The 117,232-nt window shown below is 39.3% G+C and overlaps 1 protein-coding gene and 1 long non-coding RNA gene across 2 annotated transcripts; one reads left to right on the top strand and one right to left on the bottom strand.

Moving 5' to 3' along the window:
• Positions 1-36,511: 36,511 nt before the first annotated feature.
• LOC117294906 lies at positions 36,512-50,239 on the bottom strand. The gene is made up of 10 exons (XR_004519585.1): positions 50,148-50,239; positions 47,578-47,694; positions 46,535-46,628; positions 45,445-45,550; positions 44,313-44,413; positions 41,104-41,208; positions 40,459-40,558; positions 39,219-39,342; positions 38,487-38,589; positions 36,512-37,794 (listed from the first exon to the last, which is right to left on the bottom strand). It is a non-coding gene; the product is annotated as an uncharacterized LOC117294906 (long non-coding RNA).
• A 5,272-nt stretch (positions 50,240-55,511) lies between these two features.
• Positions 55,512-115,123, top strand: LOC117294637 (fibrocystin-L-like). The gene is made up of 66 exons (XM_033777137.1): positions 55,512-55,813; positions 64,210-64,293; positions 66,875-67,016; positions 67,740-67,824; positions 69,047-69,104; positions 69,588-69,693; positions 70,432-70,485; positions 70,833-70,906; positions 72,548-72,661; positions 75,691-75,795; positions 77,313-77,445; positions 77,985-78,204; positions 78,575-78,666; positions 79,057-79,216; positions 79,855-79,993; positions 80,233-80,370; positions 80,489-80,646; positions 81,113-81,361; positions 81,824-81,951; positions 82,331-82,497; positions 82,793-83,083; positions 83,419-83,570; positions 83,971-84,093; positions 84,261-84,369; positions 84,733-84,942; positions 85,518-85,583; positions 86,019-86,158; positions 86,510-86,663; positions 87,152-87,335; positions 87,742-87,980; positions 88,273-88,458; positions 88,946-89,122; positions 89,449-89,605; positions 90,178-91,244; positions 91,744-91,992; positions 92,335-92,650; positions 93,193-93,343; positions 93,791-93,947; positions 94,199-94,408; positions 95,367-95,534; positions 96,085-96,285; positions 96,968-98,608; positions 98,944-99,171; positions 99,575-99,826; positions 100,284-100,529; positions 100,658-100,813; positions 101,348-101,581; positions 101,987-102,348; positions 102,964-103,137; positions 103,503-103,677; positions 104,197-104,359; positions 104,662-104,894; positions 105,173-105,374; positions 105,702-105,888; positions 106,163-106,649; positions 106,802-107,021; positions 107,340-107,505; positions 108,156-108,521; positions 108,800-109,196; positions 109,753-109,913; positions 110,037-110,066; positions 110,429-110,528; positions 111,042-111,171; positions 111,911-112,029; positions 112,229-112,498; positions 112,789-115,123. Exons 1-66 carry the CDS (start codon positions 55,741-55,743, stop codon positions 112,947-112,949), a joined length of 14,046 nt encoding a protein of 4,681 aa, XP_033633028.1. The 5' UTR covers positions 55,512-55,740; the 3' UTR covers positions 112,950-115,123.
• The last annotated feature ends 2,109 nt before the right edge of the window (positions 115,124-117,232 follow it).

Genomic DNA, 117,232 nt, shown 5'->3' with positions numbered 1-117,232 from the left:
GCCTGTAAGGCTAATGCTGATTGGTCACCAGCATAATGCTCGTTATTCAGTTGTATTACCAGTATTTGTCTCAAATGTACAACTGTTTTTTTTTTCAGAAGCTGAAGACATCTTATTTCACTGTTTCAAATATCAAACACATTTTATATTGTTTTGTACAATTTAAAACAAGAAATAGAAATGCGCCCTTTCCCTGAGAATCAAAATTTATTTTGTTTTGGGGTCAGATCTGTACTTTGCTTCCTCTCTGTAAATGGTTTAAAAATAAAAATGCGTTTTCTGAAAATGCGACTGCAAGCTAATACACCAGGGCATGGATTCTATGTAGGGTCTACCAGAAAATTAAATTATATGCATTGTAATTTGTAATTGAGGTCATTTTGTTTCTTTAATGTCGTCAGGGGGCACAATCCAAAATGATCATTTCTCTGTACGAACTGTGGCATAACAGAGGTGGGGTAGGGGAGGGGGCTGGCAGGCTTGGGAACCTTTGCCGATACCACAGGGCCCAATTTCGCTGCTCAAACACAAAAAGTGGCTAAGCACAACAAAACTGCTTACCAGAATAAGGTAACCAGCCATGCTGTTTTGATTGTCTTATGTACAATTTGTGACTGATATCTTGCTCATTTCTGCTAAGCAGAAAATCTTTAAGCAATATTTTCTGCTTAATCAGCTCTATGAAATTGGGTCCTGTCTTTTCTGTTTATGACACAGTTGTTAGTTCATTCTCACTGAGGCAACATATTTTAATCTAAACCATCGCGACCCAATTTTATGGCTCTGCTTACTGTGTGATTCTGAGCTAGCGGCTCAAAGAAAAACATATTTTACAGGGCACTATAATAAGCAAAGAATTATGTGGTAAGCAGAGCCATGAAACTGGACCCAGCTATAATGTATGGTTCAGTATATCAACATAATTGTATTGGTAGAGTATTAATCCACCCAAAATATTCTTTGCCCCTGCTTGCCCCCACACAAAAATAAATAGAGTCTGTAAATGTATAGTTAATATGAACTGTATCCCAACTTCAGAAGCTTTATACATACCCTTGTAATATCTTAATTTAAAGACTTGACTGTTGATGAGCTTATTTACCCTTGGTTTTTTTTTTAATAAGGGGAGGGGTGCTTCACATAACTGATACTCCACTGTTGTATAACAGGTTAAACAGCCATTGGGAATGCTTATCAAATAAATTGTTCCTTTTTGTTGTGAAAAAGGTCCAAAAATGTTAGTGCGTTTTGATAAGGAGCGTTAACTCGACCCAATTTCCTAGAGCTGCTTTGCCCGACAGAACTAAATACATTTATTTGAATTGCTTAGAAAATTTAATGTGAATTCAGTTGTGTATATCACATGGCATTATGGCTGGTTGTCTGGGGTTTGGGGTGCTAAGCAATATTTTCAGTGCTTAGCAAACTTTGGAGTTCTGTGAAATTGGGCCGAGATGTGAATTATTAAGAGGATAAAACTATGGAAGTAAAAAATAAAGTGGATTGTAAAGATAACATACAAAGACAACAAAACATATAACATGTGTTCTTGGTTTATTATTTTTAATTGTGTCTCTTATTACCTCATAGAAAACTCTCATGGTTACCTGGTACAACAATCCCTCTTTGAGGGAAAAGAGCTGTTGTGAACCGGCCAGTTTAGTAGCCTGAGGAGGGTATCTTTCCAAAAAGGGACGGCAACAAATACTGTTCCAGCTGCCACACCCACCTGCCCCTCCCCTTGTTCCCTTTTAGTATTTGCCTGATTGCAACTTTTGTTCTTGTAGTTAAAATTGCTATCCTCAAAACGTTTTTTAGGGGAGTTGCTTTAATGAAAAAATGTATAATAGGGGAAAAAATTGCAGTGGAATTTGCCAGTTTGTGACAATGCTGAACTTACATCTATTGTCACAGGGTTTACAACTTTGTGGGGAAAACAGTATGCCGGTACCTTTTGCTGGCACCATACCATTTGCCAATGCACAACTAAGAAGTCATTTATCAGCAGAACCCAATGTAAATTGTTGTTTGGTAACAGGAATAAGCATGGAAATGCATTAAACTGTCGAGGGACCCAAAAAGAAGCATTGCTTGTAGACCTATACAAGGGTTATAGGTCCCTGCTGAGCAAGCGCTTGCAGATAATGTCGAGATACGTCACCTATCCACTACGATTAACCACCCCTGTGGCAGGAAATTCCCCCCCCCCCCCCGCCCCTCCAGGATCGACCCCATGGCCGACTGTGTAGTGCAAATATCTTCTGGTGGCACTCTTTTGATTCCTCCTCCTCCAGCCCATATTATGACAAAATCTCCGGCGGCAAACATAATTCGCTGGGAGACACCCCTTGCCACCTCCCTCCTTCCCAGAAAAAAATTGGAGTATTTTCAAAGTTGATCCCAAGAGGGCGCGAGATCGAGGCGCCTTCATTCAACGCACTTTTAATGACGTATTGAGCAATCTCGATCCCATGCGTGATCGATCTCGCGGCGCCATTAACCCATCAAGACGTACGCGCAGAGCTAACCGGGTGATACGGTGCGCTGGTAGCAAGGTTGTGTAGTGAGGGTCCTTTAAATCTGCGCGTGCGCACTAGCTGGATTTCCAACGAGGCACGCATGGGATGAAAGGTAAGCAAAACCGAGCCGAGATTAATTTCAATTTTTTCTTCATTTAACACAAACTTTGCCCTCATTTAATAGAACATAATTTATCTTCAGGTATTTCTTGTTCAAAAATTCAAACTGATGCTCTTGCATAGCGTCTCCGATTTCCACAAATTTTGAGTATATTGTTTGGTCGGGAGTGGAAAGATTTTTTTAAAATGGCGATTTTCCCCGCCGTACTGTTCTTCGGTTACAAGCCACGCCCATAATAGGGCAAACATTCTCAGCCAATCCAAACTTTATAAAATTAAGTATTTTTGGTTCTAGTTAACCAAACAAACACACACAATATAAACCTAGCTGTACTAAATAAATGTATACATGTACTATTAGTATTAAGTTTGGTTTTGAAAGAATTATCAACAATAATTTTAGCCTTTTTTTTTTTTATTTATTTATTTTTTGTTGAGTCATGTCTGCGTGGGTCTGAACATGCTGAATGAAAGTACTTGGAAAGTGAAAACATAAAAATTTCCAATTTTATTTAGCCCCTCTTTTGCTGCCATTTCTGATTCTGAATCTTTGACCACACGATGAAATTGAGCCACCAAATTCTTGAGACAAACTAGCCCCACTTGTGTGGCCAAGGATAGCTGAATCCTTAGCCACACGTCCACCCCATTACCTCATGAAGCTAAGGAATAAAAACATTCTGGCGCGCAATCTACGAGCCACCCGGCATTATAAACCGGCTGAATGTGTTCACATCACTCTTACTTAGCTTGCTTTGTGTGTATTGAAAAGTGAAACAAATGAAATTTTAAAAAGAAATTTTTAAGGATAACTTTGATACCTTTTGCCGACTCTAATTTCATTGTTTCGTGCACGGCGCAGCCATCTTGGAATGCGAAAACAATCTTGCCTAGTTCAAACAAACATTTTCTTATCAAGTTAATTAATTTGTTTGGAAATATCACATCTGAAAAACTGATTTGTGCAGAGTTGTCAAATAAATTTTTCCTAAAGATTTCCCCTGAAAATGTACTGTTATTTATTTTGATCTCGGGTAAATTTGTGATGTGCGTTTTGTCCCACTGTGAACACAGTGTGAATGTGTCTGTCTTAAAAAGCCCCTTTCACACGAGAACCGCCACTTATGCAATAAGTCATGACAAACATTCACATGATCACACACATCGAGTTCCCGACATCCCTTGTTTATGTGAGATCACACTGGTTTTTTTTTGTGTGTTGAACTGTTAAACTTTTTTTCTCATTTCAATGCTGGTCTAAAAATACCTCTGGTCCAATGAACATTCTTTTGAATACACAAGTCCTGTAACCTTGTGCATTCCCCCTCAAATTCCAGTCCTGCGTAGGTCTCCTTATTCCAGAGATTACTACAAACAGTTATTTGGCTCATATTCAGATCCATTGTTTGCTAAACCAGTGCTGAAATTTATTGACTTGAATTTCTGAATTTAGGTGAATTTATGTTCCAGTATAAACACAGATTATTACTAGATTGTTCATTGACATGTTTCCTCTTGCCTTTATCAATACATTCCCATGGCACTCCTGCAAAACACAAAGGTGATTTCATGTAAAATGTAGTAGAACCTCACTCCATCAAAGCAGTATGATGCAACAAGGTATTTCATACTGGAATAGCCTCCTTACAGATATCAAACAGCATGTTACAGCTGGCACATTATCTAGAAAAGTTAAACAATACCTGTAATCATCGACATATCTGTATCATTACCCCGAGTCAGTATGAAATAAACTATAATTAAGTATAAATAACGAAATAAATTGTGTCTAAAGTAACTTACCCCATGAAGTAAACTGGTTTGATTCTGTATTGTTGTTTGTGATAGGCCTATTGTTTGTCTTACAAGCAAATGAAGACAACACTGTCTTGAAAAAACAATGTCTTGTTGAGTTTCTGTTACTTGTTTGATTGTACAGCAACCAATCTTGTTATTTCGTCTAAAGGATAAGGAAGGACATTTTTGTACACCGACCCCCCCCCCTCCCCCTCTCAAAACAAAATGAAAAATTTATATTAAAAAATTGTACCTTAAAGAGAGGCATCATGTTTTTTAGTCTTATGTCCTCCAGATTCTGACTTTGCATCATTGAGGATTTTAGGCTCAACTTTAATACAGCTGCTTTTTCTTTGAAGAGAGTCCTACAGTGTTTTGGAGGATATGTGATGGTCTCTAATAATAGGCTATAAAGGGTTAAAGATTTAAATACCCCCTAAAAAAAGGGGGAAAAAACACAAAAATAATTTATTACTAAAAAAAAAAGTGAACTAGTTTTATATCAGGTTTCATTCTGTATCATATTTCTGTCATGCCAGAGTTTGACATTAAAACTTCAGAAATTAAAAGTGCATTGTTTTATTCTGTGTCAATGACTTGAGTCAACATTTTTTTACATTGGCAAAATCTGGACACTCGCTACCTGGCAGAGGAAGACTTATATGTGACTCGGGACTCAAATGCTGAGGATAGCCCTTTTAAACACCCACCTCTATGGTGTTACCAAGCGTATCGGACAAGAATTGTGAGCAGCAGACAGGAGTTGCAGTTAGACATCCCAAATGCTGAGAATTCTTTGTTTTGTCATGGACTGACCAAATGAGGAACACCCCCCTCTATGGTGTCTACGTAACATCGGACAAGACTTGCAAGGCACTGTTTTCAGCAAAGTGATGAAGAAACAGGTTACTCACTCATCTTGCAGGAACCAAACCTAAGGAAAGAAATCCAGGGGCAAGAGGAAGTCACCATGATTGAAGACCTAACGAATGATTCACAAGTGATGTTCCGATGTTTTGGAGTTTCCCTCTTAGGTTCAGACAATTCTTCATTCTTCATATTCACTATGCTCTTGCATGGAGGACTGATGTCACTGGAGGAAGAGGATCAAATTGCCGATGTTGGTGGACGACCTCCCCAAGCCATGACTCCAATTAGTTATTGTGTCAAATTTATATCATAGACTTATTTATATGTTTGTTTTGTCGAACTTATTTTTGTATATTTTCTTTAAACTCAACCAGACATCCAACCAGAGTAATAAGCCTGTGGTTTTTTTCACAGGACTTGGGAAAGTACCGAGAATACAATGCTAACACACATCGTCGTATATGGGTAAAAAACAAAATTAATATTCAACCACAAATTTGACAATTTTGGAGCAATTAGGCAGCAGGCATCTGGAGAATTCAGATCCAGTAATTGTTCAGGATTTATGCCGTCCTGCATAATCGCATATTGGTTGGTGTGGGAAGATTGAGGCTGTTTTGAGCATGGTGTCCATGGTACATATTGCATTTACATGGTACACTAGTGATTTGCCTGTTATTAACATATAAGTTAAAAATTAATAGACTGTGCAAGTCTCGCGCGCACCGGAGCGAGAAAACATGCCAAACAAAAAACTTGTTTTTTATCAAAATCAAATCTTTGCTTTAAATCATTTTAAATACCGAATTTAAACAACAAAAATACCCATTAGAGCTAGTTTAATTTAGTTTTAGCTTTTTATACATTTCTGCAATTAATTGGTTATAGTTTATGTATAGACAAAAGGAAAATTCTGGGACAAGGATGTTTAATTGATCTTACTTTTTTTGAAACCCCTGTTGCAAATCTAGGCCTCAATTGTGAAGTTATCAAAAGCTGGGTTTTACGCGGACGGCCTATGGTCGTGAGGGCGTTAGATTAACGCGTGCAAAGGTTATACAGGAAGCTGACAGTTCACCCCTCGTGAACAAAACGAGTGTCTGCGTAAGTTTCGTTATCGGAGGTGGGCACAAATTTCTATTTTTTCTCAAGTAACTTGACCTGAGGTCAAGTTTAATACCGGTTTTTCTTCGTTATTTTGTTGAATTTATTTGTACTTCTATATATGCTTTTTAAACAGTACTACATCTTCAACAACATGTGTTATTTTTATGGTAATAAGGTACATAAAACTATAATAATGGACGAAACAAAATCTCTTTAAGGTTGGGACCACAATGGTCCCAGAAGTATAATTTAACTGTTGACCTGCCTGAACCCTGAGTGTAGATCTGGCAGATGTTCTTTCTCAAGAGCTACAATGTAGAAGTCCTGACACATTTTGTACATACACTACTTCATAGCTGCCAAGGCATTGCAAATTAATCGTAATTATTCCAAAATAATCTATGAATTACGAAATACGAATTGCTTGTTAAAAATTACAAATTTCAACTTTCCTGCTGCAGGAAAAAAAACAACTCTACTTCAGCTTTGAAAAGTAGACTAAATTGTTCGCATTTGATTTTGTGTGTTCATAAGTAATAAATCTTTTGTTTGTTAATGCTGTTTATGTACACTGTATCATCATCGCCATGGAACTACTCTGGAAGAACACTGGAGACATCTCTCCCCAACTTGACTACCTTTTTCTGCCTTAAGACAAACCAATTGTTACATCCAGTCAACAGTTCAACGTACCTTCATTAACTATTGCTCTATAGTAATTTTCTCTTTCAGATGGCTGCCCAAAAGCACGTCTTGTTCTGGCAAGGCGAAGTAGACGAACCATTCATACAGTTGAGATGTCCACTCACCAGGATGGAAATGACCACCAGATGCAATGGCCAGGGATCTCAACTTCTCCAAACATTCGCAATGACTGCCTTCCACTTGAAACTGGGACATAATTCTTTGGAGGAACAATTTTTACAGGTAAGTTAGTTTACTGAATTAAGTCACTGAGTGAATAATTTAATTGTCGCTGCTACTCGCTGTTCTCACAGTATTAATTCCCACTATGGTTTGTTTTTTATCATGGAGTTTCATCACAGGTGCTGAGGGCTAGTCAAACCTGCATCTAAGGTAGCCCTACAGACTAATCAAACCTCTAGGGTACCTCTTATTTGAAGATTCAATTTATCATGAGATTTTTACTGAAGAGTCCCTTCAAATAAATGCAGGCCTCTAAACTTGTACAGCTAACTAAAAGCAAATCAGCAAACCAAAATTATTGTGCAAGGTCTGCCCCCGAAATGTTGACACAAAAACAAAATACTAATGCCCCACTGGGCTGCTCGGCCAAAACCAGCTGTAGCTGTAGTGTCTGCAATTTTGTTCTAAATATTTTCTTATTTATTGTGTCATTGCTGTATGATTTTTACATCTTGTTGAGATTGAAGAAGTATTTATTTTTAGAAATTTTCAAGCGAAATTGTTTTGATAGTTACCTTGCAGGCTGTCAGCCCTCAGTGTAGTCATGGTGTGGTGAATGCAATGCTGGAGCTGTCGTCTCAGCAAAAGATGCACCTTTCCCCTGATCCTACAATCCCATGACAGAGAAGTGTTATGAAGGTTTGATTTAATGCATTATTTCAATAACAAATACTTTGGGAAATTATGCTGAATAACTTTGAGCATAAAAATTTACCTGGTAACAAGCAATGGAGAGGTGTCGACAGTATACAAGTTTCTGAGAAATGGCTCTCCCTGAAGTAAAGGAATTTTTGAGAAGGGGCAGTTTCTCACTCATATGTTTCAATGATTCAAGCCTAAAGCATTTTATTATGCATCTGAAAGCAAACTAGTTTGTGCAACAAGGTTTTTTTTTGCCATGCATAATTCTCTTGCAACTTTGATGACCAGTCTATTCCAAATTTTCACAGATTTGCTATTTTATGCATACATATGTTGGGATACACCAAGTTAGAATACGTGGTCTGTGACAATTACCAAAGGTATCCAGTGCCTTTGAACCACAACTACTGAATTGTTCTTTGCTGGGAGAGAAATCTTTCCATCTGCTGAAGATCAGCGTGCCTTCACACAGATACAAGTGTGGCATCCATGAAACAGTTCAACGTACCTTCATTAACTATTGCTCTATAGTAATTTTCTCTTTCAGATGGCTGCCCAGGATATCCACCACGTCTAGTTCTGGCAAAGTGAAGTAGATGAACCAACCATACAGTTGAGATGTCCACCTACTTGAATGGAAATGACCGGCTGATGCAATGGCCAGGGATCTGATCTTCTCCAGGCATTCACGATAACTGTCTTCCACTTGAAACTGAGACATAACTTGGAGGAGCAGTCTTGACAGGTAAGGCAGTTTACTGAATTAAGTCAGTGATTGAATAATTTGATTGTTGCTATCACTCTATATTCTCATGTTATCAATACTCAACATTTTTTTTTTTTTACGGAGTTTCATCACGGGTGATGAGGGCTAGTCAAACCTGCTTCTTAGTCAAACCTTGCTTCTGCCCTACAGACTTATCAAACCTCTGAGAAGAGTCACTTAAAATGTATGCGGGCCTTTAAAAAATGTACAACTAACTAAAGGCAGATCATGAGACCAAAATTTTGCAAGGTCTGAACTGCAAATGTTGTTAACTCGGACTCAAAAACAAAATACCAACGCCCCACTGCTAAGGCAAAATACATTGTACCTGTAATGTCTTCATTTTCGGTTAAAATCTTTTCTTATTCATTGTGGCATTGCTGTATGAGTTTTTTGCAGGTTATGTGTGGATGATCTTCAAGGACTGAAATGAGGCAAAGTCTTGGTAAAGTATTACAACTAACTCATAGATGCTTTTTGGTAATTATTTTCCAGTTGACAAAACAAGCTGGGTCGTTAACTCGGACTCAATTTTTAAAGGTTTTTTTTATAAGTAATTTTCTGGCAATAATACCAGATTTGACAGATTCATACTTTGTTATTGGGGTTTGACAGATTTTTGGGAGTTGCCTTTAATTTGAAGCATTAAACCAAACAATTTAGACAAGTTCTGAGCAAATTGTTAATTTAAACTGTTCATGCCAAATAATACTCATAGTTCACTCTGAGAGTTTATTGGTGAGCTACTTTATTGCTGCTTTCAAAAAAATCTGAAAGTAAAAGTAAGTTAGCTGAATTTAATTGTTTAAATGATTGGTAATGGTCTGAAACACTAAATCTGGCAATCTTTGAGATTTGTTTTTGTTTTAGTTGAACTGAGCTTCTCCAAAGACATGTATTCAATCAACACTAAGATATCCAAGACTAGCCAAAATGTAGGAGCTGCATGAATTCTAGACAATAGTGCTCGGTAATAATTGTGCAAAATGTCTGATGGCCAACTGAGTCCAAACTTTCACAAATTTGTTGTTTTATGCACAAGTTGCGACAGACCAAGTGAAGATACGTGGTCGTTGACAAATACCAAAGGTGTGAAGTGCCTTTTAATGAAAAATACTGAGTTGTTCTTTGCTGGGGGAGAAATCTTTCTATCTACAGAAGATGTACATGTCTCCAGACAGATGCAAGTGTGGCATCCATCAAACAGTTCAGTGTACCTTTATCAACTCTTTTTTTCTTTCAGATGGCGGCTCAGGATATCTACAATATCTTTTTCTGGCAAAGTGAAGTAGATGTACCATTCAAACAGTTGAGATGTCCACCTACTAGGATGGAAATGACCACCAGATGCAATGGCCAGGGATCTCAACTTCTCCAGACATTCACAATGGTTGCCTTCCACTTGGAACTGGGACATAATTCTTTGGAGGAACAATCTTTACAGGTAAGGTAGTTTACTGAATAAAGTCACCGAGTGAATAATTTAATTGTCGCTGTTATGCGCTATTCTCATAGTATTAATTCCCAACAAGTTTTTTTTTTTTTTTTGGAGTTTAATCACAGGTGTTTATATGAGGACTAGTCAAACCTGCTTCTAAGGTTGCCCTACAGACTTATCAAACCTCTAAGTTGCCTCTTATTTGAAGTTCAATTTATCATGAGATTTTTACTTGAGAGTCGCTCAAAATAAATGCAGGCCTTTAAAATTGTACAGCTAACTAAAAGCAAATCAGCAAAACCAAAATTGTGCAAGGTCTGCCCCCGAAATGTTGATAACTCTGACACAAAAACAAAATACCAATGCCCCACTGGGCTGCTCAGCCAAAATACGCTGTAGCTGTAATGTCTGCATTTTTGTTTTAAGTCTTTTCTTATTTATTGGGTCATTGCTGTATGATTTTTACATCTTGTTGAGATTACTGAAGTATTTATTTTCAGTAATTTTAAAAGACATTGTTTTGATAATTACCTTGCAGGCTGTCATCCCTCAGTGTAGTCATGGTGTGGTGAATGCAATGCTGGAGCTGACGTCTCAACCTTTCCTCTGATCCTACAATCGCATGATGGAGAAGTGTTATGAAGGTTTGATTTAATGCATTATTTGAATAAACAATAGAGTACCATTCACTTTACGGCACTGAACACTGTTTGAAATTACTCAAAATAATTTTTAACAAAAAACTTATTTCGTATTTGAGCAAAGTATAAAATATTGTGAGAAATGGCTCCCCCTTAGGTAAATTATATGTTTTATAAGGGGTATCTCACTGAAATATTACAAGACTTGAGGCCTTTGGCTTTTTATTATGCATCTGAAAGCATACAAGTTTGTGCAACAAGGCTGTTTTTTTATTCATAGTTCATTTGCAACTCTGAGAGTTTATGGTGAGCTCCTTTGCTGCTGCTTTCAAGAAAATCCATAGGTGAAAGCAAGACAGCTGAACTAAACTATTTTACCAATGGCTGATGGTCTAAAACACTAAATCTGGCAAGTTTTATGATTTGTTTGTATTGTAGTCGGACTCGGGCACCGTTGCAGGGTCGGAAGACCAAAACTTTGCTGGATCGACTGACTCACCAGATGGAGTGGCCTCAGCGTGGCTGAAGTTACTGAGGGGACCCTTCAGCGTCGCCAAATCACCCCTGCACCAGCCACACAACCCAGGAGAAGTGAACTGTTGTTACGTCAACGGGCAACAGCCTATGACGATCGTTGATGATGATGTAGTGGAACTGAGCATCTCCGAAAACATGTACCCTTCAACAAGTAGATGTTCAAGACTAGCCAAGCTGTAGGAGCTGCATTCTCCAGTAAAAGGTAAATTCCCAACATATACTTTCAACATTAACCCCTGGTCAAAAATGGAGCTCTGTAATGATAGTGCAGAATGTCTGTTGTCATTCTGGTTTAAACAGAAGTTAATCAAAGTTTTTTCTTGTGGCATTACAATTCTTTTAAAGTGGTTTGAATGACTGGAAATCATCTTTGAGTTGAAACAGTCTAGCTTGGTTGTATTGTTGCTGTAGGGATGCTTGAATATTGCATCGAAGCTTGGTTTTAAGTCATTAAAATGTTGGTGTGTCTTTTGCTAGATAAATTTCATTTTGCAAGTTATCTGATAGTAATTTCATACCAACTGCCACCCTTAAGAACATTGTTTTAGGCATCTCCCCCCCCCCCCCTTAAATTCACTGTTAATTATTATGATGGCAATCTTCAAAATATTCCTGTTGCCAATGAGTTCTTCCAACCATTTTCAGACACTGTTTTTTTTTATGTTTTGTCTTTTTGTCAGTATCAACACATCTTAAAATTAAAGATTTGGGGAAAGGATGTTTCAGGTTGATCACAAACTTTGCCGAAAAATTTAATACATTTTCTTTTTAAAGTTAAATTGTTGACATACTATTTGTTAGATAAGATTTGTTATGAGAGATCAACAATTAAGTAAAGTTAAACCCAGCCACACTTTCCCAAGAGAACTGTTTCAGGCCTTTAATGTCCCCCTAAGTTTGATGCTTATTCTGATTGCAACAAACAAAATTTCTTCTTGTACTTGAGTTCCTCCAACATTGTTTTTCTGCTGTCTTATTTATTTATTTATTTATATTTTTTAAATATTGACAAATGGTAAGAAAATAATCATTATTTTACTGATGCAGTCTACCTGCAGTACAATAGTCTCCTTTGTGGTTTATCTGCGGGGATATGCAGCGTTTTTTCATGCGTGACCTCTATGTGAATATTAATTAGTCAAAAGGGCTTCTGGAATTCGGTCATTTTCAGCCTTTTCTGAAAAATCTCAACCAAAATAATGTACCAGTAAATTGAAATGAAGAGCATATCTGTCGTTATGTATAAAAACAATCGGTGCAACTCAAATTTTAAAAAGAGAAATTTGTACGTAAAAAATGTCTTCCAAAACAGAGAAAACAAGTCACAAAAACACGGAAAATTTTCATGTTATGAATGTCGGCAACAGTCCCCAATTAGTATGTATGGATAGATTATTTCACATTCTACCTGGAAATGTTAAAAGCCAAACAAAATAAATGTTGTGTTTACGGTAACGGCCCGAAAAAAATCCAGGTAGGTAGGTAGGAAAATAATTTTATTTTGTAATTTTATTTTTATTTTTAAGTTCTTGAATTTTGAGTTATTTGTTAATATTTAAAACCCGTTACCATTATACTACAGCCCCGATACTTCGGCTTTTAAGGGGCACGGCAGTTTTGCCTTGACTTTTTGTAAAAATTTAGGGCACCAAGGCAATTTTCAAAAATTTGGAAGGGCACCACGGCAATCATAAAAAAGTTGCGAAGGGCACGACGGCAGTTTAAAAAAAAAACTCCGAGTTGCCTGCAAAAAATAGTTCTTCCAATTTTTCCATTTTCTAACTGTTACCCAATGAAAAAAGAAAGCATTCATCTAACTCAACAAAATAAACTACTTACAATACACAATAAATAATTTTTGTTCATACGTAATCCTACTATTGGTCATGCACGTTGTGTAGTTTTTCGTAGAGACGCTAAAATTCCCACGTAACTGCTCCATTTTGACACGATGTTGACAGAATAAATGCATGCGGTGCGCGACGACTATGCTGTACATGATGGTACATCACATGTTCCAAGCATGGGTAAAACCACTATCCCAGCATGCACAGACACGTCGAGTCCTCGTCTCAAGGCGTTTAGCGTTGGTTCGCGTAATTTTACCACTAGAGGGCGTTTAATCTCACGCTATCGCTCTGTTCCGAAACGCCCTCTAGCGTTCGATGTTTCGAGTATTTTTTTGTCGCACGCAAAGAACAACGACTAACGGGCCTGAAATCTGCTGTTGTGCCTTACGTGCGTGAAATTGGGGTATATCTCTTTGCGTAAAAATTTACACAGACATCGGGACTTTTTGGCTTATTTTCGAACTTGGGCAACGTTGAATATAATTTTTTTTCGGTAGGAAGGGCACGGCGGCAATGATGAGAAAAGGGCACGGCAATCATTGCCGTGAAAAATTGGGTTTTTGAAGGGCATTGCGTCAATCGGTAGGGGCAACGACGGCAATTGCCGTCGTTGCCGTCGTGGGTGAAGTATCAGGGCTGATACTAACCTTGTTCGACTCATCATGTTTAAATAAACCCTCATGTTGGAAAGTGGTAAAATATAAAAGTTTATAAGTTGTCATTTTAAATTTTACCAACTCAAAAAATATTTAGAAAAATGTTTTGAGGTCGGCAATTCGGCCGCAAAAAATTCAGGTCAGTCGGGTTACCGTAAACACAACATTTATTTTGTTTGGCCTTAGAATGGTTTTCTTGCATGGGTGATTGGCTGACGGTGACATCATCGACTAATAGGGCAGCACTAGTAGTCAATAACAAAAGCGCCCATTCAGCTCATTCAGCCCATGGCATAGACGGGCATGCTGCCATATCAGTCGATGATGTCATCGTCAGCCAATCACCCGTGCAAGAAAACCATTCTGTCTAATTGTTGACTTCTTGTAATGTTTGAACAATGAAGCCAACGCGTTATGTAGTTTTCTTAAACACGCTTAATATTTCCCAAGGAACTGCTGAAAATTCACCACGTTGTTGACATGCCCAAGGTACCAGCGAGTATTGCAATTTTCGGACACCAGATTCTCCCGAAAGTCTTAATCTCAAGGCGGCTGTAACTAATTTTGTAAGCTGTTGCGCAATTTTTCCAACGGAGGGCGGCTCTCCCGCTATCACATTGTTTAGGAAAGCCCTCTAGCGTTCAATGTTTCTTGCATTATAGTTTGTTGCACGCAAAGAAACAAGACTACTAGGCCTGAATATTGAAAACACTGTGTGTGAGTCTGTCACTAGATAGTGTGTTATGATGTAATTTTGCGTTGTGTTTTGTGTGATCCCGAGCCGGTCAGCATGATTTCGCGGTACCTTTATGAACGAATCTTGTAAGTGTAATCATCTCTGTAAACACGGGTCCTAATGTAACAATTAGATGTAGATACAAAATAAGTTGGCGATGATTTCAAATTTAAGAATAATAGTCACCACTTCAACTTGTTATGGCAGTAGCATATTATTGTATTGGCTTTGGCAAACTTGGGTTGGCTGTACATGGACATCTCCAACCCATTGTCTGGTACATACCTGAGCTAGACCGCAAACACTAATCCTTCACTGGCTTACTTGCAAGCTGCCTTGTCCATGTAATCTGAACAACAAAAGGCACCAACAATAGAGTTCGATAATGAGGGACCTTAAAAATCAGTGAAGCGCTTAATCCATCTTGGGATGGGGGCATGACAATTTTGGGACGGACTCGTTCTAGAACGAGTCTGACCGCGGGCGGCCGCATTCTTAATTTATCCATGGTTCCTAAGGTAAAATCAATTTGTCGTAAACTGTTTTACTGATGGTAATGTTTATGGTCACTGATATTGTAAGTTCTATACATTTTGTTTTTGTTGCAGAAACGCTTTCTTTCTCCTAAGAGATCTACCAATCAAGAAGTAGAGGTCCAGACTGGCTTTAGATAGAAGAGCTGTACAATCCAGTGAAAGGCGAGTTCCCCCAAATTATACTTTAAATATTTACATCTGGTCTTAAATGGACTAATTTGATTTTTGCTCTTGTTTAAACAGAGGTTAATAACAAACAGTCTTCTTCTTATAGAAAGAAAACTCATGCAAAGAAATTTGAATTTGTTTGGCAATCATTTTCCTGTTTTCTGCAAAGTCAACCAGGACTTGACCCTCTCTTCCAAGATCCACACCTGCCTGGTCTTTGGCAAATGATAATGTGAGCCTAAATGGGTGTTAGTATTGCAACTGACAGCCCCCATTGCAGTCATTTTGCATCCTTGCTGACTCTGTGCGAATGTACTGGCTGTCATAAGTGTTTCTTCTTCAAGCAGCACCCCTTGCTCCTGGCTAGCCTCCATGGCAGTCATTATAGTTGGGCAGACTTTGGGTGAATGTACTGGCTGTAATGAGAGCTAACAGCACTATAGTTGTAGTGTTTCTTCTTCAAGCAGCACCCCTTGCTCCTGGCTAGCCTCCATGGCAGTCATTATAGTTGGGCAGACTTTGGGTGAATGTACTGGCTGTAATGAGAGCTAGCAGCACTATAGTTGTAGTGTTTCTTCTTCAAGCAGTACCCCTTGCTCCTGGCTAGCCTCCATGGCAGTCATTATAGTTGGGCAGACTTTGGGTGAATGTACTGGCTGTAATGAGAGCTAACAGCACTATAGTTGTAGTGTTTCTTCTTCAAGCAGCACCCCTTGCTCCTGGCTAGCCTCCATGGCAGTCATTATAGTTGGGCAGACTTTGGGTGAATGTACTGGCTGTAATGAGAGCTAACAGCACTATAGTTGTAGTGTTTCTTCTTCAAGGAGCACCCCTTGCTCCTGGCTAGCCTCCATGGCAGTCATTATAGTTGGGCAGACTTTGGGTGAATGTACTGGCTGTAATGAGAGCTAACAGCACTATAGTTGTAGTGTTTCTTCTTCAAGCAGCACCCATTGCTCCTGGCTAGCCTCCATGGCAGTCATTATAGTTGGGCAGACTTTGGGTGAATGTACTGGCTGTAATGAGAGCTAGCAGCACTATAGTTGTAGTGTTTCTTCTTCAAGCAGCACCCCTTGCTCCTGGCTAGCCTCCATGGCAGTCATTATAGTTAGGCAGACTTTGGGTGGATGTACTGGCTGTAATGAGAGCTAGCAGCACTATAGTTGTAGTGTTTCTTCTTCAAGCAGCACCCCTTGCTCCTGGCTAGCCTCCATGGCAGTCATTATAGTTGGGCAGACTTTGGGTGAATGTACTGGCTGTAATGAGAGCTAGCAGCACTATAGTTGTAGTGTTTCTTCTTCAAGCAGTACCCCTTGCTCCTGGCTAGCCTCCATGGCAGTCATTATAGTTAGGCAGACTTTGGGTGAATGTACTGGCTGTAATGAGAGCTAGCAGCACTATAGTTGTAGTGTTTCTTCTTCAAGCAGCACCCCTTGCTCCTGGCTAGCCTCCATGGCAGTCATTATAGTTTGGCAGACTTTGGGTGAATGTACTGGCTGTAATGAGAGCTATCAGCACTATAGTTGTAGTGTTTCTTCTTCAAGCAGTAACCCCCATTCTCCTGGCTAGTTTTTTGTTTCTTACAGCTGTGTGGACTACAGTTGTGTGGACTCTGGGGGAATGCACTTTCTGTCGTTAGAGACAGCACAGCAATAGTTCTTGCAGCCTAGCTAACTCTTGGGGAATGTACTGACTGTTTTCAGAGGCAACACAGCTATAGTTCTAATGTGTCTTCTTCAGGCAGTTCCTCTTGCTCCTGGCTAGCCTCAATGGCATTCTTTACAGCTGGGCGGTCTCTGGGGAAATGTACTGGCTGTCGTAAGATGCAACACTGCTATATTTCTAATGTGCCTTTTCAGGCAGTACCCTCGTTGCTTATGGTTATCCTGTATAGCATTCTTTACAGCTGGGAGGACTCTTGGGGAATGTACTTGTTGTCGTAAGATGCAACACTGCTGTATTTTAATGCGTCTTCTTGAGGCAGTACCCCCGTTGCTCCTGGCTAGCCTCCATGGCATTCCAGGACTCTGGGGGAATGTACTGGCTGTCGTAAGATGCAGAACTGCTTTATTCTCCGGGCAGTACCCTTTGCTCCCTGTTCCCTTAGTGTGTCATCACTACTTGGCGGACTCTGGGAGGATTGTACTGGGTGTCATATGAGGCAACACTGCTATATTTCTAAAGTGTCTTCTTGAGGCAGTACCCTCGTTGCTCCTGGTGAGCCTCGATGGCATTCTTTACAGCTGGGAGGACTCCGGGGGGAATGTACTGGCTCTGGTAAGATGCAACACTGCAGTCGGCTGTCGTAAGATGCAACACTGCTTTATTTCAAATGTGTCTTCAGGTAGTACCCCCTGCTCCTGGCTAGCCTCCATGGCATCATTTACAGCTGGGAGGACTCTGGGGGATTTACTGGCTGTCATTAGATGCAACACTGCTATATTTCTAATGTGTCTTCTTGAGGCAGTATCCCCTGTTGCTCCTGGTGAGCCTCAATGGCATTCTTTACAGCTGGGAGGACTCCGGGGGGAATGTACTGGCTCTGATAAGATGCAACACTGCTATATTTCCAGTTGTGTCTTCTTCGTGCAATACCCCCCTTGGTCCTGGCACTCTTTACAGCTTGGCAGACTCTAGGGGGAAAGACCGACTGGTCGTAAGATGTATCACTGCTATGTATCTCACGTGTGTTCTTTGTGCAGTACCCCCTTGCTCCTGGCTAGCTTCCACGGCATTCTTTTGGCCTCCAGGGCATTCTTTGCAGCTGGGAGGACTCGGGGGGAATGTGCTGGCTGGCGTAAGATGCAACACTGCTATATTTCAAATGTGTCTTCAGGCAGTACCCCCTGCTCCTGGCTAGCCTCCATGGCATTCCTTAGCCTCTATGGCATTCTTTACAGCTGGAAAGACTCTGGGGGGAATGTACTGGCTCTGGTAAGATGCAACACCGCAATATTTCTAATGTGTCTTCTTCAGGTAGTACCCTTGTTGCTCCTGGCTTGCCTCCATGGCATTCTTAACAGCTGGGCAGACTCTGGAGGAATATACTGACTGTTGTAAGATGCAACACTGCTATATTTCTAATGTGTCTTCTTTAGGCAGTACCCCCCTTTGCTCCTTGCTAGCTTCAATGGCGTTCTTTCCAGCTGGAAGGACTCTGGGGGAATACACTGGCTGTTGTAAGATGCAACACTGCTATATTTCTAATGTTCCTTTTTCAGGCAGTACCCTCGTTGCTTATGGTTATCCTGTATAGCATTCTTTACAGCTGGGAGGACTCTTGGGAAATGTACTGGTTGTCGTAAGATGCAACACTGCTGTATTTTAATGCGTCTTCTTGAGGCAGTACCCCCATTGCTCCTGGCTAGCCTCCATGGCATTCCAGGACTCTGGGGGAATGTACTGGCTGTCGTAAGATGCAACACTGCTATATTTCTAGTATTTCTTCTTCGGGCAGTACCCTTTGCTCCCTGTTCCCTTAGTGTGTCATCACTACTTGGCGGACTCTGGGAGGATTGTACTGGCTGTCATATGAGGCAACACTGCTATATTTCTAATGTGTCTTCTTTAGACAGTACCCCCCTTTGCTCCTTGGTAGCCTCAATGGCATTCTTTACAGCTGGGAGGACTCTGGGGGAATGAACTGGCTGTCGTAAGATGCAATACCTCTATATTTCTAATGTGTCTTCTTCAGGCAGTACCCCCTTGCTCCTGGCTGGCCTCTATGGCATTCTTTAGCCTCCATGGCATTCTTTACAGCAGAGAGGACTCTGGGGAAATGTACTGGCTGTCGTAAGATGCAACATTGTGTCTTCTTAAGGCAGTACCCCCTTGCTCCTGGCTGGCCTCTATGGCATTCTTTAGCCTCCGTGGCATTCTTTACAGCTGGGAGGACTCTGGGGGAATGAACTGGCTGTCGTAAGATGCAATACTTCTATATTTCTAATGTGTCTACTTCGGGCAGTACCCCCTTGCTCCTGGCTAGCCTCCATGGCATCATTTACAGCTGGGAGCACTATGGGGGAATGTACTGGCTGTCGTAAGATGCAACACTGCTATATTTCTAATGTGTCTTCTTCAGGCAGTACCCCCTTGCTCCTGACTAGCCTCCATGGCATTCCTTAGCATCAATGGCATTCTTTACAGCTGGAAGGACTGTGGGGGGGGGGGAATGTACTGGCTGTTGTAAGATGCAACACTGCTATATTTCTAATGTGTCTTCAGGCAGTACCCCACCTGCTCCTGGCTAGCCTCCCTGGCATCTTTTACAGCTTGGAGGACTGTAGGGGAATGTACTGGCTGTTGTATAATGGAACACTGCGATATTTCTAATGCTTTGGATTATTATTGTTATTATCGCAGTCTTTACAGCTGCTAGGCTTACTCATGGCAATGTAGTTGCTCTTGTAGGAAGCAAAACCGCTACTGTTCTTGGTAGTTCAACACCAAATACTGGTAGTTCCAAAAACTCAGTGGTTGATTCCATATACCGTTACGGGTTATGTTCTAAACTTGTTTCAAATTTTGCTTTGTATTGTTTTCAAGTCGGACAAAGCTTTTCCAAAGACATCTGACCTGTCAAGATCGAGATGTCCAAACAACCTAAGATCTAGGAGCTGCACTCTCATGTAAAAGGTAGATCCCTAACAACTTTTCTTTTATTTTTACCCTTATTCCCAAATGGAACTGTTTGATACTTGAACGCTACTGTTGCTAGGATTTCCACAAACGTAAGGTTTTCCCCCTTGTTTAGCTTTCAAGAACTAATGCAATACTCTTTAAAGTGATTAGTGACTTGTGGACACAACACTGTTTTATTTACTATGGCAATATTGATGCAGATCAGGAAACAAAATGTCCCTCATGCTCTAACAAAATCACATCCATATATCTTAGGAAAATGAGAACATTAAGTAGACAACAAATGACCTAGCTTAAAAAACAATGCCAGTTTCATTCTGGGTGATCACTGATATTTGCATTCATACCAGCACCAATCCTCAAGAGCGTTTTAAGCATCATTGCTTGTGTATTTGATTTCAACAGAATCCTGACGTTATACTTGAGGTCCTTTGAATTTCTTTTCAGCTTTCTTTAATATTGATTTCCTGCATTTAATTATGATTGGTAAGGTAAAATCAATTTGCGTAAACTGTTTTACTTATGGTAATGTTTATGGTCACTGATATTGTAAGTTCTATACATTTTGTTTTTGTTGCAGAAACGCTTTCTTTCTCCTAAGAGATCTACCAATCAAGAAGTAGAGGTCCAGACTGGCTTTAGATAGAGGAGCTGTACAATCCAGTGAAAGGCAAGTTCCCCCAAAATATACTTTAAATATTTACCTCTGGTCTTAAAAGGACTAATATGATTTTTGCTCTTGTTTAAACAGAGGTTAATAACAGTCCTCTTCTTATAGAAAGAAAACTCATGCAAAGAAATTTGAATTTGTTTGGCAATCATTTTCCTGTTTTCTGCAAAGTCAACCAGGACTCGACCCTCTCTTCCAAGATCCACACCTGCCTGGTCTTTGGCAAATGATAATGTGAGCCTAAATGGGTGTTAGTATAGCAACTGACAGCCCTCATTGCAGACATTGCATCCTTGCTGCCTCTGGGCAAATGAACTGGCTGTCATAAGTGTTTCTTCTTCAAGCAGCACCCCTTGCTCCTGGCTAGCCTCCATGGCAGTCATTATAGTTGGGCAGACTTTGGGTGAATGTACTGGCTGTAATGAGAGCTATCAGCACTATAGTTGTAGTGTTTCTTCTTCATGCAGCACCCCTTGCTCCTGGCTAGCCTCCATGGCAGTCATTATAGTTAGGCAGACTTTGGGTGAATGTACTGGCTGTAATGAGAGCTATCAGCACTATAGTTGTAGTGTTTCTTCTTCAAGCAGTACCCCCCATTCTCCTGGCTAGCCTCCATGGCAGTCATTATAGTTAGGCAGACTTTGGGTGAATGTACTGGCTGTAATGAGAGCTAACAGCACTATAGTTGTAGTGTTTCTTCTTCAAGCAGCACCCCTTGCTCCTGGCTAGCCTCCATGGCAGTCATTATAGTTAGGCAGACTTTGGGTGAATGTACTGGCTGTAATGAGAGCTAACAGCACTATAGTTGTAGTGTTTCTTCTTCAAGCAGCACCCCTAGCTCCTGGCTAGCCTCCATGGCAGTCATTATAGTTGGGCAGACTTTGGGTGAATGTACTGGCTGTAATGAGAGCTAACAGCACTATAGTTGTAGTGTTTCTTCTTCAAGCAGTACCCCTTGCCCCTGGCTAGCCTCCATGGCAGTCATTATAGTTAGGCAGACTTTGGGTGAATGTACTGGCTGTAATGAGAGCTAGCAGCACTATAGTTGTAGTGTTTCATCTTCAAGCAGCACCCCTTGCTCCTGGCTAGCCTCCATGGCAGTCATTATAGTTGGGCAGACTTTGGGTGAATGTACTGGCTGTAATGCGAGCTAGCAGCACTATAGTTGTAGTGTTTCTTCTTCAAGCAGTACCCCTTGCTCCTGGCTAGCCTCCATGGCAGTCATTATAGTTGGGCAGACTTTGGGTGAATGTACTGGCTGTAATGAGAGCTAACAGCACTATAGTTGTAATGTTTCTTCTTCAAGCAGTACCCCTTGCTCCTGGCTAGCCTCCATGGCAGTCATTATAGTTAGGCAGACTTTGGGTGAATGTACTGGCTGTAATGAGAGCTAGCAGCACTATAGTTGTAGTGTTTCTTCTTCAAGCAGCACCCCTTGCTCCTGGCTAGCCTCCATGGCAGTCATTATAGTTGGGCAGACTTTGGGTGAATGTACTGGCTGTAATGAGAGCTAGCAGCACTATAGTTGTAGTGTTTCTTCTTCAAGCAGTACCCCCCATTCTCCTGGCTAGTTTTTTGTTTCTTACAGCTGTGTGGACTACAGCTGTGTGGACTCTGGGGGAATGCACTTTCTGTCGTTAGAGACAGCACAGCAATAGTTCTTGCAGCCTAGCTAACTCTAGGGGGAATGTACTGACTGTTTTCAGAGGCAACACAGCTTTAGTTCTAATGTGTCTTCTTCAGGCAGTTCCTCTTGCTCCTGGCTAGCCTCAATGGCATTCTTTACAGCTGGGAGGTCTCTGGGGAAATGTACTGGCTGTCGTAAGATGCAACACTGCTATATTTCTAATTTGTCATCTTCAGGCAGTACCCCCTTTGCTCCTAGCTAGCCTCGATGGCATTCATTACAGCTTCGGAGACTCTGGGGGGAATGTACTGGCTGTCGTAAGATGCAATACTACTGTAATTCTAATGTGTCTTCTTGAGGCAGTACCCCCGTTGCTCCTGGCTAGCCTCCATGGCATTTTTTACAGCTGGGAGGACTCTGGGCGAATGTACTGGCTGTTGTAAGATGCAACACTGCTATATTTCTAATGTGTCTTCTTCGGGCAGTACCCCCGTTGCTCCTGGCTAGCCTCCATGGCATTCCAGGACTCTGGGGACTGACTGGCTGTCGTAAGATGCAGAACTGGTTTATTTCTAAGGTTTGTTCTTCGGGCAGTACCCTTTGCTCCCTGTTCCCTTAGTGTGTCATCACTACTTGGCGGACTCTGGGAGGATTGAACTGGCTGTCATATGAGGCAACACTGCTATATTTCTAAAGTGTCTTCTTGAGGTAGTACCCCCGTTGCTCCTGGTGAGCCTCGATGGCATTCTTTACAGCTGGGAGGACTCCGGGGGGAATGTACTGGCTCTGGTAAGATGCAACACTGCAGTCGGCTGTCGTAAGATGCAACACTGCTATATTTCAAATGTGTATTCAGGGAGTACCCCCTGCTCCTGGCTAGCCTCCATGGCATCATTTACAGCTGGGAGCACTATGGGGGATTTACTGGCTGTCATTAGATGCAACACTGCTATATTTCTATTGTGTCTTCTTCAGGCAGTACCCCCTTGCTCCTGGCTAGCCTCCATGGCAGTCATTATAGTTAGGCAGACTTTGGGTGAATGTACTGGCTGTAATGAGAGCTAGCAGCACTATAGTTGTAGTGTTTCTTCTTCAAGCAGCACCCCTTGCTCCTGGCTAGCCTCCATGGCAGTCATTATAGTTGGGCAGACTTTGGGTGAATGTACTGGCTGTAATGAGAGCTAGCAGCACTATAGTTGTAGTGTTTCTTCTTCAAGCAGTACCCCCCATTCTCCTGGCTAGTTTTTTGTTTCTTACAGCTGTGTGGACTACAGCTGTGTGGACTCTGGGGGAATGCACTTTCTGTCGTTAGAGACAGCACAGCAATAGTTCTTGCAGCCTAGCTAACTCTAGGGGGAATGTACTGACTGTTTTCAGAGGCAACACAGCTATAGTTCTAATGTGTCTTCTTCAGGCAGTTCCTCTTGCTCCTGGCTAGCCTCAATGGCATTCTTTACAGCTGGGAGGTCTCTGGGGAAATGTACTGGCTGTCGTAAGATGCAACACTGCTATATTTCTAATTTGTCATCTTCAGGCAGTACCCCCTTTGCTCCTAGCTAGCCTCGATGGCATTCATTACAGCTTCGGAGACTCTGGGGGGAATGTACTGGCTGTCGTAAGATGCAATACTACTGTAATTCTAATGTGTCTTCTTGAGGCAGTACCCCCGTTGCTCCTGGCTAGCCTCCATGGCATTTTTTACAGCTGGGAGGACTCTGGGCGAATGTACTGGCTGTTGTAAGATGCAACACTGCTATATTTCTAATGTGTCTTCTTCGGGCAGTACCCCCGTTGCTCCTGGCTAGCCTCCATGGCATTCCAGGACTCTGGGGACTGACTGGCTGTCGTAAGATGCAGAACTGGTTTATTTCTAAGGTTTGTTCTTCGGGCAGTACCCTTTGCTCCCTGTTCCCTTAGTGTGTCATCACTACTTGGCGGACTCTGGGAGGATTGAACTGGCTGTCATATGAGGCAACACTGCTATATTTCTAAAGTGTCTTCTTGAGGTAGTACCCCCGTTGCTCCTGGTGAGCCTCGATGGCATTCTTTACAGCTGGGAGGACTCCGGGGGGAATGTACTGGCTCTGGTAAGATGCAACACTGCAGTCGGCTGTCGTAAGATGCAACACTGCTATATTTCAAATGTGTATTCAGGGAGTACCCCCTGCTCCTGGCTAGCCTCCATGGCATCATTTACAGCTGGGAGCACTATGGGGGATTTACTGGCTGTCATTAGATGCAACACTGCTATATTTCTATTGTGTCTTCTTCAGGCAGTACCCCCTTGCTCCTGGCTAGCCTCCATGGCATTCCTTAGCCTTAATGGCATTCTTTACAGCTGGAAGGACTCTGGGGGGAATGTACTGGCTCTGGTAAGATGCAACACTGCTTTATTTCTAATGTGTCTTCTTCAGGCAGTACCCCTGTTGCTCCTGACTAGCCTCTTTGGCATTCTTAACAGCTGGGCAGACTCTGGAGGAATATACTGACTGCTGTAACATCCAACACTGCTATATTTCTAATGTGTCTTCTTTAGGCAGTACCCCCCTTTGCTCCTGGCTAGCCTCCATGGCGTTCTTTACACCTGGAAGGACTCTGGGGGGAATACACTGGCTGTTGTAAGATGCAACACTGCTATATATCTAATGTGCCTTTTTCAGGCAGTACCCTCGTTGCTTATGGTTATCCTGTATAGCATTCTTTACAGCTGGGAGGACTCTTGGGAAATGTACTGGCTGTCGTAAGATGCAACTCTGCTGTGTTTTAATGTGTCTTCTTGAGGCAGTACTCCCATTGCTCCTGGCTAGCCTCCATGGAATTCTTTACAGCTGGAAGGACTCTGGGGGAATGTACTGGCTGTCGTAAGATGCAACATTTTGTCTTCTTAAGGCAGTACCCCCTTGCTCCTGGCTGGCCTCTATGGCATTCTTTAGCCTCCATGGCATTCTTTACAGCAGAGAGGACTCTGGGGAAATGTACTGGCTGCCGTTAGATGCAACACTGCTATATTTCTAATGTGTCTACTTCAGGCAGTACCCCCTTGCTCCTGTCTAGCTTCCATGGCGTTCTTTTGGCCTCCAGGGCATTTTTTGTAGCTGGGAGGACTCTGGGGGAATGTACTGGCTGTCGTAAGATGCAATACTGCTATATTTCTAAAGTGTCTTCTTCAGGCAGTACCCCACTTGCTCCTGGCCAGCCTCCATGGCATTCTTTACAGCTGGGAGGACTCTGAAGAAATGGGACTGGCTGTTTTTAGATGCAACACTGCTTTATTTCTGATGTGTTTTCTTCAGGCAGTACCCCCTTGCTCCTGGCTAGCTTCCATGGCATTCTTTTGGCCTCCAGGGCATTTTTTGCAACTGGGTAGACTGGGGGTATGTACCGGCTGCTGTAAGATCAACACTGCTATATTTCTAATGTGTCTTCTTCAGGCAGTACCCCCCTTTTGCTCCTGGCTAGCCTCCATGGCGTTCTTTACAGCTGGAAGGACTCTGGGGGGAGTACACTGGCTGTCGTAAGATGCAACAATGCTATATTTCTAGTGTGCATTTTTCAGGCAGTACCCTCGTTGCTCCTGGCTAGCCTCCATGGCATTCTTTACAGCTGGGAGGAGTCTTGGGGAATGTTCTGGCTGTCGTAAGATGCAACACTGCTATATTTTAATGTGTCTTCTTGAGGCAGTACCCCCATTGCTCCTGGCTAGCCTCTATGGCATTCTTTACAGCTGGAGGACTCTCACGGGGAATGTATATACTGGCTGCCGTAAGATGCAACACTGCTATGTTTCTAATGTGTCTTCTTGAGGTAGTACCCCCCTTGCTCCTGGCTAGCCCCCATGGCATTCTTTAGCCTACATGGCATTCTTTACAGCAGAGAGGACTCTGGGGAAATGTACTGGCTGTTGTTAGATGCAACACTGCTATATTTCTAATGTGTCTACTTCAGGCAATACCCCTTGCTCCTGGCTAGCCTCCATGGCGTTCTTTACAGCTGGAAGGACTCTGGGGGGAATGTACTGGCTGTCATAAGATGCAACACTGCTATATTTCTAATGTGTCTTCTTTAGGCAGTACCCCCTTGCTCCTGGCTTGCCTCTATGGCATTCTTTAGCCTCCATGGCATTCTATACAGCAGGGAGGACTCTGGGGAAATGTACTGGATGTTGTTAGATGCAACACTGCTATATTTCTAATGTGTCTACTTCAGACAGTACCCCACTTGCTCCTGGCTAGCCTCCATGGCATTCTTTACAGCTGGGAGGACTCTGAGGAAATGGTACTGGCTGTTTTTAGATACGACACTGCTATATTTCTAACGTGTCTTCTTCAGGCAGTAAGTACCTCTTGCTCCTGGCTAGCTTCAATGGCATTCTTTTGGCCTCCAGGGCATTCTTTGCAGCAGGGAGGTCTCTGGGGGAATGTACTGGCTGTCCTAAGATGCAACACTGCTATATTTCTAATGTGTCTTCAGGCAGTACCCCCCCCCTCCCCCCTGCTCCTGGCTAGCCTCCATGGCTTCTTTTACAGCTGGGAGCACTATGGGGGAATGTACTGGCTGTCGTAAGATGCAACATTGCTATATTTCTAATGTGTCTTCAGGCAGTACCCCCCTTGCTCCTGGCTAGCCTCCCTGGCATCTTTTACAGCTTGGAGGACTGTGGTGGAATGTACTGGCTATTGTATAATGGAACACTGCGATATTTCTAATGCTTTGGATTATTATTGTTATTATCGCAGTCTTTACAGCTGCTAGGCTTACTCATGGCAATGTAGTTGCTCTTGTAGGAAGCAAAACAGCTACTGTTCTTGGTTGTTCAACACCAAATACTGGTAGTTCCAAAAACTCAGTGGTTGATTCCATATACCGTTACGGGTTATGTTCTAAACTTGTTTCAATATTTGCTTTGTATTGTTTTCAAGTCGGACAAAGCTTTTCCAAAGACATCTGACCTGTCAAGATCGAGATGTCCAAACAACCTAAGATCTAGGAGCTGCACTCTCATGTAAAAGATAGATCCCTAACAACTTTTCTTTTATTTTTACCCTTATTCCCAAATGGAACTGTTTGATACTTGAACGCTACTGTTGCTAGGATTTCCACAAACGTAAGGTTTCCCCCTTGTTTAGCTTTCAAGAACTAATGCAATACTCTCTAGAGTGATTAGTGACTTGTGGACACAACTCAGTTTTTATTACTATGGCAATATTGATGCAGATCAGGAAACAAAATGTCCCTCATGCTCTAACAAAATCTCATCCATGTATCTTAGGAAAATGAGAACATTAAGTAGACAACAAATGACCTAGCTTAAAAAACAAATTACTAACTAAACATTCTGACAGGGTCCAATGTTGTACTTTTTAACAAAAATGAAGGTTTTGAACAGTAAAAATACAATAATGACTTATCAAACTGAAAAACTTATACCATCCATCACTGGGTCCATCCATGAATTGTAACCATCCTTGCAAAGGATTTTGCTTATTGTCATTGTTGAATTTTTGCATTTTCTAAAAACTTGACCTTTCAGAGCCAGTGGTGTATCTGATAGTTCAAAAATCAAGTGCAGAGAGATTCAACCCTACTGTGTGAGAAATCATTAGTATCAAGACATCTGAGATGGGCACCAAGCAGTCATAAATGAACAACCAAGCAGTTTTTCTTCAACTTTAAGAGAAACTCAAAGCTGCAGTGTACACAGAAGAGCAATGGATAATCATCAGTATCAAGACATCTGACATGTTCATTAAGCAATCATGGATGCACAACCAAGCAGCTTGTTTCAACTTTAAGGTATTGTGGGTTTGTTTTAATAGTTTGATTTCTCTTTTTGTTGTAAACCGTTATTATCTTGTAAATGAGTACACCATTGCAAGCAAGCAAGCACATATGCGTTTTTATGCTATGAAATGAGCGATCCTAGGGACTTGGTGGTGCGGCGGTCGAAAGAAATTGACGGAGGAGTGCGGCGGTCGAAAGGAATTGACGGAGGAGTGCGGCGGTCGAAAGGAATTGACGGAGGAGTGCGGCGGTCGAAAGGAATTGACGGAGGAGTGCGGCGGTCGAAAGGAATTGACGGAGGAGTGCGGCGGTCGAAAAGGGACCTGGACACGTGCACGTGGCATGTGGGGTCCTACTTCCGGCTCGGGCCACTGGGTGGTTGATCTTAAAGGTGCATTTGGGCTCCTCATCTGCTAGGATGGTGCCGGTGTTATCACAATCATGGTTGACCAACGGAAGTAGTCCCTAGTCCTTTCAACTAGGGACCGCGTTACTAAGAGTAGGGAGGCTGTCCTGGCGCCGAAGTTGGGACAGTGGACCGGACCCGTCCCCTTAAGGGGCGGTGCAATTGGCTCTTACGATCTCAGAAAGCGCGTGGGGCCGGTATCCTGGAACCTGCACGATGGTAGCCCTGCTAATTGAACTAAGCTAACCAGGATGACAATCAGCAAAATCTGATGACAAAAAGCTGCTTGCGATGGTGTACTTATGTAAAATGGTTTACTTCAATACATAAATAATTTAGTTTTATAATTATAGTCCATGTTCTGCTTTGCTGTTGGATTAGCGTGTTGAAGGCAAGCCACCCCAGTATGATGTCTTGCAATGTATCCCATTATAGTCTGTCTCCTATCATGGGAGTGTCAGCTCCTATAATGGTGACATTGTGAGATTGCACTTATCATGCGAAGGTGCATGCCGCTTCTGCATTAGAGCGGAGGTGTGTGCCGCTTCTGCCTTGTGCGGAAGTAGTACTGCTTCTTCACAGTCAAACTCCTTAGGGATCAGGCAAAGACAGTTCATTAATTCACTATGTTGAAGAAATCCCCCTAAAAAGAAATAATAAATATAGAATAGACTGGAATAACTCCTGACCTAATCTTTTTAACCAAAATACATCAATGTAGGAGGCGACAGTGTGTTGAAGGTATGTCACCCAGTATGATGTCTTGCAGTGTATCCCATTATAGTCTGTCTCCTATCATGGGAGTATCAGCTCCTATAATGGTGACATTGTGAGAATGCACTTATCATGCGAAGGTGCATGCCACTTCTGCATTAATGCGGAGGTGTGTGCCGCTTCTGCCTTGTGCGGAAGTAGTGCTGCTTCTTCACAGTCAAACTCCTTTGGGCTCAGGCAACGACAGTTCATTAATTCACTATGTTGAAGAAATCCCCCTAAAAAGAAATAATAAATATAGAATAGACTGGAATAACTCTTGACCTAATCTTTTTAACCAAAATACATCAATGTAGGAGGCGACAGTGTGTTGAAGGTATGTCACCCCAGTATGATGTCTTGCAGTGTATCCCATTATAGTCTGTCTCCTATCATGGGAGTATCAGCTCCTATAATGGTGACATTGTGAGAATGCACTTATCGTGCGAAGGTGCATGCCACTTCTGCATTAATGCGGAGGTGTGTGCCGCTTCTGCCTTGTGCGGAAGTAGTGCTGCTTCTTCACAGTCAAACTCCTTTGGGCTGAGGCAAAGACAGCCTGTTAATTTACTATGTTGAAGAAATCCCCCCTAAAAGTTAGGTCAAATTTGAACTGAAATAAATTGCTTTTGGTGGTTTACTTGTGTAAAACTATATGCATTACTATTTGTGTATTGTGATGCTAAACCTTAACATTGGTGTTTACAGTACATTTGGTTTGTTGTAATTAGACCCCAAATAAGTATTCACTGGTTAAATTTGTTGTTATAGAAATGAGGTTGCTGCTGATAGGTTTGAACGTGCTCCGTGCGGACATAAAACTTTCGTGCGTTAAAAATATTTGTTTCATCACATAGGTCTTGCTGTTTAAACGACTTAAATGTACGGGAACGTGTCATTGTATTTTCTTCATGATTCATAGACAAATGTAGATATTACAAAAAATTATCCCCCAAATTGTTTGTTTTTAATATGTTTATATACACAAAATATAATTTTTTAACAAAAATACTGACAAACACAAACAAAATTATATTAAAATAAATTAAAATTAATCATTTTTATTAAATGTATTTGGGCTTTAACACATCTTACAATGATTTTAACAAAAACCAAAAGCTGACTAAGAGTAACACAAACGTTTATCCCCCAAAATTATGTTTTTAATATATTTATATATACACAAAATATAAGTTTTAAACAAAAATACCGACAAAACAAACAAAAATACAATTAATAACTTAATTAAAATAAATCAATGTTATTAAATGTTTTTGGCCTTTAACACATCTAAAAATGATTTTATGATGAATATTTTATTCTTGAAATTAAAAATGCTCAATCTAATACAAGTTCAAATCTTATAACAAATCTAATAAGTGTGTTAATGCATGTTTCACATGATGACATAATTAAAAGTTTATCAATTGATGAATATATGAAACAATTACAATATATGAAAAAAATGTTACAACTAACAATAATCAATTATAATCAAATTTTGTGTTGTACAATACTAACTTCAATGAATTAAAAACTAACTTAAACATAATAATATTAAAATGATCAGAGTTTCCAATTTTTAAATCTTTAATCTGTTGTAGGAATAACATTATATTTTTGTGCATTCCTGAATGTTAAAAAAAGTCAGAGTGTCGGACATAAATTTATCGCGCGTTAAAGATATTGCGACCAATATCAAAGCTTTCATATTTACTAAAACATTTCATAAAGGATTTGTAGTTTGGGCTTTGTTGACAAACGAAGTCTTTCTATTATGATGATTGATTTTTTTACTTAATATTAAATCTCACCACTAACAAATGAAAAGAAATGAAATAACTATAGCTTGATTCAAATTACTAAAACAAAGTAATTAATTGTTATTTTAATCAGTAGAAATTTTTTTTGAAATATTTGATGAATGTTCTGTAGCTTATTCTAGTTTACTTATTATTAATCTACTAACATGTCATAAATTAAATTAGGTTTTGAACTAACAAATGTTTGAATGTTATTTGAATAAAAAACACTTAACATATCCTTTGCACTTTTAAATACCTCATACATGTATTATAGGCCTGGTACTACCAATAACTTCTTTCTCTCAATAACTTTTAACATAATGTTAAGAAATAACAATGACAAATTATAGGCTGTAAATTTTCAAGTATTAAGATAAAACAAATCATTGTCACTTTTTAAAAGCATTTTATTTTACATTTACATGCTATTTATCTGTTAACGTGCATTATTACGAGTTGATTCGCGTTTCAACGGGTTGATGTGCTGATCGTTAAGCCGTGCGAAAAAGCAGCCTCGCTTCTGTAAGGTATAGTGTAATTTAAAAACTGTTAAGGAAATAAAGACATGGTTATCCAATTGAATTCCTTGAATATTTAATCAGTGTGTTTGAAGGACAAAATGATCCTATGTTTGACTTGGTGGTGAAGAAATCTTTTAACTATTCTTTGATATTATAAAATCACTTGTTTGTATGATTATAAGAAATAGTAATTTCAAAGGTGTTCTTATAATGAGACATGTGTAGGAGGGTGCTGTTATCAAGAATGAATAAAATATAGCAGTGAGATAGTAGAGCACCCTCTATGCAGTAACCAAAGTAAATTTAAAAGTACCCTCTACGCAGTAACCACATTAGCTTTAAAACTAGGCGTTATACTAAGAATATTGAAGTATGTATCAAACTGCTTGCATTGCAAGCTCTCTGTAGTCTTTAGGGGTCTCCATTTTGTGAATGTAAATAAATACGGTGTATGACTATAAGAAATAGTATTTTTAAAAGGTGTTCTTTCAATAAGACATGTGTAGGAGGGTGCTGTTATCAAGAATGAATAAAATATAGCAGTGAGATAGTAGAGCACCCTCTATGCAGTAACCAAAGTAAATTTAAATGTACATGTAGACGAGTCGCAATCGATCGATAAAGCCGTGCGAAGAGCAGCCTCACTTCTGTATTGTTTATTACATATTGTAGGTCATTTTACTTAAAAAAATGTTTTATCAATGAGGCATGTGTAGTAGGGTGCTGTTATGAAGAATTAATCAAATATGTACGAGATAGTAGAGCACCCACTATACGCAGTAACAAAATTAACTTTAAACCTATGCGTTATGTATAAAACTGCTTGCATTGCAAGCTTTCTGTAATCTTTAAGGGTCGCCATTTTGTGAATTTAAATAAATACGGTGTATGACTATAAGAACTAGTCATTTTAAAAGGTGTTCTTTAAATGAGGCATGTGTAGGAGGGTGCTGTTATGAAGAATGAATAAAATACTTATGAGATAACTGAGCACCCACTACGCAGTAACCAAATTAACTTTAAAACTATGCGTTATACTAAGAATATTGAAGTATGTATAAAACTGCTTGCATTGCAAGCTCTCTGTAATCTTTAAGGGTCGCCATTTTGTAAATTTAAATAAAAGGGTGTATGACTATAAGAACTAGTCATTTTAAAAGGTGTTCTTTTAATGAGGCATGTGTAGGAGGGTGCTGAATTATGAAGAATGAATAAAATACTTATGAAATATATGAGCACCCACTACGCAGTAACCAAATTAACTTTAAAACTATGCGTAATACTAAGAATATTGAAGTATGTATAAAACTGCTTGCATTGCAAGCTCTCTGTAATCTTTAAGGGTCGCCATTTTGTAAATTTAAATAAAAGGGTGTATGACTATAAGAACTAGTCATTTTAAAAGGTGTTCTTTTAATGAGGCATGTGTAGGAGGGTGCTGTTATGAAGAATGAATAAAATACTTATGAAATATCTGAGCACCCACTGCGCAGTAACCAAATTAACTTTAAAACTATGCGTTATACTAAGAATATTGAAGTATGTATAAAACTGCTTGCATTGCAAGCTCTCTGTAATCTTTAAGGGTCGCCATTTTGTGAATTTAAATTAGTACGGTGTATGAGTATAAGAACTAGTAATTTTAAACGGTGGTCTTTTAATGAGGCATGTGTAGGAGGGTGCTGTTATCAAGAATGAATAAAATGCTTTTGAGATAATTGAGCACCCACTACGCAGTAACCAAATTAACTATGCGTTATACTAAGAATATTGAAGTATGTATAAAACTGCTTGCATTGCAAGCTCTTTGTAGTCGTGGTCTTTAAGGGTTCTCATTTTGTGAATGTAAATAAATACAGTGTATTTTCAACTCTAACTGAGTTGGGGGGGGGGACTTGATTTTTACTTACTTAATTAATAATTAACTTAACTTTACTTTAAAAGTATTAATAAGGAAGACAAGTAGTTTTACGCAGCTTTAGTTAGTACTTAACATACATGTAAGACATCAATAGACTTTAGCGTTAGAGGTAAAATGATGTCATTTGCATAAGGTATTACTCTGTTAATTTAATGTACTATTTAGTTTTATATTGTTAAGTACTTGTTAAGATAGTCCGGTACTCTGTAGTCTGTACGTTAACTTGCGAAACAAATGTATTGTAATTATGTGTAATTTTATGCTATTTTTAAATGGTATAATAAACTATTTTATAATGGACATCCAACGCCCATCTTTCATTTTGTTTTTACTCTTGTTGCTCATGTAAAGGTCAAAGGTCATAGGGTGCATCCAATTTTTTTTTAAATTTTACCCCCCCATTCTAAGGTTTAAATATTAGTTCCGAGCGATTTTTTTTAAGAAGCCGGGTAGCGCAGTGGGCTAGCTCACAGCTCCAGGAATCCTGGAGCTGTGAGCAGGGTGGGTTCAAATCCCCTGGGGAGCCTTTTTTAACCATTAAATAAGAAAAAAATTATTTTTTAATAAAAATGGGTAGGGTTTGAACCGGGGACCTTCAGCTCTGTAAGCCCACTCTCTCACTGCTGTGCTACCGAGCTGTTATAAAAATCTAACGGTTTTTGGAGTGATGAAGTTAAAAATGGCTGACTTAGAAATTTTTTCAAAATATTTTCTCCAAGGCTAGACCCTTGGATTTTTAGCTGATCTGAGGGCTGAGCAAGGGGTGACCAAGGGCCTTGGAGCTTGGCTTGGGGAGTAAAATTTCTAAGTGCTGAGGGGCCAAGGAGGTTGCTCGATAGCAAGTCGGCCACTGGGTTGGGCTCGCTGTGATCAGGGGTTGGGGTGATGGGCCAGGAGGTTGCTGAGCAGTCAATTGGCAACTGGGCTGGGCTGGTTGGGATGAGGGCTTCAGATGATGGTAGGAGTGATGGGGTTGGGATGAGGGCTTGGGTGTTGGGTTGGGATTGTTTGGATGGGGGTGATGGGTTGGACTGGTTGAGATGAGGACTTAGGGTGATGGGCTGGAAGGGTTGTGATGAGGGCTTGGGTGATAGGCTTGGAAGGTTTGGAGGAGGTGGGTTGACTTATGATGAGGGCTCAGTGATGGGCTGGGCTGGTTGGGATGGGATTGTTAAGATGAGGTCTAAGGGGATGGTTTGGGATGAGAGCTTTGGGCAATGGGGTGGACGTGTTGGGATGGGAGTTTATGGGGATGGTTTGGGATGAGGTCTTGGGGCGATGGGACAGACTTGTTGAGATGGGGGCTTAGGGGTTGGTTTGGGATGAGGGTTTGGGCGGATCGGATGGACGTGTTGGGATGGGAGTTTAGGGGAATGGTTTGGGATGAGGAGTTGGGGGGATCGGATGGACGTGTTGGGATGGGAGTTTAGGGGGATGGTTTGGGATGAGGGCTTGGGGCGATGGGACGGACTTGTTCAGATGGGAGTTTAGGGGGATGGTTTGGGATGAGGGCTTTGGGCAATGGGGTGGACGTGTTGGGATGGGAGTTTAGGGGGATGGTTTGGGATGAGGGCTTGGGGCGATGGGACGGACTTGTTGAGATGGGAGTTTAGGGGGATGGTTTGGGATGAGGGCTTTGGGCAATGGTGTGGACGTGTTGGGATGGGAGTTAAGGGGGATGGTTTGGGATGAGGGCTTGGGGCGATGGGACGGACTTGTTGAGATGGGCGCGATGGGGGATGGTTTGGGATGAGGGGATGGGGGATCGGATGGACGTGTTGAGATGGGAGTTGAGAGGGATGGTTTGGGATGAGGGCATGGGGCGATGGGCTGGGCTCGGTGAGATGGGGGGGGGGGGGTCTGACATCGGATTGGGAAAGGTTTGAAGGGCGAGTGCTTGGTAGACTGTAGTCAGTTTAAGTGGGTAGAGGTTTATGGGACGTCATTGTTGAATGGACTTGATTAAAGTGACAGTAACAATCAATTTAAAGGTGTTTTTTAAAGCAATGTATTACTTTTTTTAATTATATTGAAATGGTTTATTTTTAGAAAACATTTAAAGGAAGGGTCTTTTTGGTGGCTTAAAGGTGTGGCAAAGGTTTAGTAATAATTTCTTTCAAATTGAGTTTAAAGGGGTGGAACTTTTTTAAATATCGAAATTATTTATTTTAAGGTACTATTTAAAGGTACGGTCTTTTAAGGGGGCTTAAAGGTGTTACTTAAAGTGATCTTATTGAGAGGATATTTAGACCTATTTTTCCGCCGTCATTTTTGTTGGATAATATCACTGAATGGGTCCAGTCTATTTTTTAGCAGGGGTGGATTTTTTTTTATTCAAGTTTTGTTTAGTCTAGGATAAAATGACTTTAATAAATGTAACCATAATACATTGCTTGTACAATAATGAACCTAAAATAATGGAAGGAGAGAGATGTTTTGCTACATTTATAGAATTATTTTATTTGACAACTCCATATAATAAGATACATTTTAATTATCCACTTAAGACTATTACTTTCACGGTAGCAAAAAACAATTCTTTAATCTTGTGAGAGAGTGATAATTTCTACACTAATTGGTTCAGTTTTATATTAGACTTATTTCAGTTGTCTTATTTATATAAACAAACATTAATTGACACCTCTAAGTTGTTTGGGCAAGTTTTTAAGTAAACCCCAAATCTTGAGTAACGTTTTAGGGCATACAATTTGTGCATTTTTATGGGTTTTTCCAGTTCAAAAGTCCAATCTTTTAGACAGGTATTTCTTTTAAAGGGGAGGTATACGTTTGGTAATTGTCTAAAAGACCAGTCTTTTCACTTGGTGTATCTCAACATAATAAACAAACCTGTGAAAATTTGGACTCACTCAGTCGTTGAAGTTGCAAGAAAATGATGAAAGAAAAAAACACCTTTGGTGTACAAAAAAAGTGTGCTTTCAGATAGGAAGAAAAGGCTTCTTGCCAGAAGTCTTTTATTATATTAGTGAGAAATTACCTCTTTCTCAAAATCTACATTACTTCATAGGGAGCCGTTTCTCACAATGTGTACTATCAACAGCTCTCTGTTGCTCTTTACCAAGTAAGGTTTTATGCTAATATATATTTAAAGTAATTACCAAACATGTACAGTGCCTTTAAGGTTTAATGATTTTGAGGTACACTTTAAAAACTTTACGTTACTTCAGAGGCAGCCGTTTCGCATAATGTTTTATATTATAAACAGCTCTCTGCTGCTCATTACAAAGTGGATTAACTACACTCAAAAGTAAATTCATTCAACTCAACCTGCAAACTTGTCATCAAGTTAGGTTTTTATGTTAAGCTATTATAGCAAAGATGTCTGTTTTGCAGACATTCTGTGCGCATTCATCAGTTTGATTTTAAAACCCCAAACATTTGGCAACTACAATAAATGTGGGACAACCATGAAATTGAATATAATTGAGCCAATGGACCATATTTTCACTCAGCATATTTTTTAGAATTTTCAAGGTAAATACCAAAATCTCACTGCTTATCCCCAAATTGGGTCAAAAGTAAATAGGGTTTTACTTGAGCAGTCACAAATAAGACCTCATTTGTGAAGAACATTCTCACAAAATGTAAGCTTTGGATTTAGAAATTTTATTTCATTTCTTTCAAGGATTTGTCCATTGTAGCTCATGAACACAAAGTCATAAAATGAAAATAGAAGTACTTATATTAAAGGCTTTTGGCCTTTGAGAATGAGGAAGGAACATTTTATTGACCTTCAAGTACATGTGGTGTTTGCTTTGGGGCTTTTGCACAGACTTGTTCAGTTGAGTTAAATTGAAATCCGAAATCTGAAAAAATACCATGTCTGTAATACTTTAAGATTGTTTTAAATTAAATTTTTGAATAAAATAGGTGCACCTTGCAAGCAGTGTTATCTGGGCAATTTTATCCTGGTAAGGTTAGTCCAGAGCTTGGCCACCACACCACTATTTTATCAAACCACTCATTCCACTATTCATTGAACCATCACATAGCCAGTAATCGTACCATTGCACAATCAGTGCTTTTTACTTCCAGTCCAAACATTACTACCCAGATCTCTGACTTAATGAGTTTAAAATAAACATTGTGTGCTTGCTTGCAAATGGTGCACTTACTTTTTACAATAACATTCATGTAGAAGTAAGGAAATGTACTAAACATCGTTAGTTAAAAAGTCTACGCGTTTACAAATGTAATCAACAAGTTGGTCGGTTGTTCATCCATAATGACTTGATGCGTAGAATGCCTTGAAGCGTTGCTCTCCTCAATCTTTTAACCTTTCATGATCGTAGTAATGGTTATTTGCAACACACTTGGTTGAAGCATATCAGCGTTCTCATGCTGTGAAAAGTTAAGAAAACAATTGTATAAAGCTAACCCATTTTGGTATATGACAAATGGAAAGGTCAAATGAACAGCCCGTCCAATTTGAGTTTGTCAATGAAATCTGACGGTTCAAATTTCACTAAGAGCATCTACCTCAATATTCATCAAACCTGTGGCAATGTCAAAACCAAAATTTATGAGTGTTTTAAGTTGAGACACGTGAATTTCAACAAACTTTTTGGCACTGGTATACTCCCCCCCCCCTTGGATTAAAAACGCACATTTTGGTTGGTTTGATGCATTAACATCCCCCAAATATAAATGTCTGATTAAACCACTGCTCTCTGGTTCTTTCACTTATAAATTTGAAGATGCAGAATCATTTTACCCCAGGTTTGTGAAAATAACTTTGGATGAGAAAAGATGATGGTTTCTACTAGAAAGATGACTGATTTTGTTAGTTTTTAGTGTGAATGATTTAATCTGTTTATCTAAGGGGTTTTGTTAATAAAAACATGTACTAATTTTTTTAATCTGTAATCTGTAATCAATCTGTAGGGAGGGCCATTCATCTTGGTTAGGCGTGGTGCCAGCATGATCTCCCAAGAATGTTATGGCATGTGGTATGTGGGGTGAAGTCTGTTTTGTGCTGCTAAAACAGCCCACTTTGATGTTAGTATAACACAACGCATGGGAAAATCACATACCTGTTTTTAGCTTCACACATCTATGTGTTGATGTGTAGACGATAGGCCAATGTTAGGCACAGGCAGATCTCAGGAATATACTTTTTGGATCAGACAGAAATATCTGCAGATAAAATCAAAATACAGACCATAGTTTTAATGCGACCTTAACAATTTTCACTTGAGCTTCTCAAGTATCAAAAGTTAGGAAACATGAACAGATGATTAAAGTAGAACCATGAAATGTAAACAGCTCTTTATGTAGTGCTTTGTGAAGAAACTAATTACTATTTCAGCAAAATGGATTATACGGTTGATGACTTTTCAAAAATGCTGGCTTAACCTGCAATAGGATTTTAGTATAAAAACTTGTATTTTTGAAACATACACAAGTAATTCAGATGACACTTTCAAAGGTGACTTTTGTTGTACTTGCTGAATTTGTTGAAGTTCTACACAGGAACAAATATCAGAGCCAATTTCTAGGTAAAAAATCTTGTTTTGCTCTCTCTGTTCAACAATGTTCCCCAATATTTTGGAGCAGCAACCCCCCCCCTCCCCCCTAGGATCAATTTGCATGAAACAATTTCCAATTTCTTTGCATCCCACTAGCCCCTCCTCCCCGTCCCAAACAGAATAAATAAGTAACAGTTGGAACTACCCAGAGAAGGTAGTGCTGAATTTTGATGAAAAAGGAAACTAAGACATCTTTATGAACTGACAACTGTTTTATTGTTCAGGAGTTTCCCTTACCTTTTATTAAAATGGGAGCAGTTCATTTACGAGACTCGTTACACATTGTTAGGTAGCATATCAGCTGCAGGTCTCAGACATCTACTTGGTTGATGAGTAGACCTCTCTAGAGATGTGACCCTCACTGTGTCATGCAAACAAAGAACAAACAATGCTTTATTTAGCTTTTAAATAATAAGAAGTATTGAAGGATAAGAATATCACAAGGGTAGTTTGAGCATTTACCATTAGAGAAGAAAGCTAGCCGTCGATTTAGGACTTGAGTTAGGACTCGTCTTATCTCGAGTTAGGCAAGAGATTAATCTTAAGGTCTGCATGCTACAGTGCAGAGTTGGGACTCGTCCTAAGTCCTAAGATTAATCTTAAGTTAGGAAGAGTTTTGTGAGCAGGCTGGTGGAATGTTTTGCAAGAGTTGAGTACAAGCCAACTGATGCAATTTGTTTTTGCAAATTTGTGACCTCAAAATTTGTATCACATTCGCATCAAGAATGAACCTAGCTGCAGTTGAAACAAAAAAGAAGTAATGGTATTTCATTATAGAACTGTAATAAATTGTGTAAAATTCCAAAAATGTTGCATCATGTAAAAATAATAGAACATTTTGATTAGTGTCTCACTATGGACTGGATCCAAACAAGACGATGGAAAAGGCATAGCATTGAAATATAAAAAATCTTTATTGGAATAGTTTTACACTGGTCGTCAGAGGCAAAGGTACTTTGATTTCACTTTTAATTTAAAAAAACAAAAAACATAAGCAACGGTGGGGCTAGTTTTTCTGATCAAATTTCAACATAGCAACAGGAACAAAAACTTTATACTCAAAACAACAACTCAACACAAAATAAACAGGTTCATTGTCTTTAATTATTGCGATGCACGCAGTTTCCGAATGTTATGACATGATGAATTGCTCAATGAATTGTCACTCAACACCATTGACAGATGTTTTAATCTGATATCTGAAATAAAAGTTTCAACATTTCCAGAGGAAAACAAAATTAAATTGTTTACAAATTGTCACCATCAATCTTACCAAGATATCTTGGTGTATCTCAATTTAAGAGTTGTTCATACAGTTCAATTTAACTGTTGATGAAGACATTCTTGATTATTTAGTGTGAATGTTTTCTAAACCTTTCAGTTGCTGATTTAAGACCAAGCTTGTAAGTTATCAATTCAAATAATGAACGTTTGGGGTAGATAGCTGTTAAACCCACATTTTGAAACTAGTGCTTACCTTTTGCAGGAGAAGACATCGTTGTATCTTGACACTGGGCAGGATTCGTTTACTTTTGGAGGGGTAGACTTCATCTGACAATGGCATGTCTGGCTCTAGCCTAAATGTAAACAAATAAGAACAATATTTTTTGAAAGGAGTGCGGTGTTGTTTTCCTTCAATAGCACCAACAATCTGATAATACTTTGACCATCATATAAATTGTTTGCCAAATACGTTATCTATAAAATAAAATCCTTTTTGGCACAGGTTTATAGTGTTTAACTTTTAAGAGACCATAGCAGGTATGAAAATGCACAGAACAGCTGCAAGATCTGACCATTGTGATCCCAACCATTTGGAGTTTTCAGGGGCAAGAGTTTGTTTTGCCAATTACTTTAGTTGAAGGTAGTTTTGTGGCGTGTCATGGCCTAGTGGTTAAAAGCACTGGACGCAAGCTCTGGTCTTCAGCAGAGTGTGGGTTCAAGAGTCGTGACACCTGTGTCCTTAATCAAGAAACTTATGCTCTGCTTTTGGACGGGACAAAAAGCAGTTGGTCCTGTGTTGTGTAGCACACGTAAAAGAACCATTTTATTTTGTTGAGACACAATAAGGAACATTTGGGGGCATTAGTTGTTAAACCCACATATTGAAACATGTGCTTACCTGTTGCTGGACATCGTTCTATATTGACACTCGGCAGCATTCCCCTCATGCATAACTACTTCTGGAGAGTGGAGTTCATCTGACAATGAAGTGTCTGTAGCCAGGCTAAATAAAAAATAAAATTAAAAAGTTAATATTGTGAAAGGGGAGTGATGTTGTTTCTCCTTCAACTGCAGCAATAATTTGATAATGCTTTGACCATAAGACGGTGCCATCAAAGTAATCTCAAAACACTTGCTTTTAACAATAAACCTAGCGCAAAAGATGACCCAATTTTTTTTCTTTTTTTTTTCTTGCTCATACGCTTTTGGGATGTTTAGTTAGGTGAGGATTCAGTGACACTTCCACTTGTTCAACTTGCTGGAGAATCTTTGTACTTGATGTACAATCCAGACCACAAAAAACAATTATTTAAAAGAGTTTCAAACTTGTTTAAGAGCCTTTCATCAAACAGTCAAAAATCTCTTGATGCATCTTAAAGGCAGTGGACACTATTGGTAATAGACCGATCCATTAGGCCCCACCCAGGACGCAAGTGTAAGCAAGAACATGTAAGCCTCTCCAATGCCTTTCTGCACAACGCTGCCAAGTGCGCCAAGCATACGCACATGCATGTCGGATTTTATTTTTTGGCCCTTTGTTGCATTGTGATTGGTCAATATGCAATGGGGCGGAGCTTAATGGATCAGTCTAATACTCAAAACAATTAGCATAAACTTTATTTGGTACTAGTAATGGGGAGAGGTTGATAGTTAACGTGAGAAACGGCTCCCTCAGAAAGACATAATTTTCCACAAATTTGATTTTGAGCAACTGAAACCCCACAACTTCGTGTGACAAAGGTGTTTTTTCTTTCATTACCATCTCACAACTTTGCAGCCAATTGAGCTAAAATTTCCACAGGTTTGTTATTTTATGCATATGTTGAGGTACACCAAGTGAGAAGACTGGGTTTCGACAATTACCAGTAGTGTCCAGCGTCTTTACATTAATGGTTGTTCATATAGTTTAATTTACCTGTTGATGGAGACATCCTTGAAACGTCAAGGCAGTTTGTCAAATTTGTGCCAAATTTTGATTTTTATTTGATGCTCTAAAATGATGCAGTAGGCTATAGTGTGACTTTTTATGCAACTTGGACCTAGACATAAGCTTTACTTAGTGAATAATTGAAACTTGCAAAAAAGGGTCAAAAATTTAAAAAACGTCAAGGGGTAAGTCCAGGCATTTTATCAAATTTGTTCAAAATTTTTATTTTTTATTTTATGCTCTTAAAAGATGCAGTAGGCTCTACTGATGCCTTTTTTTTTTAACTTGGACCGAGATATAAGCTTTATTTAGTGAATAATTGAAACTTGCAAAAAAGGGTAAAAAATTGAAACAAACGTCAAGGGGTAAGTCTAGGCATTTTATCGAATTTGGGCCAAGTTTAGAGTTTTGATTTTATGCTCTAAAATGATGCAGTAGGCTCTACTGATGCCTTTTTATGCAACTTGGACCGAGATATAAGCTTAATTTAGTGAATTATTGAAATTTGCAAAAAAGGGTCAAAAATTGAAAAAACGTCAAGGGGTAAGTCCAGGCATTTTATCAAATTTGTGCAAAATTTTGAGTTTTTATTTTATGCTCTAAAAAGATGCAGTAGGCTCTACTGATGCCTTTTTTAACTTGGACCGAGATATAAGCTTTATTTAGTGAATTATTGATACTTGCAAAAAAGGGTCAAAAATTGTAAAACGTCAAGGGGTAAGTCCAGGCATTTTATCAAATTTGGGCCAAGTTTGGAGTTTTTATTTTATGCCCTAAAATGATGCAGTAGGCTCTACTGATGCCTTTTAATGCAACTTGGACCGATATATAAGCTTTATTTAGTGAATTATTGACACTTGAAAAAAGGGTCAAAAATTGAAAAAACGTCAAGGGGCAAGTCCAGGCATTTTTATCAAATTTGTGCAAAATTTTGAGTTTTTATTTTATGCTCTAAAAAGATGCAGTAGGCTCTACTGATGCCTTTTAATGCAACTTGGACCAAGATATAAGCTTTGTTTAGTGAATTATTGAAACTTGCAAAAAAGGGTCAAAAATTGAAAAAACGTCAAGGGGTAGGCCTAAGTCCAGGCATTTTTATCAAATTTGTGCAAAATTTTGAGTTTTTATTTTATGCTCTAAAAAGATGCAGTAGGCTCTACTGATGCATTTTAATGCAACTTGGACCAAGATATAAGCTTTATTTAGTGAATTATTGAAACTTGCAAAAAAGGGTCAAAAATTGAAAAAGGTCAAGGGGTAAGTCCAGGCATTTTATCAAATTTGGGCCAAGTTTGGAGTTTTTATTTTACGCCCTAAAATGATGCAGTAGGCAATACTGATGCCTTTTAATGCAACTTGGACCGATATAAAAGCTTTATTTAGTGAATTATTGACACTTGAAAAAAGGGTAAAAAATTGAAAAAACGTCAAGGGGTAAGTCCAGGCATTTTATCAAATTTGTGCAAAATTTTGAGTTTTTATTTTATGCTCTAAAAAGATGCAGTAGGCTCTACTGATGCCTTTTAATGCAACTTGGACCAAGATATAAGCTTTATTTAGTGAATTATTGAAACTTGCAAAAAAGGGTCAAAAATTGAAAAAACGTCAAGGGGTAATAAGTCTAGGAATTTTTGTCAAATTTGGGCCAAGTTTGGCGTTTTGATTTTATGCTTCAAAATGATGCAGTAAGCTCTACTGATGCGTTTTTATGCAACTTGGACCGAGACATAAGCTTTATTTAGTGAATAATTGAAACTTGCAAAAAAGGGTCAAAAAGTCCAGGCATTTTGTCAAATTTGGGCAAAATTTTGAGTTTTGAATTTATGCTCGAAAATGATGCAGTAGGCTCTGATGATGCCTTTTTATGCAACGTGGACCAAGATTTAAGCTTTAATTAGTGAATTATTGAAACTTAATACAGAGATGAACTAAGCCAGCAAGAACACTAAGAGTGAAATATTGATTGTTGCTACGTTGTTTGAACTGGCTTTTGGCCAGAGGACAAGTGTTAACCGAGGCATGGTGACGATTATACGTCAAGGAATGGTCTCTTAAGGGTCAACCATATTGAAATAAAACTAGAGTAAAATAACATTTTGTTTTAAAACCTAGCATCATCAAACTGTCCAGAATCTCTCCATGCATCTGAAATGAATGGTTGTTCAAAAAGTTCAATTTACCTGTTGATGAAGACATCCTTAAACCTTGAGGGTGGGCTTCATGTATGTATCTACTTCTGGAGAGGAAGACTTCATCTGGCATAATTATGTCAGCAGCTAGCCTAAATGCAAACAAACAAAACAAAAATAAATCAAACACGAAAGTGTGTGCTGTTTCTCAAGTTGTAGCTATGATGTGCTCATAACGGGGTTTTTAAAAGCACTTTACAAAATATTGACCACATTCCTTCATTAGTGTTTTTGAAGTAATTACTCAACTGTAGTAAGTCACAACATTCACCCCTCAGCTTAACTTGTGTCAAAAGAAGAAAAAAACATGGTTGGAGTTGTCAGTATGCCCAGTGGTCTAGTGGTAAGACATCTGCTCTAGAATGGTAAAGGTCATGGGTTCATATCCCACTCAAGTAAGTGCATGGGGATTGATTCTCTTCACAGAACTTAAGAAACATCAATCTTTGGGTAAAACACAAGCCATATTTTTTCAAACTGTTGTTATTGTCTGCTTTACATTTTGTATTAATACCAAAATAAAGCCGACATCTTCAGTTGTAGACAACTGTCCATGAATTGTAAATCTTCCAAGTGTTTTGATGAGTTATTTCCAAAACATCACCATTTTGTGGGGATGAAAACTTCACACCATGTGTGTTCAACGCAATGCCTCTACCAGCGCTACATACTTCAATTTAAAGGCAATCAATGGCGAATCATGACACCTTCACTCATGGACATGCAAAGTTGCAAATCAGGTGATAGGTCATTTATGTTAATAATAGTGTGACAAGAACAAACAAGAGCCAACATCTAGCATCTAGCATCTAGCCGTATATTTATTACCTAGTGGCTGTTGACACTCTATATTGTTTTTCTCCATTTTTCCGTTGTATTGCCTTTTTCTACAGGGCCCCCCTAGGGAGAAAAATCCTTGAGATCTAAGACTACGGGCAAAGCCCAACTCGAGGAGTAACCAGCACAAAGGAAAACATGATCCTTCTATTGCATGCTGTGATAAGATGAAATAAATAATAAGAATACAACCCTTTTTGCAGTGGCTGTTGTAGGGCCAAGCTTGTAAAGAGTCAATCCGAATAAGGAACATTTGGGACCATCAGTTGTTGAAACTGGTGCTTACCTTTTGCTGGGGAATACATCCTTGACACTGGGCAGCATGCTCATCATACATCTACTACTGGAAAAGTAGACTTCATGTGACAATGGCGTGTTTGTACAAGTCTAGCCTAAATGAAAACAAAATAAAAACAATATTTGTTGAAAGGGATATGTTGCTCTTTCTCCTTCAACTGCATCAAATAATAATACAACGGGAAAAAAAGGGTAGCGACGAGGTTTTCAACAGTTGTTTAAAACCTGCAGGGTCGTGGGCGTGTTTATTGCTTGGCCACAACCCTTCAAGGTTTTAAACAGCCATTAAAGAACATTCAATACCCTTTTATTCCCATTCCTAAATGCCAACTTGGTAAAAAAAGAGTGATAAAGTAGGAAATTCTCTAAAAAATTATCTTTTCCCAAGTCTGAGCTCGGTACGTGTGGTGCATTTTTATGAGACAGTTTTTGGATATGCATTCGTGAGCATAGTATGCATCCTTGTATCCATGGGCTAAAGCCGCGGCAAGATCAATCACCCCGGGGAACAAGGTTGTGCGCTAACAATCAGTTATTAACAGCTCAACCGTTTAAACACCCCCACCTGACGCACTCTCCACCAATAGGGATACCGAATCTGTCTGCGGTATTTATGAATGCTTGATAATGCTTTGAATATAAGAGGGTGCAATACAAGTAATCTAAAACACTTGCTTTTAACAATAAGCATAACACAAAAGATGCCCAATGTTGTTGTTGTTTTCTCGCACGTACACTTTGGGGGGGTGTTTTGTTGGGTGGGGATCCAGTGACACTTCAACTCTTTAAGTTTTTAATGTTTTAACAAAATTGATGTTAAAGCCAGAACACTGTACTGCTAAAAAAAAATTGAAAGACAAACTTTTAACTTAAAGCCTTGTATCGTCAAACTGTCCAAAATCTCTTGATGCACCTTAAATTAATAAGCCTTTGTGAGATATGGCGGGCACAATGCTACATCACAATGCTACAACACAATTTGTCTGTATACATGTACACCCAAACCAAACAGTGTACTCCTGTAGTGTCCGCCATATCTCAAAAAGACTAATGGTTGTCCACATAGTTTAATTGAATACCTGTCAGAAGATATCCTTGAATCTTGATAGCTTCATGCATCTACTTCTGATGGAGAGCTAGACTTCATCTAATGATGGTGTGTCTGCAGCTAGCCTAAATGCAAACAAATTACAATAAGATCAAGACAGGTCAGGGATTCATTGAACCCCCAAAGCACCCACTTGGGAAGCACAGCATATGGTGGCACAACTTGCTGCCCCTTCCAGAGGATGAAGCATGCAAAAGTGCCTTAATCGGTATGCATTTAGGGAGGCTATTCAAAGTTCATGTATAACTACATCACAGAGTTTACAACAGTCATGAGCAATAAATCAGTAAATCATGAAATATTAAACAACAATAATACATCAACTAGGAAAGAGGGATTCGGACCCCGCAGTAATTGGTTCAAGATTTTTATTTTTTTTCATTTTATGACAATGCTTTGACCAAAAGAGGGCGCCATAGAGGTAATCCCAAAACACTTGCTTCACAAGTTGTGGTGTGTTTCTAGGCGGGGAGTCAGTGACGATTTAACTCTGGTAGGGGGGAATCTTTTTGTACTTAAACATAAATGCAGCTTTTTATACATTTGACAATTACAATTTGATGTAAAATTGTAAGGAAAAAAGGTAATCTCCCATTTTTCTCACAACTGTTGTGTGATCTTCAATTTGAAAATTGACAAACTGTCACCATTGTATTCGGCACGGGAGGTATAACTTACAGCCAAGGTTGAGCAAACTCATGAGAAATGAAATCAATTCCTGATACATTTAATGAGAGTGTTTATTTTCTTTGCATGGTTAAGTGCTGGTTTCATTGTGACATACCAAAGAAATATAAACAATTCTATTAAGTTATCAGTCACACATGACATTGCACCACGGATCGTTTAGAGCAACACGTAGTGTTAAACAACTCTGTTGGTGTAGCTAATAGAATTTTAAAGGTGAGGATTTAATTATTCATTCTGTATCGTTGTTGCAGTGAAATAATTGAGTTTTGGTATACACGTTGTGTATAAGATGCATCTAAAACTAATGCTTAATCTTAAATTTACCTCTTCCCTCCTGTTGAAGAAGTCATCATTGAATGGTTGAAGCTGGGCTATATTCCCATCATGCATCTACATCTGAAGAGGTTGGCTTTATCTGACAATGGTGTGTCTGTAGCTAAGCTATATGTAAAGAAAACATGTAAAGAAAACATAAAAAGTCGTGTTTAAAAACACAAATGTACTGCAAGCCAGTTCATTGCTTGACATTTGACACATGTAGAACAGTGAGGGGATTTTTTCACAAATAATCTTAGCCAGTGTTGTGCTATGTTGTGCTGCGGATATTCTGCCATGTAGGTGGGAAAGACCAATGGGTGAAAACACTCATCCACACTACAACTCCCCCCACCCAAATTTCTACTCTTTCTGCATTACATTTTGTTTTAAAGGAGATTTAATCATAGTCAAAATGGGTTGGGTAGAAGGCTGGGAAAGCTAAGTGGAGAAGGATAGATGAGAAGGTGCGAGGGAAGGCAGAGGGAATAGTATGGTGGGAAGGCAACATTTCTTTTGTTTAAGCCCTAATAACCTTGACATTTGGCTTGGGTGCAAAAGTAATAGGCTTTGTAGGAATCCCAAAACCAGTCCACAAACCAAGTTTGGAGTTGATATGACAAGTACTTCTTGAGATATTGCTCGGACAACATTCATTTGTTTTAGACATAATTTAAAAACAATTCCTATAGTCCAACATCAACAGACCTCTGGGGAGGGGGGGGGGGGGCGTCCCAAGCAAACCAAGTTTGGAGTTGATATGACAAGTACTTCTCGAGATATTGCTCAGACAACATTTCTTTTGTTTTAGTCATACATGTAATGACCTCAAAGTTTGGCCTAGAGTCCAACTGGCGCCCCAGCGAACTCATAATATAGTCTGAGGTAAGGCAACATTTTCATGGATGTCACACCAAAATTGCCCCAAAATTACGGAAATACCAAACGAATTACCTCCAAATACCAAATGGCCTCTCCATATATTTGAAATGTAATACCAAGCACGAAATTGCACTAACGGAAATATTTCTGGCTAAAAATGATGATTTACGAGCAATCTACTGGACCAACCATCTCTTCTTGCCTATCTAGAGCCGTTTTTTTGCTATGCGCAGATGTGCAGTGCACTGGGGTCCGGATCATTGGTATTATTTCTATTTCCAGAACGAACGTGGGTGATTAACTCATTATCTGCACACGTCCGTTCGTCATAGAAAGAAGAAAAATATGTGATCTGTGCTTTGTTTGACTTTGAGTACAAATTATGTCCACGCTTCTGGGAACCACGAAGCTCGCACAGGGTCAATCAAACATATGAAGCAAGAGGCCAATTGGCAGTTTTGAAGGTAACTCATTGGGTATTTCCGTCATTTTGGGGCATTTTTGGTGTGACGTCCTTGAAAATGTTGCCTTACCTCAGACTATATTAATATTATGATTTCGCTGGGGCACTAGTTCGGGTACCGGTCAACTCGGTCCCAAGCCAACTCGGTCCCAAGTCAACTCGGTCCCAAGACAGGAAAGCATTGCACGCACGGGCCCGGGCACGGGGGGCCGCAACCCAAGTTATTTGATCAATATTATATTCGTTTTTTATTTTCGACCAAACATTAATTTTAGTTTTAGTTTTTCAATTAGTAGATTTTTAAAACTATTTTGTATTCTTATTATAAGTTGGTTTGAAAGTTTTATTCATAATTTAACCAAACATTAATTTCCTTTCTATTTTTTAATAATTATGTATAATTCGTACTGTTTTTATATTATTTAATTTTAAATGTAAGTTACTGGAAAAGAAATTAAAGAGGATTCAATTATTAATGTTTGTCAATTAATGAATTGTTGAGAGCCATGCTGGTTGAAAGCAAAGAGAATTTTTTTAGTTGAAATTTGGCCAAAACAATCGGTAAAATTTTCAATCGGTAATTTTCAATGTTGAATACAGAAACAAATGGGTTTTGAAGGTCGGTGCACACTTATCCCGGATCATGTACAAAGTCAAAGGACATATTTTTTCCAATTCAAAGAAAACATCTAATTACTTCCCGTCAACCATACGGACCGAGCTGACTTGGGACCGAGTTGACTTGGGACCGAGTTGACTTGGGACCGAGTTGACTTGGAACCGAGTTGACTTGGGACCGAGTTGACTGGGACTAAGTTGACTTGGGACCGAGTTGACTCATAAGCGCTAGTTCGACCTAGTAGTAGTAGAATGTCAAAATTTCGAAAAAAGGAGTACACTAAGATAAGATACAGCGCCCCAGTTATAACTGGGTCTAAAACCATCATCATGGAAAACCCAAACAGTAAGGTATAGGACTGAGTAGAAACCCAGTTTACATGCATGTCACATACTCCTATAACTACATGAATGAGGATTCGTTCCGCTATCGCCTCGCACGAACCTCATATACAAATAGTTCTTGAGTCGAGTACACTGCATACGCGACATCGAGGTGAAAAGCCTTAGAATAGAATTAGATAGATAGATATAAACGTTAAACAGAAACTGGAGACAGTGGAGGCTGGAAAACTTAAAACAATTCTTCAGTATCTTAATCAAATTAGTAACTCACCATCACACTTTTCTGGTAGCATTTGTGACGATGGAACATAGTAAAAACTGAATTTCTCGTAGAATAAAATAGGGCACTCGAGTTTCGACGTTGACGCCATCCATTTAGTCTTTAAAAATGGCGGTCTGCCTTGACGTCACGCGCTTCGCCGTTGTATGTTCCCGTACGTGGGCGAGTAGACACCAGCGGAAACTGGTGCCCTTTCTTTAGTGTGACGTCAGAAGATCAGGCTGCGCGCAATGGTCTGCTTCTATCACGTGATCTTGAAATGCTTTTCACATACAGGGTGCGTTCGTTTAGCTTCCCCGGGTCGACCCCGGTGTGTGGCGGGTTTTTTTCCCAGAACGAACGTGTGCAGATAATAACCCACGTTCGTCCTGGAAATAAAAACCGCCACACACCGGGGTCGACCCAGGGAAGCTAAACGAACGCACCCACAATAAAATGAGCAAAACAAAACAAACGTGTTCTCATTGGACCACTCATGTAATTTACTGTTGTTGTTTTTCTAATAATTGTTGTTTTTTATAATTGGAAATTAAGTAGCCGCAAAGCAAGACAAACGAAAAGCCAGTTTCTAACAACGTTACAAAAAAGTATATTCTAAAATAGTGTTGAACTGTTGGCAAAATGGAGGTTTTTTATTTATTTGAAAATTTGCAAAAGTTGTTGAATTAAGTTAAAACAACAGACTGTAACACGCGCTCCAGTGCGTCTACTAACATTGCCGTCAGTCCATGCCAACCAGCGCGGTTTGTTTATCAACCCTTATTACTTTTTGAAATGATTTTTAGGGTTGAACAAAGAATTGAATAGAGTGGAATTCGAACCAACGACCTCCGGATTAACGTGCCGGCGCTCTACCAAATGAGCTACATAGCCCTATATATTGGCGGTGTCCCTATTTTGTCAATATCTATATGTTCGGGGGTGCCAGTCAGAAGCCATACAATCGTTAACTGCCGTGTAGCCAGGGCTCACACCCAAATTACGATACAACCCGGGAAGCGGCAGCCGGGGGATGCGACTTTTTGTTTCAGATGTCAATATAAACCACAAGGGAAACTGACTGGGTAACTTTTTGATATGATTTTTGGGGTTGAACAAAGAATTGACTAGAGTGGGATTCGAACCAACGATCTCCGGTCGGATTGACATCATGACGTGCCGGCGCTGGTACGGAAAGGTTTGTTTTGTATATAAAACCATGCTGAAACTAAATAAAAACGAAACATGAATAGGCCTTACAGATAGTTTTATCAAAATAATGGCTCATTGCTCAGAAAAAAGGCATCACGCGACATGCCGGCAAAGTATTTCGAACCACGTGATCAATCCGGTGGCATTGAAAAGCGGGAGGGGAGATGGGTAGATCCAATATGGTAAAGGGGCGGGGCCTTAAAATGCGCCCAGGCCGACTCAGTGTATAATGTAACATCCGGACCATATAGTGCGGGTGGGCACCGCCAAGCGCAGGAGTGAGTGTGGGGGGGGGGGGGGGGGGTCAGCACATGCTGCAGCCGATGTCAGAAGTTACAAGCCAAGAATATTCAAGACTCTACACCGGGTATACTTATTTTTTGAACTGGCTAATTTGGTCCACTTATTGCTCCATGAGTAACTCTTTGCATGCAGCCCTGTGCATTTGGCACCTGGTGACTGTCACCCCTCCTGGATGTGTGGCATGGTCCAATTTAAAATATAATTCATACAGAATGAGATATTATGGCTTACCGGTGTGATAATCACAAAGAAATATTACAGCCACGGAAATTATATATACAAAATCGGGTAAACAAAAAGTCATGAGAGCGGCCCTTGAGGGTTGAACAGTCGCATGTTGCAAAGGATCTTAAACGACAATTAAACAAATCTACAGGCAACACCTTCCAGGCAAATTTCAACAAGAAAGGCAATTTTCACATTTCACGTTCATGATTTAAAAAAATTGAGACTGCATGGAGATATATGTTAAAGAATAAATCATACCAAAGTGTTAATTTTTCATGTACATGTATTGCAGTTGGTTGCCTCCAAGTCGCCCGTAGAAGTTGCCTCGTGCGCCAAGGCCTGTAGCTCAGAGCATCCAGAGGCATAGAAGTTCACCGGGTTGATGCTCTCGTTACCTAGTTGCAGATTTGTTGTACAAAATTGTTTTGCTTGCACTCATTATCATGTTGATTTATCTTGTATCGTTGCTCAACTTTGTTTATATTGAGACACGCCAGTAGCACTAGCAACCAATCAGGGCTTATCAGAGTGTCTTTTCAGACTGCCCTCGTTTGAGGAGGAGGCGGCGTGTCCTTGGCAAGTGGCTGGCCCATTTATCGACCACTTCACATTGACATTATTTCTTCAAGTCCTCTAGGTTTGAAATAAACAGACCGAACAACAAATTATGTGAAGGTGTTATAAGAGTTATTATTTTTAAATTGGAAATTCTTCGCCTTATGTTTGCTATAAAGTTTGCCCTAGTTATGTTTGCTATCGATCCTGGAGAATTCGTGAACTCTAGCTTGATGGGACAGTCCATTGCGAGTTCAATCATACAAACACACCAAAACAAATAAAATGGTTTCCAGGCCAAACAATTTCAGCGAAAATTGATTCAGTTACGAAATCAAAATCACCCATGTTTCCCTATATTTTAGTTCATTCAAACTATTTATGGTGATATAGAAAGGTTTGCGGTAACACCATGTAATGGCTATCTCTAATAAGTTGGGGTGGTTCTGAAAAGAACCGTTGGTTTTCAACTCGACGTTTCGATCACTATGCTCTGATCGTCTTCTGGAGTTTCAGAATCACCCCGACACATTAGAGATAGTCATTACATGGTGTTACCGCAAACCTTTCTATATCGTATTTCCACCGTGCAAAGTTTTAAATCCTACTTATTTAGGTTGACTTTTTAGCTTTTATTCCATTACATTCCGACTCGTTGGCATACTATAATACACCTAATTTCGTTCTTTATTTATATCTCGTCCAGGTTCGTTTCAGACATTCAACTTTAAATGTTCACCATTTTTACTACCTTGTGTTGATGAAGTTGAATGATAATGTCATCCTCAAAATTGTAATGATCTTGTTTGTCCAGTGCAAGCTATAAACTGGTAAATTGAATTATGACTGTGTGACTTATATCTTGTACGTATACGACAAGTTACCGTGTAAGTAAGTTTGGGACTATGTAAGAACACGATACGTTTTAGTTGTGCTCATTGTCTTTTAGATGAGTTAAACAAAACAAATTCAAATTAGTTTTAAGGCTTTGAGTGTTTTTGCTTCGAAATTTAATTACCAATAGTGTCCACTGACTTTAACTGACTTTTCTCGTGTGTATCTTTGGCTGTTTACTTAACTTTTTGCTTATAATCTGTTTATTATATAATGTGAAGCACCTCGAGGCCCTTTGCAAAAGGCGCGCTCTATAAATATGTTATTAAACTTAGACACGTGACCTGAAGATAACTACTAATCTACGAGGCTGGATTGAGAATCGACTTAAAAGCTGTCCTGTCGAAGCCAATGTCGACTGGCAAATTTGTCAAAGGAAGAGTGAGCGATACCAAAACCACAATCGATCAAAGGGTTTTTGTTAACCGCAAAAAAACAAACAAATCATGTGTTAAGAGTGCAAAGCAAACAATACCTGGTTTTGGTAAACATTAATGCTAATTTGTGTGATGTTGGCGTTGTTTTGTGAAAAATTACATTTTTCTCTAAATTCTTAAAAGGGTTTTGTGACTACTTTGGGATGTAGTTTCAATAGCTACCCAGCACTCTTTACTAAGATAGGTGTTTTAGTAGTTAATTTGTGGAGTAATTACCAAAGGTATAAATAATATACCATGTCATAAAGCCAAAGCGTAAGGCATTATTCGCGCAGGGTTGATTATGGTGGCCCTGACATCATCACACATCACAAAAACTTTTGCAAACAATTTTTTATTGACGATACTTTGCGACATCGCAAATTAGCTGCAGTTTGATAGTGTGATGTTGCCCTTCATAGCCACCATAATGTTGACGATGAATCAACACATTGCAGTGGTGGTTGGTGGACAATGAGGCCGTTTTAACAAAAAGCACCCGATTACAAAAGCAGCTGCATAAGCCACAAAAACTATACCTAGGCCTAACATTAAAATAAAATAAAAACAGATATTCTAAATCAGAAGAAACTATAGATAAATAGTAAGCTTACGGTACACACAACCACGTGTAAATCTCCGGTGGACACTATTGGTAATTACTCAAAATATTTATTAGCATAAAACCTTTCTGGGTGATGAGTAATGGGGAGAGGTTGATGGTGTAAAACATTGTGAGAAACGGCTCCCTCTGGGGTGCCATAGTTTTCGAGAAAGAAGTAATTTTCCACGAATTTGATTTCGAGACCTCATGTTTAGAACTTGAGGTCTCGAAATCAACCATCTAAACGCACACAGCTTTGTGTGACAAGGGTGTTTTTTTCTTTCATTATTATCTCGTAAGTTCGATGACCGATTGAGCTCAAATTTTCACAGGTTTCTTATTTTATGCATATACTGAGATACACGAACTGTGAAGACTAATCTTTGACAATTATCAATAGTGTCCACTGCCTTTAAGTTGTACCCGCAACTCATTTATATTTTCTTCTTATTTCTCCTCCACACTGGAAAGCTTCAGCTTTAGATATTCTAAAATTACAATTTAATGCTGCCGTATTGCCTCGAGCGAGCAAATACGCAAATGAAAAGCTTATGAGTCTCCATGAAGCATAATAAATTTAAAGGGAACTTCGAGAAATCATCTCAAAGTCAAGTTCATATACTTATACACCAATAAATATGTGTCTTCGGAGAAAGACTCTGCTAGGGTCCAAACATGACATCAGGCCGTGTACATTACAAAGGTCCTTTTGGTTGGATAAGCAGTTTGCAAGAGCTAATTCTAACTTTCACTTTCAACGTTGTACGTTGATAAATAGTTCTTGCCTGGGGCGTTTTGAGCGAGTTTGATTATAGGGAACAAAACCCACGAGGGGAGACAGATATACAAGAGGAGATTTGGTTCTCTCTTGGGGAGGAATCAGAGTGACCTATGACCCAGCTTAGAAGACCATGTCCCAGTGGCCCACTTTCTAACAGAAGAAGGGGGCAGGCCCACTTATTATGTATAGAAAGGCCCCTACTCCCATTACTCAGCCATCCGTGCTTAAAAGGCTTGAATACCCATTGTCAAAACAGGGTAAATTGTGTTTGTGCCATCACCCCCCCCCCTTGAAAAGTAACTTACGCCACCACTCGGTGCAAGCCGAATATGCTGCTCTAAAGCCACCGTCTGTGTGGTTTGTCTTCATTTAATTATCTAATCTCAGTGAGCGCATAGTGGAAATCTTCATATGATATATCCAGACGAGTTATTTGCTCAAAGAATCAGGGGTGCTGTTCAACTCTTCACTGTACTCCATGGTCAAATTGACAAGGAAGGCATCCCCTAACCAGCGTCTAGTACGCCAGGGTGAAGTGGGTTTTTAGGCCACTTGTGTGGACACCGGACTGGCTCTCTTCAGTTGCGGTTTAGTGGAACGGCTTCTTCAGTCATGGCGTCCCTGACGACCAGCACGGCGCTGCTGCTGCGACTGACCGCTCTACTGACTCTGCTTGGAGTTAGTGGTAAGCTCTTTCACTTTGTCCATTTTTTTTTAATTTTTAAATAGACATGTCTTTACAGAAGTCTGAATTGAATTCCCATCTGCTAGTCTATGATATATGAACAAATGTTTGATGGGCTAGTTGATTTAGGCTTCCGTCTTTGTTGCGACACCATGTCTTTTTCTTCAAGTAGGCATCAACAAGCATTTTCTTAAAAATGTATACAGCCAGGCCGCCGAAAACGGGGTGTTGTTCGTGAGAATACTCAAGTCTTTGATAAACCTTTCGAAAAGGAAAGTTCTGCTCAATGTTCTTGTTGAGAGGTGGTTCATTAATAAGAACATATGAGCTATTCATTTTACTTCAGACAAATTGTGTTATACAGCATTAGTAAAGATACAAAAGCATAATTATTTAATTGTAGGCTGGAAGCTAACTGATTATAAAGTTTACTGAGAGCGATGTATAATGAATCCAAGTCATAATTCGAGAAATGTATTTGAAAACAAAAACCACCACGAAACAGCTGACATCGCTAACAGCCAAAAGAATGGACAATGTGTTCACATGCTGAACATTTGCCATGACTTTTCATTATCTTCTCCTGACTCGCTCGCCCAACCGAATAAGCCTAGCTTTCATATACTTGAAAGCATACTTTATAGCATTGTATAAAGGTATGTGGTTGATCATCCAAAAATGCGACTACTTTGTCAACTCTCACCAATCCAGTACAACGCCTTTAATTTTGATCCTCTGGGGAAAAGGGTTTCTTTTGAGAACGTTTCTTGCTTTATATTGTACTAGCGAGGAGTGGTATTTTTGGAATTCGGGAATAATATTCATTAACCGCAAACTAGAGTTTCGGAATTCAAGAGACTTTTCAGTTTCAAAAAGGGCTGTCCTGCCGCAAATCCCACTTACTTAAGTGGTGTTTGAAGCTTTGCACGTATATAGCGACATAAATGTGTTATGAACTATAACCAATGTTATTTTCAACTGTCTTTGTCCGTATGTACTTTATTCGTTAAAACGTGATGCTATTTTATCAGTTGCTTCGTAATCTCCCATGAGACAGTAAACAAAGTTAATCCGAACCACACACGGACATTTTTGTCAGAAGAAAAACAACCCAAACTGTTAAAAAGTGTACATATCAAATTGTAACCCCAAGTTAATAACCATCTCCATGATTAGGTTTCAACCCGAGACTTGTCAGAATAAAACATGAGACAAAGATAATAAGATTACATTGGATTACAACATCACAATAATTAATCATGCTTGATCAGCTTAGCTGGGTGATTAGTAATTGGATTAGAACAATAATGCAAAATTTAATCTGGGTTGTTTAGGAGCAAGGCGTTAACCTCTTTCGTACAAATATTTCTAACTAGAAATCAATTACTTTCAAAGTATAAAGAAAATTGTGTATCAAATGAGTACCTGGACCCTTTTATCCCAAAGCTCTCTTATATCAAATTTACACCAAATATGCAGCCGTCGATTTCACCAAACTCTTCCTAACTTAGGATTAATCTTAGGACTTAGGACTTGAGTTCCGTATCCAAATACGTAGGAAACATTGAACCCATCCTAAGTTAGGACGGGTTACTCGTCCTAACTCGAGTTAAGATTAATCCTAGAGTTTCGTGAAATCGGCTGCTGGCCCCTTTATTAAGCAAAAACAATTCCGTATGGCTGTACCATAGGTTGTATTGTAAACTTAGGTGTCGTTCCTGCAAGGCAAAGTTGTTGAAAGACTCCCGACTGGCATCCCAACAACGATACTGACAAACTATAGGTAAACCGCAAACATTTAAACGTCTTTGTCCGTTTCAAATAGTTGTTGTAGATACTGATTGCATAGCTGATGTAAAATCTAAATTTAAGACAAGAAGTCTGCCTAATCCATTGTGTTCACTATCTTTTTCTTATCGGAATGATAAAAATGTATGTGTACAATGCTTGCTTGCCCTGGGGATGGAGAGTCATTTTACCAGGGACCTCCACGGGTCTGGGTTGCCCATCAAAATAATAGGCAGGCAATGCTTCTCTTTTTCTCCATGGGATCAGCCAATATTTTGTCCTTTCATTTGTTGTTATCATCCCTACCGTCAAACCAAGTCCCAGTGCGTGTATATTTTGTGGTGGTATGATTTATTTGCCCCATGTCTCAATTTGCCACAGAGTGTCACACTTCAGAATGTTCTGAAGTTTACTTTACATACACACACATTTTTTCAAAAGTAAAAATCTGGAGTAATATTTCCCTTATCGGTCTCATATTTGCTTTTGGATTTGTACCTATTGCTATTGGGCTATAAAAACATTTTGTTATACAACTAATGCATACGATTTATAGATATTTTAAGTCGTGGGCGAAACCAGTATTTCAAATCAATATGGACACTTCAGACGAAATATGTTATCAGGAAATTTATGACCATTATAAACTGTACACAAAGTAGGCGATTTCTTGTCGGGGTTATTAGCTTTATTTATTTAAAGCGTCATGAACGAATACGTTTCACTACTGAGCGATCGAAACACTCGCGGTCGGCGAGAACGCTTAGCTGCTCGTTTTTATTAAAAACATTTAATAAACATTATTGATTGTCACGCCATTAACTTCAAAATTCATTAAAAAAGATTCTCATATTGACTTGTTTTTGCTGCTTATTTTATAATAACGTCAAGTTTATAGGGGACTGCATGGGACCATGATCAATAATGTTTCGGATATTATTATTCGCTCCGGATTTTCGGCAATATCTCAAAGACGCAATCAAAACTGGTGGCTGTGTGTTGATGTTATTACATAGGCCCATATTAAAGAATTAAAACAATCGAATGATATCGAAAGCCTTTGCCTTTATATCTCTTCATGTTAATTCATTTGCCCAAATCGTCATTTTTCTTTCGATAATTGCCAATCCTGGCTATATGATTTCCACCTGCGTGACACCACAGTGGAAATTACAATGGCCAAATCGTAATTTGCTTTGACTTAGCGTTATCATCACAGTTGCAGACTTCCCGTTTCCATAAAAATCCTAGACGTTTATAGAACTGATGATTAGAATAAAACAACGCCGCCATTCTTCTACACTGATTTGCTAATAGTGAACAAGTCGCTGGAAATGCAAAGTATACCTTTGGTTTTTGTGACCGTTTGATGAACGTATTGGTATACATGTGGAAATTTCATTTCAAAAAGTGGTCCCGTTTTGTAAATCAAGCCTATCACCGAAAATGTATCGCCAAATTATACCCAATTTGTGATGGAGACAATTCCTTCAGGGCAAACAAAATATTTATTGATCTGATATTATAATGACACAATAAAAACAACATTCAGTGACCCTATAACCAATTTTTGGAAGATTTAGTTGTAAATGCATAATTAATCATTCTGGGTCTATAGTATATTGCCTTTACAAAATTTAAGGTGAACAATGTCAGATGCACTCTCGTTGCCTAGCAACACCTTCTATATCCAAGATGCACGGTGCGTTACATAATCTAGCCGGACCGTAAATAAATGAAGTAAATCAGATACGATTGCATTCGCACACGTAAAGAGCTTGCATGGAGAAAAACACAAATATATTATGCTGATTACATGCTTTATATTCAATACGGACTATAGTGGGACGACGAGCATTTTTCATGTTCTTGATCGAGTGGCGGGATGAGTCATAGCGACCGGGCGGGGGTGAAAAGCTTCGGTCGGGGACTCTGAGTCGATGAAGACGCAAGACCTTGGCCTGCGCCATCTTTCTTAACCTGCAATTCCAGGAAATGTGTGAATGTCAAACGTACAAATTTAATTTAATGTGTATAGAACTGCACTCTATGCGACCGTCGTTGGCTCAAAGGCAAGGTTGAAATTATATGAAGGAAAACAGAACACGTCAAAAAGATATAGAAAACGTTATAAAATCGAATACTTCAGTGGGTATACATGTCTATATTTTATGCGAGAGTCAACTCAAAGGCATGGTTGAGGTGCCTATAATGGACATATTCAAGAAGTTCTTATCTATTGAAAACATTTAAACAAAGACATTAGTGTTTGGCAAGTATAGGCCTAATTGCATGAAAATAGTATGCTCTCGGAAAACCCAGCACTGTTTGGCCAATATGAGTTACATTTTGTTTTAATAACATTAATTATAACTATGAATATATTATGTGATTGCATCTTTGAATTATTGACACATATTCACTATTATGGGCTACAGTAGTCATTAAACATTTTTGTATTTTATAGTGCTCGTCGGTGATGTAGTATAAGTTCATATAGCTGCTTAAGAACAAAAGGTAGCTAACCACAAATAATATGCTTACCGGAATATGACTACCAGCCAAAATACAATTTCCCATGTACACTCTATGACTGATATACTGCTTATTTCCAAATAGCAAAAACAAAATAGCAATATTTTCTATGAATTGCGCTTACAGAAAAGAACCTTATATTAACTTCCACGCAACGTCCAACGAGCAAACATTTAATTAACAATTTATTATGTCAATATTTGCCTTGCTCTTTGATCACGTTGAGACTTAATTGGTTTATCTGCTTATACATTGGTTACCAATGAATGACTCAAGTGTGTGCTTTGTAACTGCTTTCATTTGAGATCATGTAGGCCTATATTATATGCCTAAACAGCGCATTCCATTGAGTGGAAGTTGTACTTGAAATAAAAACATTCCAGATATCAGTGGAAGACAGGTATATAAAAAGAGTTCGTGCGGGCAAACCCAATTTGAAAGTGTATCCTGTCTTGCTTCGTTTGTTCGTTCGTTCATGTATTATGTTTCGTTTGGCCCTCAAAACCCTGATAATAAAACAAATAAAAAATCATTAGGAATATTAAGGGTTTCCTTATAAATAGTCGGTTTAAAGCAGATTGCCTTGAGCTCGTCATAGCGTGGGGATTAGTAAAGTTGACGTTTCGTTGAAGCATTATATCATGAAATAGATTAAGGGTTTGCAACTTGGCAGGTTTAAAGAAGATTGCCTCGAGCTCCTAGGATCATCTCGGATAAAGAAGTAGCCCCCACCCCATCCACACACACACGATTCTAATGATTGACCAAATAGGGCAAGGGGAGAAGCTGATCAAACTTTATGGATTATACCGGAAGATGAAAGTACTGTTCTCTTTTGCGTCCGTTTCTAATTACCAGGCACCCTCTGTGGTGTCTATTGATCACCTACCGCCGAAACACTGACCCTTAATCATGGCACTCCACAACCCTCATTGTTGGTGTGGCCCCATCATCCTCCAAACACATGCACGGCTGCCCAAATTACTCGTAAACTGACTAAACTGACGTCAAACCAATACCCCGTTTACAATCAAACCGGTGGCGAACAATCGTCTTTATTTATTGTTTTTGCCCCGTTGCCATGGCGCTCGATATAAGCTGGTTTTGTCCAGTACGCGTCTCAAGGATGTCGTAGGACAAAACGATACAATCGCTATTTCTCCGGCTTTCTGTTGTTCGCGGTTCTCACCTCTATAATTGCAATTGTATTTAACCCATAAGTCCAGTCGTTAATTCGGATTTGAAGAATAGAAGGAAAGCCGTATCTGCTTATTTAATCTATACGTCATCGAGTACGGTTTTTTTTACAACCGCGTAAAAAAAGGTGTCTACAACTAACACCGTTCAGTTGACGAGTATAACTAATTTAAGCCAATAAAACCATACACAATTTAACGACCTATTCTGTATCTGCAATACGAAATTATTGTTAGGAAAGGAAATGAAGGCACAAAGTGCAGGTGTTTTCCTTGTTGGAATATGAACATCTCAATCTCGATATTTTGCGTCACAAAATGAGACAATCCGTTGCACCGCGAAATGTAAAGTACGTGTAAAGTCCGGCTTCGTGAAATGAATTCTCATTTATTTGTGTATAATATTGTTTCATATGCTTTAATCGATGTATAAGCGGTTAATTGTTATCATAAGGTGTGTTGATCGGACATTCAATAATACGCCTTATTCATTAGAATTATGGGAAAACCCCATACTTTCGAAACCCAAAACTTGACCCCCTTTTGAAATCCGGCAGGGCCCAAGCGCGTAGCATGCGAACCAATTCATCATCGAACCCGCCTTCCCTAAAGTTACAAAATAATTCACTTCTAAACAGGCACCTCTGTGGGGGGTTTGTTCGATTAAGTGGTCACTTAGTTTGACTGTAGGTTCTCTTTTGTTTCAAATCAATTATAAATGTGAGTTGTTTTACAGTAAAGACAGCGGAAACAGAATTATTCGCCTTTGAGTGAAACCGTTCCTCTTTGGTTTGACCGAACAAAGGTTTTCGACCGTACCTGGTAGGGTCACTCATTATAAAAAGTCTTGCCATTCAACCATTGTTCGGACTCTTTCTTCAATAGATCGTGCAGGTCTTGGGTGTATTGAACATTTTTTGTGACAACTTTTATTCCACCAACATTGCTTTGCCGGGTCCTATATGTTGGAACTTTGCGAAAGACTAATACTTCACCATGCAGACCCTCGTGATCAACAACACTGTCCGAACGCCCATTGAAAACAAAACCATTTTTTATTCACCATTTTGTTTGTCTGTCGTGTAGAGTATTGGTGTGACAAAGGGGGGGGGGTCAACCCATCCCAATTGGTGTCTTGCTGCCGTCCCGTTTGAAATAAATACTTTTAATATAAACACATACCAGTTATTGGTACATTCTAAGCTTTTATGCAGAAATGTCTTTTAAAGCATTCGCTACGAATCATGCAAACATGATTGTGACTGACAATGTCAGACTATCGTAAAGCATAGAATATAACATGGCATACTATAAGCAACAGCGCGGAAGGACAATATGACAAATGCAAACATAAACTTTATAGTTTTGATTGAACAAGTGCCACCTAGAAAAACATTAGTTATTCAAGTCTCGCACGTAGCCCTACACATCGAAAACAAGAAAACAAGCCGTAACAAAGATTTGTTTTTCCACTTTTATACAAAATACTATTTTACATGAAAATACGCATTACCAACCACCATAAATCTTTCCCCTAGTTTTGTCGGTGTCATAGATTAATTCATGTCACGACTATAATTTGCACAAACAAGCGTCCGTAGATACCGGCGGGCCGTCAAAGACTAACTTTATGACAGCATAAACTCGTGCAAATAATGGAACAACGATAACACGAAAAGAGAGTTGGGAGTTACATCAAATCAAACAATGGGTGCTATTATAATGATTGATGGTGATGAAATTTTGGAACCTCTGGTGAAATGACTTTGTGAAGTCTTCTTATGTGTCTTCTTATGTGTCACAAGTTGTAGACTAATATCTTTCTATGAAAACAAATCTTCCCTTTAAATTATATTTATCCAAAGTAGCCCCCCCCCCTTCATTATACTTGAAAATAAAAAATATTAAATTTGTATGACTATAATTTTAACATTTATAAAAATAGCAAACGATTTGTCCATTCTACCAAATTCACTATAATAACTTTAAAGGCACCTGGAAATAGATTTGTTTTTTTCCTTCAAACATTAGAGTATATGTTCCTGAACAATAAAATAATGTTTTGAGTAATTGTTTTTGACGATTTATATGTTTAACAAATTAAATAAAGTTGTGTGGGGGTGACTCCGCGTACCCCTTTTGTGACGTCAATCGAGGAAGACTTTGCCTCGATCGAACATCGAACACACGTACGTGCAAGTACATTCAAGTCCTGGACGTGAGTTTGTACGTTTGAAAAAAAAACATTCTTGCATTTTTCCGGCAATGTCAACCAGGTGTATTGCTGCTGGATGCAGCAAAACAACTAAAGATGGTGTCAGTTTGCCAAGTTGTCCGGTCCGACGTCTTTTCCAGCGCTGTGCGGCAAACACTTCGAGCCGTCGTGCTTCGAGAATCCGGAATACTCTACACATTTTTACATGAAGAGAAAAGTTATTTTCTAAAACATGACGACATCCCAATAATTTTTCCAGCTAGTGGGGAAGTCGAAGAAGGTACCTGAAAGACGTAACGAACCTAAAGGAGCATTTGCCTATAACGTGAAAAAAAAATCAGGTATTGTTTCAACTTTGAGGGCATGTTTTTAGCTTGCGCCAAGCGTCAGTATGCTGTGTTGGCACTGCATGCGATTCATCGCGCCTCGATTGACGTCACGAACAGCGCCCTCTCGGGTCGGGCCTTTTTTCCAATTTGTAAATAACATGGAAACTAGTTTATGTAAACCTTAGTTAGTTGTTTATTCATATTCCACTCATCAAAACAAATATTTTAGTGACAAAAGCTTTTTTTTGACAAAATACCACTTCCAGGTGACTTTAATGGTTTTATTAATATTTAGTATTTTATCTTTCCCCTCCTTTTACCTTTTACTTACAGTAAGTGGATCATCCCGAGTAACGTCTATCTCACCGACCTCCGGCAGTGTGGCCGGGGCAACTCGACTGACCATCTACGGTGAAGGTAATACACGTCAGTTAGTGTAGTTTTATCATCTTTTTACACTTTGTATTCTCTGTATATTTTTCTGTAATAATGAAGATAATGCACTTCTTTTGGTATGTTTAGTAAATAAATGCACACATAAAAGCATATCAAACATAGAGTATTGCGAAATGCACTAACTTGAAACGCTCGATGTTCGATTGCAGTTGAGTGAAGTTAGTGAACATTCATAAATACCTCAGACAGTTTCGCTATTCCTATTGGGGGAGAGCGCGTCACGTGGGTGTATATAAACCTTTGGGCGTGACACGCGAGCTTGCACCTGTTCTTATGAGACAGTTTCTTCATTCCTATTGGTCGAGAGCAACGGCTGAAACAGTTGTGCCACATCACGCGATACGCGCAACGCGCACAGCATTCCCTTATAAGGAGTTGTTTACCCGAGGGGGGCGGGGGGGGGGGGGCTTTACCATTTTACAGCTGGAGGGATGTTGTGTTGAAAGAAATCATTAAACAATTATAATTTTTTCATTTATTTTATTTTTTGACTAAAAAGTGTTGATGTTTTTGACCGAAAAGGTATTTATGAATGGGAATCAAGCGTGTTAAATCGGTTTTCAACTAGTGGTTTAAACCCGCCGAGGTCTGGTTCTTGATAATTTATCTCGACTTTGTCTCGGTAAAGTTATCAAGAACCAGGCCTCGTTGGGATTAAACCACTAGTTGAAAACCTCTTCGCCACACATTGATTCCCTTAGTAAATGTTGAACGATCTCTTCATCAAATACCAAATGATTTAAAACTGTTGATTTTTTTTCCGAAAAAGTGGCTGTAGACTTTGTTCCTTTAGGCCTAGTATATATAATATTGAAGAACAGACTGATGTTTTTTATTTCCAAAATTGCATATAATTAATTGGGAACCTTTGGGGGAAAAAACACAAAAGCCAAGTCATTATCGATCCTCTACAGCAAACACCCCCACACGTCAATAAGTGCCCGAGGGCCACAGAGTTATTAACCCCAACAATCACGCCTTCCCATTCTTTTAAATAATCCGCCATTGGAACAAGCAAAGCCATTTGTTCAAGTTACATAATGTTTACACCCAAGCCATGGCGACGTAGCAAGCATCACATCAGGGGTAAAGACTACAACAACGTGACCGAAGAATAGAACTGCACTTTCTTATAAAGGTGCAAGGAAAACATGTCTTTGTTCCTGTGTTTACGGATTGGTTTGAGAGAACAGGCATTGAATCGGGAATGTTTGCTAGGAAGTCCTGGTATATAACGGGCACATCTTATAATCAATACTGGTATGAGTTCGATAATACAAATATAAAATCAGGTGTTAAGATAATGGTCCTTCCTCTTTAATTTGTTGATTTTAATGAGAATAGTATGTTTATTTTAAAGGGTCTGGGTACTTTTTGTAACACAAAACACAATGTCCACAGATTTACAGTAAACTTACACAGTTTGAAGATATTGACGGTGGAAAGCTTACTCGCTGAGGTGATGTAGTTTTTGACAAATGAATAATGAATCACAGTTATGGGGAAATACGTGAATTGAATGCATTGTTATATGAAATAATAATTGAATTAATCTTTAATAGTGAAATTTACCGGCAAGAAAACCTATCAAGGAACTTGCATAGACAGAGGCCTATTAAATACAAAAAGCTTCAAAGTACAGTAATGTTCATGATTGATTTGTGTCTAGCATCGGATGGCATCTAATAGCATCGAATGTTTGCACATTAATCAATAACATAAATACTCGCCTGTGACATTAACGATCATAATATACTATTGACTTTCGTTCCCCCTAAAACGACTATCTAGAGTCTGTACAATAGTGATTTGATCGTTATAATTAGCCTGGCACTCGGTTGCCCAAAATGTTTTCAAGGTGGAATATAGATTGGTTTAGCTGACACATAAGTCCGAGGCATGAATTCATGTTTCTTGTGATTAAACCAGGGAGCCTACATATAAGTCACCGCGGTCAAGTGGTTATAGACTGCAAACTTCCAACCACAAGGTTGTAGTTCGAATCCCCCCGATAACCGCTGATTTCACAATGACGAGAATAAATATTGTCGTCTAGTTACTGAATCACAATTTCTTGATTCGTGCAGTTCCTAATCATGGATGTTAAACCAATGTTGTAATGAGAGAGATTGGCTGTTAGTGTTTATAATTATATCCTCCCGCGGCAGTTGCCGATTTGCCTATACCTTTAAGAATGCAAACAAAAGTAAGATAGCCCGATAGCACTACCAGTGATCCGTGTTTTAGTGATGTATTTTCATAAAGTTTTCTGTCATTTTATTGGTTCAATAGATGTACTTTATTTCCATGTTTACATCGATCATAAACATGTATTTTTATATTTTCAAGTAAACCGTCATGATATCATGATGTCATCCATTCATCGCTGGATTGGACAACAAATGAACAATCCCCAGCCACACATGTTGCTTTCCAACAGTTTATAACAACCCCATCGTCATGATGTTATTATTGCTTTTTGGTGTGTTCCTTCCTATTTTTTCCCGAATTAGCCAAACACAAATTATGTTTCGGTTCCCAGAATTTTCTCCGGATCCCTTTAGTTTTGGAGGCGGCAATGAAGACAAAGGTAACTTGGTGTACCTAAGAACCGAGTTCAACACCATCGAGTGCGATGTTTTACCTTACTACAGCAACAAGGAGAAGATTGTTTGCGACACGAGGTAACGTCTAAACTATACATTTGTGTTTATAAAATTTATTTATTTCAAGATCTGTATACAGGATACATAATATCAGCACAACGGCTGTTTTACATTGTGGTTATGTGTCTTTAAAATGAGAATAATGAAAAACATTACTTGCGAGTGTACTTATACAGAGAAAAATGGTTTAACAAATTTTAATTAGAAAAACAACAAGATGGGTAAAAATAAACATAAACATTAAAAACTTAATTAAAAAAAACATTAAAAACTGAACGGCTGGATACGCTGTTTGAACAAATCTCTCTACTACTTCACACTAAGTATTGTGATGTTATTCAAATTACGATGGTTTGGGTACTCGGGTTGATTGTATCTTTCCTGACCTTCCACCTATAGACCCCCGTGCGACTCACGCCGCGGCGGGAGCACTATGTGGATTGGGTTTTCAGACCCTACCTGACTGTGTGGGGTTCATCTTTAATAAAACTACCTTGGGTTTCCTCAAATATCTTAAACGGAAACGTCCTTTATGTTATTCTCTCGTGGGGTTTCTTGGCTAGTATGGCGATAAAATTCGCTTTTCTAGGAGTCATTGGCTTCCGCTTCCGCCGAAATTAAATTTAATTAAACTGTGATGGCTGCATGTTTTGAAGGGTTTCAAAATAAATGTGACTTTTTACACATTGAGAGTTTACTATAATAGTCATGCCGTATTGTCTTTTGTTCTTTTGTTCACAGGTCTGTGGGTGAAGAGGGAGAATACAGTATTTACGTCATCGTAGATGGCGTGCCAGTGGAGTCTTACTGCAACTGCAAATACAAAGTAGGCACAATGTGTCTTTTAATAAATCTAATTCATCTTTGAATAAAATGTCATGCTTTCACATTTTTCTTCAGCCGCGCCACGCATCTGGAACTCTCTACCACTTAATCTTCGATCTTGTCTTTGTACCGCAAAATTCAAGTCTCTTCTAAAAACTTATCTTATGTCACAGGTTTTCAAGGATTAATTTTGTTGTGTCTGTTTTTTTCTTTGTATTACGTTTTGTTTTTGTTTTGTGTTTTTTTGGTTTTACTGCGCCTTGAACACCCAGCATGGTGGATATGTGCGCATTACAAGTCCTATTATTATTATTATACAAAATAGGCCTACTATACCTTTAACAAAGATGCGTTTTACAGAGTTTTGGGTAAATAAGTTCCATCAAAATGCAACAGAGTTTAAAGAAAATAAGTTGCGTTGAAATACACAGCACCTAAACGGCCCTTGGACGTTTACGGTTTGAATAAATGTCCGTTAACGGCAGTACAAATGTGTCTCTTTCCTGTTGGTGGTCGTCTGATGGTCCAACTGCCCTGTAAACACTGCGCATACACGTTCGCGCAGGTGAACTTGCCTGAAAATACCTTGAACTTGTAATGCCATGAATTATATAACTTCGGCAGGTGCTCGTTTTACGGTTGCTATGGCAGTGTCACAACAAAACAAGATTAAAACACCTACGTCCTTGATATTAATTGCAATTTAGTTTACGCTTGAGTTAAGACTCAATGTTGCATTAAGACGGCAGTATTGAAGAGGTAATTTGTGTTGTAACAGTGATAAACCTCAGAAGTGTCAGTGACCTCTCTAAAAAATTGTTATAACAAGCAAAAATGAATCAAGTCTGAATTCAAAATCATGGTAACATAGGTTCTCATAGGCCTATATTATATGGTTTATTGTAAAATGATTCGACTAAAAGCGCCCATAGAGGCTGAACAAGTTTACATTAAAACTAAAGGCTGTTGTATTATAGGCCTTCAATAAAGTTACCAATTATTAATTGTGATTATCAAAAACGTGGGCCCTTTTTACAAAATGTGGTGTTTTACTTTTTTTCGGTGAACTTAACATTAAAAAAAGTGTTTTTTGTTAAACGGTAGGATAGACTTGGCTATCACAAATGCTCAGAAAAAATTTAAGACACCGATATCCCCATGGGGAAAAGAAACGGAAGACTTCTCATTTTGCTTTCTTTCTGTCTATTTTATATTCACAACAGTATAACAACGGCAACACTCCAACCATCAATTCCATCACTCCCCCCAGTGGGTTGCCAGGTATGATTCCGTTTAATTTTGAGTCTGTACCCTTCATTGATAATTATTAATTAACAGAAAATTTGATTTTATTATAATTCAATAGACGCTCATATATCACATAACCGTTTGTTTGTGGACGCCTATAAAAAACACTCGAATGAGTTTGGTGGTTTGAAAACGAAAATTCTCGGGCACGTTTTGCTCACTTACGATAATATCAACAACCTGTAGATTGGTCTAGCTTTCTTTACTTCCCATTGTATATGGGTTTTCTCTTGGGTGGATCAACTTGGTGTCCCGCAACTATGAAACCTTGACTACTAAATCATGTCATTGGCCGTAGAGTTTTAGAGTTATATAACTGAAATGCGACTCAAGGCCAACAAGTTCCTAGATATTTGCCTGATCAGTCGTTGCCTTGAAAGCATGACAAAGCACCTTTCGCTGCCAATGATATCTTATATTTTCACCAATTGGTTTACGACACTTTTATGATAACAGGAACACATGTTGTGATTGATGGCAGAATCATAACCGATGTTTATGATCCGAGTAAAGCACTGGAAGACGAAGACGATGAATATGAAAACAAAAAACAGATTCTCAGGTATGGTTTAAATAAAACAAAGATGACATAATAATCTATGACAATAGAATAAACTACACACCACCTAAAGTTGGTCTTTTGATGTGCACCGAAAGTTATTGGACCCTACAGCAGTTTACGCCCGAGGCCCCCACAATTTTTACTCAAAGAAACAAACAGACACATATAACAGAATATAACATCTTGTTGTTGTTTGTCTTCAAAATAAACTACACAACAATTGTCAAAGTTTGTTAGTCTGTGAGATAAATCTTAGTAGAGTAGGCCGCCTAACCTCTGGAACTTGAAAGTGAGTTGCCGTTACTGAGATCTAGCAGACGACGCAGCGTGTTTGTTCAATCCCACACTGCATTTCACTTAAAATGGCAGCGCCCTGTATGCAAAAAGACGGCAGTGTTAGTGAATAAATACATCACGGTTAACTACTTTTCTGCAGGGATATCCCGGGTTCCAAGTATAAATTTAACATCTTTATACATTGAAGTGTTGTTTGATATTGCTAAGTCATGGGATCGTGATGGTGTGAACGTATTTCCAGTCTGTCTAGTTCAGTTAGTTTTTCCAGAATTCCACCCAGCCAGCGCGTAGCATGCAGTGTAACTGTAACCGCATATGACACGTCCGCTGTACACACACGTAGCGTATTGTACTACAATTAGTATACACAGTTGTCTTCGACACTAGTACAAGTAGTAGTATTCCTTTTGTAATTGTTTGTTGTTTGAAATTGTATTCCAGAATTTATTGGGGAAACTACCAGTGTGACCCATTTGATCCAGAAACTGATGAGTTGTAAGTAAATTCATTATTCATGATTTATTATGTTGTCAGAAATTCAAATTGAATAATTTAATTAAATTATACTTTATTTTTTTTTAAAGTAAATAGTATAGAGACTAGCTAGACAACGGCTAGCCTTGAGCTACCAAGTAATGTTTCTCCCTACCTTTCACTACATGTCCCTATAATACCAATCATTATGGTAACTAACTGGGGAATGTGATCTGAATAATGTGCACATTACAGGTCTTATTGTTATATTATATTTATTATGATTATTTTATAATTTATTATTAAATCCCTCAGTATGTGTACTTCTATGGTTCATCCTTGCATTTTTCTTGCTCCTTTTCTAAAAGGTACAATATCTCCTTGGATAGCGTGGATTCCACGGATGGAACCATTGAGTGTGTTCCCAAAGGAACATTTGTCGGTTAGTATTGTGAATCTTTTATTAATATTTGAAGAAAAACAAATTCATATGTGAGATGACTGAAATTGCTTATATTAGGTGGTTGCTGTTTTATTTTCATTGATATGTGGGCCTACAGTCGAATTAACTAAGTTGCAAGCGGAATACAAAGTTCCCCTTTAAGTTATCAAGAACTCAAATTTGTAGAGTGGAAAAGGTGGGTAATGCCTGCTTAGAAGATTTCTACATGTGACACTGACATCTGAATGACATCTACAAAAGCCATGTAAAAAGTACAATTGTTTATCTTTCCACCCAGAACCACTACAGTTACTCCTTAGAATACTCTTTCATTATAATATAGGTGTTTGGGGTTGGTTTTAAATGCCCTGCATATTTAACCTTATTCACTATTCCTACCGTTTATCGGCCCAGTCGAGTTACAAATCAATGACGCATTTTTATCAAAGGAACAAACACCAAACTGACCATGATGTATTCTAACATCATAGCAACACATTCTGAATGAGCATGTAACCCGGTCACATCGTTCCACAATGCAATAAATCTTGCACATTCCCACAGACTTTCCCTACCAAATAAGTGCCAAAAGGTGGTCCCAAAAAAGATCTAAAACTTGAGCACACTCTTTTCCTCTATTTCCCCCTCTAAAAATCATGAGATTCACATAACACGTACATCATGACATTATGTGGAGGGGGTACACCATCGACCTGATACTTCATGAAAGCAATTGCCTCCTTGCCCCCTGGTCAATGCCTTGGTGGTGCTTGAAATGCTCCAGTTTCCCCTACAGGGTGACTCTTAACCGAGAAGAAAATGCCTCGATGCCCTTGCTCTTTCAAAAGCGAAGCATACAGGCCTGCACCATGCTACTTATCAAGCACCAAGTGGTTTGGATCATTGGACTTAGTCAGGCGGATTCAAACTCCATCATTGTGTAGCATTGACAATCCTACAACTTGATAACCTGATTCATTACACACTGATAGTCACTGTAAGCAGTCATGCGGCTCAAAAGGAAAAAAATACCTGGTGTGCAAGTTCAGCGCTTATGGAACTTACTAGATATACAATAAAAGCATTTTGTTATGACAACTGAAGATTTCAACCAACCGTGAAATGAAGCACCATGTGTGGGGCCTTTAATGTGCCAAGTACGCATTAACAATAACGGTTTTGAGAGAAGGACTCAAAGCTAAATTGCAAAGTAAATACTGATTTACTTGCGGTTATTATTAATAATAATATTGCAAATATTTCTGGCTGAAACCAAGGAGCCCTCAAGAAGTCCTTGCAAGTACCTGTGAAGAGAAAGTATGGAGGAAATATTAGTTTTAGAAATCCCAATGTGTTCACACTGGACTGAGTGTAAGGCAAGACCCAAACTTGACTGAGACATCTTAACTTTTCAAGTAAACAATTTTGGTTTAGAACCCTTCGTCATTTTGCTTCTCCCAAATTAAAACCCGTTTTGTGGTATTCTTTTTTGTTTGCTGTTTTATGGAACCAAGTATGAAAGCAGTTTCCTCATACATTTAAAATCAATTGTGGGTTTAAAAAACACCACTTTACTTTACAAAGTCTACATTCTGAGATATCTTGAACTGAGCTTCTAATTTTTAAATTTCTTGTTCACAGCTTCTCAAAGAATTGCTTTTCTTATCTCTGATGAGTATGGCCGTTCTTGGACTGACAAAGACGCCCTTCTTGTTAGTGGCAAGAGTAAACTGTACCACTTTCAATCCCATGCTGGTAAGTGTGTTTCCCTTTTTAAAGCACTGCTAATAGTTCAAGAGTTCTCTCTTCTTCTGAGAGCTTATGAATCTGTTTCATGTTTGTCACCAAGAATTTGTCAGTTTCAGTATCAGTACAGCTTTAACGTCTCTATGCTTTGGAAAAGGCAATACCAAAACTTTTTAACTTTTACCAAGAACTTTACCCCTTACTTTATTCTCTGGTGGCAGCCCGGGAAATAACGGCTAGCCCTTTCACACTTGAATAGCTTTACCCCTGATCTACCTGGGCATATACCCCATGGACTAGCTGTCCATGTCCTGGGTTAGCCTCCCCAGGGCTGTGTTCCACGGGGATAAGAGACATAGTGTGAAAAGGCCTTAAAATAAATTTAAACCACAAATATGATTGAATAATCTCTTAAAACAAAACCTCCAATTAGTTGCTCAGCATAGAGGTGATTGATTATATCTATTAGATTGTTTATAATCTTGGAACAAATTAAGCTGTTGCCTACCAACCAACTGCTAATAAACCAAAAAGACCCTAGTACTCTATGCAACATCAATTTTATCTTGATAATTTAAACAAAGAAACTCTCTGTGTAATCGTGTTGATAACTTATCAAGTGATTTGTTGACCTTGTTGTTAAAGTTTTTATTGCCTTTCATGACCATTTTCTAATCAATGTTTGCCAAACATTAATCTTGTTAAGAGGTGTTAAACAAGATTCAACAATAGAAATTTCCCAGGTGTCAAAATGGAAGATGGTCACTATATAGCAATTTAACCTCATAATATTTACCAAGTAGCCAGTGATCATGGACCCTTGAAAACATAAAATCTCGCTTGGGGATCACATCACAGTGTACAGTTTGTGTGGACTTTTAATATAAAAGAAAGAGGGCACACCTCAAAATTTGTTCAGCTGTTCAGTGCTTGAATTTGGGGCATAGGGTCAGGGTGTCTACAAGACATAGAGTTGGTGGTTCAAATGTTAACTGGAACGGAATTACATGACGAATTCAATGTAAGAAACATTACTCAGATTGTGTATTCCAATTACAGATATTCTTCCTTCCTGGATATAACCTGCCACCTCAACATTTTGGCAGTATCTCGAAAATCACTTTAAGTCTTTTTTTTTTACAAATGTCATCATTCAACGGTTATTTTTATTGTTACAGTGTACATTTGTAGAGCATTAAAAAGAATCATCAGTAAAAAAAAAAAAAAAAAAGTTTATGCTGTATTCTGTAAATAAAACCCTGTTGACTGTTCCTCTATTTCCTAACCATTTTAAAGCCAAGTTATAAACAAAGTATTGTAAGTAAAACATAGTTCTATGGTAATAGTAACTGTCAAAATGCACCGCATTTGATCGGCTGGCGACCATAACGGCATTGCTGTTCTTTACTCTCCTACTGTGTTCATATCTCCAGCTTCAGGCACCTATCCACTAAGTCAACACATCACTATATATATACGTTAATACTTAGTGCACACAAACTAGTGCTAAAAGGTAACAGTTATAGTCAATTGTTTTGTAACAGGAGGTACTTGAGTAGGCTAATCAATAAGTCTTAAGAATCAGACAGGGCATCCCTAGGCTCCAAGATGCCATGATAATTGATTTTTGTCTTAGCGTTTCCTTTCTCTTTCTGTTCACTTCTTGATGTGAATTGATTTGTTGGTGACAAGTGATTCTTTTAAGTACGTTTGGAATTCACTTGATAGAGTGCTGCAGCGGGCAGAGTGCTTCTGTTTTGTCACACATTGAAAATTAGTTGATATACAACGTTGGTATAAAAAAAAACATTGATTCTACATATTCTTTAAAGGGAACTTGTAGATGGAAAGTTATAAATTTGTTGTTGTCATTAAAGATTGAAAGGCTGAATTAAAATGTAAGAACATGCTTCAAATATAGGCTGTTTCTATGGAACAAGCACTAAGATATAAGATTTATTTGCCTGTTGGGTTATACTTCAATAATCAACATAATTGAAAGGTACATGCATTTATCAGTTAAAATCGAAAATAAACTTGAGGTGTTATCGGTTATTCATTTCTAAAACACAATACAAACACAATATCATGCCTGAATTTTAATGAAGGTTGTTTCGGTCTTACATAAGACCAGTTTTTGTTAACTGCATTCTTTTGAATTTGATCATGTGCGATCACATTCACATAGAATTTGTTGTCCGGTAATTTAAGGATCAATTATTTCCTTGAAAAAATGTCCAAGTTTCAGAAAGACATGCCTGTCACAACTGAAACACCCACAATGAACAAGTGAGGCAGAATTGAGACCTCACCTTGTACTCTTTGTGTCTCTTTGATAGTGGCAAGGATGTACTATTGGAGAACCGATGGGTGGTTTATTGTTAGAAGTGAAGACAGGATCATTGGACACAAAGTGTAGCCTTCATGGCAAATGTGCTGTGGCGATCCCATAACATGCCCAACAACACAAGAAAATTACTTCCTCTTATTTTTTGTCTTCAAGATGCTGTTTTGTTTACAGGGTATTTAACTGATAATAATGCCTGACTACCAGGGTTAAATTTCAAATCCCAAGGCACTTTTTCACAGAGTTGCTTAGTATCTAAAATATGCTAAGCGCCAGACGAACAAAAACTGCAAAGTAAGGCATAATTGATTCCTGGGGAAAACTTATTTATAATAGATGTTTAATTTACATCAGGGGAAACATCATTTGAGTTTAGCATATTCAGAAAAATAAGTTATTATACTAACTATTATAATTGTATTTTTTAATGATTCTTTTAATGAGTATTAATTTAAACTTTATCCTCCACCTATAACACTGTAATATTTATTTATTCAGGATGTAATTATTACATTTATTACACTTGGTTCTTAAAATAATTTGCGTGGATATTCAATAATGATAGGCATGGTATTTTGGGGAAATCAATAAGTACAAAAGTATTCAAATACTAGATGGCTATTTGCATTTGCAAATGACCACTTTAATATGAGACACTCATTTTTCACTTCCCAATTTTGTCCACCTGTAGATGTTTTGGATGTTGAACCCAAAGTCGGTAGCACGCAAGGAGGTACGATTTTGACCATCACCGGCCAGTTCTTTGACGAGTCTGCCACCATTGTACGTGTTGGAGGTAAGAATTCACCGATCCCCCTTTAATTAGTTTGAACTTTTATTAAAAGTCAAGAATTTATTTGAACTGCGTTCTGTAAGAGGCTGTAAAGTCTCTAAAATGTATTTGTGGTGATGCAGATAACTGGCAGATAGTCTGTAAACCTCCTGAATTGCAACATCTGGGGGGTCTGTAACTAGAATATAGGGAGAACCCAGGCCTGCAAGCCATTTTCATGAATTTGTTTATCTGTAAAATCTCATCCCTTTAAAATATTTATACAATCCTTTCAAATCAAGTCTGCAACCGTTCCTGCAAAGAGACTCTCAAAGCCAAGGTCAAGGTCTGATTTTAATTGCTGCCCATGAGGTTAAAAGGTTGTCAGTCTTTTCTGTTTCTGTCAAGTATCCACTTGTGGTCATTACTTATGAAACATCAACCTTATTGTGTTGTAAATTTACTACAGTTGTTTTTATTGTCCTTCTCTATTGCATTTAAACCAACCAAAACCGTTGATCGGTATCAGTCATCATATTTGTTGATACCTCGCCATAGTAACGAGACAATGTACATTATCTGGAGTTCACCGCGCATATTTGAATGACCAGCATTTTTCTCAACAATATCTTTTTAACTCATGCATAGCATTGCCCATTGTTGATTCTGTATAACTGCAAACTGTCCCCATTTTTATACATATAGAAGTTTTGTTAGTAATACAGCAGGTAAAAATCAATATAACAGGAAAGTGAATTATCCATATGTTGGTAGGCTACCATTGTGTTTACACTTGTTGATACGTCGCCTAGGTAAAGGGACAATAAAAAGTACATTGACAACTTCTCAATTGTTGATGATAGAATACCCATATCTCACTTTCAAGGACTAATTAATAAAAGGCATTTATAATACTCATTGACACTGGAACTCAATTATTTTATCCTTGAAAGAAAGAATTTATTTTCTTTTTTTCAATGTTAAATATTGTTGGTATTGCGTTTGTGACAACAAAAACTTGTTTTGTGTGTTTTCTATTCAGTGGGTTACAAGTGTTGCTTCCGCTTGTCAGCATTTTGTTTTTTGGTTGAATAAATTTGAAATACAAATTGCTTAATATTTTTATTTACCCATTAGCCGATGTGTATTAAACACGGGATAATCAGCACATGCCCGATTTCTATGAAAACAAACTCCACATGTGAATCACAAAGATTTGGCTTTCAGTCCCTACCTGAGTGCGTGGGTTTTCCCTAGAATAATTCTCTAGGGTTTTTCTTTCACAGCTGAAACTGCCTTCATTGTCTTTTTTCCTTGAGGTTTTTGGCTAGTACAGTGACTAAGTTTACTAATAAATGAAATAAAATAAACTGTATTTTTACATTAAACTCTATGTAAACCATTATTCACTATTTTCCCTGAAATGAATTTCTAGAATGGATGGTTGAATGTATATCATTTTTAAACTAGAAGAAAGGAATTAATTTACTCTTCCAAAACTGACTTCCTGCACTGACTCATGCCTTTATATCTTTACATAGGTGTCCCTTGTGAGATTTTCAACATTAGCTCTACAGCGATACTTTGCGTGACTGGAGCAGCCCCCTCTACCAAGGCACTCTTCCCTGGAGAGAGGGGCTTGCTGTATGAGGTCTGGAAGGACTCTGCAGTATCGTAAGTTACTCATTTCTTACCAAGGCGTGTTGTAACCGAGCTGTTAAGAGCACCAGACTCAGAACTCATGATTTTATTTTAAAGTTCTTTCTCCAAAATATGATATTCATATTAAGTGAACAGAACTATATTGTATGGTATTTATTTAAGACACTGTTGATGAGTTTCTATGTCTGTTTTGCGTTTACTGCAAATAATTTCCTAAGTGTCAAGGATCTATGTTTGAGTTACATAATACAGACATTAAATACAGTCCGGGATATAAATGGGTACTTGCTATTGGAGAGGTTGAAACGGCAGCCACGGCAGCCGTTGCTATATACTCCCCAGGAATGTTATTGGCTCAATGTCCGGGGCACTTATGCAAAGCATATTGATATGTTATTGTAAAATGTGCTATATAAGAACTAGTTATTATTAGTAGTACTATTACTATTACTGGTAAAAGTTAAAGAGAATCAGAAGGTGCAGCTTTGACTTTCAAAAGTTCCTTTCATTCGCTCATCCCTCACATTAATTCCCTCATCATTTTTTAACAGGGTCGCTGATGCAGAGTGGGACACAAATGCCACTGACTACAACCACACCTTTGTGCTAGATGGTAGCTCCCCGGCCCAGCACCTCTTTGGTGAAGAAGACAACTTCATCTCTCGTCTCACCGGTTTCTTTGTTCCGCCTCGCACGGGAGAGTACGAGTTCTTAGTTCGGGGTGACGACGTCGGAGAGTTGTGGGGTTCTTTACTAGGGCCTTCTAATCTGGTAGGCAAATTTCCTCTCATGGAATGGGTTGCTCTCTTTGATGTGTGTTTGATTTGATGAACTGTTTTTATTTGAGAAAAGTAGTTTACATGGATAACCGTTGAGTAATCTCCAATTGAAAGAAGTGATGATTCTGTGCTATCCCCTCCCCCCCCCCCATAAGATGAGGGATCATGTCACTTACACCACCATGAATCTGTATAGGTGAAACAAGAACTGCACTCAAGAGGCGTTTCTACAGCCAAAGATCCAGTCAAAACCCAAAGGCTGAATACACCTGTATTACATCACTCCATATTCCTAATAACAATATTTTTTTATCATAGAATGCATTCACTCATACTATTTAATCTTGATCTTCTTTTGGTAGACAAAGATTGCCTACCATGATAGCTACACTCCAAATTGGCGCTCAAAAAACAGCCAGGTCTCAGAGAGAATAAACCTCATTGGAAATCAAAGGTATGAGATGGTTTCTTTAAAGTTTTACACAGGGTGGTAACCATCAACTTTGCATCCCCCACCCCCAAAAATAATAATAATAGTAATTATAATCTTTGAATGCATTTGTAGACCTCATTTTGTCTTTAAACAGGCATAATATTTTTCCTACTTAAGTCTGTTGTTCTAAAAAAAAAAAATGCTGCCTCATCTAGAAATTAAATTTTCACAGGTTAGTTTTATTGTATAAATCTACATTTATATGGGCTTACGAAGTTCCTAAAACTAAAGGTATAATTTCCCTTAATGCCATTGTTTTGGGGTTTGTGCTGGCACATATTATTATAGAAACACTTTATACCAATCTGGATTCAATTAATTTTTTTGATTATTTTTTCATTCGATAATAAGCTACTACTTTGAAGTTCGTCACCGAGAGTATACCGGGGGAGACTCCATCGAAGTGGGCGTGGTGTTTTATGATGTGCCACTTAACCATGCAAATACAACTGACGCAACCAATGAGGTGCAAGACATTGTCACATCGTCCACCGTTGAGCTCGAGCAGCAGGTATGCTCAACCCTGATTGGTCAAAAGCTTATTGATATTATTATTATTGGTTAAATAAAATACATCGAAGCCCAAGAGTAGAATTGTGTTTAAAAGACATAAGTCATAAACATTAAAAGTGTTCACACAAAAATAAATTTATAATGATTATGTACAATATATTATGCAAAAAGGAAAAGTTTTCCTAGAAATGGGCTGATCTCCTATCTTTATCGTTTAGGGTGTCATGAACGAGCTGTTTAGAGTACCAATTTCAAATTCTGATGGTTAAGTCATTGGAGTGTGGGATCAAATCCTGGTCATGAAACTTGTGTCTGAAGCAAGATGCTTATCTATTCTTGCTTCTCTTCCTGCGAGGGTAGAGGTTGACAATGTGTTTGAAAAAGCCTTTAGATTACAACGACAGCCCAGGGCTGTATACTCCCCAGGGATCTGAGAAAGATTTAAAAGGAAATATGGCCCATAAACGTGACCAGGGCACTAATGTAAAGCTCATTGGTGCGTTAGTGTAAATTGGCAATACATTAACTAGTTATTCTTATTTTTCTAATTATTATCTTGTTAGCATGAATCTCCTAACATCCAACAAAGATTCATGTTTGAATTCTTTTTGTTTCCTTCCCGCCTTATTTTCCTAGACTCTGACTGTAGAGGGTGCTACATATGAGACCCAGGAGATCTATGTTGAGATGCCTTCCTGCCCGACAGCGAGCAATGTCAGCGATGAATGCGACACTAGTGGACACTACACATTGCAGTTCTATGATTATGTGACAGGTTTGTCGACAAAGATTACATTCACTTACACTTTCCTTGTGCCACTTTTTGGGGGTAGTTAACCAACAAATCAGTGTATTAACTAAAGTATTGAACTTGGCTAATAGCTCAGCTGGTTAATCCAGGTCATTGGTTCAAGTCCCACTCCTGTCAATTTTTTTTTCCAGCCCCAAATAAAAATAAAAATTACCTACACAGTTTCCCTTGTGGCTTATTATTTGATGTATCTTTTTCTTTAGGTAACATCAATCTGACGGCCTCTGCAGAAGAGTTGCAGTCTGCACTGAATCTAGCAACGGGCTCAGAAGATGTGACAGTCACCAAGACGGATGAGGGACTCTCGGCTACATACCTCGTTGTATTTCACATTCCAGAAGGTAAAACATAAATGGAAGGGCGAACATTTTTCATAAGATTGAGTGGTACCTGTGTCTGATATTTATTGATAACTCGCCATGCAATATACCTGATTGGGCTTTTTGTGGTTATTTCCAGAGAATCTTCCATTGCTCTTGGTCAGTCTTGGTGACCCAGACCATGTAGTGACCATCACAAGAGTAAGCTCCTTTGCTCCAATCTCCCTAAGCAGTTTCCGTCTGGTCTATGATGACATCATGTCATCTGAATTGTCATCAGACTCGACAGCCGAAGAGGTAATTACGTTATGAAACGAGACACAATATAAACAATAAGTTCCACACAAATGTGATTCAGTCGGTATTTGGTAATCCTACAGAGGGTACTGTCAACAGGTTTTTCTTTGTACAGTCTTGTATAGCCATTTTATCATTTTGTTTTTGTAACGCCCGTTTTGTAATTGGTTTTTCCAACCATGTGAAATAATAAATGAAATGAAAGAGTGGTGGAACCTCGCCTTGATAAAAAGTATCTTTCAAAATATCTACAATGCCAGTTGTGCACTTAGTATTCACCTTTGTAGGGAGGTTGGACAACTACAGAAGTGATAAGTAGGGTTTGAAACTTTGCATCATGGGAATACAACCAAAGTGTAGGGTTATCTATCAATCCACCACCACTACTCACAAGAGATTCATGCCCATTGTCACACCGCGAATCTCACTTACAGATAACTTCATAAATGTTGTTTGTTTACGCCAGATGCAAAGTGCTCTCTTGGACATGTTCAGCGTCAAGTGCAGCACAGTTGGCAGCGTCAGCGGAAAGTATGTTCAGGACTATGAAGGGGAATCCACAGGTATTGTAGACGGTGAGGTCATCAAAGATGAAGAACCATACTGTGACCGTTGGTCGGTCAAGAACCCTTTTCAGATCTTCTTTGCTGACCGAACATTGAAACCTGGAACATCGAAGACAGTGGATCCTTATGATGTTAGATACAATCCACAGGTTGGTAAATGAATGCTATTTAAACTTTTGTAATGCGTTTATTAATCATAGGCCCAAACCTCAAGGTTTTGAAAAATTAGAAACACTTCTGCCGTCGACGGCATTCGACAAAATGACAATACTTTGACATCATGCTTGGGATGTTGCTTTGTCATACCTCCATGCTGCAACAAACGGCTATACAAAACGGACCTCCTACATAATGATGATCTTGTTTGAACTCAATTTCCTTATGACTGAAAACAAGTAAATGAAATTTAGCTATCACTCATTGCAGTTTTTGTTTAAGTCCGTCTTTTCGAATGTTGTCTGTCCTAGAATACGTTTACCACTCTCATAAGATATTTTTTACTTCTCTTTAAAGCTTTGCTTTGGTCGTCCTGGCCCAATTAGGAATGTTGTCTGTCTTAAAGTATGTTTACCTCACTAATAAGATATTTTTACTTTTCTCTTAATCCTTAGCTTTGCTTTGGTCACCGTGGCCCAATTAAGAACTTCATCCAATTCAAAATCCTTTGGTATGATGAAGAATTGAATGAACGGAACAATTGGCAGACAGCCACCGATTCGGATTTAGTGGCTTCGGAAGAGTAAGTAGGAATTTTTAAGTGTCAAGGATCTATGTTTCAGTATATAAAACACATATTAAATATCATCCAGGGGTACAAATGGGTACCTGCGAGAGTAGAGGTTGTGTCATATCCTATATGCTTTCTTTAGACAAACATGATTTAGTTTGTGTATGGCCTAATATGCTTGGCATATTAATAGAGTTTCAGTTGAGTTATTTCGAAGCTTGCACATAAGAACATAGATTTGTTAACCAAGGTTGTTGAAGTCTTTTTAGTGTTTGTGTAATCACTTGCACCCATTCTACTTTCATGTACAACAGGTGGGTATCAAATACAATAACAGCAGAGATTTTCAAATGAACTTATATTGTATCTTTGTCGTTGTGTGATCTTTTAGCTGGACTTACACTTGTGTGGACTTTGAAGCCCTGGTAAAAACAACCTGGGTGTTTTCTCGAGCTGCTAGCGGCACGCCACTTATGATTGAAAGAATCCGACTCTTCAGGGACGAAGGACAAGATTTCTACATTGACAATCTCTTCATCGGGAGTAATAAACCTGAATGTAAGTTTCATTTAAATTTCTTCTTGTTGTGAAGCTAAGGACTCTCAGAAAAAGAGAGAATTTTGATCTATGTACTTCAGCCAAGAATACCAAGATAGGAGAGGACAAAGAAGAAAGTTTCACTTTTAGAAAACTCCTGAGAAATAATCCAGTGAAAAAAACCTGCAGTGCAAGAGGTCAACATACGGCTGGCTAATGGCTATATAGCAAGTTTACCTTATCCGACTTTTTCAAAGTCATTGAAAATCTTAAAAGCAGCGAAGTTAACAGACCACACTTTATGTTTTTCACACAGATGTACGTGAGCAACCTGCTGCAAGACCTAACGGAATATTCGTCACAGACGCTGCAGTCACCAAGCAGGTCTACAGCTTTGGTATCCTCCTAACGCCAGCACAGTGCGGCTATGACTTCCCACTCATTGGTATTGTGGGAGCCACCAGCCAGGTGAACGATAGTGAGAGCATGGTGTATGAGAGCGCTTCATGGCCAAACGACGTTTCTATCTCTGTCACCCGCACGGTGAGCGCTACGCCACCAATCGGCGGAACGTTTGACATCAGCATGGATGGCCAAGTGTTTGAAGGTGAGAAATAGTCAGAAGCTCCGGATTGGCGTCTACAGCTATTGCTACAGCTTTTGCAAACGGTGTTGCCAAGAGATCCTATACCTCAATGCATGATGGTGCAGTAGCCCTAGCTTTAGTCGGCAATTTTGACTCGGCCTCGGTTCATGCTAGGTGGATTTTGCAAATGAAGCAATCTTGATTTAGGTCTTCACAATTCACTGCTGTGGTTGCTGTGCTTTTAGAAAACCTGTGTCTTGCACATATTCAAACAATTGGATTCATACAATGCAATATTTTGTGGCTATAAATTGTACACACAAATTGCATATTTATATGATCTTTCTGGTCTACAGTTTCTGCCCAGGCCACTGCTGACAAACTGAAAGAACTTCTGCAAGCCAACCTGGACATCGGTTCACTGGATGTCTTCAGGGAAGGAACGTGTGCCGGCTTCTCTTGGGAAGTAGAGTGGACATCTAAAGGAGGACGACAACCACTGATGGAGGTAGGTTTTGCCAGGGCACAGTTCCATGGTACTGCATACTTTAAAATTGTGCACTTATAGATGTTGAACAGGATCAGTGGAGCTACTTCGACAAACATGCCAAATTTTTCCAATGTGACAAACTGAGATTTGTCTCACTTTCAAAACTATTTCAATTTGATCAGAAAAAGAGATTTGTAGTATCTAACAATTGAATACCCAATTAAGTACCCGGATATCAATTTTTCCTAAATTTGTTTAAACCCACACAATTGGACATTAAATCAAATGCAAGGTTCTGTGTAGTTCTAGATGGGATTTAAACTTGGGTCCATTGGGGTGGAAGGCAGGCAAAGATTACACTAGCCCAACCTGATGCCAATAACGATATTTGTATTGTATCTTGTGTGTTTGGTTACAGGTTAATGGTAGCAGATTAACGGGCAACGAAGTGAGTGTCAACAGTGAACGTCACGCTGAGGGTCAGCTGTTCATGGGTCCCATCCCTGGTGAATTCCTTAGAGTCCCACACAGTGCACCCCAGGTAATTTACTGCATCAGTCAAAATCCTTCAACTCCCCAGACAGCATTAGTATCCCATTACAAAATTCTACTGTTGACTTGGAAAGATATTCATGATTTGTTTTTGTCCCAGTGTGTAAAGACATCATATGAATGGCATTTTCCAAACTATTTATGTCTTTATAACAGGTGGAGGTTATCGTTAACTCAATCCCATCAAGCTGCTCTGGGGGTCAATGCACTTTTGAGTACAGCAATGATGTCACACCCAAAGGACTCTCATCAACTCCATCAACCGGTAAGTCGAGATTTGTCAGAAGGCCTGTCCGAATATAAAGCAAAAATAACTGGAAGAATTACAATATACTGGAAGTATGATGCAAAGCCCACCTAAAAGAACAATTTTAAACACCATGCATTTATTGGAACTTTTACTTAGATCCTGATTAGTTTTTGCTTTGCAAATATGTTTTTAAAGCACCCAACAATGTGTTTGTTTAGTATGTACATTTCTTTGAGTTAATACAATTAACATTTTGAAGGAATTGATCATTGTTAATTGAACTACTTGCTCCTTGAGTTTTATAAAAGCAGTTTTTATTATGAAATTAATTTACAAAATTATAGAATCTCTAATGCTTTGACTCTCTTAAATCACAAGGTTCTGCCACCAACAGCACCATCATTACTCTCACTGGTTCCGGGTTCAGCGCCAACTCTGTTGAGAATAACGTCACCATCAATGACGTAGTGTGTGATGTTACGTCTTCTAACGAGACGTCAATCTCATGTTCAGTTGGCGAGTCTGTTGTAGGCGTGTTTGATGTCTTGGTAGAAGTGGAGGGAAAAGGTTTTGCAGAGTACCCTAATGGTGAGTCTTTCCTGAAATTCAGTTCACTAACGCTATCATTTGCCCAGCCTGGAAACACTTTTTTTTTATGACCTGCAAAAGGTCATGTGTGGCTGAAGGGTCCTGTAGCAAGATTTGTGCTTCATTGTGTTATCTCCCTGTTAGTATTGCATATAGACTGTCCATTGGAAAGCAATACTTAGTGAAGTAATAGGTGAAGTAGAACCATAATCATAGTCAAATCCTGGAACTTTAACCCTCTCATTTATTTCTGCGCCTTGGAACACCCAGCAGGGTGGATACGTGCACATGACAAGTCTTATTATTAATTTTATTGTTATTAGTGATACATTAATCATGTTTTCACATTAATTGTCAATTTGTTTCCTTTGCAAATATCGACCCCAAAAATACAGGTCACAATAGCACCCTCAAGAGTCCAGTTTCCTATTATGAAAACTGGGTGGCCTATTTTTCTGAAGGGATTTAAACCGTTCGCTATCAGCTTGTTGGCACGTGAACAAGTTTAGCAAGATATGATTATTGATATTTCACTTTTTCAAAATCAATGTGTTGATTTCATTTTATTTCTGCAGGACCATTGACTTTCCAATATGAAATGGGAGTTACTGATATCAGCCCAACTGTGGGTAGCGAAGCAGGTAAGACACAGATTTTTAAAAAGTAACACAATAACAACAAATTCTGCTGTCCTTCTTTCAATCTTGGATCCATCCCTTCCTCATTGTCAAACTTGTTCATAATACAAAAAATTTGATGTTTTTTCATTAAGTATTTCTTAAGGGAAAATATATTTAGCTGCTGCAAACTGCAACCAAAAGGACCTATGGTATAAACAGTTAATGGCGTGACATTCGACCCTAGTAGAGTCTTTCTTGAAGGTTGCCATTAAGCCTTTGAGAAAGACTCTGCTAGGGTTGATAGGTCAGGCTATAAGTATTTTTTGCAAGTATCTCTCATGTAAAATAGTTGGCTGCTAATTATTTTTCAGTAAGTCATAACCCCTAAAGAAACTCTAAGAGAAAAAGAGGATTTTGTATTTCACAGTAGATTTATTTTGAACTTTTGTTTTCCAGGTGGCACCAAAGTAAACATCACAGGATATGGGTTTAGTGAGGATATTTCCAATGTCAACGTCACAGTTGGAGGTTTGCCATGCCTCATTAAGGAATCATCATATGACCTGATCAAGTGCGTCATTTCATTGGATACTCAGGTTGGTGTCTTGTTATTGAGGGTTGTATACATTTTTCTACAACTTGGACATAAAAGAACCAATAACACTTATCAAGGAAGAGTAGGGGTTAGCCCCTGTGTTTCTGGCTCACATGGCAATCACTCTTATTTACAGATTTCCTCAGGCTTGCAAGCAACAGTGATTAAGTTCACTTATGAGGCATCCTTGGTTTCATTACCAGAAGTACATGTATGTAATAATAAAAGCACTGTGATTATATAGCAGCTAGACTCTTTTTATCCATGAAGCCTTGCATTGACTGAGAAATAAAACTATGATAACAATAAAAATTTCCCAGCTGAATCAAGTAATCCTTTTTTTTTTTTGAAGACAACATCTCGTCGCAGGAGACGTTCAGCCATCACAGTAGACCTGGTCATTGTGGTGAATGATAACTCAATCACGGAGGAAGATTCCTTCAGTTTTGACCCCTCGCTGACCCCGACAATCACTGCTATCAGTCAAAATGTCTCCAGCGTTCATGGTAAGTTAGAAATTGTTATCTTTTTTCTAAACTGTAATGCAATCAAGTTAAACGAGTTGTCTGTCAAAAGCAATTCAATGGAAAACAAGACCAAAACAGGCCACCAGTGGCATTTACATGTATTTTATTTTGTACTGACATCTTTCTTCCCAATTAATAACATCAAACAGGGGTTACAATTAAACAAAATGTGGCGAGGTATGTTCTGCAAACAACTTTATTTAGAAAACCCTGTATCTCAGTTTCAACTTATATCTCTTGGTGTTTCTACTCTCACAAATTTTGAACCAAAAGTTGTAACACCATTCAAGCATATATTGTTCTCTTTACAAATAAATGATTTATTTTACATGACCGAGTCAACAAACGACCAGTTGTATTTGTTCTCATCACATTTGATTTCCCCTGTCTAAATATTTATCTGAACTTCTGCTTTCATCATATCTAGTCTCCCTTTGAAGACAATAATCCCCCATGACTATTTTCAGGTGGAGACCTTCTAGTTATCTCTGGTAGTGGTTTTGGAGACAGCGGTGCTGAGATCCAAATAGGGAGTGCAGTGTGTGAGGTCGAAGTTCAAACAGATACTGAGATCAATTGCACCATACCAGCCAATTCTCCAGGTGTTTACTACATTGAGTTGACGGTTATCGACCAAGGCTTCGCTTCTGTGTATGTCAATTATTATGTTAATAAGAATTGAGTTTTAATAAAGGCAAACAAATATTAAGAATTGATTTGAATATTGTGCACTTGGCCCCAATGTCATGCAGTGGATGCTTGTTATTTGCTTTGTTAACACAAGTTTAAACCACATTCATTCTTTTAAGTATTTTTCCTTCCCTTGCTGTTTTGCTTGGTTTTCGGGAGCTATGATATTTTGTCTACTTAAGTCCAATTTCCGATTTGTTCGTCTTTGATAATCAGTAAAAGGTAATTAAAATAGCCCAACAAAAATATTAAACCATTATCCTTATGAAGAACTAAGTCAGCCCTTGTGCTAAAAAGAATAATTTTCCCAAGGAGCGAATTACATGCTTGTATGACTTAAATACTTGTTTTTGATTCTATTATCTAGTGGAATCCAATTCAAATATGAGCTTGAAGTGAGCGGAATGTTTCCCGACCAAGGCTCGTTCCAAGGAGGCACAGTGGTCACTCTCACTGGGGTTGGCTTTGGCTCCAATGCTAGTGAAGTCGCCGTCAGTATGGACGACTTCGCATGTGATGTTACCTCGGTGGCGGACGACGAGATCATATGCGAAACCACCACTTCGGAGCGGGTTCACCATGTGGATAACTTTGGAAAGCACGAGTGTAAGTTTTTACAAGCCAATATTCAACCTTATTTTACAAATTGGAGTAAAATATACACAAGAAAATAGCTGAAGTTGCAAGCTGCTTACCAACCAAAAGGGCATGTGGTATAAATGCAAACAAATAGTTAATGGTCTGAAGTTTTGACCCTAGCAGAGTTTTTATTTTGCTAATGGCAACACAACACACGTATATTGGAGTAAAAGAAATTTAAAGAGAGAGAGGCAGAAAGCGCACAGCAAAGCAAAGGTTGAATGACATAATAGATCTCTCTATTTTGCTCTCATTTCAGTGTATGGTCTTGGCTACAAGTGGAACCCAAATGTCTTGACTGTAAAAGCTGGTGACATAGTGGTCTGGCAGTGGGCTGTCCAGAAGCATGTGTCTGGTATTGGATACGCCGTCATGCAGACAGCCAACAGTGATGCTGTGAACTACGATGGCCAAGGATTCATCAGTGGTGCACGCTCAACAGAAGGTGAGGGCTGATCTAAATCCTTTGGGAGAAATATAATCTTAATCCCATGTGGATTAGTACAGGACCTGAAAACGGAGAAGGCTGAATAAAAAAACATTCCAGCTGTTTTAAGTAGCTTTTCATTTGTATGAATTAGCTGTTCATTCGCATGAATTAGCTGTTCATTCACCAAACTAGTTGTTCATTCACATGATATACTAAGATTTGTTTCCATCTATAGACCTTATAACCTCTGGTTACAAAGAGAGTGACCTTTTTTATTCAAATGGGAAGGTTTAGCATTTTATTTTTCAAATCCTGATTGGCCCTTGAGAGTATATTGACATTCTCCTTTTGCATGATGTCTCATAAATCAGTTTAGAATCGATAGATCGGTTAAATGCTAAGTTGAAGTCATGGCTTTTTTCCGTTAATGTAGGATCGCAGATGTACAACCCTAATTCACTTGTTTTAAACTCGCCTTGAAATTGTGTTCTTGATTGTGAAGGTATCTTTGCCTACAAGTTCTCCGCCCCTGGTACCTACTACTACTCTAGTGGACCTGTCGATGAAGATGGTCAGCTCTATATGAAGGGAACCATCAAAGTGGAAGAACCAACATCTTCCACCCACAAACTCGTCGTTGAAGTCGCTGGATTTGAAGCTCTGCATGACACTATGTCAGGTAGGATTGTTATTGGTCTTCTTTTCACCTTTATTCTCCCGCTCCAGTCAATTTCTCTTTGTTCAAAAATCCAAACCATTTTTCACAAATGAAAGCGCTATTTTTGCTTTTTGTAAATTTTACATGTATAATTTCTTGTAAACAATTTGTGTTCATCTTCATTGATATGCTCATCTTCATTGATATGCTCTGTGTAAACAATAACTTTTCACTTTATTTCAGACTAATAAAAACAAATGTAACAATATAAAATAAAAGATAAATGAAACATGGAAATTGAAACATTTTGTTGACATTAATTTGTTGGGGATCTTGATAAATAACAGTTGTTTCAGAACCAGCAGCATCAGGAAGTTGTCCTGGCGACGCCTCAGTTCACTCATCATGCACCGTTCCAAAGGCTGTTGAGGAGGACGACTCCAGTTTCTATTACGCCTACTGGATTTGCAGCACCCCGATTATTACAGACATCAGCCCCAATGGGTAAGATAGCATTCTTGCAAAAGCATCTGTTAGGATTATTTTCCACCAGGGCAGCAGTGTGGATCTGAGAATAAACAATTAATAGCAGTAAACTTGCGGGTACAACCATGTTATAATTCTCTTGGCTCTGACTGTTGGCTCTGACTGTTGGCTCTGAAAGGTTTTTGTCTTGACTTTTCGAACAGTATACTCTGCTTGTCTTCAGGAGAAAGCGTGTGCAGAGCCCAGAGACCACAGAGCTGCTTAAACCAAACACAATTATGCTTTATTGGGATAAAAAGGTGACCAGCCCCCCAAAATGTCACATGTACAATTTTTTACTGGTATCCTGCTGCGTTTTGCTTAGCAGAAAATTTTTAAACAATAATTATTCCTGCTTCAGCAGCTCTATGAAAGTGGCCCATGCATAACACCCAGGCATGGTGGTGTAAGAGACCCAATTTTATCATAGTTGCCTTTCATGGTGCTTCCATTCATAATGAATTCTGATTCTTGTTTTTTTGAAGAGGAAGGAGTTCAGAATATTTTCATTTTGCTGGCAGTGATTGTAATGGATGTTTTCATCTTTACAGGGGTACACCAGACCAAGTTATCAATATCACAGGATCAGGATTCAGTGATGTAGCATGTGAGAATCAGATCAGCATCGGAGAGTACTCCTGTGTCACTCAGACGAGCACCAACGTCTCCCTGACGTGTCTGATCGATACGGAAGACACCATGTCTGTCGGAGTGCCTCAGGCCGTCTCTGTGGTCGTCAAGAACAGAGGGCTCGCCTTGAACAAGATCTCAGTGCCATCCAAGCTCGGGTTTACTTTGAAACCACAGATTGACGCCCTGTCTACCCATGAGGGGTCGCTAAGCGGTGGGACTGACATCACCATCACTGGGGATGGTTTAGCAGCCAGCTCACCGGAGGAAGTATCTGTGTGGATCGGGAACAGCGGTTGCCTCGTCCAGTCGGTATCCTATAAGGAGGTGGTGTGTAGTACGACGGCTTCTAATCCAGCATTTGCTGAGCTTACCCTACAGATTAACTCAGTATGGGCAGACTGCAAGGGTAACTGTAGCTTCAGGTTCTCCGATGGCTTGACCCCGCAGGTCGATGACGTCTCTCCGGACACCGTTTCTGGAACCAGCACCTCACTCATCATCCTTGGTTCAGGATTCGTCAACGACACAATGACCATCAATGTCACGGTTGGCGGAATAGAATGTGAAGTCACTTACGCCTGGGACGATGAGATCAACTGTGATGTCAGTTATGTCCCAGTCGGCGACCAGGTTGTGATCGTTAATATCCCCGGTCGAGGTAATGCTTTCTTTAATACCAGCAACACTGTCTTCAGCTCAAATGACATAGACAGTGTAACACCAAGTACTGGCAGCACAGAAGGAGGCCAGGTCATCACTATCCTTGGTAACGGTTTCGTTGATGGGGACACGACTGTCTCTGTTGGTGGAGCTGCTTGCAACATCCAGAGCGTGACACTCTCTCAGATTGTTTGCGCGACGCCAGCTCATTCTGCTGGAACGGTTGACCTTGTCGTGTCCTCCAATGGGGAAGAGTACCCAACCCAAGATTATGATTACTCGTCGGCAGTTACACCAACAATAACTTCAGTCACACCTGCTAATGGTAAGTCTGTTTACTTTCTTATTTGTCTTTGTTGAGTCTAAATTATTTTACATTGCATTACAAACTGCGATCGTGCTGACTTTTTCGTCTTGTTAATTCTCTGATTTGCTCCATTGAAGAAAGAACAGAATAATTCATCCTTTTCATCTTAACCAACTCACGGCTGTTATTTTCATGCAATTCCTCTTCCAAACAGTTGACCCTAAACATTTAATTACGCCATGAACAAGCTAGCAGTGCTGCTTACTGCCCCAGTCATATTAACTGCCCGTACATTAAGTTTAATGACCCATGTAGTGACAATGAAAGCACACTCACTCAAAAAGGATGTATAGTTTCCCATTTTTTGAAATTCTTGCATGAAGTTTTCCTGAAATGGTGGAAGCATTTTTACAAGTTTTTTTTATACAAGCTCTGTTAAGTTATTATGAAGCACCCATGCCAAGCATCTTGGAATTCTTCAAAGTGAAATCAACCTGTCTCTCTCTCTTCACTGCAGGTGCAACCGGCGACAGCATAACAATCAGTGGCTCTAGTTTCAGCACTAACACAGCCGAGGTTTCCGTCACGATCGACAACGTCGCTTGCACGATCACCAGTGCAGCAGTAGACTCAATTGAATGTGATGTTGGTGCCCACTCCGCCGGTACCTATCCAGTGGTGGTGTACATCGAAGACAAAGGGTTGTCTGCTGATGATGCAGAGTTTGAGTACGAGTTGAGAGTAGACTCGGTTTCTCCAATTGAAGGTGAGTTGGTGGTTTTTTTTGTTTAGGTAAATAGGACATACTCTTTGATCCTCTTCTCTAGCACTGGTGATACTGTTTCGCAGGGTTTATCAAACGATGGAAATGCCATCATTTCAATGTACCTCCTAAGATCTGACAAGAGCCGATTTGGTCTCAACGTTCTGAAAAGTATTGCAAAATATACTGTTTGAAACGTCGAGACTATACTTTTCAGAGCCAACACTCCTCCAAAGAGAATTTTACATATGGTTAATACATGTACATCCGCAAATTTGCTATGTTAAGTTAATTCTTATCTTAATCAGCTCTAGAATTGATTATTTGATTAAAATTATTATCCAGGGAGTTTTGGTGGTGGGAGAGTGCTGACAATAGATGGAGCTGGCTATGACGACACAGCGGTTGTCCTAGTCTGCAATAACACCTGTCCAATCACTAATTCTTCATCGTCTTTCATCGAGTGCGATGTACCGGCCAACTCGGGTAGCGGTGACGTTCTCTGTGATGTCGTGGTCACTCTCTCCAGTGGTGCAACGGTCACCAAGTCAGACAGCTTCACCTACAAGACGAATCTTACACCAGTCATTGACTCCGTTGAGCCACGTCGTGGTGGTACAGCCGGAGGAACCACGCTTAACATCACTGGATCAGGATTTGAGTAAGTTATAATTGAAATTAGAAAAGTGATTCAAAAATATACTGAGGAACCTTTTGCAAAGTCAACCTCTGCTGCACCATTTGTTTGGTAAATAAGCTACTTCATAAGTTGGTGGTAGGAGTGTGCTGACAAGTAGACTGCATGAAGCCTTTTTCAGGCATCTGAAAACACACAACTCTATGCAACAAGGGTTTTCTTTCACTATTTTCTCGCAATTTGGATGACCAAAAAGAAATTTGTACAGTTTTGTTATTTTATGTACATGTTTGGATACACCAAGTAAGGGTACTGGTCTCTGACATTTACCTAAACATACCCTGCCTTTGAACAAGCGTATAGTAGCTCATGACTTGAGAATGACCCAATCAATTCAAGACTCAGGTTCGAACTTGATCTAAATGACTCAAGACTCATGCCAAGACTGTCAATGTTTTGTGGAAACAAGTGTAAATTGAATTGAATTGAAAAGACTATAGTACAACTCGTCCACTAAGTTTCTTGAAAAACAATTCTTAATGTCCATGTTTATTTGTCTTCATTAGGTCATCTGGGAACATTGTATCAATCGGTGGATCAGAATGCACCATTCAATCTGAATCAACGACAGAGATTATCTGTCAGACAGGACCTCGTAGCCCACCAGAGATGCTTAAAGTCAGAGTTGAAGTTGGCGATAATGGAATTGCTACACAGGTAAGCTGAGCGAGGTTAAAGCATGGTTGCTTCTTTATTTTGTTAAACAGTTGCGCTAAGCAGGTGGTTGGGTTGGCATAATGGTGTCTTTCTCCCACAGCACCTCTAGGTCCCTGGTTCAAATCCCACCGGGGCACTCTGTGGATTGCGTTTTAATCCCCACCTGACTACATGGGTTTTCCTCTGGAATAATTCTTCCTCCCACATCTAAAACTATCCACTTCTCTCCACTGGGTTCTTGGGTTATGGTGATTAAGTTCACTTTTCTGAGAATCCTCGGCTTCACAACCAGATTAATTAATAAATAAATAAATAAGCAAAAATTGAAACATCACCCAACTGAAGACTTTTTATTTTACAATAATGCTTGGAAGTTATTCATATGGGCTAGATTTTTTCAGTATAGTTTATCTCTATTATGTCATTCTCACTTCATTCTGACCTCAGGACAATGCAGACTTCTACTACATCGATGTGTGGTCCTCCAGATATACCTGGGGTAACCAGGACCCGCCAATAGAGGGCGACTTTGTCATTGTTCCAGCAGGACAAACTTTACTTCTGGACGTCACCACCCCGATCCTGAAGATGCTTCTCATCCAAGGTAGGAATCTTTGCAACCCACCTCCCATGAACGCCAAGCTTGCAACAGCCAATCTCTATCATACAAACATTGGTTAAGCGCCTACGATTATGAACTGCACAAATCAAGAAGTTGTGATTTAGTAACTAGATAATAGTACTCCTTCTAGTCATTGTGAAATAGTCGGCTAGCTTGGTATGTTTCAACCCACAACCTTGTGATTGCAAGTCCTGCAGTCTAACCTCATGATGTTGTTGTTGTGTTTATTTCAGGCGGTACGCTGATGTTTGACGAGGCAGACATTGAACTCCATGCTGAGAACATCCTCATCGTTGATGGAGGTGCCCTCCAAGTCGGTACGGAGGAGGAACCCTTCCAGCATGAGGCTACCATTATGATGCATGGCCATGTACGCTCTCAGGAACTGCCGCTGTTTGGAGCCAAAACCCTGGCTGTCAGGAACGGTACTCTTGACCTTCATGGTGAGTCAGTCAAAGGAATTAGTTTTTACTGTCATTCATTTTTGGAGTATTTACCAATCTATGACCCTACCTTTAACTAAAAATATTTATAATACATTGTAGTCAATGCACAAATCCTTTAATCAGTTATCAAGGTATTTGGTAGAATGTGCTGAAAGACGTACATGTAGTGGGTCATTCTAGCTGGTGACTTTGGTTTAATTTAAAACACAGTGGAATGTATTTGAAAAAGATCAGAAAATATTTGGTTAGTATCAAAAAGGCAACCTTTAAGAGGACACAAAGTCTCAGACATCTGAGAACTCGGATTCAAAGGTTTTGTGGGGAAAACCCATAGAGCTATATTATAATGACTAGAGCGCTAACTTGCTCTGTGTTTTGAAGCCACCCTGGGCGCAGACATGTTTGGTGTGTTGCGTGAATTTGGAATTTTAAGAGAACACACATTGCCGCAATTATTTTACATTCTGCGTGTGCGTATACGTACGCAACTGTCCACTTGCGTACGTCCACGCTACGAAAACAGTAACTTCGACTTGGTTGCCGTACTTAAAAAAGGTAAACGCGCCTTTTAATCATGACGCTTAGGCGCTCGCAGTTTGTGCGCTTATCAGCAGATTGTGCGTTCACATTTACTGCATTTTTTGCTTCGATGGCACATAACAAAGAACAGACGCACGATCATGCAAATAGCCGTACAATTGCCGTACAAAATTTCAAGCTATTGTATTGGTTTGTACATAATCATGGATGCGCCCACACGGCTTCAAAACCTTAGTGCGTGTATAACGGGGTGTTAGCGCTCTAGTCAATATATACAGCTCTATGGGAAAACCATACTTCCAACAGCTGCAGTGCTCCTCACCAAGTAAGTTTTAATGGTCATTCATTTTTTAAGTATTTACGATTGAATGAAGCATTGTAATCGTCCAATGTACATTTTGTTGATAATTTTCAGGAAAGTATGTCCCAGTGACCTGGACACGTTTGGCCCAGACGGCCGAGGCTGGTGCCACCCAGCTGGTTCTTCAACAGGCTGTAACCTGGAAGGCTGGGGATCAAATCGTCATTGCATCCACTGGACACCGACACAGCCAGAGGGAAAATGAAGATGTGTTTATCACAGGTCGGTCAAATGAGCTTCCCACTAGCGTTTGATTGTTCTCATCTTTATATACAATAAAAATAACCTGTGAAAATTTGATTTCAAAGTTGTAGCGAAAATCCGAATATCTACACAATCTGAGAACTGTTACTGCAGTAACGACACGCCATGAATTATATGAAGTATAGATGCATTATGGCAGCCTGCATTATGATATTATGTGGTGAATGCATCTTCACAAAACACACTTGTACATCTGTGCACATATGTGCCATCAAGCACAACCTGTGCTCTGTGCTGTTAAAAGACTGCGATTGAGTAGTAAATTCACTGGATAATGAGACCAACAGTAGGAGTGTTAATATTTATGCATTATACTAATTGCATCCATGCTACACAGTTTAGTCCTTAGCTCAAGTGTGCCTTGGTTAGTTTTAAATGGTTGTCCAACTCGATGGATAATGAAACCAAGAGCAGAATGATTAAAGAAATTTTCCAACCTCCATTTCTTGTTCTGATTCTTTAGTTTTGATTGTTGTAATGTAAATTAGTTTTTGTTTGTATTCATCAGATGTTTCTGCGGATGGGACTGTACTGACATTCGAACCAGCACTTGTGTACGAGCATCTTGGCATCTCTCAGACAATAGAGGGCGTTAATTTGGAAATGCGCGCAGAGGTTGGGCTGCTGACGCACAATGTCAAGTTCCGAGGGTCAGTGCAAGAAGAGTGGACCGAGACCATTGAAGCATGTCCAGAAGAATTTGACACCAGTAAGTACAAGATCTTAAGAAAAGAGGGAACATTTTTTGCATTATAATAATAAAATAATAATAACTCTTATATAGCGCATTTCAATAACCGTATCAATGCGCTTTACATTAGTGCCCTGGGCATAAGGCCATAACATCCCTTTTAATGTTTCTCAGTATACAACCTGGGCAACAGTTTATATCGCTCCAAAGGCTTTTTCATTCACAATATCAACCTCTACCCTCGCAGGTACCACTTTATACACTTGGGTGAAGAGAAGCAATTTAAGTAAAGTATCTTGCTCAAGGACACAAGTGTCACGGACGGGATTCGAACCCACACTCTGGTGACTTAGCACCAGAACTTGAATTTGATGCTCTTAACCACTCGGCCATGATTATCTACTCAGACTTTCCATTGGGTTGCATACACAGGCAGGCATCTACTGTGATGTGCGTTGTTTCACTCATATTAATAGCAACAACAGGTTCTGGGGAAACTTGCTTTTGTGTTACCCTTTCTGTGAAAAATTTGAGAAATAAACTTGCGGCGCAAATAAAAATGGCAAATAATGAATTCCAATCTGAATCATGTTTTGGTCTTTCAGAATCGATTGAACTATATTTGTTTTATCTTTAATTGCAAACTTAAAATGTTGTCAACATTTGAAATGCAATTTTCTGTTCTTTTTTAACCTTTCAGATCAATTTGCCACTCAGACCTGCTTCCTTGGTCGTTTTGGAGAAGAAACTGGAAGCGATCAGTTTGGTGCACAGATCATGTTGTTTGCCAAGTACCAAGATCAACAGCTTGTCAAAGGTCGTATCAGTTACATAGAGGTCACTCACGCAGGTCAAGCCTTCCGGCTGGGTCGCTACCCAATTCATTTCCATCTTAACGGGGATGTGACGGGCTCCTACGTACGTGGCTGCGGTATCCATCACACTTTCAACCGTGCTGTCACTATTCATGCTGTTCACAACCTCCTCGTAGAACACAACGTTGCCTACAACATCATGGGACACGCCTATTTCTTGGAAGATGGTATCGAGACTGGGACCATCATCCAGTATAATCTTGGGGTGTTTGTTCGTCCGAGCAGCAGTCTGTTGAATGTGGACATCACTCCGGCCACTTTTTGGGTGACTAATCCCAATAACACTGTCCGTCATAATGCGGCGGCCGGCGGATCCCATTTTGGTTTCTGGTACAACGCGCCAAGTCACCCCGAAGGTCCTTCATTCACAACAGCAATCTGTCCCCGTAATGTTCCTCTCGGGGAATTCCAAAACAACACTGCTCATGCCATGGGCTGGTACGGCCTGTGGATTTTCCCAATCTACTACCCAAGAGTTGGTGGCGGATGTAATTCAGTGGAGGCAGAACCAGCTAAGTATCACTCACTCTACGCCTGGGAGGTAGAGCGCGGGGCGGAGGCTGTTGAGGTCGGTGCTATCCAGTTCCATGACTTCGTTTTTTCAGATGCTGACAAGTCGGGGGTTGAATACCAAACCATTGCTGCCCCCTGGGGTGAAGGTGGCTCCTTAGTTAGGAATTTAACTGTTGTTGCTTACAGTGACATCTCAGATCCTTCTGAGTGTACATCGGCTGGCATCCATGGTCCAAAAGGTGATGGTTTGACAGTTGACGGAGCCAAGCTGGTCAACTTTGATCAGAGTCGATGTGCAGGCATCCGAGCATGCGCCCATTGCAAGACGTTCCAAGGAGGTTTCTCAATCCGCACCCAAGGTCTGGAGTTTCTGAACTCTCCAAACAAGGTGGGCTTCCAGTGGGAGCATGAGTGCTGGATCGAGGACAACGACGGCACGCTTTCAGGGAACGCGAACTACATCGTTCTGCCAAGTAACCCCAACCTCCACCCTGACCATTGTGCAGAGGATGCTAGCTTTGGTGTTGGTTTTCCTGGCTCTAGCTGTGACACAACCATCCGTCTCCACCGCATGGCTTTCAATGAACCGTTACCGTCCTCTCTATTGTACAAGGATACCCTCTTTACCAATGCCTATGGGACCAGCCATGTACCATACAAGAAGAAGCGCCTCACTCACCCAGAAGGCTGGATGCTTACCCTCATCAACGGCGATGAATACAACTTCATCTTCGAGGACGTGGACCATGTCACCAACATTTCCTACCACGCCACATTCTATAACTACGAGGATGGGGACTTCTCGCTGATAAACCACAACTTCACTCAGCGACCGGATCAATTTGCAACGATTGGAGTGATCAAGAATAGCACTGAAGAGGTGCCATCGTATGCCAATGATGAGAATGGTGATTGGCACTGGAACAACGCCACCAGAGAACTCACCTATATAAGTAAGTGATGCAGTATTTCTTAGTTCTTTTTACCTTTTTTTGTTCTTCAGTGTAAAGATTATAATATGAAGCCATTCTATATTTAAAAATCAAAATTATTTAACATTGCCTATTCTGATTCTGAATGGCCCCTTATTCACAAATGGCTTACGCAGGCCTGTATGCGTTATTGTTTTTGAAAGGGCACCAAGGCATGTTGTCTTTGGTAAAGGGCAACCTATGAAGAAATTGTAAATTTCTACTGGATAATTACAAGGGCACCAAGGCAATGACCAGGATGTATCAGACCTGGCTTGGTCAGCAAAAGTGACACTTTTATATTTACATTTGTCTAGTTTCCGGCAAAGGAAAGAGCAATCCGGTTAATCGTCAGGTGGACTTGGACGTCTATCAGTGCTTTTTTAAGGATTGTCTCATACCTGTTCCTGAGCCACCACCAGTGGGCCGGCCTGGAGAAGCTCTCTTGTGGTCTGAAGCTGCCTCCTGGGAAGGAGTTGAGGATGGATGGGGTGGCAGCGATGGCAACATCCCTCAAGATGGTGCAGATGTCATGGTCCTGCCAGGTCAGTTTCTATAATCTCTTGTTCAGTGGTCAGGGCCCAATTTCATAAAACCTGTAAGCACAAAAACTTGCCAAGCACAGAATACTATTGCTTAGCAGAATCAGGTTACCAGCCGTAACTACATTTTGCATTGTTGTGGCTGGTGCCCGACTCAGCAAAGAAGTTTGACGAGCCATTTCTGCTTAACAGCTTTATGAAACTTGCATCCGCCTATGGTTAATAAAGTTCGCCAACGATGGCGATGCACAACCCTATCCACTCAAAACTGTTGGCAAACGTTGGCTATCTTTGCGCAAATGGAACGCACCCCAGAGCTTGAGTGTGGTGCTCTCAACTGCTCGGCCACGACATGCCAATACGAATTGTAAGTAACTGATGCCTTTCATTCTAATACTGATTGCAGAGGTATGGATGGTGGCTGACGTACTACTCCCCAGCATGAACAAGCTCTTCATCTACGGTAACCTAGAGATTGAAGACACTCAGGATAACAAGATTGAAGCCACCTACATCCTGATCCAAGGTGGACGTCTTATTATTGGATTCAGCGAGTCTAATCCCTTCGTACACGACATGAAGATCTTATTGAATGGCAATCATTTCACACCTGACCAGCCGCTGCCTAATGGGCCTAACCTTGGCTCTAAGGCTCTTGGTAAGTAATTTGCACAATGTGATGCTTCATTTCTGACTTCATTTCATTATTTCTCACTGATTCTGCAGAAAGTTCACTGGAAATGAACCATTCTTTTCATGTCCTATTATAAACAAATTTGATAATCTCACAGATTTTGAAATCTTGTTTAAAGTGCACTGGGTTATTTTTCCTGCATTCCACAACACACAGAAGGAACAGCTTCACATCATAATAGAAGGACGCAACTATTATCTTTCTTTATAAGGGCCCAAATGTCACAACCGGAACCCTACTGAACCCACACTCTGCTGATAGAAAACGCCACAACTTGAGTTTGGTGTTCTTATCCGCTTGGCAACAACATGCCACATATAATACAATGGCTTCAAGTTATTCAACTTATTGCAATTGATCAATTCTCTCAAATGATTGGATTACTTTGATCTCCCCCCCCCCCACCCCCATCCCCCTATAGGCGTCTTTGGTGGTCTGGACCTTCATGGCGTGAACCGCACAGTTTACTGGACCCAGCTTTCAGCCACAGTGTCTCCAGGGGACAACACTCTGACCGTGGTTGCTGAGACTGACTGGGTCGTTGGTGATGAGATCGTTGTGGCAACCACATCCTACGAGGCCTGGCAGACAGAGACATTTATCATTGTAGCAGTCACAGACGCTTCTACCTTCCAGATTAACGGAACATTTGAATTTAGACACGTCGGTAAGTTTGAGATGAGTTTTGGGGGCAAACAGTTTATTTATTTTGGTTTCACCCTTGATCATCATACCAAAATCATATATTATTAATTTCTTCTTATACTTATTAACTTTTTATTCTTTATCAATTAGCCGAGTTCCAGGATGATTACGTCTTGGCAGCAGAGGTCGGCCTCTTAACCCGTAACATCAAGATAGAAGGAAATGACTACGACCTTCTCTTTGACGAGTCTTACGGAGCACGTGTTCTGGTCGGCCGATTCTTCCAGTCTGGAACTCAATACAAAGGTAAAATTTGCCAGAAAGGTATTCCCCCTAGGTACCCTCCTACTTCATGGATGTTATGAAAGTGATGATGTAGTTTTTACAACACCCTCCGTAGCGTACTTGCTACATGTGTTCAAAAGAGATATAAATTTTATAGGAGATTGTCTTACATCACAAGGCCAAACGGCCACTTCAAGGTGAGGGCTACACTTAACTGATTTGGGCTATCAACCCAAACCAACTTCCAACAGGAGCACAGTGCCACGTACTTCCTGGGGCTGAAACAGGGTTAACCCCTTCACAGTCAATAAGGATCTAGGCAGGGGGGTTTCATCCACTAGGAGCCTGGCTGGTGGAGCATAGTGCACTCTACACTCCCAGCTTTTTACAATTTGTGACCCTATACTTAAACGTAAACCTTATTTTTTAAAATGGCTATAAAAGATTGCATGGTCAACAATGATCCTCTACCCCACAAATCAAAAACAAGACTATTTCAATAATTATGATTGTAAATTTGTTTATATTTAAAAAAATCTCATCTCATCCACTCAGGATACGCTCGCATCGCCAACGTTCAGTTCTTCCACACTGGGCAGGAGGGTCACTCCGACTTCTATGATCCACGCTACTCTCTGGCTTTCTTGGATATAGGAGAGGTAGATGAACTTGCCCCGTCCTTCGTCAAAGGTTGCAGCTTCCACAACGGCTTTAGTCCGGCCATCGGTGTCTTCGGCACTGAGGGAGTACTTCTTAAAGATAACGTGGTGCATCACACAGTTGGACCAGGTTTGTTAATAATCCAAGACATTGAAAGTTGTTGGTGTTTACCGCTAGTCAATTTGCCACATTAACACGCATGCGATCAGTTGATTGATTCGTCAAATATTCTGCGACGACGATGTATCAAAGAAGAAAAAAGGGTACTCGCCATAAGTACAGTACTAATTGTTATCTTAATAACTGACATTGTTTGTGTGATTAGAAAGGTTTGCAATACTTTCGATCAAGTAAACCAAATCACCATCTTGACAAAGTGAAATAACTATGTTTATTTGACTAAAAGAACACTGCTCTGGAACTAGGTTGATCCAGTTGGAGTAACTAGTTCAACCATGCAGCGTTCGCTTGACATCTAGATTGACTATGGTTAAGATTAATACTAATATTGCAATAACTTCCAATTCCAACCAGGTATAATTGTGTGGGAAGACAACAATGAAATCATCCATAATCTCATCACCCTGGTCGTCTTCCCCGGAACCTACCAAGACCGTTTCGAACCTGAGAACTTGATGTGGAATGCCGGCATCGAGGTAGAGAAGGCAGGCAAGGTGATCCTTATCAACAACACTGTGGCCGGTTCAGAGAGAGTCGCCTTCAAGATCAAGGGAGAGAAGTGTTATGAGGCACCCAACCCGTCGACAGATTGGTATGGTAACGTCGGGCACTCCACTCTCCACGGTATCCACATGCATAGCATCAGTGAGCCAGGATGTGCTAAGGTCTCCAATTTCTTGATCTACAAGTGCTGGGACTATGGCGTCTATCACTTGGTACGAGGAGTTCTATTAAGTTGATTAAAATCAACAGTAACTGTTTCGGTGCCAAGTTTCTTTAGGTTTATCAGAATTCTGTACCAAAAAATTCCAACCAAACAATATGTATTTTGCTGATTTGTATTGGCTTGGTACATCCCGAAGTCAATAGTATTTTATTAAGTGATGATGCCCTTGCGTGATAACATTTATATTTAGGGGTTCGTACATGTACTTTTTAGGACACTTTATTTAGTACATGGAAAAGCTTGCACATGTACAGCCAATTGGCACTAAAAGAGTTAAAAACCTAAACAATTCACACAAAAATGAGCTGTTTCTCTAAAGTGTTGATCGGAGAAAGAAGTGACAAACTTTGCCCTTGCAGCAAAGGATAATGTACCAGACAAAAAGAAAACTAGTCAAAAAATTATTTAATGAAATCCTTTAGTAAATTGTAAAAACAATCAATCCAAATCAAGAGCCCCCTTATAATTTGAGGGTTTTTTCTTTTTGCTCAGGTGTCGGCAAGTGTTTTTCTGACTGATATGAAGCTAATTGACAACAATATTGCCGTCATGCCAATGGTGATGACTCCTCCTTATAATGTTAGGGTTTTTTCTTTTTGCTCAGGTGTCGGCAAGTGTTCTTCTGACTGATATGAAGCTAATTGACAACAATATTGCCGTCATGCCAATGGTGATGACTCCTCCTGCCATTTCTCACGTGACATCGGACAAATTTGTCCGCATCGAGAAGTCGCTCATCGTTGGTGTCAGTGACTCATTCGATTGCACGGCAGATGCTGTAAGTGAAAAGCGAACAGCCAAGTGATCCAGTGTAATTTTTTTGTAATGTCATGTGTATTTGTGCGGAAGAGGAGAAGGGAAAGACAAAATGGTTTTAGATGTTCCTTCTTTGAGGTTCAGACCATGGGGTTAAATGGTTGATCTTTGGCCATATAAACACCTCATGAGTGTGGTTCCTGAATGGTCTGGAGGTACCTTATCTACAGTTTTTTTTTCGGACGAACAATCTATCTGCGGTTACCTCGATTTTCTCATGTACGGTCTTAGTTTCAAACACTGTAATAATTTGGTAAATATTCTTGCACATTATTGTCTATAATGATTTCTTGCTCATTCCACACCCTCCTCATCCTCAAACCTCAGGTTCAACCAGAAAATGCAGGTCAAAGCAGTAAACAGAGGGCTCCACGACCACCAGGCGGAGGGCACGCTGGATACGTGTGGGGCTCCTTTCTGTCATCAAGTAACGGGTCGCCATTTAAAACCTTTCATGGTTGTAACAGTTACCCTATGATTAATGGAAAGAGTGAGATCAATGGTAAGTAACTCTATATGAGTTTGAATGGTCACTAGACTTCTTGAATCCGCCGGCATTGACGTCCTCTGCCCCTGATAGGGTTAGCCTGTTAACCCATTGGTACTCCAAAATTGACCACAGGATGCATCAATTTAGCAGGGTGCGGGAACCACTTATGAGGTGAGAATAACATGGCGGCGCCCAGTGATTGAATGATCATTATACATGTAGTATAGAAGTATTATGTATGCAGGGTAGCCCCCATCAGTGTAAAAACACTGTTCTACTGGGGGCCATGTAGAAAAAGCAATAAACAGAACAGGGGAGTATTAATCGTATAGAACTAACCCCATAAAAGCAACAACAGCACTCTAGCCCACCAGTAACAAAAGCAGAGAAAACAAAGCAAAAATAGCCAATTATAGGAAGTAGATAATTGTAGGAAATAGATCATCAATTTGCTTGCACTGACCATTTCATAATGTTTGCAAATCTGACTTGGCCTCTGTTTCATCCCGTGCGGTATCTCAAACAAAACAGACGTAGTGTTCCGAGGTTTTGGTACACATTGTGGAAAGGAGGACGTTGCAATCATGACCAACAAAAAGAGTGAAGATGGAATACACCCTATGACCACATCAGGTGTGACCTTCGAAGACGTGGATGAGGATCGTAAAATATTTATATACAGACCAAACGTTGGGTGAGAGTAGTTTCTGCTTCTTTTAAATAGTAATAATAACGCTCATATCCAGTTGTTTTGGGGAGAAGTTGGTGGAAGTTTTCAGAAGTTGTTGGGAGCTTATTATCTTTATTCTAAGCGCCACTCCAGCATAGACATGGTATTTAACCTGCTCCAAGTGTTGAGAATTTGTAATAACGTTTGAATATGCAGCATAGAGTTTTGTTAATGTTTTTCGCTAGTTAGCTGTTTTTTGGGAGTAAGGTTTATTACAATTTAGAATTACCACTCCAGTAAATTTCTTTACCTTATATTATTTTCAGCTCTGTGAACCCGTCTGACTGTGTGGACATGGACTGTGACGGTCAGAAGAAAGCAATGATTCGTGATTTGGACGGTACCCTCCTTGGCTCAGTGGGGACAGTCATTGCTCAGTCTGAGTTTGAGTGGGACGGTGACTCTCGGCGTGGTCTCGGTGATTACCGAATCCCCAAGGTCATGCTGACCAATCCGGACGGATCACGCATCCTAGCCGACGATATCGCACCAAATAAGGGTAAGTGAAGTACGGAAGCAAAAGTGCGAAAGAAAGCACCATTTTCAAAATCTACAACAACAAAATACTCACACACCACACACTCAAATTTTGTACCTGCGCTAAACTGTTCATGCAATGACCCTTTGAGATCCCAACCAGTTTGTTTTGTTCCACCCCATGAGTATCAAGACATGATGGATACCAGTGCTTTTAGGTGTTCTTATTATTATAGTAGTACTTGATCATGTTTCTGCATAAATTGAATGCCATACATTTATGTTCTACTTTATTGATAGGTATTTACAGAGGAACTAACAATGAATGTGAGTACAACAGTAACTGGCAGGCGTATAAATGCCACGGTATCGACCACATGATGTTGATTGTTGAGAGCATGGATGGAGATACTGAAGTTCGACGCCTTTCACCAATGGCCATGTACAGCGACGGCTATGTAGACTTAATCAATGGGCCGCAGGATCAGGGATGGTGTCATGGGTAAGTAGGTCCAACCAAGATCTTTGTCTTGAATTATTTAACACCCTGGGCCCAATTTCATTAAGTCTGTTATCAGTCTCTTCTAACAGATTTTGGGGCAAAGGCTGCACAATCTGTGTATGTGAAGATACTTAGAAATGTGAAGTACAATCCAAAATCTTTAACCTGGTACCCTCTTCTCCAGGTATACATTCCAGGAGCGTCTCAGTACGTTATATACCTTGATAGCCACTGGGAAGGAGTATGAGGTGTACCTCACTAGCATCAAACCCCAGACTCTACAATCCCTTAATCTTCAGTTTATCAACCTTGTACTCTCTTCTACAGGTACACATGCCAGGAGCGTATCAGTACGTTCTATACCTTGATTGCCACTGGGAAGGAGTATGAGGTGTACTTTACCAGCACCAATCCCCAGACTCTTCGTTTCCATCTGCTGAACTCTGATGACAGCCAGGCCGTTGTGATTGGAATCTGGTATGCCAATCCCCAACGATTGGATGTTTATTATCAGGTAATCATTTACATCTTTCAGTCTCTTTCAAGTTGATAGAAAAATCTCCAACAAATCTTTTTGTTGTTTTTTGCTAATGTTTGACCGTCCAATTCGCCAAATTTTTAACAGGTTGGTTTGATTGTGTATTAAATGAAAACTAGAGGTTTGGATTGAATTGACTCATCGAAATTAAAATCAGATGAAGTATTAATACTTTTACAAACAGAAGTTTAAGTTATTAGTTATATCCACAATTTGTGTAAGAAATCCAACTATTCGTTTTCTTTTTTAGGATCGGTACGTGACCCCCAACAATGCAGATTTTAGCTCTGGTGAATTCACCTGGAAGGCCAAGGATCCAAGTCTTCCGGCCGACCAATACAATCCCTCTGTCAGTTCTGGTATTTACGGTGAGAACTACTTTGATCGTGACACCCAGACCTTGTGGATGCTTATAAAGGGTCCAGTGCCCATTGAGATCCGCACCACTGCTGTTATCATGGTCACCTTTGGTGTCCCCGCGGTGTCCGTTGACGATTTCTACGAGGAGAATCTGGTGAGGAATCTAGCCGGGCTGCTCAACATTGATGAATCCCAGATCCGAATCGTGGATGTAGTCAGCGAGGCTAGTGGACGTCGACGGCGCCGTGCTGTTGAAGGCGAGACTGAGGTGGTGGTTGAGATCGGGCCTCAGCCATCGCCAACAATTGAGTCACCTGGGTCTGAGAGTTCTCAGAACGACACAAGTGCTACTACACCATCCCCACAAACCATTCCAAGTGAGTAAAACTTTATAACTAGAAGTATTTAGACCTGACTGTCCTTTCTTGGTCTTACTTATTTCAGAACATTTTAATGATTTGCTCTTCTGTTGAAATGGTAAATGCATTCAAAAGATTTCATCTGATATTCTGTGCATCTGTTTTTGTAGCGTCAGCACCAGGTACCTCACTAAACTTTGATCAGTTGGTTGAGATCCAATCGATGTTGGTTGACGACTTGCAGTCAGGAAGCCTCGGAGATTCTCTCAACATCACGATTACCTCCATGGCTATGACTGACCCGATAGCAGAACCAGTCGACCCCACAGGAGGTGTGCGGGCCACCAATGAAACAGGCGGTACCAGTGACGTACCCAACGGGACCAAAACGTGAGTAGAGTCTTCTCTCAATGTTTGATATTTTTGAGGAATCAGTAAGGATTGCTGAACAATCAGGGCTCCATTGCACAAGACTTGAAATTCATCGAGCTGGTGGAGATCTCCATGTTCTGCTCACCATACTTATCTCGAATTGTTGTAATTTTTAAGCACCCCAAGCGAAGATGATGACCCAAAAAATGATACTGACATCAAAGGGCTAGATAGTTCAGTTAGAAAAGTTTGGGCATGTTAATCCAGAGGACCGTTGGTTCAAATCCTGCTGTAGTTAATTTTGATTTAACCTAAAATCGTTGTTGTTTATGTCAGGTTTTCTGAGGTACAGCTGGAGGAGGAAGAACAACTGAATGCTGAGCTTGAAGTGGATGTTGTCTACCGCACCCCAGAATCCCTTGTCGTCTACACACAGCCTGATGGGGCCAAAGAAAGAGCACCCTTCTTTGAACAGCCTTCAATCTATGCCGTGGATGCACTGGTAAGAGCCCACGAAAAGTACAAGATTTTCTTCGAAGGAGCGGCTCAATGGTTTTATTATTTTTACTCTAGTTATTCCAGCCCAAACTTCATTCGGCTTGTTAAGCACAAAAAGTAGCTGGGAACAACAAAATGATGCTTACCAGAATAAGGTTACTAGCCAAAGTAACCTGTCACATGCACAATTTCTAACTGGTATTCTGCTCATTTTTGCTAAGCAAAACATTTGTATAAGCAATATGTTTCTTAAGCAGCTCTATGAAATTTGGCTCAGTAAAAAAAATGCAGTCGGTATTACATGGCATACATGGTTTTCATTGCTGAGCACTGGACTTGAGCTTTGTTTTTTTTTTCAGAGAGGATTTTGGTCCATCGACCAATGTCAAACTCTGCTTGATGCGGAATTTGTGCTTAATGCAACCTGTAAAGCACACAATTCTGTAGGCTGTAAGCGCAGAATTCCAGTCAGCAGAGCCATGAAATTAGAACCCTATCAATGCAAAAGGTGATGCATTTCCACCCACGGTGTGCATGGATGGTTTTCCTGCAAGGACATCACTGACTCATCATAAACATTAGTGAAGGACACAAAATAAATTATATTGTTTTTTTGTCATACTAATCACAATATTTTGTTTTATCCTCATACAGGGAAATATGATCGACCAACTTGGGCATTCCTCAAATCCCTGGCAACTGACGGCATCATTGAATCCATCAAGTACAAGCGGCCAGCTCTCAGGAAACCTGACCGTGTCGTTCATGAGTGGCTGGGCCAACTTCACAGATCTGACTATGGACTTGACCGTTTCGGGAGTCATCCTGGACTTTACAGTCATCAAGCCCAACACGTCCACTCTTTTAGTCAGCTCTAATGCTTTTGACGTGGCCGTGCGGCCGTACTATCTGTCTACGTTGACGGCACCGGACATGGTGAATGAAAACACAACCTTTGAGGTGATCATTGAGCTGAGAGATGAGATCACAATGATGATTCCTGGAGACCTCATGACCAAGGTGGGTTCAAACAAAGTCAACTAGATTATGATAACTCACCCTCAAATGTTTTGAGGCAAGTCATGGCCGAGTGGTGTGGTTCACCGGACCCAATCTATTGTGTTGGCAGCAGCAGAGTATGAATTTTAATTCAACATTTCTTATTTTATGCTTGAAGGAAACAAACTCGCAGATTTTAGCAGGTCCTAATGTTTATTTATGGTCTTTACATGTCTATATTACAAATGAGCAAATTTCAAGGCTTTATTAATAATTTTTTGTTTTGCGATGATCTACAGGGACTTGAGTGGCATGCCATGATGGCCCTCAACATGCCTACCAACTACATCGGTCAGCTCACAGGTCAGCTAGAAACAACCTTTGACCTCAGCACTGGCCAGGCCCATTTCACCAACCTGTCGATCGATGCGATCGGCCTGAGCTACATCCTGGAGGTCACTGTGGTAACCATGCCATCGAGTACCTATGAGCTCACCCTATTGGTTGACCCCTTTGATGTGGTGTCAAGCCAGCAGATGAACTACACAGGGCCAATTCGTAGGCTCAAACTGCAGTTCCTGGTTGATTACGACGTGGTGGCTGCCGGCAAGGAAGCTCAGCTTGAGATTTATGTTCTGAATTACTTTTCAGCGAGATATACCGGTGTTCAGATCAGCAATGTGTCACTCGAGAGAGGTATTATAGCCACTTTTTGCATGAGGCATTGCCAGCCATAAACTCACAGCCCAATGTCATGAAATTGTTTTACTCTCAAATCATTTTTCCTACTTCCTGCATTTTAAAAACTTGCTTGAGTTTGTAAATTAAATCTGTGTAAAGCAAGGAGCATTAATATTGATACTAGTCAATTTATACCTGTTTCTTACAAATCAAAGGTTAAATTCCATTTCCACAGGGGCCAAGTCTGCCATTGCCTCTGTTGTCCCTGCTCTAGCCTTGGTGCTACTTCAAAATGTACCCATAGACTCAAACGTGTTCTCAAATAGAACTGCCCTCTAAAAGATTAAATTTGAGGCCTGCCATTACCTGTCCTGTTCAAAGTTTGTTCCTCCATTTGCTTTTATGTAATTTGTTTCAATGTAGTGTCTTAATTGTTAACTATGAAATCATTTTGCATTTGTCCTCTTATTATTGGAAGTGTTTTACTGTGAGGAACTTTGGTTGCTTTGGACAACTTAATGAGATGAAACATTTCTTAAACTTAAATCCTTCTCTCTTTTCCCAATTCTAGGATCCATTTTAGTCTCGTTTGACATTCAAGGAGACTTGGATGCCACCCAGGAGGAAATTTGGACCGATATTCAGTCTGGTGACATTGTCTTGACATTTGATGGCTACACTCTAACCCCTGACGAATATCTCCAGGTGGACGGGGAAACATACGGCGAAGTGGTAAGATTACTTTTGATTGATTTGTGGGATTGATTTTGGTTTTTTTACGGATTATTTTGTTGTCTAATGTATTTAATTATTTGAGGTAATAATCAAGTATTTTTCATTGTTTTTTTTCCCCAGGCTACGACGACAGCAATGCCCGAAGTAGCGGTAAGTGTTGTATTTTACTGGTCTATTCAACTCTCTACAAAGTGTTAGATTTGAAATACATATATTTTTAAAGCTAATTAATGTATTATGTTGGGAGACTTTTGGAGCAGTAGGTGGCAGCAGACTTGCCAGGTAAATCCATTATTCTTGGAAATGTGCGCATGCTCAGAATGACGTAAACAATGGAAATTTACCTGGTAAGTCTGCCACCACTTAGCATTCAAAAGTCTCCCATTACTCGATAACTATAATTTAAATTTTAAAATATCATAGAGGGTATGAATTACATCTCCAGACACACTTTACCATGAATCGTTCTAAGCATTAACTAATTTTCACATTGTTTTTTTCTTTATCTGCAGGCACCCATACCCATTTGGGCCATCATCATTATTGTCGTAGTTGTGTTGCTAATGATTGTAATCATCTCATTTATCGTCTTCAAATTCTGCTGCAGTAGAGGTACGCCTTTTAGTCAGTATGTTTTTATGGTACTGAAACAATCATGTTCCCTGTATACCACATGACAATGAGAGTACAAATTATTGACCATTAAAAGCACCAGACTAACTTTCCGTCTTTCAGTTCTGTTTAGCCTCATGGAATCCGGGCTACAAATTCAAGTTCAAATTAAGCTCTGGTGGTTAAGTCATCAGGATGTGGGTTCAAGTCTCGCTCATAACACTTGTCCTTGAGCAAGATGCTTTACCATAATTACTTCTTTTCACACAGAGCTATAAATGGGTTCCTGCGAGGGTAGAGGTTGATAATCTGTTGGAAAAAGCCTCCAGAACACCGCGGCAGCTCGGGCTGTATACTCCTATAGGAGCTGAGAAATATTAAAGGAATTTTATTGGCCCCAATGTAAAGCACATTGGTTTGCTATTGTAAAATGCCCTATATTAGATCTAATTATTTTGTATTTTGTATGAAAACACAATCTTAAGTGTTATAATTTGTCTTTGATTTGATCAGGTAAGAAGGAGAACATGGTGGAGGCAGAACCCTTGACTGAACCCAACTTTAAGATGAAGGAGTTTGCCAGCTCTACATCCCTCGAGAACCCCATGCTGAGGGTACATGATGAAGGACAGGAGAGATCAGTGTAAGTAGATAGATGGATTTCACATGACGTCATTTATCACCATCTTTGATGTAGAACAATGGAATTGTTCATGCGTGTACACGCTGCGCACAACTCTCAGCCAATGATTGCCTTTCACAGGTGCAAATTTCATCAAAGATGGCTGCCAATGCAAGGGATAGACTGAGAATAATTCTATGGTGAAGGATTAGGAGGAACTTGAACTGGGGGGGGGGGAGAAGTAAATTAAGGAATTTTAGGTACATGTAGAATGGAAGGCTGGATGGAAGGCTGGCTGGGGATATGAAAGATAATTTAAATCACTCAATACAACTTGAGAGTTTCCTCCTGTGTTCAAAAATTTATCCTGTTAACATGTGTGATATCATTTCCCTTACATATTCTCCCAAGGTACTAAAAAATGTCAGAATACATACAGGACTTGCACACCGTCTATTAGAAGCAAACTTTCCACATTCTGATGAACGTGATTATGAAAACTTTTTCCATATTATGTCAAAGCTTCCTGCTCTCTCTGCAGAAAATTCCCTGAAAATTATCTATTTGTTCATATGTTCTGATGAACAATGTTGACAATCTCCCTGATTATGGAAACTTTCTCCCTATTATGTTAAATGTAGTTCTAAATATCTCCTCCCTGATTGTTGGACAAAACCTCCCCAATTGCAAGATGCTTTTGTCGTACATGTATTTTGAAAAACTTTGAGAGGTTGATTGAGATTTAATTTCTTCCCTGTAGATTCCATGACCAGAACTTCAATGGCCGCTTGACCCCAAACACACCAAGACGTACCCCCGAGATTGAAGTCACCGCTCTGCCTCCAGGCTTCACTGAATCAACTGGACAGCAAGAACGAAGTAAGAATTTATTGAGCTTTCAGAACCAACGCTTACCCAAAAGAGATTTACACATGGTGCTCACCGTAAACCTCACCTGATTGTACTCTCATCATGCAAAGCTTAAAATCCTATTAAATTCTTTTAAATCCTTCAAAAACTTCCTGACATTCCAGCATCTAATTTGTTTTTGTTTTTATTTTTCTTCTTCACATTGTAGTCCTTGAAGACCGTGTCCCAATGTTCATTATGGTGAAGAACTCCGACGGCACATTCCAGAAGCTCGGCTCAGTCAAGGCCAACAAAGTCGGCACAATGCGTGACCTCCGAGATGACGTGAAGCGTGCCCTCCCTGCCAAACTCCAGGAAAAGAAGTTCATCTTGATGCAGGAGACCCTAAAGGACATTGACGGGGCTAAGGAGAAGAAGTTGGTTCTCTCGGAAGTCTACCGATCGGACAGTATCTTGATACGCTGGGTCAAGGACAAAGGTACCAGCCTAGGTTTCTTTCATTTATGGGTGTAGTTGATTTATTGAGTGAGTGAACATTTTCTTTGACCATCCGCTATCATTCACCATGGTTATGAATGATAGATACCCTATAGGCCTACAGTCAACACTCCTACTATCTAACCATTCAAAACCATTCTTATGTTTTCTAGCGACTCTTTATTCACCAACTACAATCTCACATAGCATGAGGTTCAGACGCTAATTTAGATTCGGGCCCGACACTTCAAAACTTATACGTTTTATTTTCTATTCTCCTGTTTCTTACAGATATATCCAAGCTGTGCGTCTGTGGTCTGGTAGGACAGTTTGAGTGCTCTCTGTGCCGTCAGCAGACCTACTGCAGCCCTCAGTGCCAATCTACTGACTGGGTCCGTCACAGCATGCAGTGTTCAAGCTACGCCGTTGCCTCAGTCGATGGCCGTGTATAAGATGTTCTTATTGACCTTGTGTTGCTGTGCAACAGATCAGTATCATCTACTACAAACATCAACATTTTTGAGGAATTCTCTGTTTTTGAAGCACGACTTTTTTCATTGGTTCGTTGAAAAAAACAAAAGTTATATCTCTGACTTTTATTCCTGCTTTAGATTTACTTCCAATTTTGGAGCAATTTTTTGAATAATGTGGGACTTGAAATGTATGAGTGCAGAGATTAAGCATGATGCTTCTTGCGAAGACTGTAGCTGTGGCTGCAAGATTTGCTGGGATGTTCTGCAATTGAGGAGATTGTGCGGTATTTTGAGTTTGGAAATATAAACATTTGTTGGTGAAATAAGCACAAGCTTGTAATGCACATCGACCTGCATGATGCCGATGTACATTGGTTAGCATGATTCAAAAAGTTCAGCACTGTGACTGGACAAATTCTAAATCTTTGGTTGCCAACTGGCAAATAATAAAAAAATTGTAAAACAACACAGATACACAGTGATTATCACAAACTACTATACCATGTGGTCAAGTTCAACACTGTGATTGGACAAACCCAACATCTTTGGTTGCCAACTAGCCAATTAAACAGCTGGTAACACAACACAGATACAAAATGATGATCTCCATGATCAGTTACATCAGCTGCACTGTGTCGTTAGAACCATCCGCCAAACTTGGTTTTGATTTGTTCTGCCTGCTCGACCATCAAGCATGAACGTCAGAACCACGACTTTGACAACTTTTGAACGATTTTGGTTGATTTACTTTTCCGTCGATGACAATTAAGTAATTAAGTCTGTTAGGCTAGGGTTGGAGTGAGATAAGAGAAGCATTTGAGCTAGGAATTTAGCTGTAAAAACAGACAACAAACTGATTTGAAATCAAATGAGTGTTTCAATCATATTTTGATTTTTTTTTATAAGTTTTTACTGTTTTAAAACCTTGGTCTAATTTTATAAAGGCGCTTAAGAACAACCAAATGTTACTTAATACCAGAATAAGGAAACCAGCCAAGATACCATTTCATTGGTCCAAATTGTGACTGGCGTCCTACTCACTATGCTAAGCAGAGAATTGTTAACTGGGCCCCAATTCAGAAAAGGGGGTGAGGGAGAGATGGAAATAAAATAAACTAACCTTTTGAATTTGTGTGCCTATGTCTAGCAGAAATTAAACACAACTTTCTATTTTTCTACAGATTTTTAGATAAAGTCTATTTACCATGCACCACTTAAAAAATTACTTCCACCAACAATTTATAAGAGTACTTAAGAAACATATTGTTTCAGCCAAAGCATTCCACTTTCATTTATTTGAAGATACTCTTAGTACATTACTAACTATAGGTCAAAATTTGCACAGTATTATTTTAGTTTTAGTTTGAAAGAGATTTTAAATATAAATGTAAGTTACAAAAAGGTGGAAAATGGCAGAATAAAGGTTTGACTAAATTTGATAAGTGATAAGTGATTTTGATAAGTATTTTTCAAAAAGAAGCAAGTTCTAATGTTTAGCCATACTGTCATTCCATTCCAAGAGGCTTACAGTTTGTTTGATCCAGTTTTTTAAATGATTGAAGTGTAAATTTAAGTAGTTTTAGCACTTTTTATTCCATTTTTAAATGCCTTTTTAAAGCAACTAATTCTGTAAGATTTCTCCCAAGTTATCTGTTACCAAAATTGTTCAGTTGTGTGATTTTATGTAAATAGACGACAATTGTTGATCAGGCAAGATAACAAACAAAGATTTAAAAAATACTATGGTTGTAAGCAGTCAGAAGCACGAGTATAATACATTGAACTTTATTTCTTTTTTTCCTGATTTTGATATGCGTAAAGACTTTATTGTGTGTGTGTGTTGCTTCAGTGTTTATTTCCATGATATTAAGCTAAGGAACAACATTCAATTTCTCTAATTTCTACATTAAATAAAAAATTGCACATTATTTTAAGTTTGAGTTCATCTTTCTTGTGTAAATTTGTGTTAAATCTTATGAGTATTCTCACATTGCTCAGAGTGTTTTTCTACAATAGCAGTTTTGATTTTTTTACTAATTTTAGAAAATGAGTGCATACTTTGTAGACCTACTTGTATTGTTTTTCCAAATGAGTGCATATGTTTGATTCTGTATTGTGTGTGAAAAATTAACACTAGTTAGAACTGAATTCAATCATTGTAGTCTTTGTTTAATCATTAGCTGCTCCGACATGGAAGTCACTTTCACGTCTCATTGCGTCATATGTTTGCGCGTTATATTTTCTGTGGCGTAAACATATGGCGCTGTTACTTCTCCTTTTATATATTTGAGTCTTTCATGAACCACAAATTCCAAACCTGAAAAGTAAAGAGGATTTGTTAGATTCTGAAAAGATATTGTTGGTATATACATGTGTAACAAGAAACAAATTAGGTCTCATTATGTGAAAAGAAAAGAAAAGAAAAGAAAAGAAAAGCATGTAAGACTTTCATATCAATAGAACTGACTTGAGTTTTAAACTTTTGAAAAGAGTTTGTATAATTTTTTTATAAATTCAGTGTCTCAAATGCAGCTTTTTTTAAAGGTTTATACAATTTCTACAAAACAAAATTGTGATTCATCCTTATTTTTGAATTATTTTTTAACCGGCCTCCTCCATTTCCCCTCACAGCCGGCTCTTCCTCACCATTACCAGAAATGTGAGTTGAAATAGAACTTCTAAAGGTTGTAAATTGGTCAGTTCTGCAAATATAGAAGACTTGTATTTCTCTTTTGTGATTGGAGAGGGCATATTGAATGAAAGATAACATCCTGCAAAGAATGTTGATACATAATCTTACTCATTAAGCCTAAACATTAAAATACACTATCTAAACAAATTACATGCCTTTCATAGACATTGGACTATAAGTTTTTAGATCATTTATTTCTGGGGAAAATAATCCCGTTAGTAGGCCTAAACAAATTTCATCATATTAATTCTAGGGAAACTATTTTTGGTGTTAAAATCATTCATTGGGAAAATTATCTTATTTTAGGCCTATGCATTTGTATTCGTCCAATTCTGATAACATATTGCCTACTTTATAGACGTACATCAAGGAAGACATGTGTAATGGAATTTTGAATAGAAAAAGCCTACTTTAAATTCATATTATAAATTTATAGAAAATGATTAAACTTATCATCTATTCGGGAAAAAAATATCTTTTTATTTAATGTATTCATTTATTCCTTTATGATTTCAATTGTAAATAACAGTTAAGTGTAAGCCTATCAGGGGGGAAAAAGGCATGACACTTTGAAAAAAAGACTCACTCTACGCCTACTTGAAATTCATATAATATTACCTTGAACATGGGGTTAGTCATCTACTTCAAAATCATATTAATTAGAAGAAATGTTTTTTGTTTGTTTAGACTTAGGCCTATCATTTATAACATTTAATTTTTAGACCTTTATTTTTTGTTCTTTATGTCGATTGTGAATAACATTTAAATTTAGGCCTACTTCAATGGACAAGGCATGGCATAAGAAAAGTTTGACAGTCTTAAGCTAATCACCTATAAGAAAATTATCTTACTTTAGGCCTTTATTTGTTTCTTTATTTAATGTTGTTCATTAACAGTTAAACATAAACATACTTCCACGAAAAGGGCACAGAGTTTTTGGGGGTGGGGGTGGGCGTTAGTCATTAGGCCTATTTTAAATTCATATTACACATAAATGTGGGTTAGACTTGTCCTCCATTGAAAACATTATTCCTTAAAATACAAATTAAAAGCTAATTACCACAGAGCCCTGCACTAATAAAGTAGGCCCAAGTATAATTTTGAATCAATTAGAAGCTGGTTTTTTTTATTGTTTTTTTTTAAGGTAGCCTATTTAGGCCTATAATCTGAGTAAAAATTAATAATACTATGCCTCAAACAAGATATGGGGTACCATAGGCTAAACTAATGTACAGGCCAGAATCAATGTACCTACAAATATGGTGGTATCTTTTAAAAAGGAAAACCATCTAATTACCTCATGAGTGTAATCTTGCTTGTTCATCTTGTCCTTGGCAACTTGGTGGTAGAACAGTTTGTTATATTTGTTTATTTCCAATATTGTGTAAGTTTGATTTCAAAATTCAGCACTGTCAATTTAACTTTGATTTGAAAATCTCTTAAATTAGAATAATTGACAAACTTGACAAATCAAAGAACTTTGACACCATACTCCTATTACCCTCTCTGTGAAACATAAACAAAAAAGTTCACAGCTCTGTAAGTGGCCAGTCACTAATGCATGTTAACC

This window comes from Asterias rubens, chromosome 9 (genome assembly GCF_902459465.1).
Source record: "Asterias rubens chromosome 9, eAstRub1.3, whole genome shotgun sequence".
Lineage (NCBI taxonomy): Eukaryota > Metazoa > Echinodermata > Asteroidea > Forcipulatida > Asteriidae > Asterias > Asterias rubens.
The sequence above is the reverse complement of the archived record's forward strand: the minus strand, read 5'-3'. Positions and strand labels throughout refer to the sequence as shown.

Coding starts and splice junctions, on each gene's coding strand:
- LOC117294637 (XM_033777137.1), top strand. CDS start 55,741: ATGGCGTCCCTGACGACCAGCACGGCGCTGCTGCTGCGACTGACCGCT. Junction 64,294..66,874: donor ACTGACCATCTACGGTGAAG/GTAATACACGTC, acceptor TTCGGTTCCCAG/AATTTTCTCCGGATCCCTTT. Junction 82,498..82,792: donor CGGGAGTAATAAACCTGAAT/GTAAGTTTCATT, acceptor TTTTTCACACAG/ATGTACGTGAGCAACCTGCT.